Raw genomic sequence first — 136,478 nt, 5'->3', positions numbered from 1 at the left:
GTGCCTGTGCTGCAGCATGCATGCGTGCCCGGGGGCTGGCAGCGCCTCGGCTCCCTCCACAGCTCCCCAGATGGTCTGTGGGTGGTAATCTCGGCAGGTTGGTGGTGGCAACTTGATGAATGGGCTGTAGAATTTGGTGAGATAATTAAAGAACCTGACTCTCACAATGCACCTGATAACAAATGAGGTGTCTCTTTTCCTTTTCTGTTTTGCACGGTGAATTGTATTTCTAAAGATTAATGGATTTACCATTTCTATCTCAACAATGGTCCCATTCCCTGCTCCTCCCCGTAACCGTGAGGTGCATCCCCCTGCCTCCATCCCCAAGGTGTCACAGCCAACAGCACAGCCCTGCTTTGCAGAGACATGCGGAGGCTTTGGGATTTGGTAGCCCTTAGCCTTGGCTCTGACTGGTCCCAGCCCCAGGCTGCAGTGGGGAACAGCCATGGAGACCTCTGATTAGAGGTCCTGATATCCATCCACAGGACATCTGTCCCTCTGGGAGCCAGGGCTGAGGACTGTAAGGTGTTGCATAGGCATGTTCCCAGTCCGGTGGCATCAGGTCACTTGTTGGGATGCCAAGGAGTCTGCATACAGACCTGTCTACTTCACATACATTGCCTGGATGTAGCAAAGTCAAGGAGTGGGAAGGATGGATGATTTGGGGGAGAACAGAGATGCTCTGAGCCACATGGACCAGGAGGGAAGAGCCCGTCTGGCTCTGCTGTGCACACAGGTTACCGACAACCAAAATCTGTGTCCAGATGAGGTGTGAGCACTGGTCTTTCAAGTTGTAAAAGCCCCTGCCCTGCATCCTGGGGGCCGAGAGGCCAGTCTGACACCAGCTCCAGCCTGTGCTAGGCAGCCCTCCAGCCTGTCTCAGGCACAGGGCACTTTGCCCAGGAGACGGCACCCTCCTCTGTCCTGGCGGCTCCTTTCCATCTGGGTCAGACCTTCCCCAGCGAGAAATACTGGCAAACGACACACTTGGCGAGCACAGCTCTGACCACGAAGCAAGCATGGTGGGATCCCCGGGGCAAACAGCCCCTCTGTGCTCCTAGAGACAGCAGGAGGCATGAGATGCTCCAGAACAATGGTGGCGCTGACTCACCAAAGAGTGATCTTCCCAACACTGTCCCCACACATGTCCCAGCAGCTAGGGACTGGACTGAGCCATCGAAGCATTGCCAAAATGTGCTTATATATTATATAGACATTTAAATTAGGTACCTGTGCAAATCAGCAGGTCATTAATCACCCACTCGTTTAATTGGTTTTCTTGCCAAATTGGTTACAGATAAATAATTAAAGCTAAAAAGTGGGTTTGGACGCATTCCTCTGGAAAGTCGGGTCAGCAGCTGGAAAGAAAATCTTTTAACTCCTCGGCTGACACAGTCCATTCCCAGTGGGCAGGGATGGGGAGGGCAATGGGGCCGGGGGCACCAGCTGAGGGGCACGGTGGTGGTGCCAGGGGTCCCTGCCTGTGCTGGCACCAAGCTCATTTTTGCATGCTGTCCTCTGGAGAGGCTTTTCCAGGGAGAAGGTGTGTGCTCAGGGGTGCATCTCCGGAGTGAGGAGCTGCAGGCAGGCCAGGCAAGCGTCCCACTCCCGCACGCTGCGAGTGTGGGTTTTTCAGTGCACTTGGCTGTTAATCATGCATAATAATCACATTTGCAGAACACAAATGTCACTTGGCTGAGTGCTTTAATTTACTGCCCCGTAAACACGCCCTGGGGATGCCTGGGCCCATAAAACATTGACAAGGGCCCTCTTTTCCCGGACATTGTCCCCCACAGAGCCTTTTGTCAGATAGCACATCCACGGGCCACGTGCTCCCAGCTGGCCGAAGACAGGCACTGCCATGACACACACATCCCAAAGTGATGGGCAAAGAGGCAGTTCAGCCTTCACCCCTGAGCTGCCCACCCTGTGCAGCCCCAGGGCGTTTGCACCAGCAGAGCACCTTGTCAAGGCAGGGGCATGAGGTGCTGAGTGGGGCTGTGCTGAGCCCCCGGGTCTCAGGAACATGGGTCCTGCTCCACACCTCTGCTCAGCCCTGCTGAGGCACATACCCCATCCCATTCAGTTCTGCAGGACCCAGCCTAGGCTTCCCAGGTGGACACTAGACACTTTTCCCCATGTATGGGACATGCACCACACAAATGGGGACACGCCCCCACACATGGGACACTGTTTCCAACCGTCACTCAGGCTGCATCAGCTCCTGCTGCCCCATCACCGGGTGCTGCCCAGGACACTGAGCCGCACTAGCTCCTGCAGAGCCCAGGGAATGCATGAGCAGGGGTCGATGTTGCCTTGGTTTGATCCCGGGGGTCCAACCAGCCCTTTCCAGCCAGCAGCAGCTGATGGATCTTTGGGGATTTCTCAGGCTTCCCAGAGGGACAGCAAATCTGCTTTCCAGAGCTTTTCCTCTCAGTGGAGGAGAGCTGGGCACAAAAGCAACCTTGGGCTTAGTCACTAGTTGATTCAGTGCAAATGAAATGGGAGGATAAACAGAGGCAGGTCAGTGGCAGAGGCTCTTATTTTACAAGGGCAAACTTTGATGAGCTATGAGGACTAAGGCCCAGCTAGCTGGACCTCTTCCCCCTCATTTTGAAATACAGGCTCCGTATTTACTATTCCCCGGCAGTCCCCAAGCCTCTCGACAGCTGCAGGATCCCCGCAGCATGGGCTGCACTCCCAAGCCTGGGCACCACCTGGGGCTCTCGGGAGTCTTCCATCCAGCTTTGCTGAGGTCCCATCCTGCAAGAAGCCACAGTCCCTCACAGACCCTTTATTTGCTCTGGGCCTTTAGCAGACCATCGTTCTGCTCCAGACGCTGCAACTCATCACAGAGCTCATTCCCTCGGCTCCTGCCAAGGAAGAGACGGACAGGGTGGGCTCCACTAGCACTGCTGGCTCCTGGGCACTTGCCATCTGGGGCTCATAGCCCAGCGGTCCCCTTCCCCTTGCTCCATCTAGGACAATTTCAACACCCTTCATTGCTTTCTGATTGTCTCAGCCACTTTCCCTTGTTGTTCTTATTAAAGGCAGATCTCAATAAGTAGTTCACTAACTCAGCCATTTGAGAATCATCATTAATTTAATATCCTTCCTCATTTATTAATGGGCCTACTTTGTCTTGACTCTCCAGTATTTCCTTTTCCCCTTGATATATTTGTAAAAGCCCTTCCTATTCCCCTTAGCCACATGGCTACCACTAATGTTTGCTTTTCCTGCTGTCTTTAACATTTCTCTTCAACCTTAAATGACTTGGGCTCCTCCAGATTCTCTCAGCTTCCATACAGGGCTTTTCTCCTCCAACCAGAGCTGTCCTGCTGTGGGGCAGCCCCCCTGGAGGCAGCAGTCCCCTACCTTCAGCACACTGCTCTGGCAGCTCCTTCCTGGATCCTGAGGAAGCTCCAGGACTTGTTCTTGCCCCGGCAGAGAGTCCTGATGGAGTCGACAGAATAGGATATCTGCTCATTGCACTGTGAGAGCTTCTCAGAGAGACCATCCAAACTAGAATAAGGCAGGCATCCCTGAACCCCTCCCCAGACACCCACAGCCTCTCCCTGCCCTGGCCCACACCACACCGCATGCAGCTCAGCCAGATCCTGGGATGGGTGGCTGCCCTCCCCTCTTTGATCCACAGTGCAGTGTGAGCCCAGCTTTGCCTTTTGCAGCATTGCAGTGGGTGTGGCTGGGCCTTGCCATGATGCCTGTAGCCAGCGCTCATCCTCATCAGCTGCGATCACCAGGTCCTGGCCAACGCACCACTAGGGAGGGCCGCAGCCAAGTCCAGTCCCCATCACGTTGCTGCTTCCCTGCTCCTTCCCTGGAGATGGGGAGGTCCAGGATCCAACACTGGGCAAGAAGAGCCCAAAGACTTGATCATTCAAGCCCTGTGGGAGGAAAAGGTGTGGGAGCAAAAGGAGCAGCCAAAAAGTTACAGGCAGGGCTGTGGAGCAGGTGGGAGCCCAGAGCACATCATAAGAGGAGGGTCAGCTCTCAGTGCTGTTGCCAGGGTGATGGGAAGAAGAGGGTTGGGGATGTGTCTGTTTACATAAGAATTGTTGATTAATGAACATACAGGCGAGATAATGAACCAGGGGCCTGGAGGCGCCTGAGTTATCTCTCCATCGAAAGGCAGGCAGTTTAGTGGTTTGGCTGCAGAGCCTTCCTGGTGCACCTCACTCAGCACCTCAGCCTGCATGTCCTGACAAAACCAGGTCCAAGACAGCATGCAGCAGTGCAGGGACCCAAATCCGTGGGAGAAGAGAGCCCCCACGTGATGGACTCCACCGACCTGTGCCCCTGTGGAGCCACACCGAGGTATCCAGGCAGCGACAGCACTGGGATGCTCCTGCCGGCAGCTGCTGAGAGAACAAATGAATCCCAAGCTCCCTCCCAGCAAACTCAGGAGAGCATAGGCCTTGCTACCAGCGCTGATGGAGTTGCCTGGTTTTTGGGTGTGTAGTGGAGCCCGGGCATCTCCCAGGTGTCCTGCATGGGTGTTCAGTAGCGAGGTGGGAAGCCCAAACACACCTTGCTACCCACCACCCTTCCAGGTCACTCTCTCCCTCTAGGTCTTCCCAGGTACGGTTTGAGGCCGTAGCCTGCCATGAGAAAGATGTGTCACCCTCTGCTCGCTTGGACTGCTCAATCAGTTGGCCACAGCACTGGTGTGTCCCAGGTTACAGCCACCAGAAACAACCCCTGCAGAAGGGCTTCCCACAGAGGTCTGGTGTTTGTTAGCACCCAGGAAGTGATTCTTGCAGTCCCTCCTCGATGGCCACGTGTGGGGACACTCTGCTTTGGGTTGCAGATGGCAAGGATGTAGGAGTGCCCAAGTACCCTCCATGGGCTGGAGGGAAGGCAAATGAGCTGACTACAAAGATCCTCATTCCCACAACAACCTCCTCCAAAGTTGCCAGTCTCCATGTGGGGAAGACTACAGATCCAGCAGCTTCCAAGGCCATGTAGAAGCTGAGAAATGTCCCCAAAAGCTGAACACTAGTAAGGATAGTGCCACCGCTTTTCATGGAGCCCTGGCCCAGTGAAGCAGCATGTGCTGGTTTGCTCCCTCTCCCCAGGATCCCTTCACTGACCAAGTGGGGAGAGAGAAGGTTGTCCCTGGGGCTTCCTGCCTGCGCTGCCATCCCTGCCAGCATCCTCACCCCTGCCTGCAGCTCCAGGCAGGCACCTGGCTTCTGTGTCTGCCCTCTCAGCCCCATGTGGCATGGGGGAGAGTTGGGGCACCTACCCTGGGTACATCCTATTTCACAACACAGAGGTGAGTCTGCAGGAGTCAGCGATGACCCAGCACCCAGGTTGGCATCATGAGAGCCTAGTGCCCCCCCGGGCTCCTCCATGGGTGCAGGTCCCGAGGCCATGTGGAAGCTCACAGGCAGAGCCTGCCACCGGGAAAACCTGCCAGCACAAAGCTCATGGCCAAGGGGCAGTTGCTCACATCTGGATGGAGGGTGAGGACTTGGGATAGACAGGTTTGGAACACATCAAATGGCACAGTGAGGGCACACATGGCAGGAGCACGAGGAGGGCAGCACATTGGGGCATCAGGGGTGACACATATGCATTGCCAGTCCTCAAATTTCTATGCTAAGTCTCGTTCCCAGCTGATGTATCAAAGCCCCAGTGACCTGTATTTCAGTGGAAAAGTCCTGTCCTCTCAGAGCTGAAATATCTCTTGAAACCTGAAAAAATACTGTGTGTTCCCAAGCAGGAACCAGGGGCTGGAGCAGAGAGAGGCAGGAAAAGAGAAGGGACACTGGAAAGTGGAGAGGGACTGGGAGCAGGGATGCTGCACTGGGAAAGCAGGACGGTGGGGTGGGAAGGGCTGCAGTAGGTGGCAGGGTGAGCTGCAGAGGAGAAGGGGAAGGGCTGGTGGCAGAGCCTGAGCAGTGACCCAGGGGCAGAAACACACATGGGAGGTGCAGCCCCAAACAGGTACTGGGAGCCTGTCTCCTGGCCTCGGGTGCAGCGCTGGGGTGGTTTCCATGGCACTTTCCGGCTGCTGCTCTGCCTGCTCTGAAGGCTGTGATTAAGTGCAGGCAGACCCACAATTACCATGGGGCCGCTGCTGGCAGGCACGCCAGCTCTGCAGGAGTGCTCAGGGCCCTGTCTTTCTGCATCTGCCTGAGTGCAGCGTGACAAGGGGGATGTGAGCTGCTGCTGTGCTGCCTGCACTGTCCCCAGGCAGGGCACAGATCAGAGACCCCATGTCCCCAGGCAGGGAAGGGATCATGTCCCACATGCCCCAGGCAGGACAGGGATCGCTGTCCCCATGGCCCCAGGAAGGACAGGGATCAGTGTCCCCATGCCCCCAGGGAGGACAAGGATCACTGTCCCCATGGCCCCAGGAAGGACAGGGATCAGTGTCCCCATGGCCCCAGGGAGGACAAGGATCACTGTCCCCATGGCCCAGGAAGGACAGGGATCACTGTCCCCATGTCCCCAGGCAGGGTAGCGATCAGTGTCCCCATGGCCCCAGGCAGGGTAGGGATCAGTGCTCCCAGGGACCCCCAGGCCATGCAGACACCTGCAGCAGGGCAGGGAGAAGACAGAGGTGTCCGTCCCTTCAGGGACCCCTCCTTGCTCAATCCCCACAGTCCCCCATGTCCCCCATCTTACTCTCCACGTGCCCTGTCCCTGTGGGATGACTCCTCTCCATGACACCCAGGCAGGGTGCAGGTCCCCGAGGGGGGACACACTGGGGCAGCCGCTTGTGCAACTGGAGCAGAGTAAATGCTGTAACTTTGAACATGTTCAGAAATAATGACTTTAAAAATGTATCATTCTACAAACTAATTAAGGCACGCGCCTGCATCCCCGGCAGCAGGGGAAGTGAATTGTGAGTAACTCTCGCAGACCTGGAAGCCCGCTTGATCTTTACAAAATGTGCACAGTGAGTGCTCCTGAATATTTAACCCTGATGGCTTCCCGGGTGCTGGGGAAGCTGTGGGGGGGCCACAGAGGGGATCCTGGAAAAGGAAATGTGAGGACTTTGGCAGAGGGGGAGGCCCCTTCTCCTCATCTTCCTCTGCAGGTGGGCACCTGAACATCGGCAGCCATGCTGGGCTGGCAGGATTGGTGCTGAGCTCCCTGATCCAGCGCCATGCCTGTATGGGGTAGACTGCCTCCCAGGCCTGCGTGACACTTTGGTTTGGGATGGGATCTCCCTCCCAAGGCTGTTTTGGCAGCGCTGGGATATGGGAGCGGGCACAGGAATGCCACTCCATCCTTGGTTGTACCTGTACCAGGAGCCAGGGCTCTGCCAGGTCCATCCCTGGGAACAGGGGGGGAGTCACCGGGTCCCTGGGGGAAACAGGGGCACCAGTGGCACTGCCACCCATCTAGGCAATGCTGTATTGCATCAGCTTTAGTTCCCAGCTGTGGGCAAGCCAGGAGTGCAGGGCTGGGGTTTGGTCCTGCCTGTGGCTGGCCTTGTCCCATGGCAACCCATGATGCCACATCCTGCGGTACCCCATGGTGCTCCAACCCATGGTAACCCCCAGTGCCCCACGGTCCCACATGATGCCCCACAAGGTGTCCCACACCCCGGAGTGCCCTGCAGTGCTGCACCCCAGGGCCATGCCGTTCCGTGCCTCGTGCCCGCCGTGTGCCGGTGCCCAGTTCGCTTGCAGCACTGTGCCCAGCCACAACGTCTGCCTGCAGCGAGGCTCAGCCACCCACATCCATCCTGGAGGGCTCGTCCCCAGAAACGCACCAGCCCATCATGAGATTAATTCTCAAGAAGGGGCTGTAATTACCTTCCATCTCCCCCTTCATAAATATGTAGAAATAAAAGCAGCGCACTCTGCTGAGCCCACCAACACTCGGCAGTGACCTTTCTGAAACAATATGTGCTGCGAGGCACATTCGCGCGCCAGGCAAGCGTTGCCATGGCAAAGCAGGAGCGCAGCAAACACACCGCAATTACAGGGGGAAAAGCTCCCCGGCAGCACCGCGATGTTCGCCGCGGAGCCGCGCACCCGCCTTTATTGGTATGGCTTTTTGCGCAGTGTAAATGTCGCCGGGGTCTCACCTGCCTCACGCAGCCCGACGGGTACCATCACCTGCGGGGCCGGAGGAGGTGGGAGGTGGATGCTGAGCTGGGTGGTGGCCCTGGATGGAGGAGGACAGAATCCTCATCCTTTCCAGACAGGTCACCCACAGCCCCTCTCCTGCATTGCTCAGCTCCATCCCAGTCCTGTCCAGCCCACGGCTCCCAGCCGGCTCCAGCAGCTGATCCCTGTCCCCAGACTCAGCTCAGGGTAGTTGTCATTCCTGGTCCCTTCTCCTTCCTCTGCTGGGGACAGCTCTTTGAGCTGCACATATGGGAAGCATCCACACCCCCATTCCTGCATATAAACCCTCAACTCCTTCTTCCCATCCCCTCTCCCCACTCCTCCACCCATCCCCAGGAGGACCCCACTTTGCAGGGCATGCCAGCCCACTCGGGTGCCAGCGCAGAGGTCCCACAAGCCGCTGTCCCCTGCCTGCCACCTCCCCAGATGCCAGAGGGTTTTGCAGGCATGACGGCAGGCACGGGGTCCCTGCTCATGAAGCACGAGCAGGTGGCTGTCGGCACAGCGCAGCACAAAATCAATCGACCACGCTCACTCCCGGAGACGGATTTATACAGAGAACAAAAGGTCTAAAACTGTGCCAGCACTCCCAGCCTGATGGGAAAGCTCTTCATGCACAGCCAGCGGAGATGCTTGTCGGGCCTCCGGAGCCGGCTCAGAGGTGCACGCCACAGTGTGCCGCCCTCCTCCTGCCCCCTCCAGCACCCCGCTGATGTGCAGCTGCACCAGCCTGGCCTTCTGCCCCGCATGCCCTCCTGCTCTCGCTGACATCTCCCCAGGGCACCTTTGCTTCCTCTGGAGCTGCTCCCATGGGTACTTCAGGTCCTGCTGACAAAGAGGCACATGCTGGTGTCCCCCTGCCAGGGCTGGGGGCTGGACAGAGCTGACCAAGCTGATCCAGAGAGGGGCACTTCAAGGCTTCCCCCCCCCGCCCCCGGCAATGCTGCTGCAGGGCTGGGATGCTCTGTAACCCCCCCCCCCCCACCACCGTGCAGGCAATTTCCTTTTCTCACAAAACCCTGCTGCTGCAGCCCTAGGTGCGGAGCAGGCAGTGACGGTGCTGCATAACACCAGGCAGGGTTGAGCAGCCAATGATTTGCAGAGGCACACCAAGCCCGGCTGCATCCTTTCCTGCTCCTACCCGCTCCATCCCCATACGGATGGGACAGCAGCGGGGCCATCCCCACCTCATCCCCGGGAGACGTGTCCGGAGCTGGGGCCAACCAGAGCCAGAGACAGGAGCCGTCGCTGCCACGCACCGTGCCCGTGCCGCTGCTCGGCTCCACGCCCCCGGGACACCAGCCAGTGTCTTGCCTCGGGCAGAACAGCTCCAGCGTGGCACCGTGTCCCCGACATTATGCTCAACATGTGGCTGGCAGGATCTTTTCAGATGCTTTTCAGTCATCCTGTAATATCTCCATCCTCTGCTGATCCAGGCGCTTACCAGGCTCTCACCAAAGCATCACTGCTGATCTTTTAAGAGAAGCCAAAGGCAAGCACGCTGCCCATGCACGGGCACGGTGGGTTTGGGGGACCCCTGTCACCTGCACAGGGTGCCCGTGTGACCGTGGGTGTCACAGCATGTGTGGGCATCACCATGGGTCTGGGCGCATCCCTATTATATGTCCCTGTGCATGCACATCACTGGGGGCGGGGGGAAGTGACACTGGGTGCCACCGTGTCACCGTGAGTGTGGCACAAGGCAAATGCCACCCCGAGTGTGTGCTTGTGCTGCAGGATTACTGAGCACTCCTATTAGCTATTTATTTAACCTTGTTTTGGAGGCGGGTGAATTCCCTTTTCAGTGATGCGAAGCTTTATTGCCGCCAACCCATAAATCAGGGAGTTTCGCTCCTCTCAGATGCCGGAGGACTACAATTAGCAGCTCTCCCACTCCGCGCCTGACCCTGCGCAGGATGCCCTTCCAGCCCCGGGGCGGGAATCAAGGCTGGCAGGAGCATCCTGCACCCCAGGGGAGGCTGGAAGGAGGTACTGGGAGAGCCTCCCTGAAATCTAGAGGCTTGGGCTGGAGGGGTGAGGCTGGGCAGAGGCCCTCATTGTGGCATGATGGAGGTCTGGTAAAGCCACCCATGGAGCATGGGGTGAGCATGGGGCAGCCCCAAGTGTTCCCTCTGCCCTGCACCAGCACTGCCCCCCAGTACAGCCAATGCGCCCCGAATGAAGGGGGGGTGTCTCCATTTGTGTTTTCTGACTTGTAGTGAGAGTAGGGGAGTTTTCCACCCACTGTGAAGAGCATCACTGAGGACCCCAGGGCAGAGGAAGCTGGTTCTCATATTTATAGGCAGCATTGATTCCCCAGAGAAGGAGAGAGTCTTTGTGCCGGCAGAGACCCTGGCAGGCAGGCAGAGAGGCAGGCCCCCCATTTAGCATCTGCGTCTGCCAAATCCAGCTTCCTGGTGAGACATTTCCCTTCTTGCTGAAGAGGGAGATGGTGTTTCAGCAGAAACACCCTGTCAGAGTGTTGCAGCTAAAGGGGACCTTGGGCACATGGCTGGCCAGCCCTGAAGGTGCCTGCACCAAAGCCACAACGAGCTGAAGCACCCTGTCCCCACTGGTTTGGTGTGTGCTTGGTGGCTTTGCAGACAGAGAGGAGAGGCTCTCACAGAGAGCACCCAGGCTCAGTAAAATCCCCCCTGCGCCTCTAGGAGAGGGAAAGAGAAGGATTTTTCACTGTGAGGACGTGGCTTCCAGTCAGCCCTTGCAGCAGGGAGGCTGCCCAACACATGGTGGGGTGTGTAAGGCACATCCAGGGTCTGCTGCACGGTCACTGCACTGCACCATGGACGGTGCACCCAGCCCGTGGCAGATCCCATCCCTGTGCTCAGGGGTGGGTGGCAGTGCCAGCGGCACTCCTGGTAGCAAACCTCCTCTTCATGGCACCGCAGGGACAAGGATGGCTGCTACCGCACGGCACAGCCGGCGGCAAATGGGCCATGGCCGGGGCAGGGAGCGGCACCTCGCTCGCCCGCCCAGGGCTGCCCCCACGCTGCCTTCGGAGGGAGTGGGAGCGGGCTCCATTTCCAGCTCAGCAACCCGCAGCAAGCTCCCATTTTCCACTTTGTTAGCCTTGCTGCTGGAGCAGCAGCCGGGCTGACAGCGCAGGCCACGGCTTCCCCAGCCAGCCAGCACACAGCTGCCTGTTTCCCTCCTCACTGGAGCCCGGGGCAGATCACCACCACCACAGGACGAGGGCAGGAGAGGACCATAGCACAGTGAGCCCTGAGACACAGCAGGGATGCTTGTCTGTGGATACGGACACATCCAGCCAGGCATCACTTCAAGGATGGAAGAAACCTCTGGGTTGCACCGTGGCACCCTTTTCACCCTGTGTCAGGAGGGTGAGCAGTGTGAGAGGCAAGGAGCAAGGCCAGTGGGCTCGGAAGGAGGTAGCATGGCTTGTCCTTGTCACAAGCCCTTCCCCACTGCAGGGATGGGTGCAACAGGGCTGAGCTTAGTGCCCACAAAGCACTGAGCAGAGAGGGGAGCAAGCTGCAGTGAGCCAGGACTGGCGATCACGTCAGACTTCAAAGGGGAGCACGGTGTAAATATTTCACCAGGCCCTGCGCAGAGCAAAGAGGCAGCGGCAATTAGATCCAGGCACATCCGCTCGGAGCAAGCAGGGGAGGGAGATCAAAGCTGCCTGGCAGGAGCCCGGCCAGGAGCTCACCTGGGCAGCGTACCCAGCTGCCCTCCCGGGGGAAGGCTGTGCTGACCTGGGCACAGCCTGTGCCCCCCTTCAGCCCATCTGTCCAGGGGCTGGCACTGTCTGCCCACAGCTGGGGACACTGAGGAGCTGCAGCCCGTGTCCCCAGCCCCGCAGGGAGCTGCTGCCCAGCCGAGCACCTGCGGGTGGGCATGGGGCTGTCTGCTCAAAGCTGTCCCCTTGCAGCACCCTGCTCCTCCCCAGGATGGCTGGGCAAAAGGCTCACCTCCATCTCCCGTCCTGCCCTGCTTTGCACCCACGCAGCCATCGTCACAGCCCGGAGGGGTGACAGGCCCCATGGGCACAGACTTTGCAGCATCCACTGACCCCGAGCCCTGCAGATGGGGTGCTGTGGGGCACAGAGGGGCACAGGGCACAACAGAGACAGGAGCTGTTGCACTGGGAAAGGCAGCGCTGCCGCCTGCACTGCTGTTCATCCCCCCAAATTAAATGGAATAATTCATTTGCTTTGGCTTCAAAAGACGTTTGCTGGAAGTCCTGTGAAGCGTGCCCAGGCCCTGCTGCTGCACTGTTTCCTGGCACAGCTGGCACTGACAGGAGAGATATCACCAGGAGATGGTCTCTTGGCCATGGGACCCTGAGGAATTGTCCCCAGGAGGGCAGTGGGGCTCAGTGGGGATGTGGGGCTGCCCCACAATGCCCCATCCCCAGGCCAGCCCCGGGTGGAGTGCCAGGGGGAGGCACTCTTTGTGCCAGCAGGCCCACCCCCATGACCACACAGGGCTGGGAGATGGCACCAACCACCCAGTGCTTACATTTTGGTATTCCCACTAACAACACAAAGCTCTTGGCCAGGAGGAGAGGGGCCAGGGAGGTCCCAGCAGCGCTCCAAGCCATGCTGAGCCACACTGGCACTTGGCACTGCTGCACAGTCCCTCTAACATGGACACAAAAAGGCTGTGGCCAGGATGTGTGGTCACATCCCTGGTGGCACACTCACCCAGTGGCCCTGGCATGCATGAGCTCTCCCTTGCACCAGGGACCTAGTGCCAGTGGGGCTGCTGAGTCCCCTCGGCCCGCAGTGCCACTACGCTCACCCCATCCTGCTGCTCCCGTGGTTCTCCTGCGGCCTGGGGGTGTCTCACATGATGAAGCCACAAGGTGGGTGGTACGAGGGGGACGGGTAGGCAGAGTGTGCTGGGGGCAGTGGCAGAGTGACAGGGGCTGTGCATGCATGCGTCTTTGTGTTGGTAGGTGTTTCCAGGGACAATCTGTGTGTGTTGTGTGTGTGTGTGTGCATTGGGCTGTAGTGTGCCCAGCAGGATGGTGTGTGTGCCATGGGGCTGTACATGCCATGGGGCTGTGTGTGCAGTGGGGCTGTGGGTGCCATGGGGCTGTACGTGCCATGGGGCTGTGGGCACGATGGGGCTGTGGGTGTCATGGGGCTATGGGCGCCATGGGGCTGTACGTGCTGTGGGGCTGTGTGTGCAGTGGGGCTGTGTATGCCATGGGGTTGTGCATGCCATGGGGCTGTACGTGCCATGGGGCTGTGTGTGCCGTGGGGCTGTGTGAGCAGTGGGGCTGTGGGTGCAGCAGGGCAGCACACGTCGCAGGGTGTGTGTCAGCACTGGGCCAGGTAGCAGTGCAAGGGGAAGCAGGGCCCTGTGGGCAGGGAGGGCTGTGCTGGGGACGCTGCTTGCTGGGGCCTCCCTCGCTCCCAGGGGTGGGTTACAGCAGCCCCTGGTAGCTGACTGCAACCCCTGAGCTACAGCCCCCTTGGGTTTTGGCTCACTTGAAAGCTCTCCTTTAAAATATGCTCCAGCTCTAGCGATGCTGCTGAGACGGTCGGAGCAGAGCTGGGCTCCCCACTGAGGCACCCAGCCCCTCCTGGAGCACCCACGCTCCCCAGCACCCCTGCCACGGGGGGGTCCTGCACAACAGGGACCACAGGCAAGCTGAGGGGTGGTAGCACCCTGCCATGTGCCACAGTCCCAGGGCAAAGGCTCCCCCACACCCCGGGGAATTGGGATGAGTGCCCTCCCAGGGCGGTGGGGCCTCCCAGCACCCTGCCCTACAGCACAGGGAGGGGATGCTGCCTCCGGAGAATTAGCCCACAAGCAGAGACCTGAAGCTGGAGGCAGGTTTCTCATCCCCAGCCCGTCAGCACACGTCATGCCGAGCGATGGGGTCCCACACCCTTCCCCCTCACCCCAAACAGGTTTCGCTCGCCGGCACAGCTGCCACGTCCAGATGTTGCCAGTATTGAGGGAGGCAGGCTGCTCAGCCCACAGCTGCTCCCTGCTTCGCTTGCAATTGCTTTGGAAATATTGTGTGTGCTCAGCTCTTTAGAGCTAATCTCCATCCTGCAGCCGGGGTTGGGGGACCTGCCCACATCAGCCCAGACGGCAGGGAGGCTGGGGAAGGGGAGGGGGCCTCACCAGCAGCCCCTGTATGGGGCAGGACCAGAGCAGCCGCGATGCTGCAGCGGGAGGTGGGCTGGGTACCACCCCAGCGATTCCTTCCCACTTGATTGGGGCCATTAATCCTGCTCTCTCCGCCAACCTGACAGAGTCTGTAAGTGTCAGCGTGTGAGCGATCCGCTCGCTCGGCACCATCCATCAGGCCCCTGGCAAACGCCATGCGACACCCCCTCCCTGATTTATCTGAGGCCAATGGAGTCATGAAAAACAGCTGGTAAATCCTTCCCCATCAGCCGGCTGATTATTAATGCAGCCAAGTGTGGAGGCAGCAAGCAATTCGGAGAGACGGGTCCGGCCAGTGCTGGTGAAAGGCAGCATATGGCCCAGTCCAGCTGCCCCCATGGCAAGGTCCCTTCCTGCGGGATGCTGCCTGCTCCCTGCCTTGGTAGGAGCAGAGCCCTGCCTGCCCCTCGTGCATGCAGACAGCGATGCAGTGGCTGCAGAAGTGCCCTGTGCTGCTGCCTGCACCCACAGCTCCCAGCTCGGGTGTGCAGGACACCCTCTGCCTTGGGATGCCTGGGCCTGGGGGCTCAGAACCCCCTGGAAGAGCAAGTCGTGCTGCTCCTGCTGGGTAAAATCGCCCATGGGTGGGAGCAGCCAGCACAGAGGGGCACTGGGTCTTTTCCGGGGTGAGGGCAGGTGCATGGTGTGACTGATCCAGGGGAAGGGAGTTGCCCAAAGGAAGGGGGCACAAGCCAGCATCAGCACTATGGGCAGTTGTGGAGTGGAGCCAGGTGTCGAGCGAAGGCGCGGAGCCCGACTTGGCCCAGTGACACTGGTGGCAGAGCCTGGGCTGCAGCATGGGGACACGCACAGCCCCAAAACACGGATGCAGGATGCTCCAGTCCCTGTCAGCCCATGAAGCCCATTGCACACACCCGTACAGCCCCACAGAGGCAGCATCATCTGGGGGCACCCGAACCTGTCAGGCATCAGCACCGTGGCCACCCTGACATGCAGCACCCTTATGCACCGCTGCCTGCACCCCTCATGGGGTCATATCCCCATGCACACCCCACCCTGCTCTCCCAGCCCTGCAAAAAAGACATCACCCAGGGCCAGACAAGCCACTTGCCAGCTTTTACAGCTCCAGTCCCCCATCGCACCCCACACGCAGGGGCCCAGCGTGCTTCTCATGCCCTGCAAGGCTGCCATGCCCTCTGCATTGACGTAACGGCTCGGGGGAAAAAAATATAAATTGTGTGAGTGGGCTGAAAGGAAGCTAGAAGCAGCATTTTTGTGGTTGTGTGCTGAGCAGGTGCAGCTGACAATTAGCTATCTCTTCCCAGCCTCTTCATTTAGTTCCTCAAGGTTATTTTGAAAATTGAATATTCAATTAATGAAAGAGTGGCTTTGCAGGGCTCTCGGTGCTCCCTTCCCCGGGGCGGAGGCACCCTTGGGGACAGCTCAGGAGGGGAGCAAAGGAGGAAGAAGCACATCCTCATCATCACAGCTTCCTCCCCTTAGCCCCCCTCCACAGCCACATTTCAAGCACTCTGAGCCCCAGATTTACACTGAGAAGATGAAGCAGCAGAAGTTGTCGTGGTGGAAAGTAGGTGACGTTGAGTCACGTTCCAGCCTGTCGCAGAAGATGTTGTGCTCCCTTCGCCAGCAAGCCTCCCTTTCAAAAGCCCCCTGTCCTGGCTCCCTGCCAGCATCACCCCAGCCCACCCGGTCCCCCGAAGCCATGAGGCTGCACAGGAGAGAAGAGGGGCAGCTTCTTCCCTCTGTCCAGTACATCCACTCTCTCACCCTTCCTTGTCTGGTTTTTTTTTTTTTCCTGCCACTTAAAATATCATGCAATGATGAGCCCAGATTGCTTGGAAACGCTGGTGTTGCTCCACTGGGTCTTGTTCACCAGCTCCTTGCCCATGTCCGGAGCAATACTCTTCTCTACCAGAAAACACCCTCCTGGCCAAAATGCTCAGTTGGGGTCACCTGGCAGCACCCTCACAACTCACTGATGGAGCAGAAGGTCCCTTTTCTGCAGCTCCCCTCCCTGGCACTGCTCCTCCTGCACCTGCTACAGGGTTAGGGCAGACTCTACTCCCCCAAATAAAGTCTTGAATGAGACCTTGTGCCCCTCTGGGGTCTGCAACCCAGAGCCAAGCACCGATGGAACCTTTATCCTTGCTCTGTGCCATGGAAAAAAGACCCTTGGCTTTCACTTCAAGTGTGGCCGGCCACCAGGCTGAGGACAAACGACCCTGGCTGGGAGCAGCTCAGAGGATATCCTCCCACCATGGGAGCTGGGAGTGTTGGCCTGATCCCACACCATTCTCAGCTTCCTTTATTTTAAATGAAGGGCTACTATCAAGTCATCAGCATCATGCTCAGATGGGTGATCCCCACTTTTGGTTCTCTTCATTGCTGGACTCAGAAAATCAGCCTCAAAACCCAACCAGAGTAGGGAGACACAAGCTCTCCCCCATCCCAAAGTGGGCCAGAGGGGAAGTCAAGTCATGGAGAGGAGCTGCAGCCTAGAGGCAGCAAACAGGCAGCATTTCCCCCAGGGAAGTGGCCGCAGCAGATTGCCAAGGTGGCCCGAGCAGGTGGCGGCAGTGTGGGGACACCTCTCCGTGGTGATGGACGAGCACTGGCTCAGACCTCTGCTTCCTCAGCTCTTTGTGGAGCAGGGATGATGGGAGAGGGCTGAGAGATTTATAATGAAATATCACTTGGTGTGTGCCAGTTGGGTCCCAGAACTGCTGCGTGGACCCTTTGCAAGGAGCAAAGGTGCTCAGCAAGGGTGGGAGCCCCAGTTCCCTCTTTGCTGACCTTCAGGTGCTCTCCTGCAAGGTGCCCTCCAGCAAAGTCCCTGTAGCTGTGTGACACCTGGCCCTGGGGACAGTGCATGGGCCCATACCAAGAGCTGTATCCCTTCTGCGAGCCAAGCAGAGCTCGCTACAGCAGTGTGGCAGCGCACAGCTCCTCCAGCACTGCTTTCTCTGAGCCTCTCTGCTCATCCCAGCCAGGAGTGCTCACTGGGAAAGGAAGATTTTGTTTGGGAGACACTGCTACCAGTCCTGTCCTCTGCCTACCCCTTTTTCCACCCAGAACTGTACAGGACCACAGATCCAGGAGGGGACATTTTAGGTTACCAAGGGGTGGATTGCCTGGATTAGGGATAACAGGCACCACAGGGATGCTTTGGGCTGTGCCCCGCCCCCCCCCAGGGTTCATCCTCTCTTTCACCCACATTTCCTGTTCCCAAAGCCTCCCTTACATCTTCCTTATTATTCTCCTCCCTGAACTATCTGGGTCACCCTCCCCTGCCATTACCCCAGATAATTGCAAGCAGAGTGGAGGCCATGGGCAGCAATCTGGCAGGCAGCACCTGCACCTGGAAAGAGCTGCCTCCGCGGACATCTCCCTGCCTTCCTGGTTCCTCAGCTCTTGGGGAAGGCAGGGCTGCAGGCAGGGGAAGCCTGAATCGCTGGGCAAAATCACCCCCAAGGGGGTTGGGGTCGCCACGCTCATGCTGCCCCATGCAGCGAGGGAAAGGGAAAGCCTTGGAAGGTGCTTTGGAGAATGGTCCTTGCTGCAAAGCTCCTGTTTCTAAATGAAAAATAACTGTGCCCGAAGGCAGGAGGGCTCTCAGCCTGGCGCTGCCTGCGTGGGTCTCCTGGGGTCCTGCTCATGGGCACAAACAGATTCAAGCCTCACCCAGAAAAAAAATTAAATGGCACCATCTGGCACTCAGCAAGCTCTTCCTCCTCCCGTCAGTGCGGAGAGGGTAATCTGGGACGGGAACCAGGCCATGCTGCAGGAGCGGGCCACCAGCCTTGTGTACAGTGGTGGCCAGGCGTCCCCCTGCCCACAGCCTGGCTGGGCAGAGGGGAAAGTCCCCAAAGGCTGGCACGGTCCCATCAGGTCCTGGCATGTCCCAAGCAGCAGAGCTGGACATGGCTCCTCCCTGCAGGGACAAGGCCAAGCTTTTTTTATACATAATTATATCTCCAAATCTGGACCAGCCTCCTCCCAGAGCTGGTTTTAGCTCAGTTAAACCCACATGGAAATTCAATCTGTCTGGGATGCCCAGGGACCCCATCTTGCTCCCCTCTCCTGCCCAGCTGGGATGCTTCAAATCCTGGGCAAGGCAGGAAATGGAACAACCTGTGTCCCAGCCTCCCTGAGCAGGCGATGGAGCAGTACACTGGGATTTTGGTCCCTCCTCTAGAGGTTTAGTAGAAATGAAGTTAAATAGAGGATGAGAGGAAAAACATTGAGCCCCAGCTGGACCCCAAGGCTTTCCCCCATCAAGGGGTGGTGGGTTCTGTGGGACAGGGCTGCTGCTGCCCCTCTGCCTGGCTGTGCTGTGCCCCAGCTGTCCTCTCTGCCCTGGAGCTGCCTTCATTTCCCCTGCCTACATTTTCCCTGCCTGCATTTCCCCAGCGAAGCCGTGGGGAGGAGGTGCCTGCTCCCTACGATGGCATCAGGGTGGCTGCGGTTCCAGCCTCCGCAGGAATGCAAAACCATCAATTAGGAAATAACTGCCTCGCCTGTCCTTGTTAATCCCCTCCTCTCCGGGCTGTTATTTATTATTTATGGCGAAGGCGCCCCAGGATGCGCTGTCGGAGGGATGCCTGACAGGCTCAATCTGTACCGTACAATTACATCCTCCTCGCCAGCTGGGGAAGCCCTTTCTCAGCTCCCACCACCCTGCTCTTTTCCACATCCCCCGTGGGACCAGAGCTGTGGGTACCAGACCCCCCCCCACCCTACTGCTGATGACCAACCCCACCATCCCCATAGGGTACAGGGAAGCCCCGGGGATACACCCTTGGCTCCGTACAGAGGGTGTCCCCCCATGTACAGCAGACCTGGGGACACACCAGCCCCTTAGGCATAGGCAGCTCACCCACCCTTCCCTCTCTGCCCCCCATCCCAGGCATGGTGCTTTGTCATGGGCACAGTAGCATCCCAGAGTGAGCCATGGGATGAAGCTGCCCCACTCATCCCCCTCGCCTGCCTGACAGCGAACACGGACAGCAGCCAGCCTGGAGGGGGGCCCAGGCAAGCCACTGCAGAGGCATTAGCTGAGCCGGGATTAACATTCACCAGCAAAAAAATAACTCCATCCAAGCTGCGTCTGTTCTGGGGGCCTCGCGTGCAGCACGAATCGAAGCACAGGCTCCCCTGGGAGCCCCGAGGATGTGTGTGCTGCAGCCACGTCAGCTCTTTGCAAGGGCTGCTAATATCATGGCTAACAAGCTCCCAGCTGAATGTGTCCTACGCACACCTGAGGATGAAGCCGGCTGCCTTTGCCTCCTCCCTGCCCTTCTCCCAGCTGATGTCCTCTGCCTGTCTCCTGGCAGTGCCATCACCTCCTGCAGCCACCCCATGTGGGGGACCAGTGCTGGGCTGTGGGGTCTGTACGAGCATCACCTGGGACATGTGAGCATGATGAGGACATGTGTTGGGACTCAGAGGCTGGGCAAGCATCCCGGGGCATTGCACTGCCACTCAGGGATGTGTGGTGACCTGTTTTGTGGTTAGGAGATTTGCAGGTTGGTATCTTATAGGGCCATGTGGGATTTGGGGGCTGCAGCGTCCACACAGGTGCTCAGAGTCTCCTGGGGAGCTGCGGTGGGGCTTGGGGGCTCATTGCTGAGCTGTGTGATGAAACCCCACTGACAATCCCTCCACACCAGGATGCCAGGACAGTTCTAGTGCAGGTGGCACACACAGCAGACATTCAGGGGTACCCACCCTTCCTCTGCAGTGGGCAGGTGTCCCTGGTGCATGCAGGGTCCAGCCCATCCCTGTGCCATGCGCTGGTGTTGCATCACGAGGTGGTGTGTAGGATCAGCTGGATGCTCTGCACATACATGTGTGCAGGTGTGTCTTCCCAACCCGTGTGCACAGTTGCTGCCTCCCTCTTGGGAGACACCCTGGGGAGCGGCTGACATCCCACGGCTGGGCAAATCCTCGGGGTACCAGCCATCTGCAGTAGCCCTGGTCCCCAGAGGGGTTGTGGGGTGTCTGTTGGGGATGTGTAGGGGTGTCTGGCACATTATTTGCCTCCTGGAGCTGCTAAGCTCCTGCTCACCAGCCTTTTGGCACTCCCAGTGTTGGACATCAGTGGGTTGTGCCTCCAGAAAAATACAGTGCCCTGGAGCACAGGCCATCTGTGTGGGCAAAGGCTGCAGCTCCAGCTGCAGTGGGCAATGCAGACCAGCACTTTAATAACAGGCTGAGGACAAGAGGGATAAAAATAGCCCCCAGTACTGCCTCCCACTCCAGTCTGTGGGGAAGTGATGCCTCGCCACCCCAGCACAGGTGGTTATTTTTAGGCTGTCACCTTCTTGTTTCTCTCATGGGTGGCTTTTATAAATAGCCAGTGCCTCTGAGCTGTTCCAGTGCCAGGCAGGAGCTTGATGTGCCCGTGCCTGGCAGAGCTGGGAAAGACCCTGCTTCAGCCACCCAGTGGCTGCCCGGCCCTGCCTGCTCACAGCCATCAGCCTGCCGGACTCGGACAGCAGAGAGAGATCAATCCTGCCACCCACCCCTCCCTGACAGCCCCTGGTACTCAGGCACAGCTTCCCCCACTGCTTCTGCCCACCTGGGTGCTTCAGATGCTGTCCCCTGACATGGGGCACCCCATCCTCTGGCTGTTGCCCCCACATCCTCCTCGTTCATGCCCCAACACCCTCCCCAGACCTGATGCTCATCCTCTGCTCCTGGGCTCCCTGAACCCCATCCCTGTGCTCCAGCTTCTCACAGGGTCTAGCCCTTGCTCTCCTCCAGCACTGCCCCTTCCTCAGGGCCTGAAGCATCCTCAGGACCCCCTGATCTTCCTCCTCTTATTCTCTATTTTAGTAGCCATACCTTCCCAAGCACGCCTTGCCCGGCAGCATCTCCCTGGCACGATTTTGCCCAGTGCCCGCTCTCTGTGGCCATAAGCACTGCAGAGCAGTGGCCGCAGTGTCATAATTAGCCAGGTACAGCAGGAACGCACTTGCAGCCTGACAGCTCTTCTGGAGTCGAATGGGAGCCAATTAATCTAATTAAAGCAGCCACTGGCTCGTTATCCCTGCACAGTTCACAAGGCTATGAAGGCACCCCGTGCTCATCATGCCCCTGCCCATGAGCTGCTTGGTGGGTGCATATGGGTGGGCACACAGAGCCACAGCTCACTCTCTCCACGGATCCGAGGTGACCTGGGGTGAATAAGGGGACACAAAAGCTGGGTGCCCTGTGCATCAGGCACCTGCAGGTGTTGGCATGTGGCTGGGGTACCGGTGGTACCCATGAGAGTGGAATGCAGAGAGATGTTCCCCAAGGATGCCATGGCCACAGGGTTTGCATGCCGGGGGGCTGCAGAGTGCCAGCCATGCTGTCAGTGGGGCCTGGCGCTGCGCCACGTCCCGGCGAGGAAGAGCTTTGTTTCCCGGTGCCAGAGCAGGTCCTGCCGGGCGGCACGGCAGCATCCTGCAAGCTAATTACGAGGCAGGCCGAGGAGGAGGTCTGTCTGCACAGGTGTCTGTCAGCAGGGCGCTGGCACTCACGCCACCTAATTAGACACCCTGCCAGCCTTTAATGAGAACAAATGAGAGGCCAGACAGTGCGGGGCTGGGCCACGGCATCCGGACCCTGTCCCGCGTGCTGGCTCTGGCCCAGTGCCCTCAGAGATCCAGTGGCCGCTCTCATCGGGGCATGGGGGGGGCTGCAGCAGCTTAGCCCCCATGTCAGGAAGCTCTGGCATCGGGGCAGAATTTGTCCAGCCCCATCATGCCCCCCTGCAGCAGCCTGCATGCAGCAGGTCAGTGGGTACCACCCCGCATGCACCCTCCTGGCAGCCCCTGACACACCCCCATCCCCTTGCCCCTTCACCAAGTCCTTTTCAGAGTTGGGTGTTGGTGTTCCATCCCTGAAGGTTGCCTCTAAAGCAAGGTCCTGCCCTACTCTGCCATGTCCCCCATAGCCCGTCTCATCGCAAAGAGGGGAGCTTGACGCCAGGTGGATCTGCCCGCATAGGCTGAGCCTCCAGTTACCCTCCCATCTGCTCGGTAGCAGCCGGTGCCCCATGGAGCATCCCACAGCATGCAGATTTCCATCTCCATGCCCTCACACTGGCAGCACTGATCTAGCTGCATCACGGGACTCAAAAACACTCGCTTGGGTGCTTTAAAGTCTGTGCACGAGCAGGGAATGTGTTTGCAACAGACACTCCTTGGGATCCCCATGGGGCTCTTCCATGTCTCCTTGTAATCTAAAGGCAAACAGAACAGTGTCCTGGGTCAAGCACTCAGTGCTCTGCAGCAGCACGTCCCTGTGCCCTGAGCCCCTCTGCACAGGCAGGCTCCCTTGTCAGAGCAGGGATCCAGAAGGGCAGGGTGGCCAGGACAAGTTGGGAGCACCAGGTGTTCTCCAAAAATACCAGTGAGGCTTGAGGAGGGACTGCAGGAGAAGACCTCAGGACACACATGCCCCCAGAGAGGGAAATTTAACCCAACAGCAGGACCTTGGGCAAACCTGGAGGCTGCAACCAGGCCAAGCAAGCTGGAAACAAGGTGCAGAAGAGTAGGCTGATGGATGAGGATGGTGCTGCTGGGAGAGAGCCTGGAGCCAGCCCGGCCCTGGTTATAAACTCCCTCTACAAGTAGATTAGCACGCCAGCGGGCACCAGGGAATCACGGCAGGCGTGTGCCCAGCCTGGGAAGTGGGGAAGGGAGCCCAGCCAGGCTGGGGGGGTGGTGGGCCTCCACACAGCACGCCGGCTCTACAGCAGCCCTATAAATAAACACACCCACACACCGTGGCACACACGCCAGGATGCTGGGGGGAGGTAATTGCGTGCGGCTCCTGGTGGGCAGCGGGGAGTAATGAGACAAGATCGAACACAGGGCAATGCCGTGCGGGTATTAGGAAACATCGCCTGCCAAAGGAGCGATCGGGAGGAAGGCAGCTCCCTGGAGAGCCAGGCATGCTGCCCGCTCGGTAGGGCATGGGCAGGGCTGGGGCTGCCCTGGAGCCCCCAGGCAGGAGGATGTCTGAAGTAACACAACGCCTGCGCAGTCTGGAGGGGAAAAATGTGCCATTAGGGGACATGCACACCTCCGCAGCCCCGCTGTACACACACAGACATGCACGCATACATCCCCCCTGTGCGAGTGCACACACACCCCTTCATCCCGGCACGTCCCTCCCGTGCACACACACCCTCAGTTCTCGTGTGTCCCACACATGCTTCCGTCCCTCCTTCTGCACACATCTTAGCCCTTGTGCACCTCTGCGTGCACGTGTCTCCCTCCTCCCCCTGTGCATCCCCACCGAAAATCACTCTCACAGTGTCCAGGGCTGTCAGCCTGCATCCTCAGGGCCCTGCCTCCCCAGGGCTGGAGAAGGTCGATGGGATCCGTGCCACCACAGCTCTGCCAGCCTGGCTTCTCGCGGCAGGCTGCCATCACAGCGCGGCTTAAAGAGGTTTAAGGGAAAGGCAGGGACGTGCCAGGTCGGAGGCCGAGGCCATCCCCGCAGCGCCAGGTGGGGGGGGGGTGGGATTTGCTGGAGTGCTGGGCAATTTCCCTGCCGCTTTGTTCCGTCCTCTCATTTTCACGGCGGGGTCTTGAGTGGTTGATGGGCAGGTTCATATCACCAGTGCAGACCCCCTCCACTCCACCAGCAATGCTCGCCTGCCTCCCGGCCTGCCCAGCATGCGCCTGCTTGTTTGCAGGAGGAGGTGGATGTGGAGCAAGGGGCTTTGCTGTGAATTTGCAAGCCTTTGGGGAGGGCAGGGGCCACATAACATCCCCTGCGGTCCCAGCTCCATCCAGACACAGTCCCACTTCTCCTGCAGCCCTGGCAGGCTGTGCCGTGGCCGTGGCATGGCCGTGCCACTCATCCTGTGGCACTGTCTGCAGTGGGAAGGGGCAGAGGCAGTTGCTGGCAGAGAATGGAGGCGGCTGGGGATGGGGATGCTGCAGCCAGGCAGGTCCCCTCCAGCCGGCCACGGACCAGATGCCGGGGAGCTGCACGAGCTGGCACTGCCACAGGCATGGGACAGACAGGGGTCCCGCAGCCTCAGCACCCCAATAGCCCCTTTCAGGGGAGGCCGGGCCCTGGCCTGCAGGGATGATGGAGCAGATGATGCTCTTGGTCTGAGGCAAAAGGCAGAGAAGTGTTGCCATGGAGACCAGCTATGTCATTTTAAGGAGGCACGGCATCATTCGCACCCATCCCTCTCGGATGAACCCCAGCAACAGGAGGCGAGGGGAGTGGGGTGGGGTGGGGGTGACTGGCATCCCCTTAAATCCCAGGTAGGACAGCTGGTCCCCGGCAGTGCCACCCCACACAAGAGCTGGCAGTGAGGCTGCAGGCAGGGCTGCATGCCCAGGGCATGCCTGGGGGCCAGCCTCCCTCGGGGAGAGCTGCGAGCAACTGGTGGCACTGGGACGGAGCTACTCTGTTGCCACCCCAGCCTGAGCAGGCAATAGGGAACAGCCTGCAAGGAGCAGAGGTCAATACATGGCGACCCCCCAGATTTTCCAGAGATGGCCCCGTGTGCTGGGGAGGGGCTGCAAGTGCCAACCAAGGGGCTGGGGTGAGGTTCAGGGTGAAGGCACTAATATCCTGGCTTTCTGGATAATTTAAGCTTTCATTAAAATGAGGCTTTACGTGTTAACAGCCCCCCCTTCCCCACAACCAGCAGGAGCGGGAGTGCTGCTGCTTGGCCTCCCGGCGCCTGCGGGCAGCTCTGGTGCCTCTGCTGGAGTCCCCCCCGCATTGCCACAGCCCTGCCACTGCTCACCCGGAGGGACAAATTATCCAGGAGGGGGTTAGATGTAGCAGCACCTCCAAGGGGAAAAAACAGCCTCAAATATGGAAGCAAATAAAGGGATGCAAAGATGCTCCCCCCCCCTCCCCCCCTCGGGGCTCTCCCTGCCCAGGAGGGCATTCAGGGGTGAAGCCCGAGGGCCAGGGCTCGCTGCTTGCTGGGTGTTTGCTGTAGTTCCCCTTGGCCAGCTGTCCCCTGGCCCTTGGTGGGGTCCCACGCAGCGCCAGCACCCTGAGCTTGAGCAGCTCCGTGATACTGCCAGCTCTCCCCGGGGCTGTCACGCTGCTCAGCGCTGTCGCTGTTCACATGGGACTGAAGAAAAACCGGCATAGCTGCACCGGTAAGTCAATGCCCGGGAAGATGCCAGGTGCTGAGGTGGCTGCAAGCAGTGTGGGCAAGGGTGCCCAGGGCAGGGGTCTGCAGCAGTGGGGGGATGTGGCAGTGCATGTTGCCTGCATGGGAGACAGCCAAGCCTGCAAGCTGCAAACAAAAATGATGCCTTGATGGGGTGCGGGGAAGAAGAAGGGTGGCCAGCCTCGGCATGGCTCAGAGGGACGTGCTGGCACTGTCATGGGTGTGAGGGTTATGCAGGCAGCGCTCAGGGACATGTGACCCTGGCAGATGCTTGCCCAGGGCAAGGGGACGTGGACCTGTGGCAAGGGGCTGTGCAGTGTATGCAGTGCAAGGTGTGTACACACGGTGTGTGCAGTGCGAGCTGTCTGTCCATGCAGTGCAGGTGTGCAGTGAGGGTGTGTGGAAGTGCAGAGTGTGCGGGAGATGTGGGCGCACCAAGCGGGAGATGTGCAGGCGCTCAGGTACAGGGCGAGCGGCACACGGCCGTGCTGCGTGTGCAGTGTGAGATGCGGGTGCAGTTCACGGGTGTGACGTGACACGTGTGCACGCCTGCAGTGTGGTACACGCGCAGTGAGCTGTGGATCGGTGCACTGCAGCGTGCAGTGCAAGGCGTGTGCGCGCGGCGCACGCTCCCTGGCAAGCGTGAGCTGTGCAGTGCGGGGAGGTGTGCGCACGCGGTGCACGCCGGCTGCGGGACGTGTGAGCCGTGGGGTGTGGTGTGCCACGTGAGGCACGTGGATGCATGAACTGGGTGAGAGGAGCGCAGCGTGCGGCTGCATGCCCAAGGCAGAGGGGCAGACTGCAGTGGCCAGGGATGGCACGGAGCAGGATTCAAGCGTTGGCACCCCAGGGATCCCTGGCTGGATCCAAATGAGTTCCAGCTGCTATATGCACCTCCCCAAACCTTAGGGAGCTCTTCCCCCTGATGCCACTGCCAGAGCCTGGCACATGCCCGCAGTCTCCCGGCCGGGCGGGAGCATCTCCTCCTGCCATGCCTGCCAAGACTCCCACTCCCGAGACTCTACGACAGGAGAAAAGGGAACAAAAATTCACGTTTTCACATTTAGCTTCCTTTGTACTCAGCTAATTAGCGCCTGAGTCTGGTGATGTCATTAAAGCAGCACTAAGTCTTTATTGGGGTAATTTAATTTTCCCTTTCATATCAGGATGATTTCCTTTGTTGGGGTAGGTGCTGGGGAGGGGGAAGGGCCCATGCAGACAATTGCTATTGTCAGGATAAATAATTCCCCAGTGGATTGACAAGGGGGGAGGTGGGCTGGGGGGCTGGGAGCTGTCACTCACCCGGGTGGCAGCAGGAGCCGGCCAGCCTCCAGGGAGCTGGGTGACTTGGGGTGCCTCTCCCCGTGCCAGGTGGGCTCCCCAGCCAGCAAGGAACCTGCCTTTGGCCCCTCTCCAACTGCAGAAACTGCAGCAGCCTCAACATTCAGGAGGTGGGTGGGTGAAGTTGGGGGTCTCCCACATAGCTCCCCCACTTCTCACACCCCCTCACCATCCCTGGTGCCAGTGAGAGGAGGGAATCAGATTGCACCGGGGTAAAAGGAGCATTTTGGGGCCACTGCAGACCCCATGTGCAGTAACTCACTGAAGAAACACGGGGCTCTGCATGCAGCTGGGACATGCAGGGGAGCAGGGAGCTGCCAGGGCTGGCACAGACCAGGAGGAGCCCTCACAGGGGTCTTCCACCTTGGGGGGGGGTCCCAAGCAACATCCCAGCTCTAGGAGTGGTTGGAACTGGGCTCAGCAAATATCCCCCTTCTCCAGCCCCTCTCTGGGTTCTGCATGCAATGCAGTGATGCTTGAGCACTCACTGCCACAGCAAACTGGGCACAAGGAGTGGGTGGCTGGCATGGGGCAGCGTGCGAGAGCCAGTGCTTGGGGTAACAGAGGGGGAGGAGGCTGTTCAGCATTGCACCTCCCTGGGACACCCTCAGAAATAAGTCTCCAGATCCTTTCCCAACCCTGTTTTCCCCTGCCCGACCCCTCCCCTCAGCCCCTTGGCTCATGCTGCCCCAGGAGGGATCCCAAACACAGGGTGAGAGGCAAAGGAGGTGTCCCATGGGGTTGGAGATGCTGAGGACTGGTTCCCTCAGTCCATGCAGAGCGTCATTGGCAGCAGGTCCCCATCCCACCCCTGCCCTGCCGTACTCACCATCCATTTTGCATGGAAAAAAAAGGTGGTGCATCCCCGGGAAGCAGCTGGGAGATGAGAGCTCTTGACACATGCCCCCTCTCAAGTCCTGGTATCCCTGGGAGCTTGGGCACGACCCATGGTAAGGCTCTGAAAGGGGCAATGCATGGGTCAGGCTGACCATGGTGCACGTCCTGCCTGGGCAGAGCTGGTGGCAGTGGTGCCCTGGTCCAGCAGAGCATCACCAGGGTGGGAGGGGGTGGCTAGTGTCATCCCAAAGCCCTGACTCATCAGGTTTAACTCTCCAGACACTCTCAGAGGAACTGTCCTTCCCTGAAAATGGGAAGAGGTGTGTGTGGGAGGAGAGAGCAACTGGAAGGAGCCATTTTCCACTCCCCCTTGGGTCCATCTCCAGAAGGTACCAGGTCCTTACAGCCCTTCTGGAGTCCACCCTGCAAGTCCCACCTTCCCTGAAGCCCCCCTAAGCACTGCTGCTGGCTTGGGTGTAGACCAGGAGGAGGGGGAGTCAGGCTGCAGAGGGGAACATCACACCTGAAACACAAACACTGGCTTGTTGGTAATTAGCAAATGTTTCATGAGGAATGATGAGAAGCCAGTGACAGGCGGGCGGGTTTCTATTAAAAGCTGCCACGTGTGATCCTTCTCCAAGCCTGCTGGCCCCTCCTTACCTGGCGCAGGGGAAATCAGATGCAAACCTGACATTAATGCAACGTTCAGGGTGAGCTTTAATTGCAGCCGTGGCAGGAGCGGTGGAGCCAGGGGATGGCGGCGGGGCCTGGGCGGCAGGGTGACGGGCGCCCTCGTCTCCCGCCGCCTCCGCTGCCAGGAGGGGAGGGAGTTGCCCAGTGCCTTTGGGTGCTCTCCTCCCCGCCATCCTCCTCCCTGACCTTCTTGCAGAGGGTGTGAGTCACGAGGTGTGCTGAAGTGAGCACTCGGCACCCCGCGTGTCTCCACAAGCAGAGGCACTTGCTTAAATGTTAAGGGCTTGTTTGCATCCAGTGGAAGGGAAGTAGGAGCTGAGCCCCAGCTTGACAATTGCTTCTCTGTGCCTTCCGGAACCAAGGGAAGCACCCTCGAGTGATTCCTCCATGCGCTCAGCCCCCAAAATGCCTCTTTTCAGCCTCATGTGGCTTTTTTTTTCCGGCTTAAAGGCTTTCCAGAGCATCCCACGCATCCCAGTCATTAAAGAAGGTGCATGCATGGTCAGCGTTTGCAAGGTGGCCCCAAGGCTGATGCACTGTGGCAGGGTGGGTCCCTGTCTCAGACCTGCAAACCAAGCTCAGGAAGAGCCAGGGCACATAGTGCTGGAGCAGGAGGAGCCCAGGCCAGGAGCATCCAGGCAGAGATGTGGTGGCTTTAGGCCAGTAAGGTGGAGATTGCCATGGAGCAGGGGCTGAGGGTGGATCTGCTCAGCAATACATCTTGTGAGTGACAGGAGCCGGGAGAGTAACCTAGTTCTGGCATTATGAGATTGGCTCCCCCGATCCCCACTCCGTGAGATGAAAGTGAGTAATTACTGTCTGACTCGGCAGAACGGCAAAGGAGAAGATCAGCCGGAGGGGCCAAGCCTGCCAGCGGTTGGGACCACTTTGCAGGCTGCCGAGCATCTCTTGTCCCTGCTCAAGGTGTGAGCAGCAGTGCCCATGTCCCTTGCCATCATCTCAAGGTGAGGACTCCCCTTCCTTCATGATTTCTGCTGGCCTCACCACTGTCACACCTCGCTCCCAAACTTTCTGCTGTCCAACAGGTCTACTCAAAATGTAACCAGCCTGGAGCTGAGTGTAACCCCACAAGCAGGAGTGGGGATGAACAGTGTGTTTATCTGCTTCTCAGCAGGGTCCTCCTGCAAGTGATTTGCTGAGCGACAGCAAGGTTTTGCTTTTAACAAGGACTGGTTATGCTGAGCGGGGTTTTGCTTGGTCTCCTGCTGCCCTGGGCTTGCTGAAGGAGGTGGGTCTCTCTCAGCTGAGCTCAAGACATTCTGGGAGTGATGTGGGCCCTTCCTTAGAGCATTCTTGGGGAGTTTCTAGCTGTGGTTCTACCTGGATCTACCACTGGAATAAAGCTGCTCTAAAAAAGAGGTTGGATGAGAGGCCCCTTCCATCCAGTCCCCTCTGTCCTGGTTATGTAGCCAGAGTCCTCGGTTAGCTGAGACCTTCTGCAGTGCAGGGTGTGAGGGCTCTTCCTGCTCCAGGTTGATTCAGAGCAGCAAGATCCTTGCAGGGGAGATGTCGCAGAGAGGTAAGGACATAGGTGACACCTATCCACTGTCACCGCTGCAGAAGGGGCCAACCCTCAGAGGCACATGTAGCTGTAGCAATCCTACCACCACCAAGAAAGCCCCAGATCAAGGGTGCTTCAGGACAGCTGGGAACATCGCAAGCGATTATTACCCAAAACAGTCAGCCGGGGTCCTTGTGGGGAGAAGGTCTGCAGGGGCCCCCCCAGATTCTAGCATGGAGCTGGGGACAGGCAGGTCTGGGGCAAAGAACTGTCATAAGGCAATATCAGCTGTCCTTGCTGTCAGCCTCTGCTAGGTGGATCTGCCCCAGACTTTCTTGGTGGTCTTCCAGGGCAGACAGGGTGCCCCAGTGTCCCCCATGGTTGGTGACATCCTCTTTCCTTGTGTCAACTCCTGGCAGCCGCACAGCTCTTTGGATGCCCTCGCACCTTGCATCTGCTGCTGTTAAGCAGCTGTCCACGTTGCCTTCACTACCATCCTGAGCTTCAAGAGCTCATTTGTTTCATTGCTGGTATATGGGGAGGGGGTCCTGTGCCACAGGTTTGGCCAGGCTGCCTTGTCCCCGCTTCAGGGTGACGCTTGGGGCTGAGTCCCTGCTTGTCCCCACTGTTGCCGCCACCTGCCTGGGCTGCTCACACACTTGGCAGCACCGCGTGGGTCTGTGCCCTCCACATCGTGCCTGGTTAGGGTGATTTGTGTCTTACAAACACTCTAGTCATTGTTTAAGGGCTCTTCTTCAGACTACAAAAGTACCGGCAGCTGCCACACTTCTCCACTCCTTAATGTATTGTCTGGCTTGTCTGTCTTCCCCGGAGGCTGAAAAAACCCTCTGCCCAGGCAGCATTTCTGAGCTCTCCTCCTGTCCGGGGTTACGGCTCCTATCAAACAGGTTTGTGAGCTGCACTGGAGTTATCATTTTATTTCTGCTGGAAGAAAGCCTCACGCTTGTTTTCCCATCTATGCCCTCCACGCTCAGCCCTGTTTTGCCACCAGTTTTTAGTCCTGGGCATGCACAGGGGTCCCTCTGCTTCTGGACCATGGCCACCCCATTGCTGTGAACCCAGCAAGCACTGTTGCTGGTGCAGGAGAGCCATCCTAGCTTTGCTGCAACATGGGACTGTGCCCTGTGAGCTGGACCAGCAATGCAGGAGGGTTGCCCCAGCCCAGGAGATGCTGGGGTGGGTGACACCAGTGGCATGGAGGTGACTGGGGAGAGGCTGAGTTGGCAGTGATGCTGCTGGAAGAGGCAGAGGGAATCGAGGGGGGGATACAGAGGCGTCCTACCATGGATAAAGGGATGAGGAAGATAGTGGGGGTCCCCAGCCCGGTGCTGTGTGGGAGCGATGGAGCACGCAGTGACTCCTGCCTGGGCTGGTGGGTCTCCCCCCCCCCCCCCCCCCCCACTGTAGCTCACTGCAGAGGGGCCCTCGAGTGCATGGAAGCGAGGAAAGGCGGGGAAAGGAGGGGGGAGAGATCTTTTCATCTAAAAGGTTACATTTGTCCTACTTCCTCCCATCTCCAGCAATTAACTTGAAGGGAGACATCACTGCTAATTGAGCAGTGAAGATCAGGAGCAACAATTACGCCTTTTGACAAGAGACAGCACAAGAGGGACTGCTCCGAGGCTGAGAATGGTAGGGAACGGTTTCTATGGCAATATAACTTTCCTCTCTTCCTCTCCAGCCATAGAAATGATAAAAATGTAGATTTCTCCCTGATTAATGATTTAATGAAAATAAAGAAAATTCTTTAAAAAAAAAGAAAAAGGAAAAGGGGGGGGGAGAAAAAATCGATAGAATGCAATGTTTAGCATGAGTCTGTGGCTGCGGGGAGAATCGATGTCCTTCTCAGGCTAGACGTGGTGAAATCTATTACAGCAATGTGCCGAGGACTCAAAGCGGCCCTGCCGTTTGGTAATTAGGCAGCGGGCTCACACGGGGGAAACGTGAGGGCTATATTCAGATCTCTGATCAAAGGAGCTGCCCATCAAAGAGCTCCTCGTGCTGGCTTCTCCGGCAAACCTTTGCGCTCACTCCACGTCTCTCCTGCCTTCCTTTCTCCTGCCTGCCTTCCCCCAGCCTTCCACACCCCTCCCCGAAATCATTATTTTTAATTTTAATTATTCAGTCCATTCCCTTTGTGAGGCAGCTGGGAAGGGCTGCCGGGGCACTGCTAGCCCGGCAGATGGTGATGCCACATTAGCTGCTGGTGAGGTGAAGGAGCGACCTGCCATGGAGGGGGCCCTGAGCTGGTGGCAGGGGGTGCCATGGCTGTCCTGCACCTGGGAGCAGGCAGCCCTGTCTGGCAGAGACACCGGCAGCCACCCTGGGTGATGTGATGTGATGTGATACACCTCCTGTCCTGCCTTTCAGAAGCCCTCTCTTCCCCCTGCCTTGCCAAGGCGGCACAAGCATCCTCTATTTTGCAACATGCTCTAAAGCCCATCTACCTCCCCTCCAAACAAGTGAATTTGGGGGTTGATTTTTTTTCCTTTTAGAGGATGCTGCTTTAGGATGCAGGGAGTTGGCTGGGGTGGGACTGGCTGCAGCTCCTCTGCCAACACGAGGGCAACGATGCAGCAGGTTCAGGTCAGTCTCGTGCCCATTCAGCAAAACAAAATGCAACCCACTTCAGCAAGCAGAACCAGGCTTTGTGAGAGACACTAGGCAGCGGGGAATGAGCCGGGGGCTGCAGCTCCTGAGCTCCTGCAGCCACCCCCTGAGCCCAGCCCAGTTGCCTCCTCCATGGGGACCATCCCAGGTACCTCCATCCCCCCCTGGCTGCCCCCATAGGGACGCACCCTTCCCGCAGCCACCCATTCCCTGGCAGCCCCCAAGACAGTAGCCCTGCAGCTGCCCATCCTGCCCATTCCTGCCCCATGAGAGGAGCTGGCAGGGCCCCAGGATGCGCGTCTCCAGCCCAGGCACTCTATAGGGGCAGAGTACGGGCACATGGAGGGACTTTCCCACCTCCTCAGTTCCTATTTTATTGCCAAACTGAAGCATAAAACACACATAAACAAATCTAACGGCAAGAAATGGGTTGCTATCAAATCAACAAATTAATCTAATTATAGGGCTGATTAAATCGTATCAGATAAACCAGCAGCTCCTTCCCAGTGCTCAGCATCCGCACAGGGAGACAGGCAGCCCTGCTCTGCTTTGCTTTTGGGTCCGGCTGAGCTGTGGGATGGGCTAGGGCTGGTGGCTACCTGGCTGGCAGCACGCTGGCACAGTGGGGAGCACCGAGCCCCCTCTCCCCGATGCAGTGCAAATCTGAATGGCAAATGTGGATGCAAAGTACATGATTTCTCAGGATTAAAGATGCAGCTCTAGCCTGTGAAATGTATGCGGGAGCCGTCTTTGGAGCGAGATTGCTTAAACCTAAGCCTGCTTTAGGTATTTGAGGAACAATTTTATTGGTGCTGTTTGCAGAGCTTTGCCAGGGCCATTTCCACCTCTGCGTGTGCCTGCACATGCCAGCACCCATGTGCACGCGAGAATGCACTTGTGCACCAGTGCCCACATGTAACACCCTCCGTCCAGCCAGCTGCTGGAGAGAAATGCATCCTGTGTGAAAGGCAAAAGCTCTTTATCGACTGACAACACTCGCGGCCAAAGGCTGTGGATGCAGGACCACTGGCAGGTTTCACCCAGGAAGGTGCTGGGCCGCTGCAGACCTTTGTTGGAGGGTCTGGTGGCTCTGAGGCTTCACACAATGGACTTGTCCCCTGGTTCCTGCAGGTGTTGAACTTCAGATCTTGCCTCTTGCAAGACTCCAGATGGGAAGGGGGAGAAAGCACCGGTGTGGCTGCCTGACCAGGGATTTGCGGGCTCCCCACAGGCTCCCACGATGTTGCTGCACCTCAGTGCAGAAGGAAAATCCTTGTAAAAGTGTGTGTTGGGTCTGGTTTCACCTGTCTCCAGAAGGTGGCAGAGGTTTCACTGCCACTTACAAGTTGTTTTCTTCTTTTCAGGGCATCCTTTGCTCCCAGCCATGAGTTATATCAGCTCTTGATTCTCCTCCTCTTGTTCTTCTCTTAGCCAAGTTGTTCTGTTCCAGGAACAAAGGTGTCAAGCGAGGATCTTTTGTCTCCTAGTGGAAGATTATACCATAGTGCTGTCAAGCTCAGCAGAAGACAAGGGGAGCTCAAGAGTCCCAGCGTGATGCAGAGCTCTTAGCCCTCTCGGGGTTCCCAGCAGGTCCCACTTTGACCCCCAGCTTTGCAGGGGATGCTCCACTGGTGCTCTTCTTCTTCACAACCTGTTTCAGGCCATACTGGTTTTCATTTGGGGGCCAAGTAAATACGCAGCAGCGAGTAAAGCAAAGTATCATCTGCTTGTCAGAGCCAAGGGAATGGTGGTATGGCCAAGACAGGGAACATCTTGCCATCACCCTGGCAAGAAATGTGCGGTGCCGCATCTGCAGAGCTGGCGGAGAACATGCCCGCCAGGAGCCAGCCTGATGGACAGGGTTACACAATGGGCTCTTAGGAAGAATAAAGATGTGGCTATGACAGGCCAGGCTGGGTGGATCAGCCCAACAGAGATGAGAGCAAACCTTCCTTTCGTGTCCAAAGGCACCTCTCCATCACCTGTCCCCAGCATGCAGTGGCTTGGCAGCACCACCACTGGGGTACCTACCACTGGGGAGCAGCCAGGGTGGGCGAGGAGGGTTCAAAGAGATGCTTTCCTAGGCAATGAGCTCAGCTTTGGCGAGTATTTCACTAATATTTTGTTATGAATCAATCCTTAATTTGTCCTCCCCCCTTGTAAAAACATGTCGATAATGCAAGTACCGGCTCAGAGGGTACTCAACTGCAAGACCACCCCCCAGAGCCTTGGCAGGGTGGGGAGGTACAGACTGCCCCAGGACCCTGGGTGACGCAGCTGTGGGGGTGTGAGGGACAACCCAGAGTGGTCCTGAAGTGGGATCGAGGCTGCGGGTGCCAGGGTGGGCAGTGATGGGGACGCTGCAGGCGGGGCTGGGCTGGGTGCCCCCCCCCCAGCCTTGCCAGGGGAGCACAGCTTAGATGGGGGGTACAAATCAGCCACCTAAACATGCTCCCAGTGTCCCCCACATGTCCCAGTGCCCACATCCACCCGCACCAGGGGCGTGTTTGTGTGCATCTTCCTGTGTGTATGCATGCATATGCACGTCTATGCAGAGGCGCATGCATGCATACGCACATGCATGTGTGGATACACGTGTGTACGTGCATGTGTGAGCATGCGTGCCCGTGCGTGCCCACGTGAGGGTTGGTGCGTGCATGGTTGTGCACATGGGTGGGGGCAGCTCTGTTGAGAGGAACTGTTTCCCAGCCTGTGTTGATGTAGTTTAGCAATCAGAATAACTTCACTGATGAATATTTAAGCCGAGCGCTGAATATTTAAAGCATTCAATTATTTTAATGGCTTCTAAGTGTGACAGCGGGAGGGGACAGGGGGATGGCTGCCCCCGGGTCCGGCACGAGCCTGCGGCAGGGCAGGCAGGCAGGGGTGCCACGGGCAGCCCCCTGCTCCGAGTAGGGTGGGGGGAAGCGTGTCATCTGCAGCAGGGTGGTGGCATCTTGGGGACGTGCCGGTGCCGAGCGCTGCTGGCTGCCAGTGCAAGCCTGCCGGAGCCTGCCGGAGCCCCAGCGGGCAGGAGGAGAGCTGTGCCCTGCCATCCTGGCAGGCTAAGCTCTGTCCTAGTGCCCTAATTCCTGCATGAGCAGCCTTGGCATGTGCCAGCACCGTATGGTGCCAACCTCCTCCTCTCTGCCACCAGCAATGCTCCTGAGCTATGCCTGTCCCTGTCCCCATGCCATCATGCCATTACAGCAGTGGAAGAACCTGTGTGCCCTGACACCAGTGTCACCACCAACACCAAGACACGCCAGCCCTGCAGACACCCCCTGGGATGTGAGGGGCACATGGGCATGCAGCTGGGACACCATAACCTCCATCACCCCCAAAGACCCCCGGAGGCAGGTCGGTGGTGACAGGAACACGGTGTGCCCACTGTGGCTGGCCCAGCCCCGAAGCCTGGCCCCACAGCTGGGTGCTGCCCCCAGGACCTGCCCCAGGCCCACGCGGGGAAGGTGGCAGGGACCAGAGAGGAGCACTTTCCCAGTGCGTGCTCCTTCAGCCATAAATATTCATATTCTTATACTAATTTTCCATGTACTTTTCTGTCACATCCAATTTTATTTTAATTTCCCTTTATAAACCTCCACAGCTAATGCACTCTGTGCTCCCATGATTACCCCAATCAGCCAGTGCTTTAAACACCATCCCTGCAGGCAGCTCCTGTTGGAAGCTATAGGAACTGAGCATCCACACATGAGTTGTGCACACTTGGCAGACCCACTTGCAGAGCTCCTTTGCCACCCTGCAGTGGGCACAGCTCCCATCATGGTGGGCACAGTCTCCACGTTGTGCTGGGCTTGCCGTGGCAGCCAGACCAGAGGACATCTCCAGTCTTGTGCCTTTCCAGTAGCCTTGGTTGTGTCTGTGTCCTGCAGTGTGCATGTTGTATATGATTACGTCTTGTATGGGGACGCAGCTGTCCCCGGTCACTGGTCTTTCCCTGGGCAGGAGGTTTGGCAGAGCCCACCTCCGGGCACCCTCCTGCACTGCATCCAGCTGGCAGCAATGACCTGTCTGCAGGCAACCCCTGGCTCCTGGAGCTGCTTGAGAAGAAACGCAGAGAGCCCATAGAATCATGGTGCTGGGGCTGCACTGTGCCAGGGGGCATGATAAGGCTGTGCCAGGGCTGTGCCATGCCAGCTGCCTGGGCTCAACAGTGCCTTCCCTGCAGGAGTGTGCTGTGCCATGCTGTGCCGTGCTGTGCCATGCCAAGTAGGCTGCCCAGGGTCAGTGATGCCATCCCTGCAGTGTCATGCCACACCATGTTGTGCCATGCCATGCCATGCCATGCCATGCCATGCCATGCAATGGCCTGTCATGCTGGGTCTCCAGTCTTAGAGGTGCTGTGCTCACCGGGGAGGTGCCACATGTGTGTGTCCATGCCAGGATCCATACTGGCAGGTGATGAAGCCGGTGCCTGTGCCACGGCCCATCTGTTTGCCACACAACTCAGGCAGCCGTGGCCAGATCCTGTTTGCTGCATCCCACAGGCTCCCACCTGCCTGCCACTGACATCCTGGCATGGCTCAGTGCCACTGCGCCATTGCTCCCATGGCACTGTGGGGTGCCAGCACCCGTGGAGGCACCAGCACTGTCCAGGCAGTGCCGGCAGTTGTGCCAAGGCTGAGTCAGCTGGCACTGCGTGTGCACGTGTGTCCACGCGTGTACTCACATCTGTGTGTGTGCGCAGGGGTGTCTGTGTGCCTGCACCGCTCGGTCCCTCACTGGGGACCCTGAGCTGGCCTGTCACCTGGGCACACAGCAGGCATTGGCCTGGGAGACAGGACATGTCCCCAGCAGGACAGGACATCTCCCCAGGCTGGACAGGACATGTCCCCAGCAGGGCAGGACGTGTCCCTGGTGGGGTAGGACATGTCCCCAGTGGAGCAGGCCATCTGCCCTTGCCCCAGCGCAGGGTCACACAGCAGCAGGCGATGGGAAGGGCCAGGGCTGCCGAGACACAGAGCGCCACTGGCAGAAGGAGGCAGCACACAGATGGTATTTTGTTCCTCGCCATCCACGGGGACATGAATTGAAGAGGCTGTGGGAGCCTGCGCCGATCTCCTGCAGTCCCACGAAAATCCCCCTGCGAGCAGGGGCAGGGTGGCTGCCGTGCTCCTGCCAGCTGTGGGAAGTCACTCAGTCTCCGCTCGCTCACTTCTGAAGACCTCTTGATAAACATTTATAAACATTTGTAGTATTTTAAATTTCCCCTCAATAATTTATGAATAGTTATTTTATATACTTTAAAGAGGGTAATAATGTAAAATTTATAAGGCGGGAGCGCTCAGAGTGGCAGCGCGGCGTCGCGGGGCTGGGAGCGGGAGGCGCAGCCTTCCCCGCCTCTCTGAGCTGAGCGCTGATTGAAACTTTAAAGGCTGCGGCAGTGGGGTAAAACGGGGCACGGCAGGGACACCGAGGGGCCGAGGGGGCACGTGAGCCAGGGGGACTTGGGGGACGCGCGGCCAGGTGGGGTGGTTGTCCCAAGGCTGGGCGGCGAGGTTCCGTGGCAAGGTGGTGGAAGGTGGAAGGGATGGAAAGGAAAGAAATCTGGAGCTGAGCGATGGATATGAAAAGGAAAAAGGGGAGCACGTGAGAGGGGCGAAAGGATGAGCAGAAGAAGGAAGGGAGGGAGGAGGAATGTGTGCAAGGGAGCGATAACCATGCCGGGAGGCTGCAGGAGCGAGGGATGGGGAGAAGGAGGGATGGAAGAAGCAGCGGGGAGGGGCGAGAAGCAGCTGGGAGCCAGAGATAAAGAGGGAGGAGAAGGGTGCCCAGCACCGAGCGTGGGAAGGTGTCAGGCAGACGGATGGATGGATGAAGGGGTGGACAGACAGATGGATAGGGTTGAGCAGAGTGAGAAGGAGGGAACGGGGAGATGATCTGCAGGAATGCAGGGGGGAGTGAGCCGGCGTGCCCAGGTCTGTAGCATGCCCCTGTGGGGGGCATGAGCAAGGTCTGGGGTCTGGGAGTGCAGGAAAGGTTGAGAAGTGCCTGGAGCTGTGGGTAAGGGAAAAGGCACATTTCGGGGCTGTTGAAGTGTGGTCATGCCAGGGAGGGACCCCTGAGAGTGCACCGGGATGCATGTGTGCAAGGCACGAGCAGAGGCACGAGGGAGAGTGCACGGGCAAGGTGTGATCGGACGTGCAGTGGCTGAGCACACGTGCAAGGTGTGCGAGTGCAAGGTGGGTGTGAGCGGACACACAGGCCATGAGTGCATGCGTGAGAGGTGAGTGGGTGTGCAAGGCGTGAACAAGCGTACAAAGCGTGCAGGGCCGGAGGGGGTGTACGCAGTGTGTGTGAACAGGGTGGGAATGCTTGTGCTGGGGGTGAGTGTGAGCAGGGTGGGCACGCTTGTGCCGGGGGTGGGAGGGAGCAGAGCAGGAGTGCTCGTAGAGGGGGTGAAGATGAGCAGAGTGGGAGTGCTTGTGGAGGCATGAGTGTGAGCAGAGTGGGAGTGCTCGTGGAGGGGGTGAGTGTGCATGTGCTGCAAGCGTGCATAGGGCAGGAGTGCACCTGCAGAGCATTACTGCATGGGCATCTGAAGGCAAGGAGGTGACTGTGTACTACACAAAGGTGCTCCCCCCTTCCCCCAAGCTCCCAGGGGTCCTTGTGGCAGGGCCCCCAACACCCAGGCACCCCCAGTGCCAGCCATGCCCACCGGGACAGCCCTTCCCTGGCTCCCCGAGGGGGTGCAGGGGCAGCACCCCACACCAGGCTCGCGGGGGCTGTCCTGAACTCCACGAGCACACGCAGCTCGTGGCCCTTCCCACGCAGGGCACACCAGCAGGGCCAAGCTCAAAGGGAGACCCCCCTCAAATCCTGCCCGAATTACCAAGACACCTTAAATGCCCAAGCAAAATCTGTCAGGAGCTGGCAGCCGCAGAGAGGGACCTGCCACAAAATGATAACATCTTCCATGCTATATATAGCGCTGCCTTTATATACATATACAGATATATATTTATTTATGCTGCTTCAAGGAGGATGTCAGGGAGAAGGGGAACACACAGGTAGGGCATGTGTAGGACTGCAGGGGTGAATTGTGCAAGGCGTGCACGGTGTGAGCGCATGCATGGGGCACAAGTGCGTGTGCAAGTGTGTATGGGGGGCGGTGTGCGAGGCATGAGTGCCTGTGCGAGGTGTGAGCATACACATGAAGCAGGAGGTGTGTGTAAGGTGTGAGCGCTTGTACAAGGCGTGCGGGCTGCCCACATGCAGGGCGCGAGGGTGTGCGTGCAAGGCAGAAGTGTGCAAGCAAAGCCTGTGTTCGCAGGTGACAAGTGGGTGTGCAAAGCACGAGTGGGTGCAGAGGGGCTCAGGGACACTGTGTCCCCAGCTGGGATGACAATGCCACTGCAGGGGACACATTAGGGCACAGGGGTGGGGGCATATGAAGCACCTGGGGCAACGTGGGGTGCAAGGGGAGGAGGGGAAGGAACACCCCGGGCTCCCTGCAGCCAGGAGCAGGGAAGGTGCCGGAGCACTGTCAGCAGAGGGAGGATTTCTTTATTTTGATGATAATTTCCCAGCGTTTGGGGCTGTCAGGTTCCTGGTTAGCAGCTCCCCCTCCGCGGAGCTGCTCCATGTAGTTGACACCGCAATTGTTTTCTGAAGAGAACACGCGACTCTCTTCTTATGTATTCCCTTTCCCGGTGTTTGTATTTGCTTCAAAGTCTCCTCATCACCCTGTTTGGTGACAAAAACTCATGTCTGGAGATCAGGGTAATGTGTTGCTTTTCAAAGCCTGTGGAGGAGGGGGTTGGTAGACACGGGTTTGCTGCATTATTTACTTCCCTGCAGCGCCCTGCCCCCCCGGCAGCCCTGCCTGTTCCACCCTGGGTACTGGGGCACCCACCCTGCCAGCTAGGAGCCCCCAGGTGCTTGGCATCCCACCCCATGCTCTGTGATGGTTGGGGGCACCCAGGCACAGCAGCCCCCAGGAGGAGCGGGAGGTTGGAGGGCACCTACACTGTGCCCAGCAGCCAGGGTGTCCTGCTCAGCCAGGCAGGATCCCCCCGGTAGGATTCAGAGCATTCATACCCTGCCAGGGAGCAGAGCAGGCACCCCCTAGCTTCGCAGTGTCACATGGCTCTGGGGCACATGGCACAGTGACAAGGTGGCCCATCCTTTGTCCACGTCCAGGCTAGGACAGGGTGTCTCAGCATGTCTGCAGCCCGGGCCTCCCCGTTCCACGGCAGCACTTGCTAACTGACGGTGTCCCTGCGCCAGGGCCGGCAGGTTGGCCATGGCCCCACAAGCTGTCAGTGCCCCATGGGTACCTTGGCTGGTGGCGTGTCCCCTCCAGTGTGACCCCTGCAGATGTGTCCCTGCAGCTGGTGAGCAAATCGGGTCAGGAAGCGGGCTGCAGGAGATGGGAAGGGATGTGGGAGCGGTGTGTGCCACCTTGAGTGCAGCACATGTGCTCAGCACCCTCCAAACTGCAGTGTGGGGGCAGGTAGTGTGTGAGGGGGAGTGCACGGCTGGGTGTGCATGCTTGGGTGTGCACACTGACTGCAGTCGGGTGTGCGCATCTGTGCGGGTGCACACTGAATGCAATGCGGTCAGGTGTGCACGGCTGTGCACGCTGAATGCAGCTGGGTGTGCACATGCCGAGCACGACTAGGTGTGATTTGGCAGCACCCGCTTGCACAGGCACCGGCCGTGTGCTGGGGAATCGCGCTGGCAGGTGTGCTGGCACAGCCTCCCCCTCCCCGTGTGTGCGGTGCCACGAGCACAGGCAGTTCTCTATCTAATTGATCAATTAATTATCTCCGGCATTCAGCTGCATATTGGTTTTAGATGAAGGGATAGGCTAACAAGCGGATTAGGCATGTGTGTCTTCAAGGGAGTGAGCGAGCGGAGACGTGGGAGGAAGGAAGAGAGATAGGAGATAGGCAAATGTGGAATAAGGGCCCCTTGCTATTGCAAAGGCTGGAACCAGGAGCTGAAGTTGGCACCGGGGACACAGCTGCAGCGATGCAGAGGCACTGTGCAGAGGATGTTCCAGAAATGGTGATGCCAAGGCAGAGGATGATCCAAAAATGATCGGCCAAGGCAGGAGGATGCTCCAGAAATGCTGGTGCCGAGGCAGAAGTATGCTCTAGAAATGGTAGGACTGAGACGGGCGGATGCTCCAGAAATAGTGATGCTGAGGCAGAGGATGCTCCAGAAATACCAGTGCTGTGGCAGGAGGATGATGCTGTGGCATGACAAGGCTGTTCCAGAATCAGTGCTGAGTGCCCAGTGCCCACCATGGTCTGCAGCCCCGCCCAGGCTCATCCTTTCTCCACCTCCTTCTGCCCTGCCCAGGATGGCTGGGGCCAGTCAGGGGAGGCTCTTGGGTGCCACTGGTCCTCCTGGGCTGTGGGTCTGGGCAGGCAGCAGGCAGCGTGACCCTTTATGCTGGGGAGAACGGGCAGCGTGGCTGCATCTCCCAGAGCCTTCATGTTTTCTAGGACAATCAATGCCCCAAAACTCCTGGGGTCAGGCAAACCCAGGCAGCTTTCTGCTGCCGTTCAGGAGAAAGGATGGCATCAGTGTCAGCCCCTGCTCACCCCAGACCTCCCCCAGCAGCGCCTGACAGCGGTGAGCCCCCAGGGGTGGCCTGAGGAGGTGGCCGCGGGTGTCAGCCATCCCACCTGGCATCGGGGCTCATTAACACAACGGGCTGTCACTCAGGCTGCAGCCAGCCCTGGGGGCACACCTGGGGCAGGAGGGACCCCCGCCAGTGTACGGGCGGTGGCAGAGCCCTTGCATCCCTCCAGCACACTTTGCAGCCTGTGGGGACAGCGGGGAAGGTTGCACGCCATCACCGAGCCTGCCCGGGCACCCGGGTGCAGTGTCACCTGCAGGTTGTGGGGGGCCAGAGGGGGGGCTGCAGCCAGGCAGAGCATGTGGGCAGGGGGAGGCAGCACTGCCTGCCATGGTCCCTGCCTGTCGCCCCAAGACCACAGCCTCAGAGCGCCTCATTCCCTGCCAATCTGTGTGAGGCGCTGATCCCCACCTGTCAGTGCGGGATATGACAGTCCATTAATGACCGTCGCAGAGCAGGATTGCTCTGCACTCAGGGGAGGAATAATTGTTTGACTTTCTTTACTTCCCATCCTGCTGTCACTTGCTCTTTGGAGCCTTGTCAACCGTGCGGCATCCTCCAGCCCCCTCCCACAGCACAAACAAGCACCGCACAGCTCAGCGCACACACGCATGCTGGATCCTGCAAGTGTTAAACAGGCACCCATGGGACCTCACGGACACGTACGCACACGCAGAGTGCACACACATCCCTTAGCCTGTGTGCAGGCAGCTGTGAGGTACATGCACATACACATGCAAACAGCCTGTATCCTGCACGCATGTCACTGCACACACATATACACCATACCCACCCACATCCTTTATTCTGGGGGCATTCAGCACTAAGAAACACCCCCACATGCTCGAACACACTGCCCGTTCGGTGTGCACACTCATATTCAGCCCTGGCAGATGTATGCACATGCACACACAGCCCATATTCAGCACCAAGGCACGCAAACACACCCATACAGTGCTCCCACGCCCATCACCTCCATTCTCCACGCATCTGCAGGCTGGGAGCACATGCATGCCCTTGCCTGGACCTGTGAGGTACCAGCACGTCCCAGTGTTTTTGCCAGTTGGGGACTTTGGCTTGTCCAAGCTGAGCCCCAGCCACCCCGTTCAGCCTGGCACAGGCACAGCTGTGGCCGCAAAACCCGCCCAGGGAGGGGGAGGGTGCCCCCAAACACGCACCCTGCATGCACTGTCTGTGCTAAGTCTACACAGGTGTGTGCCCAGCCACCTCCATGCACCTGTCATGTCCCACAGCACAGGAGAGGGAAGGAGGAGGGTAGGGTTGGGCTGGGAATGGGGGACACTGCTGAGGAGGAGAAGGAGAAGGAGGAAGGGGGCAATGCCAGCCAAGGTTGCGGTCACTGGGCAGCCAGGAGATGGGTTGGCTGGCCGTTGACAAGGCTGCCCAGAGAAGGCTCCTTGTGTCTGCTGGGGCCCCCGAGGGCAGAAAGCATTTTCCTCGTTAGCCGGGATGCACTTGCCGCTCTCAGGATGCCTGCCCAATGCCCGCAGCCGTTCCTCCTCCCCGCTGCGCCTGCCGCTTGCCTCAGCATAATTAAAGATCCAACGACCTTTGCCGGCTGCCTGAGATGCTGGAACAAATGAACAGTAAGCACCAGATTACAGCCCGGCTCGGCAGCCCCGCAAATCCCTTTAATGAGACATTTAGGCAGGGCCAGCGGGATGCCCGGCTGCCAGGGTGGGCTGGCATGGGCGGTGACAGCACCTTGGCCAGCCTGGCCATCGCTTGGGGACAATGACACGGATGGATCCCAGTCCTGACCCCATCCCTGTCCTACTGGGCAAGGGACCCTGGTGCACTAGCCCCACAGGCATCCCACTACAGTCCTCGTTGCAGGGGTCACCATGTCTCCAGCTCCCCCCATGTCCCCCTGTGCACCCACGTATGTCCTGTGGGAGCAACGCTGCAAGTGGCAGTGGGGAGAGGGCTGCTAGCACTGGGACCAGCTCCTGCGGGGACACAGGGTCCCCAGCCACAGGGCCTGGAGACAGGTATGGTGAGCGCAGTCCAGGGCTACTGAGAGGTTTATCCCTTCCGATTGTAATATCAAAAAATGAAAAAGCCCAAATGACTGATGGGGCCATAAGGATGCAAATCAATAGTTGACACCGCGAACGATGTCTCCGCTCATATTAGTGCCAAATTAAGCTGTTTACTCAAACTTTCCCCGCACAAGGAGAAGCTGGGGCCAGCACAGGGAGCTGAAGATGGATGGCATGCTCAGGGGCCTGGAGGCATGATTTTTCTTGCCATGACAGACAGTTTGCAATAACAAAGGCCTTCCCTTCCTTGCCTTCAACTTTGGGAGGTGGAGATGTGGCAAGGGGACTCGGAGAGTACCTGGGCAGCGGGACTCCCTTCAGGCATGGTGACCACCAAGGTTTGGGCCTCACCCGAGCATCCTCCTGGCCAGAGAGAGCCCGATGTCCCTGTTCCCTTCCTGGGGACACCTGAGATGGTGGCAGGGGCCAAGGTGGCCCCAGGCTTATCCATGACATGTTGCAGGGATCAGGTGAATCAGGAAACAGGGAGACATCCCAGCTGGACTCTCTCCACGACCACACTGAGCTGACTGGCGTCCCTAGCTTATCTGCACTGCTCCAGCATGTTCCCGCTCGCAGGGTTATCTCCAGTGTCCCTGGGTGCCTCTGAAGGGGACATTTATCCCTGTCCCTGGGTGCCTCACCCAGGGGTGTTGATCTCCGGTGTCCCTGGATGCCCCTGCTCTGGGACATTTATCCCTGGGGTCCCTGCCCCAGGTGTTACTCTCAAGCATCCCTGTTCCAGGTGTTTATCTCCAGCATCTGTGGCGTGGCGTGGCGTTAAGTGATTCACTGCCCCCATCTTGCTCTGTTCATGACTCCTGCTCCCCATGCCCGAGAGCCTGCCCGTGACCACAGCAAGCTCCACGTCCTCTGGCCATTCGGGTCCTTCCTCATGACCATGATATCTTCCCCGTTCCCCACCAGTTGATGAGTTGTTGGCCAGATAAACATTTCCAGCAAAATTTGAGGGAAGACCAAAACAATCAGTGAATTCAGGTCAAACTCAGCCGGTACAGAAATGAAAGCAGGGATGCAACACAGGAGAGCAGCAGTATTTTCCAACCTAGTGATTCCTATGTGGGTTTTTCCAAATGGACCTTAATCTCTAGCTATCAGAGCAAAACCCACCAGCCAGGGCACACAGTGCCCTGCTCCCTCTCAGTGCTCAGCATCACCCAGGATGCTGGCGTTTGGGACACAGTGTGATGGCCAGGCAGCACAGAGACCCAAAGATGGTGGAGCTGAGGATGCTCCCTCCTCCCAGAGCGCCGCAGGCAGAGAGAGGGCAGTGGGCAGAGGCGGGGGCCAGCAGCATCTACCTCATGCCTTTTAATAAAACATGAATTAGGTGCCAACGTGTATTAGATTCACTTCCCCGGTGACAGAAAATCAAAGGCTTCTCCCATCTTTTCTAGAGGCGCGTTCCTGATTGATCTGGAAGAAGCAGCTCAGTGCGAGGGAAGGAGTCTATACACACCGAAACAGCTCTTTAATTTCTTAATTTAATATCTGACACGTAAAGATTCTCATTAAGCCAGTCAATGAAGCCTGGAAATACAATTTTCGTGCAAACTGTCGCTATCATAACTTACACGAAACTTCAGATGGTGCCCTGTAAGCGGTGTGATTAAAACCATTCATCTTCCCTGTCAGTCGCCCGCTCCCGCACCCCCCCAGCCGGCCCCCCACCCCGCACCACCCGTGCCCGCTGCAGTCGGCCAGACTCGGCGCCGTGTGGGGCTGGTGGGTGCCACCATGGAGATGGGCACCCAGCTGATGCTCTACACTGCGTCCTAGATCAGATCCTGCAGGGGCACTGGGGCAGCGCTGTCCAGAGCAGGCAGGCAGCGGGGTACGGGCAGCATGCTGGGCAGCACCCCACCAGGCACAGCCTTCACAGTGGGTCCCCAAGCCCTAAAATCTCCCCAACGGGGCATGTGCAGGAGGGAGAGCTTCCCAAAGACGCTAATTAGGCAAATTAATTCCTATTGAGTTGCAGCTCTTCTCTGCTTTAGAATAAAAAAAAAAAAAAAAAAAAGGCTACTTACCTCAGTGCTGATTAAAACCCAAATATCAAGACAAGGATTAGACCTGAGACTATTCCTTGGGAGGTGCCTCCCACCAGGCAGAGCGGCGCCAGGGCTGCTCCCAGTGAGTGCCTGCCTGGCTCTATACAAGCATGCCGAGGAAGGGGCTGGTAGGGTCTGAGGTTTGCACGGGGACACGAGCCATTGCCCTCGTCGACAGACTGTTGTTCCTCACATCCCCTGGAACTGCCAGAGAGGGGCAGAGCACACGTTAGCTGGGCTCGTTCCTCTTGTGTGAGCCGAAGAAGACGATGGTAAAGATGCATGGGTGCAGGCCATCAACAGGGCACAGGGTGTTAGGATGTTCTGCCATGGCAAAGCCTTGCTGAGCCTCAGGGTGACCTCTGAAACCACCCATGAGAGGCAACTGGGCAGGTGTCCCATCCTCGCCAGGGCCTGAGGGTGGATGAAATTATTTCTCAGGCTTTTTTGTCTTCTCCACCCTTCATCCCCCTCTCCCTGATCCAGCCCCGCTGAGACTTTCAGCTCCAAGAAAACAGGGATTCCCCACCAGCTGGAAATTCAGTGCTGGACACTAGTCTGGGGAAGAAAAGCCACCCTGGGGACTCAGCAAACACTGGCAGATCTGTCTCACTGCGGTGAGATGGGTGTTGCACCGCACCTGGTGGGGGTGGGGAAATATTTCCCTGGCAGCGTTTGCCATCTAAATTTCTGTCCCAGCAGCTGGTGTCCAACAGAAGAGAAGAGCCAGTGACAGGGTAGCAGAGAAAGGGACTCGTGGGCATTGCCAGCTGCCCAGCCCTTGGGTTTCTGTAGCCAGCCCTGGTGCAGCCCCAGGCGGGGCATGGTGCCTTGGCACTGCACAGCCCCATCGCTGGTGGTGTCTGTGGATAGTGGGGATCAGAAACTGTCCCCCCAACCCAAAGCATGCAGCTGCCCCCTGCCTGCCCTCCTGCTGGGGAGGGGGCACATCCCTGCACTGAGGATGCGTCCTGCTGGTACCCTGGCCAAGGTCCAGCTGCCGTGGCTGGTCACTGAAGGATGCTCCAGCGAGGTGAAGGCTGGGAAGAGCCTCCAGCATATTCTGTTGTTGCAATTGCCCCAGAGGTGTGTGCAGCTCCAGGGGGAGGAAAGCTGCCAAGTGGGCACCAGCAGAGTCACCCAGCTTTGCCCCTGCCCCCTGGGCTGCCAGTTTGGATGACTTTGACTCCAATCTCTCACTAGAGTCAAATTCTGCCCTGAACAGCACGGACACCCACCTCAGCCCAGCAACAGAGGCACCCCATGGGTCCTGCACCCAGGGCACCCCGATGGAGAGACCTGCAGCCCCGAGGGGGCACCTTGTGGGTGGCCCCTGGGGAAAGGCTCTGGAGGACGCAGCACCTGGTGCCTGCTCATCATGCTGGCAGAGCAGCTTTCCTTGTCTTTCTTCTGCGTGTTATCTCAAGACGTCGGAGCTGCCAGCTCCTGCCAGCGCTCGCGCAGCCTGACGTCGGTGCAGCTTGAAAGTGCGCGTGGCGTGTTTGATGTCAGGATTACCGGCTGGGTGTATTGTAAATGCTAAAATGAAATAAGAAGATTAGAGAAGAAAAGCGCCGCTCCGCAGCGTGCGCCTGCCGATTGCCTCCCGCTGGATCTTCTGTGGATGACGGGGGGCCCGGGGACCCAGCCCGGTGGCAATCATGCGGCAGAGACAGCGGTGCCATGGAAAGGGTTAAAATGGGCCAAGCGTTTTCCACCATCACTGGTGCTGCTTGCCACCCAGGCATGAGCCCAGCCAGGGTGAGAGGCAGGATGGACTCCTTCCCAGCTCCCTGGGGTGCTGGGCAACCCTATGCTCTGGCTCACGTAAGTATTCACTTGACTGCTCCCACCATCTCCCAGCTCAGGTCCTGGGGGTCAGTGAGAAGCCCCACATCAGCCCTGTGTTGCCCAGCCCTGGGACAGAGCATGGTGGGGCAGTGGGATGATGTGGGGCTGCGTGGGTTCTGGCAGCCTCACAGGGAAGCTAAGTGAGCTCTGCGTCCCTTCCCACCGTGCTGCATCCCTTCCCAGGGAATGGAGGCACAGCTGCCTCCCAGCCTTGGGAGCTGGCTTTTAGGGGGGAAAATACTTGTACCTCCTCGGAGGTGGGTGATGACCCTCTGCAGGTCTTTCCAGGGGAATCTGGGGGTCTCCAAAGGGTAGGTGGGTACTCCCTTCTCCCCCACTAGCATGGCAGGACATCCTTGCCCATCCAAGCCCAGACCCAGCAGTGGCAGCTTCACAGCCCTCTTGCAGTCTCCCTCTCCTCACACTAGCCTCTGCCAAGCAGGGAGGGGGGTCAGCAGGCCACGGCCCCATGGGCAAGCATGAGAGCCAGAGAGGATGGTGGGAGAGTCGGGGCAGGGGCCAGGCCCTGCTGACCCACTCTTCATCTCCCACTGACAGCAGCACACCCCTGAGCATCTCTGCCAGCACCCCATGACCCAGCCCCATGCACACCAGCCTCTGTGCAGGCAGGAGGGCAGGGGGCACTGAATTTCAGCAGCAGCATGATTAGTCTTTATTTTCAGCTGTGCCCTTGGTCTCAGCCTGGCAGAGCTGTGGCATGTCTTGCTGGGCCTTGCTTGCCAGCACCAGAGGAGGAGGAAGAAGAGGAAGAAGAGGGGGAGGCCACACCATGCTCCCCACAACACTTCCTGTGCTGATCCTGCAGGATGCCAAGCCAGGCGCAGGCAACAGTGTGTGGGGCACGGGGCTCAGCCTCACACATGCAGTCCCACATGCTCCCTGGCACGGTAAGCCCCAGGTTTGCAGCTCCTCCCAGTACAGCAACGCACCCTCCCCATGAGAGCCCGCTGCCAGTGACCCCCACCCAGCCAGGGGACAGCTCATCCTCCCAGGACTGTGCAGGATCCCCTGCCCACACCCCACCACAGCAGCACCCAGTCCCCCCTGGGCTGCACCCAGCATCCCAGTGCATCCCATGAGCCGGTGCATCATCCACCTGCTCCCCTGCCCAGCGCTGGCACCGCTGCCTGCCCGGGCAGGCCCACACGCATCCCAGCAGCTCTGGAGCAGGCAGGGCAGTGGGAAGCTGAGCACCAGCTGCCTCCGGGGACTCTTCCCTTCCCTGCAGCAAGGCACCACCAGCAGGCTGGCGGCTGGCCCCATGCCGTAACTGTGCGGGTACCTGTCTCCCCCCCCTTACCTCTTGCATCTGTTCCCAATCAAAGCATCATTTCAATCCGTTCAGGAGAAGGTTTTTCTCCCCCTGCTACCAAATGCTATTGTTTTTCCAAGGCGCAGCAGCTCGGGAGCAGCAGCTCGGCACCTGCCCGCGCCAGCTCTGCTCAGACACATGCGGGCAAGAGCCTCAAGCCCCAAGAGCGGAGCTGATTTCATCCCCATGGCAAAGCACTGGGCTGTATGGGGGAAGGTGGGGCTGGTACCCCCCAAGGGAGGAGGCGGCTGGGGACTTGACCCCCTTTCCGATGCTCAGAGTTTGGTGTTGGCAGCGCTCGGTGCCCGGGTTAATGTCCATGTGAGGCTGCTGAGTGGGTGAGACCCATCAAAATGCCCACACGTGTCCCCCATCCCCCAATCTTTGCTGCCAGCTCTGGGATCCCTCCGGGCCAAGCTCAGCCCTGCGTCACCCCAGGTGTGTGCAGACCCCCGCTTGGCCTCAACACCCCCCTAGATGTGCCAGGGTCTGGCTCTCTCCCCTGCAGGACTCACCCCCACACATTGCCACGGGGCCTCTGTTGCTTCTGCGCAATTAATGAGCTTTAATTGCCTGTAAACACATCCCCGGCAGCACCAGAGCTGCCATGGGAAGCCGCTGGAGTCGGGAAAAAGGAATGGGAAAAAGGAATCATAGCAACTGTTGCTACGGCTGAATCGGCCATCCCTGAAATGGTGGTGGCCGAGTGGGGCTGGTTGCATTGCCTGGCACCAGCCACAGCAGCACAGGGGGCACGGGGATCCCAGCACGGTCCCTGTCCCCATACTCTCTGTGCCACCAACACCGCTGTGCCACGGTGCTGAGTCGCATGGAGAGAGCCCCCACGCTGGGACGTGGCCACGTTTGGGGTCCCATGGAGGGGCTGCGCAGGCAGCAGGCTGCCAGGGGAGGGGAGGGGAGGTGGGGAGGGGTCCCTGCCCTCCCCCTCTGCCTGCCCCCTGGGCTGGATGTGCGTCTACATGGCACTAATGAAGTTTGCACAGGTCAGGGCTCTGGGTGTCAGGAGGTGGTTTCTGTAAATGCTATTTTTCTAGCTCAGTGCCCTGTAACTCTCCCTGATGGTTGTGCTTAAATAAAACAAACAGCGCATTTTAATCACCCCCACATGACGCTCCCTGGCGCTGCTCCCTGTGCCCTGCACGGCTCACTGCCCCCCTGCCCACCGCGGGCCCCGTCCTGCGCCCATCCCCGTGGCACAGGACAGGACGACTGGGGGACCACCCAGGGGTGTCCCCGGGCTGGCACTGCAGCATGGGGACTACTGTCACACCAGTGCAGGAGTGGGATGCACCTCTGTCCTGGGTGGACACAGCATCAGTGGTGCAACGTGGGCTCAGTGCAGCATCTGTCCCCCACTCACCACTCAGTCAGCGGTAGGAGAGGTCCCGAGGCACCCGTATGTGGCTACATGTGCGTGTGTGCATGTACACGTGTGTGTCACATGTGTAGGAATGTGCATGTGTGTGCTGGTCCACGCTCCTAAGTGCAGGTGTGGGAGGGCACCTGCAAGTGTGTAATCAAGTGTCTGCATATACAGGGATGCATGTGCACATATGCATATATATATATGCACTTTTGCACACGTGTGCACGCACACTCATGTGCATGTGTGTGTCCATATGTATAACCATGCACTCACATACAGAAACGTCTGTGCCAAGCGTGCACAGATGGGCGTGTGTGTGTGTAAGCCTGCGTGTGTTTGCTTGTGCATGCAGGTGTGCTTGCATACACTGCACCTACGTGCTGAAGCGCACACACACGTGTGTGTGTGTGTGTGTGTGTGTGTGCACATCCCCTCCTCATACCACGCATTTGTAGCAGGTTTCATCACTGCAATCACAGGGAAGTTTCGCTTAAGCCCGGGTGAGGGACGGGGCTGGGCGCGGGAGCAGCAACACAGCAGCAACCGGAGCGGCACGCACCCGTGCCAGAGATAAGTTCCTGCCACAAAGTTTTCTTTCCCTGCTAATTTTCTGATTAGCCCCTGTCTGATGCGTCGGCAGCAGCGCTCTACAGAGCTTATTCAAAGGCGGCATAATCTTTCTAAGCAGCAAACAGGGGGCAGGGACGCCATTCAGCTCCCAGCAGACAGAGCTGTGCGTCGGGAGGTAATAACTCTTCAGGGACTCACAACCGAGCGCTGACAAGCTGCCGGGAGGGCTGTGGAAATCCTTTCTGCGGATGAGCCGAGAGGATTCTCCTGCTATCCCCTAAAGCCTGTGTGTCACCTAGTCCAATAAAAGGCATTATCGGGAAGGTGGCATTTTGTTCTGGCGTATCTCAGGCCTCCAGCCCAGCCCTGGTTCTGCTGGCTTTGCACGAGAACAGAAGGCTTAGGGCACGGCAGGTGCTGGGTGCTGCCTGCCAGGGATGCTGCTGGAGGGGGGGGCTGTGGCCCACCTTCTGTGCCCCCCAGCAGCGGAGGGGTTGGGGAGCATGGCTGTGCCCACCCTCTGTCCTGTGCCTTCACTGGTCTGCAGCCACCCACCCTCAGCACCCAGCACTGCGCCCAAGAGCTGGGTGTCTCCTGCCCCAGGGATGGCAGCAGCACCTGGCACTGACCGTGCTGGGTCTCAGCGCACCCACCCGCTCTCCCATCTGCCTTCGAGGAGGTGTAAGGTGGGGGACTGGGGAGTTTGGGTGCACCCAGCAGCTTTGGTGTGCTGCTGCCTCAGCCCCATCCTGGTCCATCCCTCAGCCAGGGGTGATACTGGGTCACCCCGGGGGGATCCTGCCAGTTGTGTGGGTGCTGGACACCTAGTAACCGCAACCCCAGCTCCACGGAGAGTGTCCCCAGGGCTGGGGAGAACATCTAGAGGGGGGTGCATCAAGGCTGTGCTGGGGGGTATCATACCACAGAGACACGGATGGACCTCAAGGTGCAAGAGGTCACCCTGGGGTGACCCTGGCCATCCCATATCCCCTGAATCCTGCCTGGTCTTGGAGCCCAACAGGAGCTGCCAGCCTGTGGCATTATCTGCTGCAGCCAGCCCCCAGGGATGGGGCACATACTGGGGCATGACAACAAGGCTGTGCCCACACCTGGGGGACACACCAGCTCTAACCCCTGAGCTAGCAGGGGGCTACCCTGCTGCCACCCACCCTGGTACAGCCCCAGGGTAGGGGGGACCTGCCATATGCAATGTGGGCAGCATGGGGGGGCACCCATGCCTGCTCCGACCAGCTAATTTACTGTGACGCTGTGCACTGCTCTAGCCAATAACTTTGAAATGATGTGGAGATTTGCAGCCAAACCCTCTCATAAAGAGATTTAGGAGGGTGACGAAGATAATTAAACATCCTTCCCCGAGTATTGACTTGCAGCTGAAAGGGGGAAAAATAACTACATTTTTCACAGTCCTTTTAAATCATCCTGATGCCCGGCTGGGGCACTGTGCAAACAAGCCCTGGCCTGGCAGCCGTGGGGCTGCGGGCACCACAGCCCTGTCTGTCAGGCTGGGAAAAGTGTGGTGAAGCAGAGCTGGAGTTTGGGCAGCCGGGGCCTGGCGCAGGGTCCCGGACTGGCAGTGGGCAGCGTGGGGAGGGAAGGATACTCCAGGGCAAACAAGGCAGGGATGACGGGAGGCTGGCTGCCACCTAAGCAGCCCTGAGCAGAAGGGTTAAGTTAAAACGAGCAGTGTGGGGAGGTGGGAGAGCCGGGGAAGGGGGGACACAGGGCCACAGTACAGGGATGGTGGCAGGAGGCCAGTGGGGAGCAGGATGCAATAAGAAGGCCTAAGGAGGTGGGAGTGGGGGTGTTACAGAGAGGTCTTTGAAGCACATCAAGATGCATGCTGGAGCAGGTGCAGTGTGCATGCACGTGTCTGCACAAGTACAGAGCATGTTTGCAACATTCTGTGTGCTCATGCACACATATGTGCATGGGAGTGTGGGTGCCCAGCACCTGTGGGCTGCCCCAGGCCCCCGGCTGATGCACTGCCCAGCTGTGGGGTGTGTTTCACCAGCTGCATGTGCTGCCACGTGGGTGCTGCCTGGCTGAGCACCTGCGGGTGGCTCACACATGTGTCCAGCCATGTCACTGCTGTGTGGTGTCTGTGTCAGTGATGGCTTCTGTGGCACCAGCTGGGTGGAGGAGTCTCAGGTGCCTACTGGATGTCCATGGGTGTAGCAGGATCTCATGAGCAGGTCTCTGCTCCATGGCTGCGTCCATGCATGCAATGTGCTGCCATTTCTGTGCTGCGTGTCACACAGATACGTGTCACAGCACAGTGTCCTGTGTAGACATATTACATGATGCACATAGCTGGAGGAGCATCCTGGGACAGGAGCAGCCCTGGTACAACCCCAGCTGTAGGAGGACACCAAGGAGTGGCAGAGAGGTACACAGGGAGTCACATCAACCAAGGGACCTTCTGACCCATCTCCAGTGCAGCAGACCCGATGTGGGACCTGCCTCCCCAGAGGCACAGCCCTCCCTATGCCACCACAAGGTGAACAAGCCAGGTAACACCCAGTAGCACTGTGAGCCCCAAGAGCACATTCTGCCAACCAGGATGCCACAGCAGAGGAGGGCTGACCTGCAGTTGCTGGTGGCTCAGAGCCAAGACTGTGTGGGAACCCATTCCTGGGCACAGCCCAACTCACAACCCACAGCCAGCTCCTGCAGCTCACAGGGCTGCAACAGGGCCCCGAACGCAGGCACTGTCACCAAATGGGGCCACCCTGGAGTATTTCCTGGGTGCCGAGGAGGGTCTGGGTGCTAGGGATGCACATGCACCCCTCTGCAGGTCTGTGCACCCCGGGGAGCACACCCCACACACTGCCCTCCACCTGGTTTCTTGAGAGCAGAGATGAGGCTAAAAGTCATGGGGTGGGCAAGCAGGGAACCCCCACCCTCCATGCCCCTGTTTGCTGTGCCAGCCCCTGGGAATGTGCCTGACAGCCTCCCCCCACCCGCCCACTCGTGCTTTGTAATCAGTGCCACCTGATTTTGCCAGTGTGGATGCTCTGAACCCCCTGCCCTGCCCTTGCCTGAGGGAGATGGTGCTGCCCTCTGCACATCTCCTTGTGAAATGGTGCCAGAGATGACACGGTGTCCCTGTACTGGGGACAGGGAAGGGACACAGCAGGGCTGGATACCCCAGTTGTGCTGGGTCCCAGCTTCCAAGGGGGGCTGGGGGAGCAAGGCCCCACACACACTTTTTTCTGACACCAGAAACTCCCAAAGTGGCAGAAAAAGGTCTGTGCTAAAGCATGCAGGAGCTGGTGGTCCCCAGGTGCAGGGTGCCAGTGTTGTCCTTGCCCTGTCCCACTCTCTGGGAGGGCTCAGAGTGGCTGAGGAAGCCACTGTTGATGGGCTCAGCTGTTTGGACCCTGCCAGGAGCAGGAAGGATGCAATGGCAGCACAGGGTAGGAACAAGGAGGAAGAAGAAATTTTCTGGGGCTTCATCGCATCCTCTGCTTAACAGCAAAATTTATGGGTGGTCCCCTCTCTGGGGTCTTTGGCACTGAGAGAAGCATCCCACCACCATGCCCACTGTCCTGGGGACTTCAGCTGGGTCCAGTAATACCAAGTGTCCTGAGAGCTTGAAACTCAGATGCAAATTACCCCAAACCCTCAGCTTTGAGCTGGCAAGACTGGGCTGTTCCTGGGGTGCCACAAAACAGCTCAGAGCAGCAGGGGACAACGAGCATGGGGCGGGTGAAGCCCCCCACCGATGCCATCCTGGGAGGGCACATGGAGGAGCAGCCAGCACCCACCTGTCACCGGTGGGGGGGAGCCAGGTTAGAAACAGCCCCAGCCATCGCTTCCACCTCCGTGGACGAGCTGGTGGCATCAGCGTGGAGCAGGGGGACTCCTCTGCGGCTGGTGGCTACAGGGAGCTGCGGTTGACCCCTCCGCGGGCATGGTCCTAGTCCTCTCTCTGTCCCTCAGCTTGTCCCTTTCCCTGGCCTCTCCCTGATGCTGGCCGTGTCCTTGTCGCTGTGGTCTGTGGAGCACGCGTGACACCCAGTGGGCGAGCACCAGACTGCACACGTCGGGCGAGCGGCACAGCCCCGAGCAGGGTCCCTAGGCACAGTGGCTCTTGCTTGGGGATGTCACCGTTGTGGGGGACATTGTCCTCCTGAGAGGAATGGCAGTGCCCGAAGGAGTTGCAGCTGGGTTTGGCTGGGTTGGATGGACACATGGCTGGGGGCTCCCTGCAGCCCCGAGGCTCCGGGGTCTCTCCAGGCACCCAGGGGTTCCCTGCAGCTCTGGGAGTCTGGGTCTCACTGGGGTCTGGGGTCTCACCAGGCCCCCACACTGTGTGAGTCTGTCACATGAGGCCCATTATGCTCCAACTGCAGAAGAGATATTGGCAGCATACGAAGGGGTTCAAGCTGCTTCGGAAGTGGTTGGCACCGAGGCACAGCTCCCTTCTGGCTCCCCGACTGCGGGTGCAGGGCTGGATGGTCAAAGGGGAGGTCCCCTCTACACACCGTGCAACTGAGGCCACATGGAGTAAGTGGGTCGCACTGATCACACAACGGGCTCAAATGGGAAACCCCAGTTGCCCAGCAATTTTAGAAGTGATCACGGAGTGGCCAGAAAGCAAAGATTTTGGAATGTCACCAGAGGATGAGGTGACACGTGCTGAAGAGGCCCCGCTGTATAATAAAATGCCAGAAAATGAGAGGCAATATGCCCTGCTCACTGATGGGTCCTGTCACATTGGGGGAAACATCGGAGGTGAAAGCGGCTGTGTGAAGTCCCACATGAGAGAAGTGGCAGAAACTGCTGAAGGAGAAGGTGAATCGAGTCAGTTTGCAGAGGTGAAAGTCATCCAGCTGGCTTTAGAAATTTCTTAATGAGAAAAGTGGCCAGAGCTCGATTTCTATACCGACTGATGGAAGGTGGAAAATGCCCTGTGGGAGTGGTTGCAGCAATGGAAACAGAGCAACTGGCGGCACAGAGACAAACCCATGTGCATCCCGGGTAAATAACCTGGTTGTAAAAGTATGTCACGTAGATGCTCATGTATCCAAGAGTCAGGTCACTGAAGAACATCAAAACAACCATCAGATGGATCAAGCTGCTAAGATCGCAGTGGCTCAGGTGGATCTGGACCGGCAACATAAGGGTGAATTATTTATTAGCCCGATGGGCCCATGACACCTCAGACCATCAAGGAAGAGATGCAACATATAGATGGGCTCGTGATCAAGGGGTGGACTTGACCATGGGCACTATCACCCAGGTTATCCATGAATGTGAAACGTGCTCCAATTAAGCAAGCCAAGCAGTTAAAGCCTCTGTGGTATGTAGGACGATGGCTGAAATATAAATATGGGGAGGCCTGGCAGACTGAATATATCACACTCCCACAGACGTGCCAGGGCAAGCACCATGTGCTTACAATGGTGGAAGTAATCACTGTATGGCTAGAAACATATCCCGTGCCCCATGCCACTGCCCAGAATACTATCCTGGGCCTTGAAAAGCAAGTCTTACGGTGACATGGCACCCCAGAAAGAATTGAGTCAGACAACAGGACTCATTTCCAAAACAGCTTCATAGACACCTGGGCCAAGGAGCATGGCATTGAGAGGGTGTATCACATCCCGTCATGCACCGGCCTCCGGGAAAATCCAGCGATTAGATGAACTGTTGAAGACTACACTGAGAGCAATGGGGGGTGGGACCTTCAAACATTGGGATACACATTTAGCAAAGGCCCCCCAGTTAGTCAACAGTAGGAGATCTACCAGTCAAACTGCCCCTGCCCAAAACAACTTTTACGTACTGTAGAAGAGGATGGAGTCCCACAGCACACAGTAAGAATCACCCAGATTAATGAAGAATGAACTGTGATGAAACTGAGTGAAGCGCAGTAGTGATGGAACCAGGCCTGACTTCAGCATGCAACAATCCAACATTACACACCATCCTCCTGCCACACCGAAGCCTGATCCTGCGGAGCCCACTGAGTGGACTTTGCACCATCCCTCCTGCCCAGACAGGCTGTTATGACAGATGGAGCCCAAAGTCATGGACTAAATGAACTCAACGGACATTTTAAAGGGACATTTTAATGAACATAGAAGGACATTTAAACAGACTAAGGGAATGATATCTGTGTGTATATGTATGAAAAGAGAGGAAAAGTGGTGGTGATTAATTGAAAATGGATCAGAAGGTATGGGACCTGAACATGATGCAGATGGCACAGAATAAGGGGTGGATGTTGTCCTGGTTTCAGCTGGAATTAAGTTTCTTTTCTTCCTAGTAGCTGGTATAGTGTTGTGTTTTGGATTTAGGATTACAATAATGTTGGTAACACACTGGTGTTTTAGTTGTTGCCAAGCAGCGTTTATACTAACTCAAGGACCTTTCAGCTTCTCATACTGCCCTGCAGCTGGGAGTGCATGGGAAGCTGGGAGGGGACACGGCCAGGACAGCTGACCCAAATGAGCCAAAGGGGTATTCCACAGCATATGATGTCATGCCCAGTATATAAACTGGGGACAGTTGGCCAGGGGTCACCATAGTTTGGGGATTGGCTGGGCATAGGTCAGCAATTGTATTGTGCATCACTTGTTTTGTATATTCTATTATTATTATTATTATTATTATGATTATTATTTCCCCTTTATTTTCTGTCCTATTAAACTGTCTTTATCTCAACCCTCAAGTTTTACTTTTTTTCCACTCAATTCTATCCTCCATCCCACTGGGAGCGGGGAGAGTGAGTGAGCAGCTGTGTGGTGCTTAATTGCTGGATGGGGTTAAACCACGACAGAGTCACTGCAGCCCCGGGGTTCTGGGGTCTCAGTTTGGCCCCTGTGGGTCCCTACAGCCCTGGGACTTGAGGGTAGTCCCTGAAGTCCTGGGACTCTTGGACCACACTTGTCATCTGGGGGTCCCTGCCGTCCCAGGGTGCTTCACGCCTTGCACCACTCCTGGGTCAAGACCTCACTTTTCCCTGGCTTTCCTGCTTGTCGCTGTCTCTCAAAGGGCAGGCAGAGCTAGCATGACTTGACATCTCTCAGGTGCTTAATACCTTCCTGCTCCCACTTTGGGATGATCTTCACCTCCCAGCCACCACCTCGTAATGTCGTGTGGCAGCTGTAACCCCTCCTGGGTTTCTCCAGGCCAGGAAACTCTGAGCCCATTTTTAGCTTTTCCTTCTAACTCTTGTTCATTCCCTGGGAGATAAACCCTGGTGGAACAAAGATCTGAGGGGAGCCAGAGCTGCAGTTCACATAAAGCCAAAGCAGAAACATTTTCTGTAGCAAAAACATTTTTCATTTCAATTTGCAAAGCCTTTCAAAGTCGATTCTCTGAGGAGCAGGAGCAGTCACTGCAGAGGGGCTTGGATGCTCTTCTCCAGCTCTGGAGAGGCTGGAAGCTTGTCCTGCTGAGGTATTCAAGCCTGTTAATGGAACTGTGTACATCCACGTGCAAAGCCCTGCAACCCCATTCCCAGTGCGTAAATCCCACATCCTGGCTCTAGAGTCTGTAAAGACACTTGGAGAGCTTAGAAATTTGACCTGGAGAATGAAAGGAGGAGAAAGGGACAAGAAAGTCCTTGTTCAGACATAGCCGGTGGCAGGAGCTGTGTCCCCCTTGCTGTACCCTAACCAGGATCCCGTGCATGCCCTGACCCCACCTGGCTCTGGAGAGGTCCCTGCTCATGAAGCTGGTGACTGTGGGACGTGGAGGGATCCTGGGGGCTGCTGGCATGACAGTTTCCCGTGTCATGCCCCGTGTCATCCCCCACCGCCCATGCACAATGTCAAAGCATGGCCAAGAGCAGGACCCTGTGTGCTCGCAGCAGACAGACCCATTTCAGCAGTGCCCTGGGAGAGCATCCCAGAGATGGGACAACCTTGTGAAAGGCAAGCCTGTCTCCTGATGCTGCATTTCTCACTTGGGAAGGCACAGACATGGAGCACAGCTATACTGTCAGCCCAGGGAATGTTATTCTGTGCCAGCCATGGGACCACCATGAGCTGTTGACATCCCATAGCCAGGGAAAGCCAGTGTCCAACTAAACCAGGTGTAATGAGCCACTACCAGCTGCTGGATGCTGCAGGACATGGGGGTCACATCACTAATCCCAGGGTGCACGATCAGCCAGCCCCAACAGCAGGGCCTGGAAGGCACCGTGTGTGTAATGGGGACGCACCCAGAGCCCAGCCAGCTCTCTGCTAACAGATACTTGTCCAAAATGAGCCTGTAAAATCCATCTTCCTCAGACTCAGGTCTTGCTAGTGTGGCAGCTCTGATGCCTCCAGAGAAGCATCTCTTATTTGCTCCCTCCCTGCTGCTGAGCTCCTGACACTTCCTCCACAGAGGATGGGAAGGATAGGGGCTCTCATACCTCGGGGACACACCACAAAATTGCTCCTGGGATAACCACTACCTGGCCGGACACTCAAGGTGACTTCAGCCACAGGACATTTGAAGATAAATTAAAAAAGATATGACAGAGGCAAGGTCACATTAACATGTGGCTTTACATTTGCTACAGTCTCCTTCACCTCTCTCACTTGGGGTGCACAGGCTCCCAGCAGCATCACCCAGATCCAGATCTTAGGTGCAAAAGAGCCAAGGGCAGTGGTAAATGGGGTTGTTTTGAGCCCTGAGTGCCTGCGAGGGCAAGTGGGTCATGGGAACCCATCTAAGCTCAGCTGGTGGCTTGCAGGTGACATGTGATGGTGACCATCAAGCTCTTGGGTGGCTGCATTGTTGTCCAGCTTGAACACTGACCCCAGGGACTGCTGCAGAAGAGAAGAAAGCACTTTCTCTTCAAGTCTCCAGCCTGTTCAGCCAGGGACAGAAATGCTCCTGTCTCTCAGATGCAAAGAGAAATGTGGCCAGGCAGGGCTGGTTCCTGCTTCAGCGATGCTGGGCAAGCAGTCTGCTCCTTCCCATGCAGCCTGTCAGAGCTCCTTCATCCCCAGGACTGCAATGTCCTCCCTTCTTTCACCCCATGGACATGCTCTGGAGTTACAAAGCCCACAGACTTGGGTCCTACCTTCCTCCACACATCTACATATGGACTATCAAGGCTGCGACTGGATCTTGCAGGGGCTGGGGTGACTGCCCATGCTTGCATGTGGACACACAGATGTGCACATGCTCACACAGATGCTCCTGTGCACCCCATGGGACACTATAGCAATGGCATTAGACAACTCTAGACCATAAATCCTTCCGGCCTCCCTTGCTCCCTGCTCCGCAGCCCTAAGGCCACTCCAAGATCTTTCCTCTGCACTGTCCCCAACTTGGGATCTGCCACTCCCTGCCCACTGCGGCACATCTTTAACCAAGCATGGCGCTTGGCAGCTCTGCCTCACTGGCAGACGACCACAGCACCCAGAGCAACCTAAGCTGTGAAACCTGCAGCCCCATGACGAGCTGGTGTACATGGAAGAGTGGCTGCTCAGTCCACCATGCTACAGCATGGGCAGTTGCAGGCAGCTGCAGGCAGTCTTCCTCCCCAGGCAAGACTCTGTGAGCAGCTGCAGCTCTCCAGCTTTCTCCCTGTTCTCCCTTTCATGAGTTTTTGCCCATGCCTTGATACCCAGCTGGCAGCTGGTCTCAAGCACGGTACCCCAGGGTCAGTACTGGGGCCACGTTCCCCATCCTCATCAGAGAGTCAGATGAGAAGGCAAGTGATCCCTTGCCTTGCAGGTGAGGCTAAACTAGAGGGAATGGGCATGCAGCAAATGGCAGAGCCTCAGTCCAGGTGAACCCCAAGACACTCAAAATTTGGGTCAACAGAAAACTTGTGGACATCAACAAGATGGGCTAGATAACCCTAGGTTTCACCCAGGCTGGGGACCAAGGGGCTAAGCAGTGAAAAGAACCTGAGACAAGGTCCCAGACAAGGTCCTGGACAAAAGGCTGCACAAATGAGGCAAGCTGCATCCTGGGCAACACGAGGAGGAGTGTGGCCAGCAGCCTGAGAGAAGGGGTTGTCCCCTCTGTGCAGCACCAGGGAACCCCCACCTGAGTGCTGTGCCCAGACTGGCTCCCCAGTTCAGGGAGAGGTGAAGGAGCTGGAGAGGGACCAGCAGATGCTGCTGGCAGGGCCAGGGCCTGGGGCTATGAGAGGATTGGGCTGGGATCTACTAACATCATGCAGTTACCTGCAGGGCAGATGCAAAGGCAATGGAGCCAATCTCTCTCTCTGTAGGGCATGAGATGTAACGAAGGACAATGGACATTAATTGCAGCTTCAGGTTGGAGAGTAGGAATGATTTTTTTTCCTGGGGAGGTGATGCAACTGTGGGACATGTCACCAGGGAGGTGGGGCAAATCCATCCTTCAAGACACAGCTGTGTAAAGCCATGAGTTACCTTACCCTGTGTTGGTGGTGTTTCTGCTCCAAACAGGAGGGTGGGCTAGAGACCCCCGGGGGTCCCTTCCCACCAGCATCACCAGGATCCTGTGAGCCCAGGGAGGGGCAACCTCCCCAAATGCAAATTCTTTCCCTTCCCCACACCAGGAGCCAACCCCACAGACCCAGGACACCTTGACAGCCAGGGTCCTGTGCACTGGACTGCAGCCCCGTTCCAGGCATGCCAGGACCAGTGCTGGCCCACATTCTGCTGATGCTGAAGCCCATCGCTTCCGCCTCACTGCTGGGAGGCCTGGCCGCAGCTCCTGGCAGGTGATCAGCTGATCCCGACAGCGAGCTGGTGCTGCAAAGTCAGGCACAGAGATTGCCAGCGTTCCGGCAAGGGGAGAGCAGGGCCACCAGGGCTGGGGGGCTCGGGGGGCCAGGGGCAGCTCTGCCCTGAAAGCCGACCCACCTGCACATTGCTACCTGCTGAATAATAGAGGAGCTGACAGCCAGCCGGAGAGAAATGTGATCCTGGCTAGCCAGCCGGGGAAGACATCTGAGCTCCCAGCAGCTGCGATAGCAACTGCAGGGAAGGAGCCTTCCTCCTCGCTGCTCTGTGCAGCGCAGCGTGGTCGGGGTGGCTGGAGGTCTCTTCCCATCCTGGTGTGCCTGGGTGGCCAGTGCCCACTCCAGGGGCACGGGCTCGGAGCTCGGAGGATGATGTGAGCTGCAGCAGGCACCCAGCAAAGCAGAGCTCAAGGGCAGAGCTGGGTTTCCCAGGAGGTGAGGCAGAAGGAGCCTGCCTGCAGCCAGTGCCTGTGCCCTGGGTCCAGCAGCTCAGCCCCATGTCCAGAGGAGGAGAGATGGTTTATATCCCGGATGACTCCGACTTCAGCTCCTTCCGGGATCAGTGTGAGAGCCTGGAGGGCTGGCACTGCCGGTATAACAAGGCTGGCGTGACCGTGTGGAATCAGGGCCAGGAAGAAAACTGCACTGTGCAGAAAATCAAGGTAAGCAGATGCCTGCAGCTGCGGGACCACCAGCCCTTCCCTGCCCCAGATGTGTGCCCAGCTGCTCCCTAGGGTGCTGGCCCATCCTGGGGGTGCACAGCACCCTGGCCCAGCCTGTCTGGGGGTGTTTCTGCCCCAAATGCTGGTTCCCCCAGAGGTGCTTCCCCAGTTGGCAAGCTGCTCTGCAGACTCTCACTGCCTGCCCTGTGGCTTTAGCCTCTCGACCTGTCGGGATGCCCGCTGCAGCGTCCTGCCATGCATGCACGCATGTGGGCTCACATTGCGGCTGCCCTTGATCCAGACACAGGCGGGAAGGCCCTGGGATCAATTACGTTATGGAGATGGCCTTGCTGGGAGCCCCCGGGCATGAGACAGGCTGGCGAGATGCCTCTGTGGTGCCTCTCCCCCAGCCACACCATCCTGGGGCACATCGCCTCACATCCTGCGCTGAATGAGCATCCCGGAGAGTTTAAGAGCCCCCATAGGCTGTCTCGGGAGGTTTGTTGCTTGACAGGGGCCAAATCTGGGATGCTGCAGAGGAACTAGAGAAGTTCAGCTATCCCTCAGGTTGTTACACCTTGTTGCTCATCTACATGGCACCAGTGACACTGCCAGGTGACCCTGAGTACATCAAGAGTGGTTACAAGGTGCTGGGGGCACGGGGGCATGGGAGCCCCATTGCGGGGTAAGCCCTGTGTGGGAGCATCCTGAGGGTCAATGCTTGGCTCCATGGCTGGTGTCACAGGCAGGGCTTTGGCTTTTCAGGCCACTGAGGATCAGGACTGCTGGGTAAGGATGGGATCTGCCCAGGCAAGTAGGGTCAGAGCATCTTACCTACAGGACACCCAACCTGATAAAGAGAGCTTTCAACTAGGAGTGTCAAGGAAAGTTTACTATGATCTGAAGAGCAGGGAAAGCATGGGAAGATGGTGAGGAGGTGCCTGGGGTACAGTACGCTGGAGGAGGATCTTGCACCACTCTCCTGAACACGAAGTAACCGGCAGCACACCTCAGGTGTCTGCAACCAGGACACACAGCTGGGGAGACTGAAGGAGCTGGGCACACAATGATTGCAGTGCTGCCACGGATGGAGGCCCTTCAGGGCCAAGATGAAGAGGAGAAGAGGTGCTCTCTGCAGAGGTGCAGCTGCAATACACACTGCCTTGCTGTCGGGAAGAGTTAGGATTAGGGAGCACTTAAGCCAAGTGCACAGGATCAGTCAGGATGCACTCAGGGGTGCTGAGGGGTCTGGCCAACACCTCTTTGAAAAGTCCTGGTGATTGCAGGAGGTCCCTGATAACTGGGAAGAGGCAAAGATCACATCCATCTTCCAGAAGGGCAAGAGGGATGCTCTAGGGCGCTATGGGCTGCTCTGCCACCTCCATCCCTGGGAAGGTCATGGAGAACATCGTCCTGGAAGCCATGTCCTGAAGGACGAGGACAGTGGTGACAGCGGCAGGAACCTACCAAGGGTTTGACCAGCCTGATTGCCTCCTTCAATGAGAGGACTAGCTGTGTGGGTATGGGGAGAACAGTGAAAGCCCTGTACCATGATTTTAGTAAAGCCTTTGACAGGGATTCCCATAGTCTGCTCGTCACCACATTAGTGAGATCTGGACTGGAGAAGTAGATGATGAGGTGGGTGGAAAACCAGCTCACCACCAGGCTCATGACATGGTAGTCAGCACTGCAGAGTCCAGATGGTGGTGAGTTGCTGGGTCCCACCCTGTTACTGGGATGATGGGATCAAGTGCTCTCTCACATCAAGTGAGTCTGCAGGCAGCACTGAAGTATGGAGAGCATTAGAAGTGCTGGAGACAAGGCCACTGCTGGGTGTGAACTGGACAGGCTGGAGGGACAGGCTGGCAGGAGCCTCGTGAGGTCCAGCCAAGTTCAAACAAGCACAGCCCAGCAGAGGGGATGCAGTTATATCCCCCTTTGCCACCACCGAGCCCTATAGAGAGAGGATCCTGTTCAGGAGGGTCTGTGCACCATCACCCTGCCTGGTTCATTGTAGTAATACCTCATTGATGTGTTTTTTCCCTGCTCTGGAGAGGCTCTGAGCACGGTGAGGGGGTCAGCACTGCCCAGGGACCCTTCCTGAAATGTGGGATGGAGGATGCCACTGCCTGTGCAGGAGAGCGGAGCTGCACAGGCTGGGGCTGGGGGGTCAGAAAAGCCCCAGTCTTTCCATTGGTGCAGGCATTACCTGGAGAGTCCCTGAGCAGCTGGAGCTTTGGATTTTTTCCACATAAATTTACTGTGGATGGTCTGATTTTGGGCTTTGTGCTTTCCCTGTCCCAGCTGACTGCCTGTTGTGCCCAGTGTGGCCATTGCACAGACTATTCAGTTGGCTGCATGGTGGTGGACGTGCTTTTGGGATTTTGGGGGTGCAAGGCTGCGATGGTCCTGCTGTGATAACCAGAGCTTCCAGGAGCCCAAGAGGACCATGAGCTCCACCTGTGGCTGGAGGTCTCCTTCAGCCTGCAGCAGCAGCAGCACCTCCAGACCCTGCTGGGAGGGGGTGGCGGAGGACAGGGAGCAGGAGGAGGCAACTAGGTGCTTCCACACTCTCCTCCACGGTGCCCTAGGGAGTGCAGCACATCTCCAAGCCTGTCCTGGGCACAAGTCCAGCACGCCGGGCAGAAACCATCACCCAGGCCATTGGGGAAAGCTTGCCTGAGATTGATGGGACCTGCCACGTTCACAGGGCCATCTCCAATTACACAGCACTGCTGAACGCCTCATCAAAGATGCAAGGCCTCTAACGAGGAGCAGATGACATCTCCTTCCTCCCAGCATTGAGAGGAGTGGGGTGGCCAGCTTCATCAATAATGCACTCATCAGCGTGGTCAGGCAGCTCCACGGCTCTGGTTACAGCTGGGGCCCTGCCAACCTCCCCAGACTAGACCCTGTGCCTGAGAGCATCATGCCAGGGCAGTAGCATCCCTTTACTTGCCCTGTAGGAACATGGGGTGAGGGGACAAGTCTGGGCTTGGGGTACACAGGCACCAGAACCTGGACCACCAGGCAGCTCTGTTTGAGGGCAGAGGGTCCTTCTACCCCCGCTGTCCTCCTGCCTTCGCACTGTGATGCATGCTGGCAGCGGGGATGGTGGCTCTGCCTGGGCTGTCCCAAATCAGGGACATGCCCTGCACCATGTTTGCAGAGCATCTTCCGTGGCACCCGTGCAGGTGACTTTATAGCAGCATAGGGGCACGCCACCACACACGGGAACAGTCTAGAGTTCTCGTCCCTAGATGGGCACAGCTCTGTGCTCTGGGGGTGGGTGCTGCCCCCGTCCGACTGCCCATCTCCCCACAGACTCGCATCTCCTGCAAGGATGTCCCTGCTGAGACACTCTATGATGTGCTGCACGACACCCACTACCGCAAGAAATGGGACTCGAACATGATCGAGACCTACGACATCGGGCGTCTGACCGTTAATGCTGACGTAGGATACTACTCCTGTGAGCATCCCCCATCCCCTGGGAACCCCCAGGGCCCCCTTTCCCAAGCCCACAACCCTGTGCATGTGTGTGGCACCATGGGAGCAATGGGTTGGGGTGTAACAGGATCTGTCCGCAGGGAAATGCCCGAGCCCCCTGAAGAACCGGGATTTTGTCACCCTGCGCTCCTGGCTGCCCTTGGGCAATGACTACATGATCATCAACTACAGCGTCAAACACCCGGTGAGCCCCTGGCCAGCCCCAACCTGCCATGGACCAACAGGCACAGGCAGCGCTGGGCAGCAGCTCGGGCAGGCTCTGAGGTGCATGGCATCTCTCTGCAGAAATATCCACCCCGGAAGGATTTTGTGAGGGCCGTGTCCCTGCAGACAGGTTACCTGATCAAGGCGAATGGTGCCGGTGCCTGCGTCCTCTATTATCTCACCCAGGTGGACCCTCGCGGTGAGTGCCAGCAGGAGGGGACGGTGCAGCATGTCTCCTTGGGGATGGGTCCCATTGTATCCCCAGAGCTCGCTCACTGTAGCTCTCCATCTCCTGGAGGTCCAAAGGGCACTGAGAAGTGGGGACAACCCAGGGAAGAAGGGGGCCCCTCCCAAATCACAGCACGGAGCAGGTGCCATCAGCCCAGAGGGGGCTCAGGCTGGCATGGGGTGCTGCGGGTTCATGGTGCCTCCTCTGGGGCTGTCCCAGATTGGATGAGTGATGGGGCTTTGGGTTCTTGCAGGGTCGCTGCCAAAGTGGGTGGTGAACCGCGTCTCCCAGTTTGTGGCACCAAAGGTAAGCAGGGTGCACGGCCAGTGGTGGGATGCACAGGCATCAGGGATGAGCTGCCTCAAAGTAGCCCCCTAGGTAGGGGCAGGACGGGTACTGGGTGACCCAGGGCTCACAAGCTGGGTGCTGGGTGACCCAGGGCTTGCAGGGTGTGCACTGGGCATGCTTCTGGGGCTGTGTGGTCTGAGCCAGGCCCCCATCCCCTCCCAGCACCCCCAAAAAGCAAGCAACAGGGGAGATGAGAGCTGCCCACAGACCTGAATGGCTCCATCCCCACTGGGGACTTGGGGCACTGTGATGGGCTGGACCCACTCTGCCCACAGGCGATGAAGAAGATCTACAAGGCTGGGCTGAAGTACCCTGAGTGGAAACGCAAACATGACCCTGGATACAAGCCCTGGGTGTACCCGGAGCAGAACACACTGCCCAGTGTCAGCCTGACCGAGCTTTCGGTGCAGCACGCCGACTCGCTGGAGAACATCGATGAGACAGGGCTGTCTGAGGACCACCTGAGCACCAGTGACCATGAGGCCTGAGCCCCCACCACAGCCTTCTGCGGTGGAACCCCCTCGTGACTGGGGCTTGGCAGCCAGGGGGCATGGGTGGGAATTTGGCCGTCTGTGCCCCAATAGTCACGTCTGCTCTCCAACTCCTTCATCATAGACCCCCCTACCTGGGCAGCAGTGTACTGCCCCATGGGAACCTGCAGCATGGGTGCTGGAAAGAGGGAGGATGGGCACCCTGGTCCCCCCTGCACCCATGGTGGCCCATGGAGATGTCCCCACACAGGAGGTAGAGCTGGCAGTGGGAGCAGGTGCCCCAAGGAGATGCTGAGCAGGGCAAGAGAGGGGGAACCCTTCATGGGATGGGTGGGAGCTTTCCTGGCACCAGGATATCCCTTTGCCACTGTAAGACCTCCTAGGGGTGTCCCACAAAGGTCCAGAAGTGGGGGGTTTATGGGGGTCCTGCCCAGGCTTTGCAGCAGCACAGGGCTTGGACTGACTCTCCCAATCAAGCTGGACCCACTCCAGCCCACCAAACGCCCCCCAGGCTTTGTGTGACCCCCCACCATCTCAGGGAGCCCTCCCAGGTCCCCTCCTGGGCATCAGGCTCACCTCTGCAGGCTGGCTCTAGCCCAGCTGGCTCTGGGGACCCCTTCCCCAGGTGGTGTTTGGGGGGACTTGTCCTGGCAGTGGGGTCTTGGGCAGCCCCTGTCCCTACTCCCTTGGTGTTTGCCGCTGCTGTGGTTTCTGGCACAACAATAAAGGGTTGGTGTGTGTGCGAGAGAGCTTCGGGCTGGCATGGGACGGTGGGGAAGCTGGCACTGAGCCCACCCTGAGGCTGTCCAGGCACTAGGTCTGGGGTTGGACAGGAGAGCCAGTCCAGCTGTACAGTGTCAGCACCCAGGGGTGACCCTCAGCAGGGAGCGAGGTGACCAGTGGTGGGGCAGAAGAGGCAGACGCTGGGCTCCGTACATCCACGCACGTGTGGGTGAGCTTGCATGGGCACAGGGCAGCTTCCACCGGACAACGGGAAGTTAGTCTAGACAGACACCGCTGGGGGAATATGCTGACAAATGCTGGGATTTCCATCCACCCATTCGCCTCCACATTCTGAGGCTGCCTGTGTCTGCTGGGGTCCTGCCCCAGATGGGTTTAAGCCTGATCTGTGCAAGGCCAATGCAAAAGGGTCCGTCACTGCTGATGGTGCTGGGGTGCTCAGCTCCAGACCTGTCCCAGCAAAGTAAATACTAGGGGACATGCCCAGGACGTAGGAACTGCTCTGACAACCAGAGCTCTGCCCAGGCAGTGGTGGGGGACAATTCCCTGGCAGGACCCAGGACTTGCAGCCTGCCCAGAACCACCTGCCACTATGGTTTTTGGGGCCCCTCTGACCCGCCCAGCCTCACAGTCCTTGGTCACTCTGACCCCCTGTGGTCCCACCCCCAGCTGTGAGTGCTGCTGCCCTGTGCTTACTACGCCCACACCTTGAGCTTCTCCTCCCCAGTTCGTCCAGACCTTCACTCCAGCATCCCAGATGCAGATGCTCACTGTCCCCCCTTAGCCACCCCATTAGGTCACATATGTCCCCTGTGCTGCTCCGGGGGGACGTGACACGCACATGTCTCACTGCAGAGAGCGCTGGGGAAGGGAGAGGAGGTCCTGGCATTCGGGGCAGCCAGCTCCCACGCTTTGCAGCTGGGCTGGCTGTACAAGCAGAGCAGGGGCAAGAAGCCACCTCTGCAGGGAAAATGCGGAAATCCTAAGAGCAGGAGATGTGCAGACTACCCCTTCACAGCGAGGGGAGCAGTCCCTCCCTGCCCCATGCTGCTCCCACCATGTCAGCAGACGGAGGTCACCTGCAGCAGGGAGGATTTTACCTGTGAAAAGACACATCCCAGACCCAGATTACCCCAATAACAATTTGCAATAATCGTGGTAAAGCTGGGGAGGGAACCATGGCCAGAGCAAGAGGGAGAAACACCCCTAGGTGCTGCCCTGATGGGGCATAGCCCACTGGCACTCCAAGCCCGCTGGGTGCTGGGGTGAAGACCACCCTGCATGGCCTTGGTGCTGCGGGAAGCCGCCTCATCTCTTCTCATTCCCCGGATGTTTCTCTGCAGCAGCTGGGCTGCAGCTCTGCTGCAAGGCTATTTTTAGCCAGCCCTAAGTAGGTGTGAGGAGCTGCTGCCTGAGTACTGAGAGGCCAGTGGGGAGTCCCTGGTCCCTAGCCAGCCCTGGGGAAGGCTGTGCCAGGGTGGGTGACATCTCAGCCCAGGATGTTGCTCAAAATGGCCAGGATGGCAGCAGCATTGGGTTCAGGAGGACAAGGGCTGCTGGGGTGGCAGGGACACTGGTCCACATCCAGCCCTGGGCTGCAGGAGAGCTTCTAGCCACCAGCATCATCCTGGCCAGGGAGCAGGGGGTAACCTGTGGGGCTGGGGAGGGGGACTGCCCCAGACCCTGTGGGGTGCCGAGAGTCCCAGCTTGGTGATTTCTTACTGAATGATGTGCCACTGCTGGGTTTCCTGTGACACAAACAGGAAGGGAGCCCTGCGCCAGCATCCCTGAGCACCTGAGCAAGGGAGGGGGCAGACAGGGTGGGAGGGGACCAGAGCTGGGATGCTGGGGGGATTGGGTGGCCCACAGACACACGAGGGCTGCAGCCCCGCACAAGACCCCAGCTGGACAGCTTTTCCTGGCTGGCCCCAAGCAGAGAGGAGCCGCCCTCCTGTGCACAGATTGGAAAGGAAACGGGAAGCTGCTGCTGGAGGAGAGATTAGCCCGGAGGCGGTGATGTCAGCCGGCACCCTGATGGATGGGGGGCAGGGGGAGGGGGGCATGGGCCCCCATCCTGCCCACACAAAACTATACAACCCACTCCAGTGCCCCAGTGTCAAACATGTCCTGGCTGGGGGAGGATGTGACCCCATCCTCAGGATCTCATGCTTTGCATGTCCTGAGCTCATGGATAAGTCTTGGGCAGCTCTTGCCCCCACCACCCACAACGGAACCCTGAGCCCAACAGAGAGCCCCCCCAGCAGCCCAACTTATGTCATGGGCCAGCCTTCAGCAGGGTTTTTGCTGGAGTGGTCCAGCAGGTTTCCAAGTCCAACAGTCTCCAAGTTCCCCCTCCCCACTCTTCCACCAAGCCCTCCCAGGGTCTCAGGTCTCTGTCATGCCCCAGCAAACGCCCTGGGCTCAGTCCCCATCTCACAACTCCATCTATCCAATGTGGCATTTGCCCTTTAAGTACAAGCCCTGAGTGTCCCTCACCCTGTCCTGCTCCCAAGAGATGTTCCCACCATCACCACACACGTCCCCCAGCATGATCCAGCATGGGTACAGCTGGAGGTAGAACAAGGGCTGTCCCAGGGTACAGCAAAGGCTGATGGCTAGGGAGGGAGGGATGGGTGGATGGATGGATGGATGGATGGACGGACGGACGGGCAGCTGGCAGGTGGACCTTGAGGGACAGTGTCAGCATGGTGCTGCCTGAAAAGGGGAAGGACGACACAGGCCAATGTGCTGGAAGAATCCAACCTTCACTTTGATCTTCACTTCCTCCAGCCCTTGCCAGCATCTTCATGAAGCCCAATCCCCCAGCCTGAGGGGTGTTGTCCGATCCTGCCCATCTGCCTCCAGGGAGCAGGCAAGACCTTCCTGCTGTGCGAATCCATAGACATGACAGGGCTCTCTGTCTTGGCCCAAGGAGGCTAGCATCTGAATATAGATTGCATCAGTATGTTGGCAGACACCAGAGATCAAGTAGAGACTTTGAAACCTGTGCTGTAGAAAGTGGGCCAGTAGGAAGCCCTCAGGAAACAACCCAGCCACATGACACACATCACGGCTGCCAGTGCCCTACCAGTGCCCTGGTGCTCTGCTGTGCCCTGCTCTCCTCCGACACAGCCCCCTGCCAGCTCTCTGCCTCCAGGGTAGTCCCATGGCTGGGGGATACCTGGCTCAGGCTGTCATCCCAGCTGGGCTCTGTGAGAAGGGGCAGTCCCCATTGGGAACCAGGTGCTGGGGCTCAGTGGAGGTGGTTGAGCAGGGCTTTCCCCCCTGCCAGGGCAACAGAGCCCCAGTCCTAGCACTTAGGTGACTGTGGAGGGAGAAGGGAGTAGGAGAGAAGGTTTTCTGCACCAAACTGACCTGTCAGCAGCCATCAGGATGTGAGTTGTGGGAGCTGGGCCCTGCTCTTGGTCATGCTGTGCCACCAGATGGGACTGTGATTTGCCACTCTGGGGATGTCCCCTCTACCCTCAGACAATGTTTCCCTCCCCAGCAGCCTATCTCTGCCCTCCCAGCATGCAGGGAGGAGCACCGTTCCCAGAAGTGGGTTATCAGGGGTCTATAGAGATGCTGCAGGATGCCAAACAGCAGTGAGCCAGGATCTGACCCCACACATGAGTGTGCTTCACTGGTGCTAATCCCACCAGCATAGTGGGATGGAAACGATGGCACACCAGCTGCCACCAGCATTACCAGCACCCTTTGCTCTGCCCCCTCCAGCTGCTCACACCACAGACCTCAGCAACCTTCCTGTCAGCAGTGGTGCTTATATTCAGCCAAACAGCTTCCTCTAAGAGGCAGAGACAGGAGCCCAGCAGGACGTCACAGTTTGCAGTGCAGGGCCAGGGGCTCCCTGCACACCCTGAGGGTCCCTGCGCACCCTGTCTCCGCACCTCCCCCCCAGGGTGGTCCATGGGGCCACCTGTGTTGTCCCCAGCCCTGGGGACATGTCACCCCTTGCTCGAGCAGCTTGCGGGGAAGGGGGAGGAAGGCAAAAGCCATGCTGGGCCCGTGCTGAGTTCTGCTTCTGCTTTGTAGGAGCAAGCCTGTGATAAGGAGAAGCCGCCTTTCCATGCCTAGATACATGCACAGAGACTTGTATGGGGTGCTCTTCCAGCACTGGGGGCTCCCACCACTCCCAGTCCCCCACAATGGCTTTTGGGGGCATCATTGGGGCAGGGAAGGACCAGCCTGACTTGGAGCAAGGTGTTCCCCAGGGAGCCAGACCCTCCCAGGGCAGGGAGCGATTACCAGCCTTACCATCAGGAGAGGAGAAGGGCTGAAGGGTGTTGTGTGGTATCGGCCTCGGACATCCTCCACATGCAAGGTTGGGTAACAGCAGAGCCGGACTAACTGCCAGCCCCGCTCAGGTTCTTGCGAAAAGTGCTGTGATAAAGGCAGCCGGGTTGGTTGGTGGTGAAAGCACAGGCTCCTTACAGGACAGAAATCCTCCCGATGTCCCCTGTCACCCCTGCCCCTCAGCTCACTCCACATCCCCCTTATCATGGGGCACCAGCAGTGGGATGGGGTGCTGCATCCCCGGCATCCCTGCAGCACAGGGGAGGTTTTTGTGTTCCCAACATTTCACCCAACCATCCCAGTGCCAGCCTTCCCAAGTCCCCTCATCACCGTAAACATTTTGGCCTGTTTTCTCCAATTCGGCAGCACCTCCCCAGCACCTGCACCCTGTCCAGTCCCAGGCCATGGTGGATATAGTGAATATCTCCTCTTGACTGTGGCCACAGGCAGAGACAGGAAATAGATCTGAACGCACACGAGAACTTCAAAGAGCTTCTTCAGCAGCGCAGCCTCGGGGTGTGGGTCTCAGGGGAGCCTGGTCCCCCCATGGCAATGCATGTCCAAGCTCTCGTAGTGGGGAGCAAGATCCGTGCGGGGAAGGTGAGAGAAGGTGTGTGAGTGGGGAGGGTGGGGGGCAGCCCCCGCAGGAGGGCAGAGCCTGTCCGAGGGGCAGGACACGGGGCAGCCAGGCCAGGAGCCAAGTACGGGGCAGGGTCATGCCTGGGAAGGGGCAGGACAGGAGGGTGGGACAGGGATGGGAACCGGAGGGTTGGCCTGGAGGAGGGACCGGCAGTGGGAGGCGCAGGCTGGGTGCTGCGAAACCTGCCTGTGCCCGCAGCAGTTCCTGCAGGGCTGCCTGCCCGTGCCCGCAGGCTGAGCCCTGTGCCCGGCGGCGACGAAGACTTGGCATCACCCTGGAGCCCAGAGCAGGGCAGCCGTGGAGCCCGCAGCAGCACTGCCACCGCGCTGCTCTGCCAGAGCCAGCCCTGGAGGGCTGCGGACCGCGCTGCGGGGCAAGAGGTGAGGGAGAATCCCGTGGGTGGCAGGGGACGGATGGGACAGACTTGGGGACAGGGGGAGAAGGGTCAGGACCAGGGCAGTCCGTGCCCACTTCCAGCCCACTGCACCGGCTGGTCCACGTGGGTTTTCAGGGACAGGGACGGTGTCCACCTGCCTGTGAAGCGCCACTGCCAGCGGGCACAGCCAAACTGCCCCAAAGTGCCACACCACAGCCCAGTGCCCGGCACGGCCCCAGTGCCCGCTGCCCGGGCATGGGAACATCTCGGGAGCCAGCTCCCAGCAGGAGGCTGCCTGCTGAAGCCCCAGGCAGGGCAGGCAGCAGGCAAAGCTGGCCGCAGATCCCTCGGGGTGATACAGGCACAAGAAAGGGGGAAATTGCCCCATTTCAGGCTGCTGGGCAGAAGTGGGTACAGCCCTTTAACCCTCTGGCGGAGACACCCAGCCCACACTGGTATGGGACATCACCCTCCACACCGCCCTGCTCAGCCCTTTGTGTAGCTCCCACATCAATGGGCAGCCTTCCAGCTGCAACGTCCCCATGCCCTGCTCCCCACACCCTGCTCCCCCAGCTTCTTGGCCAACTCCTGCCATGACTGTCCCCCCTCAATGCATGCCGGTGCCCGGCCACTTGCCCCATGGGCAAATGCACACACAGTATGGGGTTGGGCACATGCACCACGCACACCCCACACCCGCCCATGTGAGCAGAGCCCTGCTGTTCACGCGTGCTGGCTGACAGCATCCCCCCGCCACGTGCTCCCAGGGACACCACCGCCTCCGCCAGCACACCAGCCTGCCTGCACTTCCCCATGCCACTCATGCAACCCTTGCCTGTGCAGGCAGCAGTGGGGAGCAGGCAGATGCCTGCACAGGAGTGCGGGGGCTCATGCAGCAGGGAGCCTGGCCTGGCTGTCCCTCGACAGGCTGGGACGCAACTCCTGCGGGAGGGGGCAGGGGATGCGTGGGAGCATGCAGGCAGCAGGAAGGAAGCCTGCACTGAACAATAGAGGGAAATGGAGGAACTGGAAAAAGACCCAGTGGCAGCACAGTCAGCACAGATGGTTTAGTGCGGAGCAGCATGATTCATGGGAAAAAGGCGCTCAGCGTTCCACAGAGAGCCCACAGCTCTGTCCCAGGGCTGTGCCAGCAAATAATTTGGGGATGGGGGTCCCTGGCGGAGCGGGACCTGGTGGGTGGGCACTGTGCTGAGTGTGAGCTCTGGGACATGTCCCCCGGCTGGGGGTGGGTGGGAGACTGTCCCCCCTCTGCCTGCCCGTGAGTCATGCTGACCTCTCCCATGCCCTCGCCAGAAGCAAGAGAGAGAGATTATGGTCTGGCCCTTCCGGCTGCAGAGCCCTCCCCGAGCTGGCCGACATAGGAGATCGTCCCCTGGGAGGGGCCCAGCTGCTCCCCCCGTTATCTGCCTCGGACAGCCCCCTCTGCCGGGACACCCCCCCGCCCGCCCCGGCTGCGCCGGCTCTCATCCTCCTCCCACCCAGCCCTGTGTGCAACAGAGCCCAGGATGCCCCAGCGTCCAGCATCTGCTCGACCACCCACTCCCCCATGAGCCCCCAGCTGCTCCGTTCCTGTCTGGACTCGGGTCACGGCCTCACCGACAAAGTGGGGCCAGGATCTGGCAACTCCGGGGAGGGGCGGAGAGGCTTGGGGCTGAGAAACAACAGGATGCTGGCTTCTTGAGCTGGGAGGTGAGTGACTCCAGGGACAGCAGTGAGGTGGGAGGACTTTTGGGAGCATCTTGTGCTCCCACTCACAGGATCTGTGCCCTTCATGGCAGCTGAACCCCTCCTTCTCTTCCTGCTACCTCCTCACCCCCTTTTTCTCCTCCTTCCACAGATGATGGGCTGAGCATCGATCGCAGAGGCACCCCAGGGCCATGAGCTCCCCGTGCGGTCCTGACTCCGATATTGCAGACTGGCTGGCCACCATCCACCTGGAGAGATACCGGGATGTCTTCAAGCAGCATGGGTACCACATGGCCAGAGATGCTGCCTCACTGGACGGTGACCACCTGCAGCAGATCGGCATCACCGCCACCGGGCACCGCAAAAGGATCTTGAACTTGGCTCAGCAGACACGGATGTTCAGTCAATCCCAGGGGGGACCCGCAGCAGGAGACACCCATTTCAGAGCCAGCGAGGTCCTGAATACCCCCCAGGCAGGCAAGGATGCCATTCAAGCAGAACCAGGAGGGGCTACTGATGCCTTTGGGACACAGCAGTGTGTCACTGTGCCCGCCCAGGCATCGCCTCTAGAGAAGGACCCTGCTCCTCCCCTTGTGAAGCCGGTTCCCAAGCCAAGGACAGTTTTCCCTCGCTCAAAGCCAGAGCACGTCTTAGCACCTGTGCTGCCGACACACACCACGGAGCCAACACACGGCCTGGGCACCAACGGGACGTCTACAGCCTTCGTGATACTGGAGGGGTTTGTGCCGGGGGAAAGCTCCACGGATTTGGAGAGCCCAGAGGCCAGGCCAGCGCTGCCGGCTGGCCCAGGGACAGCTGTGGCCATGGGCATGAGAGCATCCCGGCTGCGATCCCCAGCTCCTGATCATGGACGAACTCTGGAGGCATCGGAGAAATCCCCTCCATCTGTCCCATCTGTCCCACCACGGCACAGCCACAGGGTCCCAGCACCTGAGCCCAGCCCTGGGAGCGTGCTGGAGGGTCACCCCACATCCAACCCTCCCCTGCCCACTGCAGCTGCCCCAGCCAGGAGAGATCCCTTGCCGTGCCCCAGGGCAACCTCGCAGCCAGGCACAGGACAGGGCAGGCTGGAGATGGTGTCCAACGTCATCTATGAAGGACTCGAGCCCCCATCAGCACCTGCTGAGGACTCAGGAGAGGAGGATGGTCCCCAGGGTCGGGGTCTCTCACAGCCCCCAGCTCTGTCCCCACAGGAGCAGACCCAGCCAGACGACAAACCTGAGTAAGCAGATGCTTTCCCTCATCCTAGGGTACGGAGGAGGGGTGCAGAGCAGCCAGAGCCGAGGACCCAGAGTCCCCTATCCCTGGGACCCCATCCCCATCCTGGCCCTGCCTGCCTCCGGGTGCTGACAAAGCTCCTTTAACCACCCTCCCTGTGCCTTCCCCAGGCTCTGCACAGAGCAGTCCCGCAGGGCAGCTGGGATCCCTCCAAGCTGACAGGGTGACCTTGGGCACCTGGCTGGCTTGTTCTGGTTGGTGGGGAGAAGCAGCTGCCCCACATGCAGTAGGGCTGGGGCTCTCCGGTATGGTGAGGGGATGGCTGAGTGAGGGCTCTGGGGCTGGCTCCTGCTGGGGGCGAGCTGGGGTGGGAGATGCCTGGCAGCCACAGGAGACACAGCCTGGCAGGTCACAGGGTGGGGAGGAGAAGGGAGCAAGGAGGGCGCTGGGAGGAGGGAGGGGATGCTGCACATCCAAGGGGACAAAGCTGGGCTCAGCCCTGGTCAGGCGAAGCCTCCAGCCCATGTAAGCCAGATGGAAAAACAAAGTGGAAAAACCCTGCAGGCTCCCACCCTGTCCTGGCTGCAGCCACAGTAACCCCTCTCCTGTTTTCCAGCAGTCCCGGCTGGCCCAGTGGGGGCCTGCCCCCTGTCCCGCAGAGACCCACCAGCAAGCCAGGTGAGAGCCCCCAGGGCACTAGTTCACTGCAAGGGGGCACCTCCCAGTGTCCCCAGGGAAGGGCGGTGAGAGGGAGACCCGCACACCCTGCCTTTCCGTCACGTCCTGCCCCATGCTCCTGCCTCGCTCAGGGACCAGGGTGGCCCTAGGCCAAGGCAGGGCCCAGCCCCACAGGTATTTGAACTGACATCTCTGTTATACCAGATGCCCTGGATGTTGGGGCACACTGTGGTGGGCTTGGCAGGGGGGTCCCCCTCCAGGGTTGGCAGTCCTGGCTGGTCGCTGCCCCACAGCAGGCACTGCTGACTGCCTTTCCCTCCCATGCGTCTGCCCACAGAGGTCAACGAGCAGCTTGTCAGCCCCTACAGTGAGACCATCTTCAGGCACGAAGCCCAGTCCCAGGAGCAGAAGGTGAGAGGAGACTGTGGGGATGGTGGCTGTCCCCTGCCGTCACTCTGCATCCCACCAGCTGCTGCAAAGTAGGGACCTGCAGGTGGTGGGACTGTGGTGCCCCGCTGTGCCTGGCAGAGCATCGCTGCTGGAGTGGGGGTCACAGGCTGAAACCCCCCAGCAGTGGGCCAGGAAGGTTGAGGAAGTCTGGGATGAGAGAGGGCAGAGGGAGATGTGACCAATCTATCCTCCCAGGGTGTTGGCATCTCCTCTGATCAGAGCTACGAGGCTGTGTCCGAGCTGGACCTGGAGCAAGAAGCGTGCAGGTAGGTATCACCTCATCTGGGCTGCAGGGGCTGGGCTGAGCTTGGGGTCCAGGGTTTGCATGCCAGGGAGACAGGGGATACCCCTGGGCACAGCCTGAGAGGCAAGAGGGGGCTCTTCTCCCCCCATAGAGCTCATCAGGAGCATCTGGGATCAGGTCAGCAGTCTCAAGAAGAGCTGATGGGCTCAGAGATGAGAAGGAGCAGTGCTGGTGGGTGGCCCTTGGGGGGACAATGCTTGTCAACAGATGCTCTGGGTGCACAGCTGGGGCAGTGCCAGTGGCACTGGGTACCTGCACACTGGGCTGAGCCTGGATTTGGCTGCTGGAAGCAGGGAAACACCACGGGGGACAGAGGTTGCTCAGAAATGGGATTGCTCTGAGCTCCAGATGAAGGGATGTGAAAATTCCAAAGGCTCCAGCATCATCAGATCAGCATTTGTTGATCTTGTCACACTGTGGTGGACAGTGAGATTGTGAGGGGCACCGTTAAAATGCTTTTGAAATGTACTTTCCATAACTCCTGATAGCATCTCACAAAGAGGAAGGAAAGCTGCTCTTCCCATTTCAGACGGGGAGGGTTCCTTTTCCTGTGTTGCTTAGAGAGGAGGTGAGCTGCAGCTCTGTGTCCTTCAGCTCTGCCCATGGCCTTGCCGGCCAGTGTGTCTCCATGTCCCTGCTTTTCTGGCCCCAGTGTTGGTCAGCCCAGCCCATCTCCTGCTCTGGGTGCGAGTCATGGCAGTGTGGCCTGATCCAATGTCACAGACAGACAGACATTGCAGCTAGATGAGAGCCAACACGGGCCATGAGTGGGGAAATGCAAATACCTGGGAACAGGAGTTTTGGAAAGAGAAAGACTGAAATCTGCTGTGGAGCCTCTGAACAGCAGTTCAGAGTGGGGCTGGGTGCTGGCCTGTGGGTCATGGTCTCCATCCAGAGGCTTCCAGGGCTCTGGGATCTAGAGCATTCCAAGGGCATCAGCCACTTGCAGCCCTGGACCCACCAGGGACTTTGCAGCCTGGTCTTGCTGAGAAGAGACGGGATGAGACCATCAGCAGAGTGTCAGAGGCAGAGGTTCACAGGTTTTTTTCTCCCAACCTGAGCACTAATATGGTTGGGGTTGTTGAACAAGCGATAGATTGTCTGGCCCATGACCCCCACTTGAAGTCACCAGATCCATCAGCAGCTCCTTGGTCCTCTCACCACCAGCAGATCCCTTTCTTCTATCATCCCTCCTCCATCTTCCACCAGCTCTCCCATGTGAGTACTGACAGGCTGAGACTGCCCCAACTCAGTCCACCTCAGACATCACCCTCCAGGCTCAGCTGACCTGGAAATACCCTCTCCTTGCTCTGGGGACTCATTTGGCCCTGAGGTTTGTTGTCTTCACTGCCTGGCACTGGCTGGAAATGGAGATGATTTGGCCTTTGCAGACTTGTTGTTTGGAGGCTTCCTCCACCAGCCCTGTTCTCAAGGGCAGAGCTGGGAGTTGGCCTGGGACTTGGCGTGCTCATGGGATGCTGAGAGACCCCACTCCAGCCAGGTCATGGGCTTTGCTTGTCCCTGCCAGATGCTGCTTTTCCTCCAGCTCTTTGTGGTTTCAGTGGCTGTAAATCATGGCTCAGGAAGGGGCTGTCATGGATTGTTCCCCTTTTTCTCTTGCCCTGACCCATTGAGTGGGTCTGTCTCCAACTCAGCTCTGGCACTCAAGGATGGTGTCTGCCTATGACGTACAGTCCTCCAGCCACCCCACTTCCTGGCCAGTTCCTCCTGAAGAAGCTGGGACTCTAACCAGATGAATCACCCTACCAAGGCTCTGTTATGCTGATTAAACACCAATTTTCATTGTTCTCAGAGCCTCCAAGCCATTTTTTGTCTTTCTTGCAGACACTGGAGCCAAACAGGCCATTTTCCCTCTCTACCCACCTCCTCAGCCCCAAACACCATTCTGCTTCACCAAAGCTGACCCCTAGCCTGGGTATCTCCAGCCCAACATCCTCCCAGACAGACTTCAGGTCTTGTTTCTGTCCCACATGGTTAAGGGACATCTGATGTCTGATGGCCTCATAAGCTGCCTGTTCAGGGTCAAAGCACAGGTCCATGCACTGCCTCGGCTCCTACGATGAGGCAGTGCTCAAAACCAGGTGTTTGGAGAATTTATGATGACTGAGGCATTTGGGGTCATTCTTCTGGTCCAAAAATATTTCTAGCACATGGACTTGTGCTGGAGGTGGTTTCTCATATTGAATACCCCCCAGTGGGTTTCTCCTCCATAAATTTCTCCTTCTACAACATCCCATGGTGAGGAGTCCCACAGGTCAGCTGCTTCTTTCCCATGTGGTTCTGCATCTTGCTCCTGCTGGCTTTATCTGATGTCATCCAGCTCCTGTGACTGAAGCAGTGGTGCCCAGGGGCCTTTCTGCCCTCCTCACGCTGCTCACGACTTCAGAAACCTGCCCCCATAACTCATCATTTCCCCACTAGAGCTGCCCAGCTTGCTCAGTGCTCCTCAGACAGAAGCTGTGACAGGGCTTGGACCATCCTCGTTGCCCTTCTTGGAGCCTTTTCTTCATCTTGGCACTGGATGCCACAAGCAACCGAGTGGCGTGGGTGCTCTCCTGCTGGTGCTGGTGTGTCCCAGCTGCCATGACTCTCTTCCAGCCCATGTATCATTGCACCTGGGCAGTTCCCCTGTGAGCTCCTGGGACCATCAGACATTTTCCAGCACGCTTTTTTCCCAGGGAAAGAAAAACATCTGGCTGAGAGGGCTGAGGGGGAGGGGCAGGCCTAGCAGTTTATTTTTATAATTTCCTTTTATTGTTATGGCTGGATAGTCTCACCAGGCCTGGCTGGGGATTTTAGCATGGCTTCCCAAGAAAAGGACACGGAGGTAGGACCTCCACTGGCTTATCTGTCCATCCTAATCCCTTTGCAAAACATTTCGGCTGGACACAAGAGCAGGCAGGAGGGTGTCGTGGCAGAAGGATCTTCCCAGTTCTGTGCAGGGTACAGGGAGAGAGCAGGCTGAGACCCCTGGTGAGGACTCAGCTGGGGTGAGCATAGAGCAGGGAGCAGGATGTGGGACTGGGGAGCTTCCTGGCTTCTGTTTGTTGCCCTGGAGTGACAAGGGTTTTGGAGATATGTGGTGGCCTGTGCGGTATTACCCAAGGTGGGGAAGCCCGTTATGCCAGCTAACCCCAGCCTTGCCATCATGTAGAACTGGCTGAGCCTCAGGCTGCTGGTGGCAATGGGGGTCATGAGTGCTGAGGCCTTGTCCCACTCTGCTCATGGAGATGCAAACACCCATGTCACTGGGTGCCCCGAGGAGCTCAGGATGGGGCCAGGAGCAGTACAGGACATCCTCAGATGGGATGGCATTGACCAGGATGCCGCATGGTGAGCAGTCGTGTTGCCGCAGCTGGGCTTCTTCAAAACCCCATTTCTCACAGGACAAGCAGCGAGTGCAGCAGTGAGGGAAGGAGCGAGGATGAGGAGACTCGGTCCCGGCTCATCAACCGCATCATCCAGAATGACACGGAGGGGTACTCCACTGTGGAGGCACCACGGGCTGAGGGCACCCCATTCAGCCTGCCAGCCCATCTCTACCCAGACGAGGTCCTGGATGACCTCACCATCTCCCCCTACGCCAGCTTCACATCACTTTGCGAGCCCCGACCCACCATGCTCAGTGGCTGGCTGGACAAGCTCTCTCCACAGGGGTACGTACCCACCCGTGGGACAGTCCCCATAGGTAAAGCCCCCTTGGTCAAGGCTAGTGAGGCAGGCACACTGGTCACCATGTACCAGGGTAGCCAGACCTCCCCACAGGAGAAGACCCTCTCAGGTGCCCTGGCTGTGCTGCAAAGGTCTCTGTGCAGTTATCCTTGGGGGAAGGTGGGATCTGTGAGCAGATGTGGGGTCCTTGGGGAGATTATCCCCTTCCCAGCAGCCATATTTTTCCGCCATCCCACCAGGAACTACGTCTTCCAGAGGCGTTATGTCCGTTTTGATGGGAAGAACCTCATGTACTTCAGCAGTGAGAAGGTATGAAGGGGCAGGATGTGGCCAGGGTGGGGAGGCTGCACCATGTCGCTTAAGTAGGGTGCCTTGACACCACGTGAGCTGCCATATCCCTTTTGCCTTGCATCGTCCTTCTGTAAGGAGCCAGCACTGCTTTACCATTGCCAGGGTTGAGCAGCTGTGCCTCCTGTGCTTGGGGGGCTCTGAATGCCATAGGAAGCCCAGGGTAGCAAGGGGTCCCTCTGTCAACAGGGAGCAGGCGACGGGGGTCCTGCTGGCTCAGAAGCCCTGGGGCAGACTGCAAATGAGGAATCTCTGGGTCCCAGCCATCCCTACCTGAACCCTCAGCTCCTGCCTGGCTGCTGGTGTCCCCCTGGCTGTGCTATGAGGCAGCACCCAGCTGAGCACCTGGGGGATGTGGAGGATGTGCTGCATGGAGGAGCTTTTCTTCCTGTGGGCGCTGGCACTGTGGGTTAGGTGCGTGGGATGAGTCAACAAACATTTCCTGTCCCACGTCCTCTTGTCCTTCCATGGGGGCTCTACCTCATCACCCTCTACAACTACCTGAAAGGAGGTTGCAGAGAGCTGGGGATGAGTCTCTTTAACCAAGTAATAAGTGATAGGACAAGAGGTAATGGCCTCAAGTTGCACCAGGGAAGGTTTAGACTGGATATTAGGAAGCATTTCTTTACAGAACTGGTTGTTGGGTGTTAGAATGGGCTGCCCAGGGAGGTGGTGGAGTCCCCATCCCTGGAGGTGTTTAAGAGTAAGGTCGACATAGCGCTGAGGGATATGGTGTAGTTGGGAACTGCCAATGCTAGGTTAAAGGTTGGACTAGATGATCTTCAAGGTCCTTTCCAACCTAGACGATTCTGTGATTCTGTGATATGGCCCTGTTAGGCCTGCTGCGGGGTGCTGGGGGCTGCCACACCACCTGGGGTGACAGGCACTGCTGCCCCAGTCCTGCGGCACAGCCAGCCAGCCTGGACCCACATCAGTGGCATCCATGCAGAAGCAGGTCCCATGCATGGCCCCACAGCAGCCACTATTGCAGGAACTTGCAGGCATCCCTGCCACATCCCCTTACCCCTATAATTATGGTGCCAGCATGTCTGGTAAGGCAGGTGCTAGGGTGGCTGGGTTATGAAGGTGCTCGCAGGAAGGACAAAGAGGGGTAACCCTGCCTGTGGTTCATCCCAGGAGCCCTACCCCAAGGGGGTGATTCCACTGTCTGTGATCGAGATGGCTCGCTCCACCAAGGACAACAAGTTTCAGGTCTTCACCAGCCACCGGATCTTCGTCTTCCGTGCCGAGAACGAGGGTAAGTAAAGTCACGGGCCAAGGCCCCCCAGTCTCCAGGGAACTGTCCCTGACTCCCTCCTCCAGTCAGAGCATCCTGGAAGCAGCTCTCACCCCATCCCCAAAACATCCAGCCACAATGAGCAAGGGGACCTCTCCTCTGCCATGCCTGTTGGGTGCTCTGCTCCATGCCAGAGCTGTTGGGAAGGGCTCAGACCCTCTCCATCATGCCTGGTCCCCAGCCCAGAGGAATGAGTGGTGCTCCACACTGCAGAAGAAGGTGATGGACCAGCGCCTGGTTGGGTCCCGGCCCCGGCCTGCCAACACTGCTCACTGCCAGAAGTCAGGCACCCTGGAGCTGAAAGGCCAGAAGTCCAAGGTGTTCGCAGCCCTGAGCCTGCCTGAGATGTGGCTGTACAAGAGTGAACAGGTTTGTGGCCGGAGCAGACACCCCACTGGCATAGAAGGCTGTGCCAATGGAGTACGGGATGAGAGCAATGGAGGGTGCTTAACCAGGGCCTGGGCCAAAAGGAGAGCAGAGAGGAAAAGGACAGGCAGGAGAACGGGAATGCAGAGCAGAAAGCTGGAGATCCTGCACAGGGCAGCAGTAGTGGGAGCCTGGGCTTGGAGATGCAGCAGGTACCAGAAGTGGATCCACTGCCCAGTCTCCTCGCTATCACCAAATTATCTTCACCTCTGCCAGGAACTTAGACCTTAGTCTCACCAAAGTGTTCCAGTCCATCACAGGACAGGTGGATCAATGACCACGAAATCACCAGCAAACATACTACCTGCTGCAACATGGGCTTGTCCCATGAGAGGCAGCAGGTCTCTGCTGGCCCATCGCACCCTGCCTGCTGCCTACAGAACTCCCCAACTCCTGCCTGCTGAATTTTCTCATCACCCCTCTTTTTTTTCCAGTCACCTCATTTCCAGTTTGCCTGGTGTGCACTAAGCAGCATCAGGCCTCTGTGGTTTAATGCCCAAGTTGACACTTGCTTTGTGAGTGTGCCTGACATAGTGTGGATTCAAATCCCCAAAATAGAGGGACTTGAACGACTGGGTTTCAGCTGTGAGCAGAAATTGCCTTTCATTTTAAGACATAATGTATTTGCAGGATGCTTTATGTAGGCCTGCATGAGATGACTGAGAGATGTGCCAGGGTACCAGGTCTGGCTTGTCCAGGCAAAGCAGGGATGAGATGCTGGGGGTGCGGATGCAGCTCCCTGGCTCCAGCCCAGCATCACTGGCACATCTAGGGTGGTGTGTCTGCTGTGGCTGTGGCACTGCAGAGCCAACACCGGTGTCACTCTGAATTGCAGTTCTTTAAAATGGGCATTGGCATCTGCTTGATTGAGATGCGTGGCTCCACCATCCGTGAAGCCAAGAACCGCAGCTTCGAGCTCATCACCCCCTTCAAAATATTCAGGTATCCCAGGCATGTGGGTGGGATGAGATGGGGAGCAGCTGGGTGCTGGACCCAGGTGCTGGTTGCTCCAGGCCCCTGAGTTTTGGTTGTGCTGGTGCTCATAGCTTCGTGGCGGAGTCAGAGCGGGATAAGCGGGAGTGGATGGAGGCCCTGCAGGAGGCCATAGCTGAGATGCTCTATGACTACGAGGTGGCAGAGAAGATCTGGTCCAACAAAGCCAACAAATACTGTGCAGACTGCTGGGCTCAGAACCCTGACTGGGCATCCATCAACCTGTGCGTTGTGATCTGCAAGCAGTGTGCAGGTCAGTACATCTCCCTGGGGGGCACATGGGGTCCTGGCGTGCACATGGTGGGCTGGGCCTGCCTGGGCAGGCAGGGTGTTGGCTGGACTATGGGTGTGACTTGGGTACCAGCTGCCCTGGCAGGATCAAGGGGTGCTCACTCTCCTGCTCCCCGCAGGGCAGCACCGCAGCCTGGGCTCCAACATTTCCAAGGTGCAAAGTCTGAAGCTTGACACTAGCGTCTGGTCCAACGAAATTGTACAGGTAGAGGCACTCAGGGCAGGGTGCTGGGGCTGGCACGGCATGCTCAGGGGCCAGGCTGCTTCTCAAGCCAGGGCAGCAGCCCCACAGTCTTCCCCGGGATGCAGGGTCACCGGGCATCCTGCTTCTCCCGACTAGCCCTGGTGCTTGCCATGACCATGGGACTCTCCTGCAGCTCTTCATCATGCTGGGAAATGACCGAGCCAACCGGTTTTGGGCTGCTCGCCTCCCCACTGCTGAGACTATCTACCCAGATGCCAGTGCCGAGCAGAGACGGGACTTCATCTCCCGCAAGTACCGAGAGGGACGGTACCGCCTGCCCCATCCCCACTACGCCACTCAGGAGGACGTGCTGCAAGTAAGGGCCACCTCGGGCTGCAGGCAGGATGCTGGGGTGCTGGGAACAATCCCAAAGCTCTCAGACTGAGATGCCAACACCTCCTGCTTGGCTGTATGTACCTTCACCCTTGTGAGAGGCAGTACTGGGGCCTCAGGTGGGAGGTTGTGCACTGCTTTGACTGCCTTCAGGTACCCCTGGCAACAGGCTGGGGTCTCTGTGAGCCAGGATATGGTCAATACAGGTGCCTGTCTCATCCCAGGCGCTGTGCACTGCGATGGCAGGACCAGCCCTGCTCAAGACCGTCCTGCAGTTCTTCTCATCCTCAGAGGCTGGGCTGGCGGCTGACCCTGTCACCCATGAGGTGGCCCCAGGGGTTGACCTTTCATGGGTACTGGAGAGCAAAAGGCTCAGGAACCATTCAGGTAACAAGGACCCTTGAGCTCCATCTGGCTGTGATGGGGGGGCTTCCTCCTTGCCACTGCCCACAGCACGCCCCAAAGCTGCGGACAGCCAAGGCATCAGGTGCTGTGGCTCCCTGGGGGGTCCTGCCCCACTGCACCCCTCTTTTGGGTTGGGGAAAGGCAGCAGGTTCCTCTGGAGCCCCTTTTCAGGGGACCCCATGCCTGGCACATCCCCTTACCTACACCTGCATGAGTGGGATGTCCCTGCCCCTCCAGTACCCACTCTTTGGTGGGTGCCTGTTCCTGCTCCGCTCTCAGTGCCGTTCCCCACAGGGAGCCCCTGTGCACGGGAACCAGGTCCGGAGGGTGTCTACAATGAGATCACGCAGCCAGTCACACACAGTGGGTACCTGTACCGGGCCACAGCCCACCCCAAGCTCCCAGGCGTCAAGAAGAGCAAAGAGGGTAAGCATGGGAAGCTCAGGAGGGCAGCCAGTGGGGTGCATACCCCAGTGCCGCTGAGCCTCCCCATTCTGCAGACTTCCAGCGCACATGGTGCTCCCTGGAGAGAGCCCTGCTCTTCTTCGAGATGGAGAAATGCACTGAGCCCCTGGGCCACATTGAGAGCGGGGACCTCATTTCCCTGGGTGTGAGCAGAGCTCAGGCACTCACCAGCCCTGGCCCCACCGAAAGGTACCCCCAACCATACCCCCACTGCATGCCCAGAGAGCCCATGGGCACATGGAGAGTAGGGACGGGCATTGCTCCCTGCTTGATGCAATGGTCTGGTCTGGTCTGGGTGCAGGTTCGGGGTAGGGAGCTGCCCTGATGGGCTGGTTCATCCTCTGTAGGTTTCATTTCACTCTCGAGCTCTTCCTCACGGGGGAAAAAGTGCAGCAGCTGGGAACCGACAGGCCTGAGACACTGCAAGCCTGGGCCAGTGCCATCGGCAAGGTAAGCCAGCCCCATCTCCAGCACCCTGTGCTGCTGGTGGGTCCCTGTGCTCTGTCCCCACTTCCCCGTTGTGATTCCTCTCAGCCCCCCGTGCTCTTCATCCTCTGTGGCAAGCACCGTCCTTCCTTTTCTGGGGGGTCCCATCCTCCCCAGTGACCTGCCCCCATCCTCATGGGGGTCTGCACTCAGAGGCTCAGCCCTGTCTTTACCCATCTCCTCTCTTGCTCTGTCCCACAGTGGTTCACACCCGTGAGCTGTCACTGTCTGCTGGGCTATGAGTTCCAGCGCGTGGGCCAGCTGCGCTACAAGTGCATGCTCAACCCCGAGCGGTGGCAGCAGGCCTTCTTCATCCTGCAGAAAGCTCACCTCTTCATCTGCCCCACCGAGGATGATGGGGCTGAGGATAGCATCAACCTCCGGCGGCTGCAGGAGCTCAGTGAGTGCCATGCTGCAGCCTGGGACAGGGACCATGTGTTGGGTGGCCATGCATGGCTCTGACCCCTCTACTACTCACCCCAATCCAGGTCTGGTTCCCCCTACGGAGACCCCTGAGAAGAAGGAGCTGCTGATCCTGGTGGAGATGGGGAGGTGAGTTCTAGCTGTGGGAATGATGGGGAATGATCCAAGCAACTTCAGCAGGCTGCCCAGGGCAAAGGCACTGATGTGTGGGTCTATGCTGATCCCAAACCCGTGGTGGGGGTGCTACTGGGACAGTAGGGCTGTGGCCAAGGGGTTTACAGATGTCACCCCAGCCCAGGGTCTCTCACCAGGGTAGGGTGTCCCTCAGCTCAGCCTGGCTGTGCCTTGCTCCCTGTCCCAGAGCTAGGCTGTGTGCATGGGCAGGAGGGGATAACCTGCCCCGCCCCCGGCAACCTTCATTCCCTCTTTTCTGCCCTTGTTGTTCTCAGGACATTTTACCTGCAGGGCTTGTCACGGGTGGACTCGGCAGCGTGGTACGCTGACATCCAGGCGTCAGCAGGGGGCCGGGGTAATGCGCTGCGGGACCAGCAGCTGAGTCGGGGGGACATCCCCATCATCGTGGACAGCTGCATCGCCTTCATCACACAGTACGGTGAGCCCAGCGCGGCAGCAGCACAGCCAGACCTCTGACCAGACACGTCCTCTGACCAACTGGGTGGCCAATGGGTCCAGGCAGGAGGCACCACTCTTGGGACACCAGTCCCGTTGGGGATTCTGTAGGCAGGATTGGGCCTCCATGACCCATGTGTCTGCCCAGGGCTGCGGCATGAGGGGATTTACCGCAAGAATGGAGCCAAGTCCCGGATCAAGGTACTGATGGAGGAATTTCGGCGGGATGCCCGCAATGTCAAGTTGCGCATCAGTGACAACTTCATCGAGGACGTCACCGATGTGCTGAAGAGGTTCTTCCGTGAGCTGGAAGACCCTGTCTTCACCCTGGAGCTGCACCCACAGTGGAAGGAGGCTGCAGGTACCTCCTTCACCTGACCCTTGTTCCCACACTGGTCTGCCTGCCAGGGACCCCTGGCGCCAATGTCTCTCTGGGACGGGTCCTGGTGCCAGTCCTGGTGCCATGTCAGCTCTGGAATTGCTGCATTCAGCAATGGGCCATGTCTTATCTTCCTCCAGAAATCTCCTCGAAGCCCCAGCGCCTGGAGCGGTACAAGGAGCTCATTCATCGCCTGCCTCGCCTCAACCACAAGACTCTGGCTGCGCTCATCGGACACCTCTACCGGTCAGTGGGCCACCTCCCTGCAGGGTCCCCTGGTCCAGCCAGGGTTCCCGAGGCCAGCCAGCAGCATGGGGTCTCCCCACTGCCCAGGGAATGTTGGCTCTCATCCCTGCAACCCAGGAAGAGCCCAGTGCCTGTGCCCTGCCCCCCCAGCCCCCCAGCTGATGCTAGTACTCTGGGACGCCTCAAATGTTCCCAAAGTCATCCTGCAGCAAGGGAGAGTGAAAGGAGGTTTGGGAGTAGGGGACAACCCCCTGTAGAACGTAAACTTCACCCAGTACACAAAAAAGAGGGAAAAAAAACAAATTCCCATCCCCGACTCAGAGTTTGAGGTGGGGCTGTTGTCTGGTTTGGTGGCAGCTGGAAGTCCTCGAAACAGGAACTGCCTGGCTTGAAGTTCCCACTACTGGGGAGCTGGGTTAAAATGGGCTCATTTCAGAAGAGTTTGTATAAGGCAGAGGAGGGTACCTAGGGCTGAAACCCCATCCAGCATGGGACCAGCCCCTCACCTCTCTCCTCCTTGTCCCAGGGTGCAGAAATGTGCAGACCTCAACCAGATGAGCACCAAGAACCTGTCACTGCTCTTTGCACCCAGCCTCTTCCAGACTGATGGCAAAGGGGAGCACGAGGTCAAGGTGATGGAAGACCTCATTGACAACTATGTCAGCATCTTCAATGTAAGCTCCCCGCAGGGGACTTGCCAGCTCCCTCCATGCTGGCTGTGTTTGTCTCCCCTTGTATCCTCCCATACTGCCCACCTCTGCCTGCCCCTGCATCTCTACATCCTGGCCATGTGTCCTCAAGCCATATCCCACCCCACACTGACTCCATGTGTCCTCCTTCTCACCCTGTGCACCCTTCCCCTGGCAGATCGATGAGGACCAGGTATCCCAGATGGATCTGGAGAACAGTCTGATCACCACCTGGAAGGACACCCAGGTACTAGGGATGTACTGCCAGCCCCCATCATGTCAGGGACCCCCAGGCTGGTGGGACTGCCTGGAGGATGGGGGCACTCCCAGCTGCCCACCCTGGGTCCCCACTGTCCCACACCTGATATCCAGCAAAGGACCTTCCCCAACTTGTCTCCCCTTCGCCCACCACCTAGAGGCTCCTGCCCAGGGGAGAAGCAGCCCCAGCTCCCTGGGACACCATTGCTAGCCCCTGGGGAGAGGGGACGTGCACAGCACCCATGTTGGCACGGTACCAATGCCGCTTGCTCTTCCCTCAGCTCTCCCAGGCAGGGGACCTCATCATCGAGGTTTACCTGGAGCAGAAGCTGGCTGACTGCTGCGTCACCCTAAAGGTGAGTCCCAATGGAGGGCTGTGCCGGAGGAAGTGAGGAGGGATGCAGGCTCCTGGTGCAGCCTGTCCCTGGGACCCAACCTGCCACCATCCATCACAGCTCCCTGTGTGTCTGGCCCCAGGTGTCCCCCACGATGACGGCGGAGGAGCTCACCAACCAGGTGCTGGAGATGCGCAATGTGGCAGCCAGCCTGGACATCTGGCTGACCTTTGAGGCCCTGGAGAACGGGGAGCTGGGTGAGCATGGTGGAGATGACATGGGGGGATGTTCTCAGCATGACCAGACTGGTGAGGAGGTGGTGTGGAGTATGGGGGAGCAACTTGCTGCTGGTGACAGGGGGGACAGGGACTGGCACAGGGAAGGGGACACAGAAGTGAGAGCATCCCTGCCTCCCCAGAGCGGCCCCTGCATCCCAAGGAGAAGGTACTGGAGCAAGCTTTGCAGTGGTGCAAGCTTCCGGAGCCCAGTGCTGCATACCTGCTGGTGAGGAAGGTCCCCATCGGCGAGGGCAGCTGTCTCTTCACAGGTAAGGCAATGACAAAGGGTCCCAGCCCCTAGGGGTGTCCCCAGAGTGTGACAGCTCTGCCTGAGCTTCCCCTTGCCCTGGCCACCACCCTGCAGCCATCTGGGGCACATCCCTGAGACCCACAGTGGGACGTCCCTGCAATAGCCCAGCCACCCTCACATGCTCCCAGCCCCTATGACCCCCATCTCCCCTGCACTGAGCAGGTGTCAAGCGTGAGACTCCCAAGTGTGGGCTGCTGAAATGCCGTGAGGAGCCCCCCAAGCTGCTGGGAAACAAGTTTCAGGAGCGCTATTTCGTCATCCGGGACCGGAGGCTGCTGCTGCTCAAGGAGAAGAAGGTACCCAGGGGATGCTGTGGGGATGGACCTGTGCCCTGAGGGCAGGAGGAGAGCCTGGGAGGGGCAGCCTGGAGACAGCAGTGGCGGTGGTGGCTGTCCTCCCGTCAGGGAGGCTGGCAGCAAGCTGGGCTAACCCAATGGATCTCTCTCCCCAGAGTGCCAAGCCAGAACGCGACTGGCCCCTAGATGCAGCCAAGATTTACATGGGCATTAGGAAGAAGCTGAAGCCACCAGCCCAGTAAGTGGAACCTTCCCTGGCCGTGGCCCTGGGGCATGCACCCCTCAGTCCCTGCACCCGACACACAAACCCAGCAGCTGGGAGCATGCCAAGACCCACAGGGACCCAAAGCCATGACAGGCCTGCGCCTGTGGAGCAAGTTCAGCCCGTCCCTCCGCTGCCCACAGACCCTGGGCTGTGTCTGAGCTTGGTGGTGCTGCCCCACAGCCTGTCTCTTCCTTTCCCCAGGTGGGGTTTCACGCTGACCCTGGACAAGCAGCAACTGTGAGTATCTGCCCCTGCCATCCTGGGACTGGGGGGATGTTGAGATCTGTTCCCAGTTTTAGTGGGAGTGGGACAGCCAGGGGCAGTGGTACAGGGCCCTGGGGGTCAGGGCAGAGCTGGTGCCTGCCTGGTGCACTCGAGGCACACAGTGGTGGGACCATGTGCTCCCTGGCACAAGGTGGGGCCAGGCTCCAGGGGCAATCCATCTCCATACCACACACCCTTCCTACCTCCCCATCCACACAAGCACCCAGCACCGGGCTCCAGAGGGACCTGCCCACCCTGCCCAGGCGTGCATGTCACCTGCATGGCTGTGCTGCCTGCCAGCCTTCACCCAACACTGCTCTATGTCCCCACACACCCAGGTGGGGTGCTCCTGCACACCGCACCGAGCTGGGCTCCCTGCACCAGCCTCCCCAGCACCGCTGGGTGCCTGGGCACACCTGTGCCTCTTGCTGATTCTGTCCCCATTTTCCTGACACTGCTGATGCTGTGGCAGCAGCTGAGCACATCACCTGCCCCCGACATGGGGCTGAGATGTTCTTCTAAGGGCAGCAAGGACAGCTGAGCTGAGGTGCCTCATGGGTGCCCAACAAGCTCTCACCTTGCCCTGAAGCAGCAGTTTGGGCATGCAGAGAGTTTCAGAGGTGCAGTCTCACTGGGTGTAGTTGCACCTGGCAGCCCCGGTATCATAGTGTAATGGTTTAGCCCCTGCCGGGGTCTGAGACCAGGCGGCCGCTGCCCCTCCCCCACAAAGGGAGTGAAATACAAAGCCCCGATCTGAGATAAGGACAGGTTTAATACAGCAGTGCAATAGCAACACAACAAACAACAACAATAACAATAAGAATAATAGTAATAACAATGAACAGGGCAAAATATCTACCAATATAGCAGTGAGAGAAAACCCAGCAGCACGAACCCCACGCGATCACCGATTCTTCCCGATTCTTCCCGAGCTTCCTCCCCCACTGCTGGGGAAACTTAACCCTATCCTGGTTAAACCAGGACACATAGACAAGGTGGCAAGGGGACGGAAGCCCCACTGGCACTGCTCCCTGGCAGTGTCTCAGCTGACTCCTCTGCAGGTACCTAGTGTGCTCGGGGCAGGCTGAGCTGTGGGACTGGACCACCAGCATCCTCAAAGCTCAGGTGGGTGCAGGCTGGCTATGCCACCCAGCTGGACTGGGCTGGGATGGGCTGGGATGGGCTGGGATGGGATGGGGCTGGCAGGGCAGCCTGGTATGACCCCCTCCCTGCCCTGTCCTTGTGCACAGCACGATGATCTGCGTCCCGTGATCATGCGCCGGCGCTCCTCCTCCGACCTCGCCAAGCAGAAGTTCGGCACCATGCCACTGGTGCCTCTGCACGGGGACAGCACTGATGCCACCATGCTCTCTGCCAACCAGACCCTGGTAAAGCCCCCTCAGCTACCCCTGCCCATGGGTGCTCCTGCACCCACCCAGGTCCCTGCACCTGCCCTGAGACCATGCGGCATGGTCTCCCTGAGGCGGGCGCATGCCACCTGGCACAGATGGATGCTTTGGGTGTGTGTCCCTGTGCTTGGCGGTGTGTGTGTGCTGCGTGCTGTGCTCATGTCCATGGCAGCTCTCCGTGCATGCAGGGCCCTGTGAGGGCACATGGGGTGCTGTACCCCACTGCCCATCCTCTGCCTGTCGAGGCATCCACGACCCTGCTCCGTGCTATCACGTGCTTACCTCTGCCCGTCTCCTCTGTTTCTAGCGCCGCCTGCACACACGAAGGACTTTGTCCATGTTCTTTGTAAGTACCCGCACACATGGAGCATGTCCATTGCTGGCTTTGCACCGTGCCTCCCAGCTAGGGCAGCAAGGGCTCGCCTGCAGCACCCCAGCTGCACTTGGAGGCATGCCCAGGCCATCCTTCCCACGCTATGTGGCAGAGGAGGGGGTGTCCATTGCTCTGTGTGTCCCATACCTGGGGATGGGGGTCCCTGCATGCTCCTGGTGTATGTAAGCAAGACCACAACAGTCCAGCCCAGTTCCCAGTGTTGGGCATGCATTGCCCAGAGGGGTTCAACGTAAGAAATACAAGGAAATAGGTTTGGGTCCTCCTCACTATCAGGTTATTTCTGCAGGGGCCACCTGGCTGGATCTCACTTCGCCTGGCTTTGTGCTCTGCATGGGTTCCCATTTCCCTCCCCACCCCAGACCACCTCTGCCAAGGGATGCTGGGCTGCTGCCACAGCCTGGTGGCATGGACCCTGCCTCAGCGATGGGGGAAAAGAGCAACAGTGCCTGAGCCATGAGCCCTGATGGAGGGTGGGTCCCCTGCAGGCATCAGACCCACAGCGAAGGGGCAAGGTCCCCAGGCAGCACCCAAGTGCAGGGAGAGCAAGGTGAAGGGGGACGGAGGGGTATAGCTGAGCAGTGCAGACAGTGCCCCTCACTCTGACCCCCTGCCCTCCCCCAGCCCATGAAGATGCACCAGGACTCCCTGGAGGAACAGCAGGAGAAGGAGGCTGATGCTGATCCTGTCTATGAGGAGGTGGGCAACTTTCCCGAGCTGGCCGCACTGGAGCTGGGGCAGGGGCTGCTGGCAGACCTGTCGGCCATGCCCCCCGTGGACAGGTCCAGGAAGCCAGCCCCCTTCCCTGAGCAGCCCCCAGTCACAGCCCTGCGCTCCTCACTGCCTGCCAGCCCAGCCCAGAGGGTGGAGGGTCCCTCCGTCACCAAAGCCCTGTCCCTTGAAAGGGGCTTGAACTTAGACAGTGACAAAGCTCCAGCCCAGGGGCTCAGACCCACCAAAACAGCCTCTCTGGAGAGAAACTTGGAGCCTTCTCTGGCACTGGCCAGGGACTGGGAGCCAGCAGCCACACCAGGGAGCAGTCCCAGTGCAGAGCCCTCCGTGGAGATCCCCAGGAAGAGGAGCATGCAGCCTCCCTCGCCAATCAACAACAAACTCATCCAGGAGCTCAGCAGTGTCATCCTCAGGAAGAACGAGGGCCAGTCACCAGGGCCGGGCCAGCCGGTGACGTGACCCACCGTGCTGAAGGGGCAGCCACCGACCTGGGGGTCAAGTCGCACCCTGTGGCAGCGATGATGGGTACCCCACACTCCCACATCATGGAGCCCACACCATCCTCCTCCTCCTCCTGATCCCAGAGCTGGGCTAGGAGTCAGGACTGGTGGGGACCAGGGGACTAGTGGGGATCAGGATGCTGAGCCACAGTACCCCATCTTGGAAGGGCTGGAGATGCTGCCACATGTGCTCTCGCTCATGGGTGGCATGTCTGTCATCGGGCCCAGTGCCTAGGGAAACAAGTAAAAGGGAAAATAAAAGCAGAAATGTGGTGCCTGCGTGTTTCGGCACGGTGTCAGGCATAGGGGCATGCAGTGCTTGCCAGCATGGGGGAACACAGCATGATGTCCCCTCTCCAAGTGCTGGGCCTGTGGGGCAGAGTCAGGACACCCAAGCCATCCTCCACTTCTTGCATCTACCATGGCGTATTTTGGGGGGGTCAATGGGAGCAGGGCTGGCCACGTGTGCTCGGTGCATAGTCCTGGCGATGGAGGATGGCTCCTGCCCAGCTGCGGTATTTATGCCTGTTGCTTCCACCAGCAGGGAGAAATAAAGGTTTATTTGTACTCTGGAGGGTCTGATCTCTGCTGGAGGTGCGGTGAGGGCTGCCAGGTTCTGGCAGGCAGGGACATGGGGGTGCCAGGGCCAAGCACCCAGCCGGGGGACCCATGAGACAGAGGCAGTGCTGGCAGCATCAGAGGAACTGCAAAACTAGTGCAAAGTCCTAGTGAACCTCAAATTCAGGGTGGGATTTTCTCTCCAAGTCTGTTGCCAGCCTGGGGTGGCGCAGACCTTCGTGCTGGGCACAAAGTTGCAGGATCCCCCATTCCCAGGGCAGGGGGACACAGCCTAGCACCCACTAGCCCTGGCTACAGCTGGCTCTGCTCACTGGACCTCAGAGGCAAGGCTCCCTTCCCTGATGCCCTCTCCACCAAGGTCTCAAGCCTCCCCAGGCAGCAGATGCCTGTACCCCGGACCCAGTCCCGAAAATCCTGGGAGACGTAGAAGTAGATGAAGGGATCGAAGCAGTTGTTGAAGGCACCAAACACCAGGGCCAGGGTGTACAAAATGTAGGTGATGTTGTTGCACCCTGTGGCCTCCAGCATGTAGTGGATGAAGAGCAGCACGTTGCTGGGAGTGAAGCAGAGGATGAAGACCAGGAGGACCAGGGCCAGGATCCGCACCACCTGCCTATAGCGTCTCCCCTTGGCCAGCAGCCGTGCCAGGATGCAGCTGTAGGAGATGGTCATGAGCACAAAGGGCAAGCCAAAGCCCAGTCCCACCAGGGAGAGGAAATAGTAGACAAGGAACATGTGCTCATTCTTCCCTAGGACATCATGGCATGTTGTGATGTTCAGGCTCGAGATATGACTTGTCTGGGGGTGAAAAAGCAGAGGGCTCATGCCCAGCCCCACCACCAGCCAGATGCCCACACAGATGCCTGCCTTGCACCGCGTCCAAGAGGAGCCCTTCCACAGGAACGGGTGCACCACAGATATGTAGCGCTCCAGGCCAATGCAGGTGAAGAAGAGGATGGAGCTGTACATGTTCCCATAGAAGAAGGCCACCATGGTGCGGCACAGGTACTCCCCAAAGAGCCAGTGATTGCCCAAGAAGTGATAGGAGATCTTGAAGGGCAGCAGGAGGACAAAGAGCAGGTCAGCACTGGCCAGGTTGAGCAGGAAGAGGGTGCTGGAACATCTTCTGAAGTTGGTCACCAGGACCCAGCAGGCCAGAGCGTTGGCTGGCAGCCCCACGAGCAGGATGACAGAGTAGAGGGCAGGGAGGAGACGGGTGGTGAGGGTGCTGTTGAGAAAAGCCTCCACGGAGGCCCTGGGGCACGTGGCTTCTTCTTGGGGAGTGAGAGGGATCAAGACTCGCCCTTTGCCACGCACTGCAGAGGACACAAGAGATCAGACTCAGCGAGACCCCCCTCCCACTGCCCCTTTCCACTCAGGACCACTCAGGAGCTGTCACCACTCCCTGCAGAGCTGCCAGCAAATGCAGGAGCTGGCATCTCCCTGCCCCATGGCAGGGGCAGCTCAGGACATGGGAGCCCTTAACATCCTGCCGCCCTCCCCATGTGGAGCCGTGCCACATCCCATGCCGTCCATGCCACTAGCCTGGCAGTGCCACCGCAGCACTGCCAGCCCATCCGGGCACCCTGCCCGCAGCCCGGATGGGCTCTGCTCCCATATGCCACTGCAGGGACATGCAGCTCTGCCGATGTCCTTTTGCCTACCGAGCCCAGCACAACAGGTCCCCTGCAAGCCAAGAGGATCAAAAGGGCAGATGGGAAACCCACGCCAGGCCAGGGTCAGGATATGGCCACCCATGCCAGGATGAGAACTGTTCTCCCACCAGGGCTCCTGCCTCCTCCTCCTCCCAGCCACCACATGGCTCAGCTTCCCATCACGGCCAGAGCTGTGCACGCCTCCCCATCTTCCTGTGGTCAGAGGCTTTTCACTGCACACTCAGAACAAAAGTGAAGAACAGGAAGGTGCCGGGACACCGGACAAACAACTCCTGATCCCTTTTCTGACTTGCTCAAAAAACACAGATGGGCTTTGCTCCCCTAAAAATCACTCCCTCCCGACTCAAAAGCTCCATCCAGGTGGTCCCCATGATGTCTGGCCCCAAGGGGCCCCAGTTACATCCAACAGATTTCCCGCAACCTCTGCCACCTCTCCGCATCCAGGGGACAGGGGAAATTCAGATTATGAGAGCAGTAACTTGATTTTTGCTGCCCAAAGGGAAAGGGGTGGCAGGGTTTCAGGTCTTCACTTAGGTTTTCAGTGTGGACACCCAGGGAAGGCAGGCCAAACAGCGCCCCGAGCTTCCACCATGACACCCAGCTATCCCCTCCAAGTATCACAGAACATGATGTCAGAGTGTCCCAGTGAGGCCTCTCTGCCCTGCCCCATCACCCCCCAGACCCATCAAGGCACTTACTCGGAGAGAATTGGGTGGCCGAGCCGAGCCAGGCACAGCCGAGCAGAAGGGTGATGCAGGCAGCAGCAGGGATGGGCGAAGGCTGGGACATCTCCGCAGAGTGGCCTCTGTGCAAGCTGGGTCTTCACAAATGTCACAGGCAGAGCTGGCCCCACTGTGCGTCACCAGAGCAGGACAGCCACCGGCCCCCTCCCTGCTGGTAGCCTTCCTCTTTCTCCTCCACGTCACGCCTGCATCCTGCCCGCATCCCTGTGGTGAAAGCAGTCAGACAGGAGGCGGGGAGCACGAGATGACCACCAGCTGCCTCCACCGCGGAGCACTCAGGGGACGTCATCGAGGCTGGGGTGATTTCCAGCCACCAGCATGCAATGGTGAGAGGGAGGAAGCAGACATAAGGCAGCCATCAGGAGACAGTTGTGAACCGCAGCAGGCGGGAGGAGTTGTACATCCCCCAAGCATGGGACAGGAAGGAGACAGCTTGCTCCCAGCCAGGTGACATGTGCCCCTGTCCCCCTGTAGCACCCTGGGGGCACAGGGCACCCTGCCTGTCCAGCCCTGCCAGGACCAGACATCCCCAGAGATCCATCACCTTGGCCAGGCTGACAAGCCAATGTCACCCTGTAGATGGAGCTGCTCTCTCTGTCCCACTCTGCTGTCCCCTTCCTGCCACCCAAGTGGGGTGCTGGGTGGCCCCCAGTCTATTTTCCTGGCTCCCTCCTGCAGCAGGGAGGCAATGGAGGGGAATAACAAACCTGGTGACACAGCCCCAGCGCAGCCTTGAGCATCGACAGGCATCAGGGAAACGAGGACACCCAAAAATGTCAGGGAAAGAGCAAGAAGGGGACAAAAGGGACAGCGGGGAGAACCATGAGCTCTGCAGGAACCACAGACAGAGAAAAAGCAGGACAGAAAGAAAAGTGAGAGCTGAAGGGGGGGATGGGAAGGGGATGGGAGGGGAATGGGAGTGGGACAGAGGGACCACGTCACAGATGGGGCAAGGTCTGGCTGGGGAGCCCTCATGGTTCCAGGTCCCCCCACGAAATGCCACTGCTCAGCACTGCGCCTGTGCCCCCATGGCAGGGTCCTGCCAACCCAGGGGGTCTGCATCCTCCACGTGATGTGGGACCCCACGTGTCCCTGTGCCTGGGGGTTGAGGCTCCACTGCCCCACGTGCCCCCACACCCCAGGACCAGTTCTCCGGCACTCCATGTGTCACCACATCCTGGGACTGGTGCCCTGTGTGTCCTCACGCACGAGGACTTGGTCCCCAGCATTCCCAGTGTCCCTGTGCCCCAGCACTTCCCATGTCCCCATGTCCTGCCCAAGGATATGGGTGCCAGTGCTCGCCATCACCCCATCTCCCTGTGACTCTGTCTCCCCATGTCCCCATCTCCCCATGTCCCCATCTCCCCATGTCCCTGTCCTCCTGTCTCCCCATGTCTCCATCTCCCCTTGTCCCCACCTCCCCATGGCCCTGTCCCCCTGTCTCCCCATGTCCCCATCCCCCCATGTCCCCATCAACCCATGCCCCTGTCTTCCTGTCTCCTTGTGTCCCCCCATCTCCCCATGTCCCCATCTCCCTGTGGCCCCGTCCTCCTGTCTCCCCATGTCCCCATGTGTCCCCATCCCCCCATGTCCCCATCTCCTCATGTCCCTGTCCTCCTGTCTCCCCATGTCCCCATCTCCTCATGTCCCTGTCCTCCTGTCTCCCCATGTCCCCATCCCCCCATGTCCCCATCAATCTATGCCCCTGTCTTCCTGTCTCCTTGTGTCCCCCCATCTCCCCATGTCCCCATCTCCCCATGGCCCCATCCTCCTGTCTCCCCATATCCCCATGTGTCCCCATCCCCCCATGTCCCCATCTCCCCATGTCCCTGTCCTCCTGTCTCCCCATGTCCCCATCCCCCCATGTCCCCATCAACCCATGCCCCTGTCTTCCTGTCTCCTTGTGTCCCCCCATCTCCCCATGTCCCCATCCCCCCATGTCCCCACCTCCCCAAGGCCCTGTCCTCCTGTCTCCCCATGTCCCCATCTTTCTATCTCCCCATGTCCCTGACCCCCCGTCCCTCCTGTCCCCGTCCGCCCGTCCCAGCGCTCCGGCGGGAGGTGCAGCAGCGGCCACCAGGCGGCGCTGCGCTCCCCGCGTTGCCGTGGCGTTGCCGTGCGGATGGGCGGGGCTCCCCCCGTGAGGAGCCGGGACCGGGAGAAGGGGCGGAGCGGGGGGGCGGGTCACCGGGAGGGGGCGGGGACACGCGGAGGGTGGGGCGGGGCCGGTCCCGGCAGTTCCGGGCTCCGCACACGCGGGGAGGCGACCGGTGATCGCGATCGGGACCGGGACCGGGGGGAGCGCAGTGGGGAGCGCAGCGATGCAGCCGCCGCCGCCGCGCAAGGTGAGCGTGGGACGGGGGGGTCCCGGCAGCGGGACGAGCGATCGGGACCGGGGAAGTGGGACCGGGTTCTCCATCGGTGCCGGCGGACCGGGGCCGGGTCCTGCAGCGGAGATCGGGAGTCGCCTCTGGCGGACCCTCACCGGGGCTGGGGGAGCGGGACCGCGGCTGGGCTGTGGCCACCGGCTCCTGCAGTGGCACCCGGGGAGGGGGGGGGGGGGGGGGGGGGCGGTGGGGTCCGGTACCGGGGGCAGCGCACGCCCCCCGCATCCCAGCCCGGCCGGGGCCGCAGCGGTCCCCGGCGCTGAGCGGTGCCGTCCTGCAGGTGAAGCTCACCCAGGAGGTGCGGGTCCACCTCCTCGAGCAGCTCTCGGGCCTGCAGGGCAAGCAGCAGCGGGACGCCGAGCTGCTAGAGGACATCAGGTAGGGCCCCACTCGTGTCTGTGTGTCCCCGAGCTGAGACCGGCCAGCTCATCCCACGCGTGGGGCAAGGAGCCAGCTTGCCAGGCACGGCTCACCTTGAGCCTGCCACGTCGAGGTCGTGGGCTCCATCATCCACCGGGGTGGCCCGATGGGGACATCCCAGTGTGGGGTGGTGGCAGGGGGGTGATGGCAGGGGTGGCCGGTCACTGCCCCCCCGCGTGGGTCCTCGCCTGCCCTGCATGCCCTCTCCCCACAGGTCCTACAGCAAGCAGAGAGCCGCCATCGACAGGGAGTACGGGCAGGTATGGAGCTGCCACCGGTTTCAGGAGTGGTGGCCCGGGGAGGCACAAGCACCGAGCCCTGTCCTGCCTGCACGGGGTGTTCTGGAGCAGGGCACGGCCCCACGCAGGCCGTGGGCAATGTCAGAAATGATCTGAGCAAAGCAGGGCTTGGCTGCTCCGTGGTGGTCACGGAGGGCAGTGGCAGCTGGGCTCAGCATTTTCCCTGCCGGGGGGAGACAGACCATGTTAAGGCACCCGCTGGGGTGCTTTGCTGAGCACAGCGTGGCCCAAACCTCAGGTGTTTTGGGAGCCTGGAGGGAAAACCTCGCGGGGGGAGGAAACCACTCGGCTCTGCTGTCTGCTGGGTCATCGCAGGGCTCTGCTCTTAAATGGCAGAACCTGGGTTTGCTCTGTGAGACGTCCCCGCAGCATCCCTTGGGGACACCCTGCAGCAGAGATGCCCTCCCCGCAGCCAGGTGCCATGCTACCTCACTTCCCCCTTTCCCCCCCTCTCCAGGCTGCGGGGGGACCATCCCCCCAGGGTTGGGGTCTTGCTGTGCTTGGCTTTGCTGGGGGCTCCTCTACTCTGCCTCTGCAGCCAGTGTCCCTTGCTGGCATCCCCTTGCCAGCCCTCTGTCCCAAAAGCTGCAGCGAGGGGTGTCCTCTCATGGTGGTGGCTGCTCCCCAAAAAGGTTTTCCCATGGGGAGCATGATGGGGTCCCTGCTGACACCAAGCCACAGTGGGATGTGTGTGTCCCCTGCTCTGAGGACACACATGAGGTGGGCAGTCAGTGTGGGGGAGCCCAGTTTCAGCCCCAGAGCAGGACAGTGGGGTGCTGGGGTAGGGTTGGGGTGTGCCGGTGATGACAGGTCTGTCTGCAGGCGCTGCAGAGGCTGGCGAGCCAGTTCATGAAGCGAGACTGGCAGCGGGGCCGCAGCGAGGCCGGCGACTCGAGGTGGGCTGGGGACAGGGACAGGGATGGGGACAAGGGGCTGGGGCTAGCTGCGCCTATCTGTGGCCCTTCCAACTGGGAGACGCCTAATGGCAACCAGGATTTGACTGCAGACCCGGGTGGGATGTCCCCAAGGATGTGGTACCTGACTCTAAGGGGACAGCAGGGGCTGGGGGTGCTGGCTGTCCTGCTGGGCATCCCCAAAAGCTGGCAGGGAGGCAGGAGAGTACCCTGCCCTGTCTTAACGCCCCTGCCTGCAGGAGCGTGGTCGCTGTCTGGAAGGGTGTCATCGAGGGGACCGCGCACGCCGGGCAGGTCCGTGTCACCGCCTCGGAGAGCTACCGTGCCCTCGCCGCGGAGGCCGCCCGCAGCGCCCGCCTCTCCAAGGAGCGGATGCTCAAGAAGGTACTGGGGCGAGGACGAGCCCCCTGCCCGGGCGATGGGGTGCCTGTCCCCCCCATGGCTGACGCTCCCCACAGGGCATCGAGCGGCTGCAGAAGGCACAAGCGGAGCTGCTGGAGACAGTGAAGGAGCTGGACAAGGCAAAGAAGCAGTTCACCCACCTCCAGAGGAGCAGCGAGGTGGCCAAGGACAAGGCGGCTGACGTGGAGGCTCGGTGAGCAGAGGGGACCATGGTGGGGGGCTGCTGTGGCCACGGGGTGGTCACATCCCCCCCAATCCATCCTCCCAGGCTCCAGAAGAGCGATCGGAGGATATTTCACACCAAGGCCAGCCTGCAAAAACTCAGCGCCAAGGTCAGCAGTGCCAGGGGCCGGCAGGGTACCCAAACAGAGGGGTGTGGGGGCACATGGGGTGGTGACCCCCACCCCATCGCCAAGCCCCGCTCTCCCCATCCCCACAGTTCTTGGCACGGGTGGCTGAGCACTCGAGGCAGCTCGTGGGGGTACAGAACGAGTATGGCTTCGCCCTGGTGTCTGCCACCGCCCACCTGGAGCATTACCGGCGGGTGGAGCTGCCCGCTGCCATGCAGGTAGGAGCTGCCCGGACCCCCCACGTCCCCTCCCCAGGGTCCTGTGAGAAGCATCTCCCCGGTGCCACTGCAAGGGGGTGCAGCAGGGAGGGTCCCGCTGGTGTGGGGTCAGAGCTGGCTGCCCTGGGGGGTCAGGGATGCTCCCCAGGGGAGTGTGGGCAGTGCCAGGCGGGGTTTCCCACTCGTGTTCCCCCAGGCGCTGGATGGTGACCTCTACGAGCGGCTGAGGGAGCACTTGTCAGCGGCCAGCCGGACGGAGGTGGAGACCTGCCGGGCCACGCGGGACTGGTTCCAGGGCATCGCGGAGGCGTCCACGCGGGTAACGGCACCCGTCCTGGGAGCTGGCTGGGGCTGGAAGGGACGGGTGAGACCCCAGCCCCACGCCGCTCCCCTGCTGCAGGTGTGCCGGGAGCAGGACCTCCTCCTCTTCCTGCACGACCACCCCGCCTTCGCCCTGGCCTCCGAACAGCGCTTCCAGCTTGCTGGGGTGAAGGAGGTGGGTGGCAGGGGGGACATTATGGCGGGGAGGGGTCTGCACAGCCAGGCTTTTCTCAGCCACCCTGTCCTCCCCCAGGTGTGCCTGCTGCCACCAGGGGACGATGGGGCCAGCCTGGAGAAGGAGGCACGGCGCTGGGCCACGCGGGTGGCTCGGGACTGCAAAAACAAGGCGCACAGCGAGGAGGTAGGTGCTGTCCTTCCCCGCAGAGCGCAGGGGGGCTCTCAGGAATGGGCTTTCCCTGCCCCTCCCAGCTCCCAGCACCCTGCTGACCTGTGGGTGCCCACCCAGGTGCTGCAGCGGCTGGAGTCCAGGCGGCAGCAGGTCCCAGAGGTGGAGGCAGCCACGGTGGAGCGACGGATGGAAGAAGCGAGGGAAAACATCCGGAAAGCAGAGGTGGGTCCCCCAGGCAGGAAGCTTGGGGCAGCTTCAAGGTTTGTTACCCTGGGGTGGGGGATGCAGGGATGGGGAGGTGTGTGGCTGGGGATGCGGCACTGAGGATGCTCTGCCACCACAGCAGCCATGCTGGGGACGGGGAGTGATGGGGCTTGCTGGGCTGTCCCCCCACCCCATAGCTGTCCCCTTAGACCTTGACAATGTGTGTGGCCCCAGGTCAGCCGGGTGAAGGCAGAAGCACGGCTGGCACTGCTGCGGGCAGCAGGGCTGGACGTGGACACTTGGCTGGCGGGGGCCATGGTGGGAGCAGGCGAGGAGGCACCCACAGGGCTGGATCTGTCCGAGTTTGACGACTACGAGGACAGTGACGAGCTGGATGAGGACAATGAGCCCAGCCCTGCTGCCCGCACCTACCCCTACACCTGCCGGGTGATCTTCGGGTACCAGGTACAGCCATAGCTGCCTCTCCCTCACCCTGCCTGCCCGGGACCAGCACCCTCTACCCCTCTGCCACTTTGTCCCCTGCAGGGCTGCCAGGCCGATGAGCTGTCCATCACTCAGGGCGAGGAGCTGGAGGTCATCGAGGATGGTGATGCAGAGGAGTGGGTGAAGGTGGGAGCAGCCTGAGCCCCACCGGCCCATACTCAGGGGGACACATTTCAGAGGTCCCCGGGACTATCCCTGCCCTGGGGGCTGCGATGATCAAGTGTTTTCTGCCCCTTCAGGCTCGAAACAAGGAGGGCCAGGTTGGCTATGTCCCCGAAAAGTACCTGCTGTCCCTGGGTGGCGAGCTGGGGGACGAGGCTGGTCCCCCGGGACCCTCTGCCCTGCATCGCCAGCTCTCCAGCATCATGGCTGCAGAGCTGGTGCTGGAGCCCGGAGGTGGGTGCTGGGGTGTCACCTGCCCTGGGAAAGGGGGACAGATGGGCGGGGCTGGTGTTCAGGGGACCCCCTGCAGCAGCGGCACTGGCGGGTGCTGAGCCCCCATCCCATCCTCCTCGCAGCCTGGCTGGTGCGAGCCCTGTACGACTACGAGGGGCAGAGCCCCGAGGAGCTGAGCTTCCCTGAGGGGGCCATCATCCGGGTGCTGCCCCGTGCCCCTGGCGAGGTGGATGATGGCTTCTGGATGGGCGACTTCGATGGCCGCATCGGCGTCTTCCCCTCCTTGGTGGTGGAGGAGCTCACCGGGGGCCAGGGGGCAGCTGGGCAGGTCAGTACAGGGAGGGTCACCATGTCCCCTGGTGTGAGGCAGCCCCCCATCTTCTGCCAGGACTGCTGGTGACTGGATGCCCCCACCCATCTTGGCTCTGTCTTCTCAGGAGCTGCCATCGCCGTCCCCACCACCCTTCTCCCCTCCTGGCCTTGTGCCCGGGACCAGCCTGGCCCCCAGCCCCTCTCCTGAAATGCCGCTGGGAGGTGAGTGCCAGGGGCGGCTGCAAAAGGGGCTGGGGGGGGGGCATGTGGCGAGGTGGGCTGAGCTGCCAAGCCCTTCCAGGTTGCAGGCAGGATGGCACAGGCAGTGGGCAGAGCTCTCCGGACCTGGCAGCCACCCGCCTCCGGCCGGTAAGCCCCATCACAGCAATGCTGTGCCCCCCAAACCTGCTCCCAGCCTTCCCATAATAGGGGATGGTGCCACCCGTGTGCTTTGGCAGAGTCTGAAGCAGGGTGAGCAGCCTTGGTGTGTTGGCACCGCTCCTCCTCTCCTCTCCTCTCTCCACAGCTCCGCGCACCCCCCCCACCGCCTGGCAGAGCCCCTGAGCCTGACCCTGAGCTGCACTTCAGCTGATGCTGCGGGTCCCCCATCCCTCCCCGCTCCCCAGAAAGCTTCGCCCAAGCAAGCTGCCATGGGCTGCTGTCCCAGCAGCAGAGGCTGACGCTGCCCTGTGCCCAGAGCTGGTCTCTCCAGGGGCCACATCCTGCCCAGTGCTGCTTGCAAAGTGGTTCTCCACCCCTACACAGCGTGGGGCATCCTGGCAGCCCCTTTATTGGGGTGCTCAGTGCCACGGCTGGGCCCCATGTCACCCAGCTCTTGCCTCTGCACCTTCTGCCTGGCATCACCCATGCAACCCCAGTGCAGCCCTGGTTCCCTGGGGGGGCTCAGCCCCGGGGCCCTACCTGCCCCTCAGGCATCTCCCCCCAGGCACGAGTGGGCAGGCGGGGGGCGGCTGTGCCCCAATAAAGCCAGTTGACTGCCATGGGGTTCAGCAGCTTTAATGGTTTTAGCTTGTCTATGTACAGTGCAGTTACACACCAAAGCTTGCCATGGGCACCAGGGCTGGCCGCTGGCCTGGCCGGGGTGTGATCCTGCCCCCAGGGCCGGGCTCTGGCCCGTCCTGTGCCAGGACGGGTCTGGAAGCTCCTCTCTCTGCCAGCATCTCCCAGGGACCTGCAGGGTCCCTCGCCGGTGCAGGATTTGTGCCTGTGACCACTCTGTGTGGCAGGGGTGCCCGGGGGGGCTGTGCTCTGCAGTGGATGTGCTGCGTGGGTGGGGGGGTGCTGCCCCCCACCCCAGGGTGGGGGGCAAAGCCGCTGCCTCCATCCCTGCACCTCACCGCAGCCCCCTCCGATGCATCCTTCCCCAGCGCTGGGAGGCTGCGGGGGCCAGGTGGGCAGCGGGGACTGGGTGCTGTCCTGCCCCTGCCAGGCCCGAGGGTCCCCCAGGAGGGTCTCTGAGGTGGGTGCGGCGGGTGGGAGTTGGGTACCTATTGCCAATGGGATGCGGTCTGGCGCCGAGTGCAGTTGTCTGTAACGTCGGCGCATCGCTCCGGCCATGCCAAGCGCGTAGCTGCCCACCCGGGGCCAGGGCCGACTGCCCCACGGTCCCCCCGCGGCAGAGCCCCTAGCCCGGCATGGGAGCCAGGGGCCGCGCACCTCCTGTCCACACTCCAGCCGGGAGCGGAGAGGAGCTGTGGGGAGAGGGGCAGGATGGGGCTTGTCCCCACAGCCGTGGCATCCCCTGCCAGCACAGGCCAGGCTGCCCTGGCCTCGTGTCTGCCCAAAGCTGGCACAGCTGGCAGCCAGCAGGCAAGAGGACCTGCCCATGAAGGACCCAGTGCATTGGGAACCGACCCTCTTGGAGAAGGGGTTCACCCTCTCTCCACCACCGGGCTGTCAGTGCCTTCCCCCCCGACCCTGGTCATCACCCCAGGGACTGGGGACAAGCACTCACGTCACACGGTTGCTCCTCGGTCCTGCACCATGGCGCTGGGCTCCTGTGGGAGGGAGGAGGGATGTGGATGTCAGGGTGTGGGAGTGCTGCGAGGGAGAGGGGACAAGACAGGGGCTCTGTTGTCCACAGCAGTCATGCCCAGGCACAACCCCACTGAGGCCCCTTCACCTGCAGTACATGTTGAGCAGCGGCTAACTACCTCGTGGTGGCCCTGGCTGGGACCTAAGGGACAAGAGATAGTCCAAGCAACACCAGGGCTCAGTGGCAAACATCCCAGTGAGGTCCCATCATCGCTCTCCTGGGCCCCTGTGTTCTGGAGCATGAGCCTGGCACAGGGTCTGAGACAAGAGCCTGGCATTACAGAGGGGACAGACAAAGAGGAGAAAATCACAGTGTCCCTGGCCTTGTCTTCCATGTGAATCTCCCTGGAGATCAGAGGGGCCATGGCCATCTCCTGAGGTGTGGTGGGCCATGGGAGAAGAGAGGACCTGTTGCCACCTCTCCAGGTCTCCAGAGAAGAGCTGCAGCCCATCCACTCTGTCTGGCGTGACGGCCTTGGGCTGCCCTTCTCCATAAAACAGCTCAAACCTCCAGCCTGGAGGAGCCCAGACCCTTCCAGCCCAGCCAACAGAAAGCAGAGAGACACAATAAACACAGCGTGTTCCTCCTTTTTCCCTTAGCCTACATGTAACTAGGCACTTTTCCCCAGGCTCACCTTGGTAAGGGTGACACCACACCAGGTGCTTTCCCCCAGTCCCCTTCCATGAAAACCATCTTTCCCCAACTGCAGAACCACGTGAGTTAGTGAATGTGTTGGGTGTCTGCCACCACCAATGACAGCATCATTTGCTCAGTGGTAACAGCCCAGAGGCAGTGGCAGAGAGCAAATCCCCCAAATCAGAGGCCAAGCAGATGCTGTCCTTGCCAGTGCTGCCCTGGAGCACTCTAGCACCTCCAGCAAGGTGGTTGGGTAGGAAGGCTGGGAGACACCAGGGTGCTGGGAGCCCCCCAGTCTGGCCAGGGTGGGCTGTTCTCCTCTCTGAGCATAGCCACCACCAGCCTCTCCAGGGCAAGGAAGAACAAACAAGAAACGACCAGTTGGCTTCACCATTTCTAAGACTTCAAGGCAAGAAAGGCTCCTGGAGACATCTGTCCCTGCCTGTACACTGCTGGCCATGTTAAGCCCCAGCACTGCAGTGAAGCTACAGTTTTGGGGAGACCAAGCTATCTGCAGCAGCAGAGTTCCCCCAGGTCAAGAGAAACTGATCCAAATGGATCCCTTGCCTGAGGGGCAGCTGGCAGCAGCTCTGCAGCATCTGTAATGCAAGTCAACCAGTGACCTGCCTTTTCCCTGTAGTGCAGGTACCAGCAGGGTGGGAACTGTCATGATGACTCTGCATGCCCCAGACATTAGAAAATGGGAAAATGCAATCAAAAAAGGTAAGCAGAAAGAGGGTGGGCAGGACAGGGCGGGTTCCATGCTGCAGTCAGCCCAGTGCAAGTCTCAGCTCGCCTGTCCTCACTGCACAGCTCACACCACCACGTTTTGCTGGTTGATCTTGTCGGCAGCAGGATTTGGGGTGCTGTGCCACAACCCTTCAAACCCTCCAGCCCAGGGGACCACAGGGGGACAAGGAAGAGAAGGAACCTACCTGCTGTCCCATGTCCTCCACTCCGGACTGTTTTCTGCTGCTGTCATCTTGTCCCAACTCCTCAACCTGTTCATGCAGACTCAGGCTCCCATGAATATCCGACACTTCATCTGCTGACCCCAGTCCAGTCTCTTCCAGGCAGATGCTGGCTCCTTCCTGCACCAGCTCTCCTGGGATGCTGGGACTCGACCCTCCCAGCAACCGATGGCTCAGGAGCTTCCGCTGGCGGCTCATGCTCCCAGGAGCAGTGCCAGCATCCTGCAGCGAGCCTGCCATGCCGGAACCCTTGCCCACCCATCTGCTGTCACGAGTGCTGGAGCTGACTGGTGTGTTCGGGGCTGGAGTGGTGGAGCGGCTCTGCTCCCCACCCTTGCTGCTCTGCGCACCCTTCTGGACGGCTCCGTTCTGCAGGCCACCCGCGGGGACAGTCCCATTGCGAGCCCGCTCGCGCTGGAGCCGGTCGCTGCTGTGCTCCAGCTCTTCCGTGCTTGGCTCCCGGCTGCCGTCAGGCAGGGGACCATCCTGCTGCTCGTGGAAAGTGGGTTTCTTCCCGATGTGTGTGACACGAAACCTGGAATGGGTGCAGGATGGATCAAAATCCCTTCCCTCCTCTCTCCCAGCTGTATTTCCAGCTTGCCCGCACCTCCAGCCTTGGATCTCCTCTCTTTGTGATGTAGTGGTGCTGATCTCCAACCTTTCAGACCCATTCAATACCACTGACCCCCACCCTAGCCATGCCCCCACTGACTTAACCCCATTTTCCCCTTCATTTTTGGCAAATGAAAGAGGATGAAAATGTCAATCCAGATGTTGGCTGCTGCAGAGCCCGCTAGCAAGATGGGTCACGGCTCTTGGAAATGCTCCAAGATGCAACTTGGATGAAAGGGGCTTGTACAGAAACTCAGGTGTTGATTCAGAAGGTGAAATGCAAACCAGCTAAGCCTGGTGAGGAAGGGATGGCCATGCAGAGCTGCATGGACGTTGCACCCAGTGGCTGATTTCCATCAGAGGAACAAGAGCCAGAGTTTTTGGCAAGCAGTACACGCTGAGTGTCAGGGACAGGGTTCAGCAGAGTGAGCTATATTTGGGTACAGGGATCAAAAGCCAGGAGGAGTTGTTTGGCTCAAATCTGCCAGAGCATGTTGTGCGCCATCCCGTGGAGTGATGGATGGTACCTAGGTGGTTCACCAAGGTTCCACCATGTACCAGGTAACAGCTTAAATCTCCAGGATAGGCAGGAGAACAGCTGCAGAAAGTAGTCTGACATCCACAAAGGGTGTGTTTATAATCAGAGGTGATGCAATATTGCATGTGGGAAGAGGAGAAAAGTTAGGGATCTACCATAACTTTGGGATTTCTGAGGGGTAACACATAGGCAAAGCCTAAAAGTCTGAATTGCAAGTGAGTTGGTTGTGACTAACACTGTGACTCCTCTTCATAAGCAATGCAAGCCACTGCTGGATCAGCAGATGGGAAATCTCTTCCACAGTGAGCTGGAATCCACCAGTCAAAGAACACTGATCCCACCACAGAGACCTCATGCAGCCATGACTCACTCAGCAACCGCTCTCTCTGCGCTTGAGTCACATGCAGAGAAGCTGCAGATGGCCCTGGCTCTGCTGGGGTTCAGCTGTGAGCCAGCATCAGGGCAAAATACAATTTCAGCAGCAAAGTTCAAGCACTGCTGGGGTTGAAAGAAGAACAAGACCCAAAGGTCAAGCACATGGCAGTACAGCTATTCTGAAGGAAGAAGCTGAGAAAAAAAGTCTGAGAGATAAGAACAGATGCCAGAGATGAAGGAGAACACCACCAGAGAGAGAACCAGGCGACAGTCTGTGGACAGTACAGACCCCTCAGCACTGCAGTCAGAAATGCTGCTCATGATTGAAAGGGACAAGAAGGGAAATGTTTCAGTGCCAGGCGAGGTACCCACAGGACTGCTCAAGTCAGGCCAAGCAGCAGCAAATGTGACCTTTCAGGTCTATCCAGATATTTGAGACAAGGCACCAGCACTGAGATTCAGGAAGACCAAACAACATCCCAGTCCCGAAGAGGGATGGGGAGGAGGCACGAGTAGCAGGATCATTTCTTGGTAACGGCATTGAGCAATGTCATCCTGGAAGAGCTGGGAAGAGATTCAAAGAGCAGGCAGGGTTCGGACTGGAGGGGGCACAAGAGGTAATGTAACCAACCTCCAGAAGGTGAGGGGAAAGGCAGGAGAGTGTTGGCTGTCTGCCTAGTCAGCATCGCTGAGGCATTTGATTCAGTAGGACGTGACACGCTGTGGCTGATGGGGCTAAGGACAGGGGGTCAGACACAGACGCTTTGGTGGACAAGCTCTACCACTGACAACAATGGGTTTAGGAAAAGCCCTAAGATAAATCGTAAATCATTCAATAATATAACAGTATAGATCATATAACTCTGATTACTTCAGAAGTATAGAATAATTTAGGTGCAAAAAAGCCCTTGGGAGCTTTCCAGTCCAACCTTCTGCTTGAAAATGGGCCACCTCCCACCCTCAGTCAGGTTGCCCAGGGCCTTGTCCAGTCAGGTTTTGGAAACGTCCAAGGATGGAGATCCCTCCACTCCTCTGGGCCCTGTCCCAGGGCTGCACCACTCTCAGGGGAAAATAGTTTTTCCTTACGTCTTTCCTGTATTTCTCTTGTTGCAGCTTGCAGCCATTGCCTCTTGCCCTTCCCTGTGCATCTCTGAGAGGAATCTAGCTTCATCTTCATTTAAACTCCTCCCACCCCTTTGAGTAGTTTTAGAGAGCAATTAGATTCCCCTTTATATTTCTCCAGGCTAAACAAACCCCTTTCCCTCAACAACTCCTCACATGTCACATGCTCCAGCCCCTGATGACCTTGGTGGACCTTCACTAACCTCACTCCTTTCCACTCCTTTAGCGATGACCAGACTCAGCCAATGAGCTGTAGGTAATAGGAAAGGGGGCTGGACTCTCAACCACTCTGTCCAAGAAAAAAGTAATAGCAAAATAAAAAGAAAGGAACAGACCTGAGGATTGTAACAGAGGAGGTGAGTTAAAGGAGCTTTTGTATGTAGGATCAGCCATGAGTCAAAGTACTTCGTGCAATCAAGATATTCATAGTAAATAAGACACAGCAAGGGCAGTCCCAGAAAAGTCAGCCAGGATCTGAAAAAGCAAAGAGGCCAGCTTGGAAATGAGAACCAGAATTTGGAGGTAGTTTTGTACCTCGTGGACACATAGGCCCCTTATCAGTTGGACCTCACACCAAGGAGATTCAGGAAGTGGAAACTTTTAAAATAAAACCTTGGAGAAATGTAATGACTGTCCCATGGAGAAGGCTGATGTGACACAGGATATTAACAAGGATAAAGAGAGAAAACCAAGATCTGAGGGAAGTTGCCTTTAGGAAAGGAGACCATCTTCTCCAGCACTCAGAGGTAAGTGAAAGGAGGCTGAGAAGAGCATGGACAAAGGACACAGAGGAGTGGATGGAGCTGGGCACCAGCCAGAGAATGAGATAGCCATGAATATGCAACTGTGCAGAGACCTGGCTTACCAAACACCACCACCTAGCACAGCTGACAGCAACAGGCAAAGAGGAAGCCAGAAGCTGTCAGTCTCCAGAAGGTGTGATCTTAGCTGGAGTTCAGCACGAGGAGGTCTGGTGTGTCTCTTCCCTTCACCAGCTCCCCATAAATCTCCCTGTTCATCTTCCTGCTGAGACTCCTCGCTGTGAAAAACCCACACCGCCCTGGTGCCCACTCTGGCTCAACATCACCATGAAAGGACTGTCTCTCTGGACCACAACATGCAGCTTCATCAAGGCTTAGGCCCTGAATGAAGACCTGCTGCAGGGTCTGAGTACAGCAGAGCTTCGTGTCTCACCAGGGTGCTCATCCAGGGACCAGCAGTTGCTCGTCACTCTGCCCCAGTCACCACTGCAGGAGGGAGCTGAGCACTGGAAGACTCTGCTAAAGGTCTTGTACATGTCAAACCTTTCTGATGGGGAATGCAGATTGTACTAAAGATTACTGACTACACAGAGACCACAGGCAGCTCAGGAAGTCCCTTGAGGTGAGACCACGTGGGGAGTGGAAAAGTATTTGTGGGAAGTATCAGGTACACTCCTCTATTCTTATATTCCTGCCATGTCATCTAATTACAGTTATCATTGGAGGCAACGACCTAGAGGAGCACAGCCACTCTTTCATTCTGATGGTGGTGGCTGATAACTTGCACCTGGGACATGCTGTCAACTCCTGCCCCTCCTAATGAGATCCCTAAAACCTGGGGTCACTGCCCCTGCTGGGCAGCAAGAGCCCTGGTTGCACATAGCTGGGACAGCTGGCTTTGAAAGGACGTGGATTTGGGGCTCTGCCCAGCACTGAGTCAGCAGGACAACCCAGGCTTGAGTCACCTTCCCGGAGAAGGAGGGAAGCCACCGGTGCATCATGGCCTGCCGCATGCCACAGGCATTTCCAGGTGCAAGAGGTACCTGGGTCCTCAGAACTCCCAACTGCAGAGCTACTACTGGGGCATCTACATGGGCAAGAGCAAGAAGGTGCCTGGCGTGGGGCAAGTGGGGAAGGGGAAAGGAACAGGAGAACTGAGAAGACTCTCCGTGATGCTTGCTCCATCAGAGCAGATGGGCCATGTCTGGCTAGGTTCATTTAAGTACCTGCCCACTGAGAAGACGGTGGTCTCTCCAGGATGCATCCTGCCTTTGCCATCCTTGGACCGTCCCTGTCGATGCAGCGGGTGCCTCTTCCTCTTGCTGCAGTGGATGCAGGGGGCCTGCGTGGAGCCCAGATGCACCGTGTGGTGATGTGGTGGGCCCCCATCCTGGCTGTTGCGGTGGGGACAAAGGCTGCAATAGAAGGACATGACAGGTCATGTTATCTGGAGGAGACTTCCTAACCCTGGTGCAAGCCCTGAGAAGCAGCAGCTCTGGAGGGGACCTCCTGTGAGGACAGGAATGAGGAAGAGATATTTCCCCTGACAGTGGTGCGAAGCACTCATCACAGCCCTCAGAGGAGCAGGAGTTCTTGTTGGGAAGAGGCTTTATAACAAGCTGGAAAGGGGCTAGCTGCAAAGTCTCCAGACCAAGGTGATACCCAAAGGCTGCTTCTCCCTTACTCTGCAGGAGTCACAAACTGGTATAGCCTTCCCTCACCTGGCCACTGGCACTGGGATGTCCCCTTCATTGTCCCCCAGCATCTCCTTGAGGGCCTCCGCGTTTGCTGAAGAGAGAGGAAAAAGGGAATGCATCAGCCAAAGTGGTCAGCCCATCTTCAGGCCAGCCCTAGGAAATGCTCACCTTCATTTTGGATGATGCATCTCACAATCTTCTCCACAGTGTCCTCGTTCAGCTCCTCCTCTTCATCTGAAAAGACATAATGTGGCACGGAGGGCTGGGAATTGGACAGTCAGCTCACCAGTCCCTCCCCAGGAGCAGCCACGTCAACGGAGAGGTTGGAGAAGCCTCGTGTTCCCCATCATGCTGGGAAGCTCTTGGGGAACACCAGATGCCTCACCCTGGAAAAGAAATGGCTAAAATGTCAGCCCTGTGTGCAGGGAGACGGGGGTTGTGTTGCTCCTTCAGAACTGTGGAGCACCACGAGAAATAAGCGGGGAGCAGATTTGAAACACGTTGAAAGAGGAGGTTTCTTGGGGGAACAGTCCAACCCTAGAGCCCCTGGCTGCAGAATGCTGCGGGTGCTAAAATTCTCCAAGGGTAAATGGGACAAGTTCATAGAAAATAAACCCACTGGGGCCTGTTAAATACAGAAAAACCATCTCTGGCGGAGAAAGCCCCAGAGCTACAGTCTGTTAGAAGTTTAAAAGGGTATGCTGGGGAAACTTGGCTCAGTGTCTGCTCCGTTATGGTATTCATCCCCGGCATTCATCACCACCTGCTTCTGGTGACTGTTGGAGGCAGGAGACTCAGCTGGCTGGACCTTCAGCCCAGTCTGCAGGGTTATATGGTCCTGTGAGCAGGTCTGGTAGGCAGCTCCCTCAAAGAGCACGGTCAGGGGCTGCTGCTGCGCTCCTAGAAGCCACAGAGATGTTTCCCTGGGCTGTGGCAAGTCCAGCAAGCAAAGCCAACCCTGTAAGGTTCAGACGCTGTCTCCATGTCATGTGCAGCCAGGTCACTGAAGCCAGAGGAACATATCCAAGGCCTCCTGGAAGCTCCCGCTGCATCTGCAGGGGAGCTGGGGGAGCAGCGTTTCCCTCCCGTGCACAAGAAGTGACAGCAGGACATGCTAATCCTCCCGGTTGCTGATGGAAGCACAGAGGAGCCAGAGGTGTTATGTAGCACCATTTGGCCATTTTCAGGTAAGGAAGCAGCTGGAGAAACGTTTCTTCTCCATTTCAGCAGAGCCTCATTTAACCACCAAACAACAGAGCTTCCTTGGACTGAGCTCCGGCTTGCACCCACACTAGACGCTGCACTAACTTCCCAATCCTACTACCTGAGAGCCAGTTATGGTGGCCTGAAGTGATGGAAAAAATCCCTAAATGTCCCCTTCCAGTGTGGGGCAGAGATCCCAAGGAAACACCCCTGTTCCTCTGGGCACAACAGGGACTAGAAGAGGACATGACCTTTAGCAGACAGCATGCTGGCCCCATGCCAGACCTCCTAATACCAAAGGGGCAGAGAGACAGCTCATGCCCTGGCTGGAGGATGCTTTCCTTGTAGGGGACGTGGGTTATAATTCAGGCACTGGGTGTTCGGCAGGTCCTATCTGTTCATCAGAATTATCTTTTGGTGATAACGCCACTTTGGGAAGAGATAGATGCTGGTGCCCACCTTCCTGACACCACCAGCCTTTGCAGCCTGCGGAGCCAGCAGATCAGAAGGCTCTCTGGGCTGTACTCCCTGATCCCTGGGGAACACTGTGCTGCTCTCACCTCCCATTCCTTTTTCCCAACACAGCAGCATGTGACAGGTAACCCTCCCACTCCCAGCCTGCATCCCAGAAGCGTGTTTAAGGAGCATCGGTCCGCGCCGGGTGAAAGGCAGTGCCCAAGCCCCCACTGAGCCCCCATCACCCCAGCACTCACTGGCCTGGAGCTCCGCCAGCACGTCTTTGTTATCTGGGTCGAGCTCGTCCCGGAAAGTCCGGCACCGGTAACCCTTCTTCTTCAGGACATGGCAGATCAGGAAACCCACCAGTCCCATGATGAAGAAGACGAGGACAAGGAGGAAGACCATAGACAGGCTGTGCTGGGGGTCTGACTCCCCATCGTCGGTGCTGTTCTGGTCTGACATGCGGATCTAGGAGAACGGGGAAGGCACCTCAGAGACCCCAGTGCTCACCCCCCCGCAAGGCTTCCCATGCCCACCCTCCTTTTTCTCCTCTTCCTCCTGCCCACCTTGGGCAAGAGTCAGCTCCCGGGGTGGGGTGGGCTGCCAAGGGCTCATCTCTCACCCCACAAGGTCCGGCATGGTGGGGGGGCCCCACGGAGGAGAGGGCAGGCTGGAGGTAGCTCGGCACGGTCTCCCAAGGACACCGCCGCTCCGCACGCTCCCGGCAAGAGGCATCCCAAGGGCAGCGCGGCGGCAGCATCCCCGCAGGCCCGCCCGGCCCCGGACTGTGGTGCTCCCCTGTCCCTTGCAGGCTGCTTCCCAAGGGCACCAGTGCTCCGGCCTCCCCCAGGCACTGTGGCGGGCGGCATCACCCCGCGCACCCTTGGGGGAGAACGAGCATCCCCCCCGCGCCGCCGCGCTCCCCCCGCATCCCTCGCTACTCACGGCCGAAGGCCTCCGCCGGCAGCGGCAGGGCGGGCAGGGAGCCGCGGCAGCCGGGGCTGGCGGGGGGCCGAGCCAGCCAGCAGCTCCCGCATCGTCCGCCCGCAAGAACCGAGCTCAGTCCCTCCGCCCCGGCTCCCCTGAGCTTTCCCGGTTCCCTTCCCGGGGGCTCAGAGCTCGGCCGCCCGCTCGCCGGCTCCGCTTCCCGGCGCGGGCAGGGTGTCCCCCGGCTGTCCCCACTGCGGCGACGGTACCTGGGCCTGCGGTCCTCCGCAGCGCTCTCCTCTTCACCTTCACCTGCCTCCTAGCAACCCCGCATCCCCACGGCTGGGGACCGTGGCGAGCATCCTCCGGGCCCCCGGCTCCCGGCTGCCTGCCTTCCTCGGGAAGGAGCCAAGCTGCTTCTGGCTGCCGCGGCAGCCCGCCGCTGTCTGCCAGCGACAGCACCCGCCTGTCCCGACCCCGGAAAAAATCTCTCCGAAGCGGTTTCAGCGGATGAAGGTGCAGGGAGAAGCTCAGGGAAACGCCGGCAGCCGCAGCAAGGAGCAGACAGGAGTGCCGCTCGGGGAAGCCGGCGCTGGCAAGCTGCTGCCCGCCCCGGGGCAAATAACCTCGCCCGCATGTAAGCCAACCCCGATTTCCCCTGGCACCCTCCTTTCCGAAGCTCTCGGCAATTTTTAGAGCAATGAGCCGTGGCGATGGGAGGGCAGAGGGGTGGAAGCAGGTCTCAGCAAGACCAGGACCCGTCCCGCACTGGCATGTGTGGGGGGAAAAGGGTGCAGACACCCACACCGTGATCACAGCATCCAGGAGATGGTGGAAAAGGGGTCCCAAGAGACCTTGAAGCCTGATGCCCTTCCCCAGACCCACTGTCTCTCCCTCCTGCATGAAAAAGGGATGGATAAGCAGTTCAAAATCTCCAGCCATGGCAGTCCCACGACCTCCTTCTCCAACTCCACCACATTATCCTCACTCTGGAAGGCTTCACCCAAATCTCCTTTGCTACTGCAAATTAGGCTTGCCCCTTGCCGTCCTCCACCCACCTGCCAGTTTTCTACCCAGACCTTGAGAAACACAGGCGACCCTTGAAATCCCTCCTACGCCATCTCTACTGCATTGTCTATGTATATAAATATTAATTTGTAGGAGTTATCCCACCACACTCTGTATTGCCATGAGACAACCTGCATCTCCTCCAGGCTTTCAACTACGCAATGATGAGAGCTCCTGTCCCTCTCCGCAAGTGACCAAGAGTCAACTCTCAGGAGCCCAGGAGCTTCCTCCATCACCGCGACTTCAGAAGGCCACTGCATCATAAGTGCCACCCATCTGTCTGCTGTTCTGGCAGGGAGACAGGCCCGAAGATGGACTGACTATGGCAAGAAAAGACCATGGGCAGCAAGACTTCCCGCTCCTGCCATGCATTGCTAGGGCTGCAGGAGAGGAGAAGTCTTCTGATGCTGGACCAACAAGCTGCAACATCATGCAAGCCCCTGCTGATCAAGCCCTTAAAGGCAGTTTATTCCTTGCCCTAGTTTCTTCAAAGCGGGGGACCTCAAGGCCTGAGTTTCTGCAGAGCCCTGAGGGCATGCAGTCATGGTGAGCTTATTCCCATTTTCCTTGTGCCCACGCGCCCACGCACGCTGTCCTGCACAATAAATTGCTCTTTCTCCTCCCAGGCATTCCTGCCCACCCAACGCATTGCTGCACCCTACCTCCCGCTTCCAGCCTTCAACCATGCCTAGCAAAATGAGCCCAGTTGCTCAGCCCTCCCCACTTCAAGGGAAGATTCCCATTTTCCCACAGCATCTGGTGTCAAAGCATTTCCACAACCTGGGGGCACAGGATGGTGCAGCACCCCACCAGGGGACAAACCCTGGCCTCCATGGAGTGAACTAGAATGAGGAGAGGGCTCTGCTACCATGAAGCTGCTCCCACCTGGCTCTGCATCTGGATTATCCCAGTCAACAGTGTTTCCCTTCTTGATGCTCTCCCAAGGGCCCTCAGTCTCCATCCTGCCTCCACCACCCCAGACTCAACATCCCTCCAGGCTGTTCAGTCCTTGTCCCACTTTGAGACCCCATTAGCACTTTAATGGCCAGACCATGAGCCTTGTCCCATGCAACACCTCACAGGTGACCAAGAAAAGACACCACAGCTCCTCTCTGCCCTGAGACCATCCAGCATGGCAGGCATGAATACACACAGCTGAGCTCTCCCTTCCAAACAGGCTGGTCATGTCCATCCTGGCCAGTGGGGACAGTCCCCGCATGGGGCTAAGCCCCACACCATGCCAGAGAGGTGCAAACATGGCTGTGGGCTGGATACTCATGGCATGTCCAGAGGCTGAGCTCTCTATCCTCTGTTCTCTCCTGACCCCATCCCAGCTCCTGTCCCCATCCTGTGTGACCCCACCAGCCAAGACAGCACAAGCTGAGACACAGCAGCAATCCAGTCACAGCCATGGGACAGGCAGCTGCCTGCTTGCTGCCTGCCCACTGCACTCACCACTGCCATCCTTCTGCCCTTCCTCCCCAAATCACCTGCTCAGGGCTCCCCAGAGGGCGCAGGCATGAATCCCGGGGGTGTTTGGAGGCTTTGGTGCCTCTTGTGACATTGCCTGGGAGCCCTTAAATTTTAAGCCACTGGGTCAAGAGGTGGGAGGGAGAGGACAGGGCAGCTGAGGAGAGGGTGGAGGGACAGCACTGTCCCCCAATTGCCCCGTCCCACGGCCAGCTCTGGTCCCAGCGTATTGCCACGTTACCTCTCGTCCGCTCTCTTCCCGCGCCTCCTCCACAGCCATTATGACAGACGTCACCCTGTGAACAATGTGAACGCACCCGCTCGGGGGATCGTCCGCCCCAGCCCCGCTGGTTGTCCACGTGGCAGCTAAACAGGCCAGATTGCCCGGCTCTGGCAATCCTGTGGGCAGGCTCCTCCTGGGGTCTCCACTACGATGCTCAGCCTGAAAATTGCCATCATCATCTCTGCAAAAATGCTACATCCCATTGTGTCAAACATCTCCTTGAATCTTAAGCCCTTATTTAAGTTTTTCAAACATCCCCAGCAAGCTAATGGCCTTTAAACCACAGCATGGTTTTGGTCTCTGAGAACAAAGAGCATCTAAAAATATCCCTCTCCGATGCTTTCTTTGCACTGGTCCAAGACCTGTGAAGATGCCTGGAGCAGTGACTAGCTTCCAGAGAGCAAGCTCAGCTGGCAAAACAATCCTCACTGGAGGCAAGGACGTGTTTCTCCCCTCCTCGCCCCCTTCCCCCAGCCAGACAGCTCGGCTGTGCCACTCAGGTGGCTCGGTGGCCCCAGCCGGACGCTATCTGGTGGCAGCACCTTGTGGAGCGGCGACTGGGCTATCGTCATGCTGAGTGAGCAGCCCCACTGAGACGTCAGCATGTTCCACGCATTTGCTGCTACACCCTTGTTGTTCAGCATATTTAAAGCCTACTTATTTAAGATGGTGGGTGCTGGGCTTAGTGCTCACTGAGCCAAGGATTGCAGCTCTGAGCATCCCCCACCACAGTTGTGCCCTGTGGGGTCACAGCCAGAGGGTCCCAGAGTCCCCCAGAGCATCTTTGTTCCATGCTCAGGAGCCAGCACCCTAAAGGGAAACACACACAAGGAGCGGCACAGAGGGAGCAGCATCCCCACAGTAAGTGGCAGAGCCAGCCAGAAGCACCATTTAATAATTTAACAATCCCATAGTTTAATCGACCCTTGACACTAGTTTTCTCACCTGCTTGCAGCCAGCACAAAATCCCACGCCATCCTGCCGTCGCCTTGCCGCTCCGCCAGCCCCATCCTGCGCACCCCGGGCCATGCACGCGTGAAGCTCCCCTTGCTGCATGCCGAGGGGTTTCCCTCCCGCACGTTTATTACCCAGCACCAAAATCCTGTCGCTGAGAAGCTGGGGAACATCCCAGTGCCAGTCTGCTGTGGTGTCCATCCTTAGCCAGCTCTTGGTGTGCCCCCTGGGGGTCCTGGCCTTTTGTCTGCTCCTCTCCGAGGCCCCATTTTATCGCAGGTGGTTCAGGCAGTCTGTCTGCCTCCAGCAAAGCATCTTTCGCCCCCAACCTCCTGCCCGCAGGAAGCGATTGGGCAGAGACCGGCCAGACCAAGTCCTTGCCAAGCGTCGATTTCGGCTAATTTGTTTTCTGAGCCTTTGGGCAAGGCTACCTGCTCCTTTCATCCTTTCTTCGTTTCAGCCCACAGGGAACAGTTTTTTACCACCAGCGTCACTCGTGGCCCAGCCCCATCCCTCGCCAGCTCCAGGTGAGGTTCAGAGTTTTTCCCCCGTTCTGCATGGCTGCTTTTTTGTACACGGAGTTTTTCCGCCCAGCTTTTGTCCTCCACCTGCCTGGTGGTGCCTCCCTGTCCCCATTCCCTGCCAACCCCTGTGGCTTATATTTGAAGGCTGCCAGTGGTCAGGAGGACCTGCACCCTGGCACGGTGGGACCTGGGAGGGCTGCTCGGCTGGGTGACAGCCAGCTGTCCCTCACAGCGCAGGGGACTGCTCCCAGGAAGGGGACGAGTCCCAGCAAGGTGTGGGTGCCCTTGGTGGGTGGGCTGTGGCAGCTGGGGGTGACTGAGGGAGGCTGGGGCTGACTGGGGGGCAAGCGGAGGTGAGCTGGTGAGCAGCTGGGGGTGACTAGGGAGCATCTGTAGAGTTACAGGAGAGGATCCAGTGAGCAGCTGGGAGTAACTAGGCAGCTGCGGGTAGGTGAGGGACAGCTGGGCGTGCCTGGGGTGTAGATGTAAGGTTATTGGAGAGAATTCAGTGGGCAACTGGGAGCAGCTGGGAATAACTGGGATCAGCTGGGGGTGACTGTGGGTAGCTGGGGGTGATTGGGAGGCAAGTGGGGGTAACTGGTGAGCAGCTGGGTGTGCCTGGGGGCAGGTGTAGGGCTACAGATCAAGTCCAGTGGGCGACTGGGATCAGCCGGGAGTAACTGAGGGCATCTGGGGGTGACTGGGGGCAGCTGTAGGGCTACAGATCGAATCCAGTGGGCGACTGGGATCAGCAGGGAGTAACTGGGAGCAGCTGGGGGTGACTGGGGTGGGCGCTAGGACCGCGGGGGCGCCGCAGCGGTGATCGCCCCGCCCCCGGCCCGCCCCCGCCCCGCCCCCGTCGCTCGCAGGCGGCGGCGCTCCGGCAGGCGGCGGCTCACGGCGCGGTCGCGGTGTGATGACGTGAGCGGGAGCGCGCGGCGGCGGGTCCCGGCCTCTCCGCCATGGCGAAGACCGTGGCCTATTTCTACGATCCGGACGTGGGCAACTTCCACTATGGTGTGGGCTGGGGCCGGGTGGCGGGGCCAGGGGAGAGCCGGGGCGGTGGTGGAGGGGCCGCGCTGGGCCCGGTCCCGGCTCGGGGCGGGGGTATGGCCCAGCGCGGCCCTGGCTTGCCGGGGTGGCCTAGGGACGGTCCCCTCACCCGGCCCCGGGGCCGAGCGGGCGCGGTGGGGGGTGGCTGGGCGGGTGTCATCACGGCCCCGCGCTGGGCCCGGCCCCGGGGGTGCGGGGGCGGTTGGTATTCCCCCCGCGGTGACTCGGTGCTGTGTCCCTTCCAGGAGCGGGGCACCCCATGAAGCCGCATCGCCTGGCGCTGACCCACAGCCTGGTCCTGCACTACGGGCTCTACAAGAAGATGATCGTAAGCGGCGCTTCTCCTGGGGCCTAGCAGGGGCCCCCCCTACCCAGGCAGCGGGGGAAAAGGGGGCTGCATCAGCCAGCTTGGGCGTTTTAGGCTTTGGCATGTGTGAAAGGTGCCAGAGACCTGTGCACTGGCCTGCTGGCTATAGTCGTGGCCTCCATGTTAAGGCTTGGCCCGTGTTAGTAGGTTCTTCAGAGCTTTCTTGTGTTGCTGCCTCTCCTTCAGCTCCATTTTTGGCACAGCAGGTAACAGAGTTGTTGCAGACAAGCCTTTAAGCAATCTCAGGCATTCTTATCGGCCTGAGCCCCCACCATACCACCTAGAGCTGGCTGGAAAGGCACCATTGTTGTTGTGCAGACAGTGCCGTGCCTGGAGCTGCAGCAGTGCTGCTGGGGACTGTGCATGAAATGTCTGTGTCTGTAGCCACTTTTAGGAAGGACCCAGTGACCACTATGGACCGTGTGATCGTAGAATACTAACACGGGGGAAAAAAACCCTCAAGAGGCTTGCTAATTCACCTCGATGCCTTAATGGGTTCACTAATCCTATCTCATACCTGATCAGTGATTGTCCAACCTGCTCTTCAAAGCCTTTGTTGCCCAACCAGCTCAAACAACCCAGTCCAGTGCTCTGTGGTTCTTACTATTAGAAAGATTTTCTCTTCTGGAAATCTAGCCTGTGTAAACCTGATAAAACATGACCAGCATGTAGCGATAATCAAAAAGAAAACTTAAATCTTCATCTTTCAAGAAACAATCCAGTTTGGAGATAACGGAATATTACTATGAGTGTGTGGTACCCCTCTTTTGAAGTATTTTATTTCACTTGGTACAAGCGGGATTGAACTGTGTTCCTTTCCCTAGAATCCTTGTTCACTTTTCTGCCCATTCTTGCGGCACAGAGCAAATGAAAAGCTCTCAGGAGTACAGGGCATGTAACTTAATGACTTATGATACAAGATCAAGATGGAAATGGTAAAAGTCTTCTTACCATTCTGCCCCTTTTAAGATGCCTTTTGCCCATTTTGATGTGCCACCTGCAGCTGCTGATCATTTTGGGGCAACTTGTTTTGTCTCCTGTTGGCTTATTCTTGCTTTTGGTGTGGCAGGATTGCTTCTGAGCTGTTTTGGACCACTGAGCTATTTAATTCCTGGGCTGACTGGCGTGGTTCCAGGTCGTGCTATCTGATCCAGAGGCTGGGTGTAGCTGCTGCCTATTGTCTCCACAGCCTGTGATCTGTTCGATGTGCCCTGGGGAAGGGCCTGTACCCAGAATGCTACTCTAAATGTTGTAAGCTACAGCTCCAGGCACTTCTGGTTTTATGTACATGTATGTATTTATGTACATATATGGGCATACACACATGCATTTGCAGTGGTTTTTCATGGGAATTACCTCATTAAGAGGTCAGTCATCATCGTGCATAGCTAGCAAACAGGGAGGGGAGGTGGAAAAAGGCACAAAACTGACGTTGCTCTGATCTATGAGGGATGTTAGGACTTTTCTTTGTCCCCCTTCTTTGTGCTTGTGCATCCCACATCTGTTCCTTGCCCTTCTGCCATCGGGCTCTGCTCCTCGTGATGCTCTGCAAACCAGCTGCTTCCCCTGTTACTCATGAGCCTGAACTGGATGACCCCGGAGGTTGCACTGAGGTGTGTGCTCTCAAAACGATTGTAGAAATCGACTGTGGGTTGTTGCTTGCAGTTGTAGATGATTGCAAGGATGCCAGGAACTGGTAATAGCTGGGTTTGTTTTGAGGCTGTGGAGAAGAAAGTGTGATCAACTTGTGTTAGTGATGTGTTTTCACATCTGCAGCATGCTTCAAGGATAAATCATGAGCTGCTGTGAAAACATGGTGATCATGCAGAGCTGTTGGACAGAAATGTGTAAATTGCAGCCCCTCTCCAGCTAGACCAGGCACTTCTCCAGACTGTGATCAGCTTCCCAGGTTCCCTCATCCCCACCATTAGGCATTAAGCAAAACTATAAACAACTCCCACTGCGCCCTCAAAGACCTGACTAAATATTTAGTTGTTGTGATACCAAAAAAAGCCTGTTCTTAAAGGTTGTTTCTCAAGCACTTGAAAGTCAGGCAATGTTAAAGTTGTATCACTGTGCGCACAAGAGAGCAGGGTTAAACCAGTGGTTTTAATCCTGGCATGTTTACAGTGGTTTTTTTGCTGTATGGGCAGGACAAGGTGCAAAATTCAGTTTTCCTGCTTTTTATTTTTAGGGCAAAGTCTGAACAGCCAAACCAATACAAGTGGGGCAGAGGGAAAAGCTACATCTTTGCTGCTTTGTACCTGCCCGTCTGTGCTGCACAACTTTGTCATTATCTCTAGCACTGTACAGGTGCCTGGCACTTGGCATGGGCTCAAGTTCAAGCTCTTCCGCTGTCAGCATATCTGCTTCTGTGGTAAGAGACTTGCAGATTGAGCAAAAGGAAATAGAAAATAAGCTGTCCCAAAACTAAAGCACAATATCAATTTTTAAAGGAAGGTGCTGAAATAGACCAGTGGAACAGTTCCTTGATGTAACATATAAAATTAATTTGGTATGTTTAAACAGTTCCTTGATGTAATATATAAAATTAGTTTGGTATGTTTAAACATTAGGAAAAGCTTTCCTGTGTAATTAATGTAATTCCCTAGCAAAATCGGATCCAGCCGCAGTGACCTGCTGTTGCGCTCGCAGGGGGATGCAGCTGTAGTGCGTTCAGGGCACGCAGACTCTTTGCAGAGTTTATCTTTCAGATTTTTACCGTAAATATATGAACTTCTATGAATAACTTCCCTAGAATTGGGGTTTTTCTTGCGGAAACAGCAAAAAGCATATTCTGACATAACTCTTCTAAATGTCAAATCCGTGTCTGAATCGGGCAGTAGGCAGAGCTGTACGCTTCGCCACATTTTTAGTCTTGGAACCCTTTTTGGGGGGTTTATATTTTCCACAAGATGCCTTCATGAAGCTGAAAACCTTAGCGGAAACTTCATCCTGAATAGTCAGTGACTGGCAAAGTTACGAGCAAATAAAAGCGGGAATTATGGTCAGTTGTGACTATAAAAGGTCCTGTTAACTTTGTGTTGTGGTAACATCATTATCCACCCTCTCTGCCTCCTCCAAATAAAAGGCCGCTATCCTGTCAAGCTGGGTTCGCCTCTTCGCACCTTTCCCAGCTCACCTGTGGCTGTGGTGTGCAAGAACGTGGTCAGCCGAGGCTCGGCGTTGCCAAAAGAAGGAGAGTTGTCCTGCTGCTCCCCTTCCCTGCTCCTCCGCTGCATCTCCCCCTGCCTTTGTTGTGCTGCGTCTGGAAGCTGTTGGATCCCTGCGTGAACCGCTGCGACCCAACAACCCAGCAAAGCCAGGAGAGTTTTCTGTGGACTTAGCAAAACGAGGCAGCGGGCAGAGGGGGCTGAGTGCCAGAGCTTGCTTGGGAAGGTGGGTGGGATTGCTGGGAGCAGGGCAAAGGGTGAAGGAGGCAGGTTTCTTCTGCCAGCAGCTGAGTCTGTCTTAAAACTTTTTGTCTTTTTTTTTTTTTCTCCCCCTTTCTGTTTTGAATCACACATCCCTACTTTTTATTGTCCAATAGAGCTTCTGGATATCTGCTGAGAGCTATTTATTCTCCGTGACAACTTTTTAGCATTAGTTTTGGTCTTGTTTGATTTAATCAGCCATCTGAATTCCTGGGAGGTACCTGTGCAGAGCCCTCATGGGGAATAAGTCTTGCCTTCACCCTTAGCAGCTGCACTAATGGTTCATGCTTGTGACTCGCCTCATCCTCCTTGTTTGAGTTGTCAGAGGCAGCAGCCTCTGAGAAGCACCGAACCCCACGCATCCATGTGAAAAACACCGTACCATATGCAGATCAATTCAGGAAAGGAGATGGTGGGTTTGTTAGGGTGTATTGTGTCTCTGAAAATTAACATGTTTCCTGCTTAGCCCAGGAAACAGGCACGTTGGTGCAGTTGCCCTGATAAATTTTCCCTTTGGAGACAAGCTTGTGCATCTTACTATTTTTTTCATGTTCTACTTTATAGAAAAAGTGCATGCTTTAATTAAGAGAAATTGGGAAACACAAAAAAGATCTCTTATTGATTTCAGTGCAACTAATCTCCTCTTGTCAGGTGTGTGGTATTAATTTTTAACTTCCTGTGTATTTAGGTATGTGTGTTAAGTGCTAAACTGGCAAGCCTGTATTGTCACAAGATCTTTAATTTGAATCCGTCCAGTTCCCTGACTATTTTTCACTCTCTTTCCAAAGGAAACGATGTTTATGCAACTTTTACATCTGCCTGTGAGCTTTCTCCAAATAACTTTTCAACCTATCAGCCCATTACAGGCAAATCTGAGAGAGGAACTGAAACCACCCCTATATCAAGGTCTTAAAATTGTCTGAAAGCTGGTGACTGATAAGGGAATAGTGCCCCCCAGTGAAGAAAAAGCTGTAGTTTGAACTCAACTTTTATTCTGCTGGCTTGCCCAAGGAGGGGTGTGTGTGCAGTGGGGGGAAGGAAGGCATTAGAGAGTATGTGGCAAGAGCTGCAGTTATAATGAGAGGCAGGAGACAGGTTTATGGCTGAAAGAGAAAAATCGGTAGGAAAGCAGGCTTCGTGGAGCAAGTTGTTGAATTTAAATGAACACGAATGTCAGGAGGCCAATATATTGGAACACTTTTTGATGTACCTCGTGCAGGTTGTTTGTCAATTAGCTTGAGATTTCTTACAGCCAAAGCAGATGCGTGTTTGGATGGGAAATAAATCTTGCCTTTCTCTCTTGCAGGTTTTCAAACCGTACCAGGCATCCCAGCATGACATGTGCCGATTCCACTCCGAGGACTACATAGACTTCCTGCAGAGAGTGAGTCCCAACAACATGCAGGGATTCACCAAGAGCCTCAACGCCTTCAACGTGGGTGATGACTGGTGAGTGCTCTGTGCCTTCTCCAAACCCACCGTCAGAAAGGGTGCTCCTGCATTGCTCATGTCATATCCAGAGAGCTCTTTCAGAATGTCCCATTCTTTATTTGGTTTTAACCAGAATGAGGTGCGTGTCCCTCCTGTGTATATCAGATTACTGGAACCTTCTTGATTCCTTTCCCTTCTCCTTAGATCTTGCAGTCCTCCTTTTTAGATCTATATTTAGGCTGTAAGCCTGTTGGGTTAGAGACTGTATCTCTGCTTGTTCTTGCAGAGCCTCCAGTTCTTCTTGAACATGGTAACTGTTTTTTTAAATAATTGCCTGTCATTTTAGCTACTTTAATATGTGCATGTTGAATTCAAGACAGCTTTGAGAGCCTGATTTTCAGGTAGAACTAAGGAGATACTCATGCTTCTGTACAAAACTACATGAGATCTTGTTGAGAATGTTCAATTCCAATCTAATGTTCATGAGATGAAACTTGAAAAAAATGTGTGGAAGAGCTCTGTGGGTGACTGAGGAAATGGCAATATGCCATGTCTGTTTGAGGACTGTAAGGGCTGCCGGAGAGTAAGATTGTTCTTATATTCTGTGGAGGGGGAAAGCTGTAAGTACTAACATGGGAGGAGTTATGTTAGCTAGAGAACAGTATTATCCCAAGAAGGTATTAGTGTAGCCTGGTTTTTAGTATTTAGGCTGAGAATCAGAATACTGTTCTGTAACCTTGCTACTCTGATGATCAGAAACCATCTTCTTAGCAGAAATGAAAGGGAAAATAAAACCCCACAGTCTTTAAGCCATTGGTTGTCCGTGAATGAAATGCATGACATGATGCCAGCAAGCTGGTGACACAGCGGCTCCATGTCCTGTGTTTCTGTACTCTCCTGGTGCCTGGGCTGGCTCTGCATCGTGGGATGGATCAGACCTTGGTGCTGTCTTAGAGCAGCGTTCATCTCTGGTTGCAGCATGCCGCACGCTGGGCTGTGTGCTCGGAAGCAGAGGAGGGGCAGGATCTTCCAGGTAACAGGGGAGGGAGATATAGCGCAGGGCAGAACCATCTTCCCCTCTCCCGATGTCCTGGCTCTGGCCACGTGTCAGCAGGACTGACACTGGCTTGCGTTACGAGCAGGGGAGCCTTTTCAGGACTAGCTTGGAAGCTTTGGTAATCATTATCAAATTCCCTGAGTTTCCCATTGTGTTTGCAGCCGGATTGCTCACCTGCTGGTACTCAGTGTGTTATAAGCAGGGTCAGAGTGATCCCAAATTAACTCTTTCCACAGAGAATGAGTTGTGATCTTGCTCAGGTAACGTCTCTGGACGGTTTTATTCCTGGCTTCGCTCTGGAGAAATCGGGAGAAGTGAGGAGGTGTTCTGTGTTTGAATCATGGTTTCTTTTTCAGCCCAGTCTTTCCAGGCCTCTTTGAATTTTGCTCTCGCTATACTGGGGCCTCCCTGCAGGGAGCAACACAGCTGAACAACAAGGTAACTGAGCTGATGGGCTTATCTTTTGAAACGCGGGTGTAAGCCAGCTGGTTTTCAGTTTAAGGAGAACCTCATGGATTTGTTTTGTAAAACAACATAGCAAGTGCTGCTGTGTTGCAGTGGAAATACCTAGCGCTGTAGGATTGTTGGGCTTGGGACCATTCCTGTACTGTCAGAGGCGACCATTTAGTAGATGTTTAATCCAGAGGGAGTCCAAGAACACTAATGCTGCATGTGATGAAGTCACAAAGTACTCTGAGCTGTAGAACAAACCTGGGGTCTTCAGTAAAACTGACTGCTGGGAGACTTTGAAGGTGCTGCTAGGTCTCTGCTATGGAAATGCACTAAATGAGACCACGCAGAAGGTCTGAAGAAGAGGGTCCCTTGAGAGGGTATTAAAAAAACCCACAGAGATTTGAGTCTCTTAGAGACCTGAGAAAGGTCTAATGAGTGTAAAGGACAAGTGCAGAAACAAACTGTATGTGCCAGGTGCTCTGCCTGCTGCTGGCTGGCAGAGAAGCAGTGGTGGTGGGAGATGATCTTTTCTGGTCTAATGAGGAATATAGAGCACAGGACTAATCCAGTATAGACATGATGTAGCCAAAACTGTTGGCTGGGCTGAGCTTTAGAAAGGCCTGTAGGAGAAAGAGAGGCCAGAACTGGGTGTTTATGGGCCGCAGGGCTGGGCAGGTTGAGGTGGGTGCACTGAGGCAGTGGGTGAAAGGTTGTTACCACATTGTCACCTTAAACTTTATCTTTCCTTTCTTAGATCTGTGATATTGCAATAAACTGGGCAGGGGGCCTGCATCATGCCAAAAAGTTTGAGGTAATAAGGCAAATCTGCATATTCGTCTGTCTTTTTGAGGCCCAGGCTCTGTGTTGATCCAGTTCTAATGCTCTTTGGTTTTCTCTGTCTTGCAGGCTTCTGGGTTTTGTTACGTTAATGACATAGTTATTGGCATCCTGGAGCTGCTCAAGTAAGGACATGGGGCCAGTGCAGGGCTGTCCTGGCTGGCCTGTGGTTTCCCTCTGCTGCTTCACTGTTCACTCTGTTTCCCCACCTCGTTTGCCTTTCTAGAGTCCAGGAAGTCCAACAACGTGACTTTTGTCCAGGCATCCTCTTTAGGCACAAGAAGCAGGGTTTGAGAATTGGGATACCTGACCAGTTTTGTTGCATGCAGCTTAAGGGATACAGAAGCGTTCTTCAATTCCATTTCTCATCCATCTGTGAAATACTCATTTCAGGGTCTCCTGAGTCTCAGTGTTTTTGCCACAGTGAACCTTTTGTAGGTAAATGCAAATTACGGCTCACTGGAGACAGTTAAATGACTCAAATCTTTCTTGATTTGCTTGAGTGGCTTAAGGACAGGACTTAAGCAATGCGTGGATGATCAAAGGAGACTTGCTTTGAGTAGGAAAGAGGGATTTTTTTTTTCTTTTTAGAAAATGAAAAATAAATTCAGAATGGGAGGAGGAGTTACAGAAGTACTTTCTGTTTCTTAGATTTTTGTACTCTCAAGTGCCCTCCTTGTCACTGAATCTGAGATAAGATGTTATGCAATTAAAACAGATTTGGGGTTGACCAGTCCGTAGTTACATGACTGGTGGCAAGCTTACTCGCTCTCAAAGTCAGATTTATGGGGTGTACTTGTACCTCCTTTCTCTCTGCCAGTCTTCCCTGTTCTGTGTTTGGAACCTCAGGTCTTCACACACACTTTCTAGTCTCACATGAGTCCCCTATGCCAGAGGCTTCAAATTACAGCCCAGTTACCCCTCATGGGAGAGTGTAATATGTCCCTGTTCTTTTGTTGCCTGTTTTCAGGAACCATTTCTGCAGCAGGTGGCTGCGTACTTGAGTTTGCTTCCCACCATGGGAGTACTGTGGTTCCTCTGCTCTTAGAAGGTCCTTTTCTCCCTTTACCAGTGTGCAAGGGCTGTGTGTATGCATCCCCTTTTTCTCCTTGCTGTCATTTGTATATGGGATGAATAATCTGGGCTGTTTTAGGTAGTGTATGTCTGTCTTGGGAGACTGAGGCAAGGTACTGGTCTGCTAATCGGCATGGGTCACCATCAACCAGTTTGGTCAGATCACTGCAAACATGCTTAAAGGCATGGTTCCAAGGCACTAACCACAGGCTCTGCCTCTCTGTTTCGATGTTGTCTTGTTTTTTCAGGTCCCTCCCCAGTCCCTTAGAGTTTTGTCATGGATGCCAGATCCCCTGTTCTTTGGGGATTGACCAGATTCAGTATTGCCCTGTGAAAAGTTGGAGAAGTTCTCTTCAGCTGAGCAGACAGCTCTGGAGCTGACAGGCAGGGATGACTTAGGGCCATGTCTCCAGTGCTTGACAGCACATCAGCTTTGGCCATTACCCCAGTGCATTTACTTGTGATGATCTCTCTTTCTTCACCCTCTGTGACCCAGCAGGCTGCTTCTCCAGTAAATGCAGTCCAGCCTGCTGTTCTTGGGACACAGTGCTGCCAGTACTCTGGCACATGCAGGAAGTAAGTGTTCCTACCTCCCCCTTGGCTAGCTTACCTTTCATTTCCTGATATGATTAAAAATCGTTGGAGCTCTTAAAGATTAACTAATGGCATGTTGTTTGTAGAGGAAACAAAAATCTGCAACTTTCTAACACCCAGGTGATTACAATAGGTTCTCTTCATCGTGTGCTTTCCAAGATGTTTCTGGCCCCATCTGAAAACCATTTATTCTAATGCCTATTCCCAAGCACATCAGAAAAAAATGTTTTAGTGGTGAGGCATGTTTGACTGTATACAAATGTTTCATATCTAAACCATTTGATACGCCTCAGGTGGAACAGATGAGTTCTTTTGGCAAGTGGGCTTGTGGGAAAGATTGGTGGTGGTGGTTTTCAGAGTGCCAGGTGATACTGAGGCATGTGGGGAATAGTGAGGTTGGGAATGATGCCGAGAGTAATGATGTTTTCCTCCTGTATTCAATAGGTATCATCCCCGTGTTCTCTATATTGATATCGACATCCATCATGGAGATGGTGTGCAGGAGGCTTTCTACTTGACGGACCGTGTCATGACAGTGTCATTTCATAAATATGGGAACTATTTCTTTCCTGGTACAGGTATGTATTCTCCCTTACAATGTGAACCTGGCCTTGCTTCAGAATCCCTTGAAAGCTCCACTGGAGTGTGAAAGTGTAAAATCACAAAATTGGAGCTGTGGGGAGAAATGACGGAAGAAAGGGCATGGAAAAGCAATTAGAGAGGAACAGAAGTATAGTTATTTGTAAGAAAGAGGGATCCTAGCTAGGTTAAGAGATACCAACCCAGACCAGATCTGGCCTTTCTACACCTCTGAAGTCTTAAAGCTGTTGTGTCTCTCCTGCCTTTCCCTGGCCAGGTGACATGTATGAAGTTGGTGCAGAGAGCGGTCGTTACTACTGTCTCAACGTGCCTCTACGAGATGGCATTGATGACCAAAGTAGGTGTTTCCTGCCCTTTCCCCTTGCCCAGGCGTTTGCTGCTCCTTCTGCTCCAGAGCCATGACAAATCTACTTTTCTCTCCAAAGGTTATAAACACCTCTTCCAGCCAGTCATTAACCAGGTGGTAGATTACTATCAGCCCACCTGCATAGTACTGCAGGTAAGGAAGCAAGGCTCTGTGCACATGTCCATCCCTTTCAGAGGCTGTAGGTTGGAGGGGGCTACTATCGATGTGTTGCCTTCTCTTCCCGGGGAATCAGGGTTGGTGTGTCCCAGCTGAGCTGCTGACTGTAACCTCTGGTGCGTGAGGGTGGCCAAGGGGTGGGGATGGTGACGTATGCCTGCAAAGCAATGCCTCTAGCAAAAATCTGATTGTTCTTTTTTCCCAGTGCGGTGCTGATTCTCTGGGTTGCGACCGTTTGGGTTGTTTTAACCTCAGTATAAGAGGACATGGGTAAGTACAGCGCGGCTGGGGCAGAGCAGTTTAGTTGAAAGACTGTCCTTTAGTCTGCAGGCCTCTAATGAGTCCTCTGCTGCAAGGCTTAAGCTTTGACTTCAGCCTTCCAGCCACACCTGCAGTTTTGGGGTTTTTTTAACTCTTGTGTGACAGAAGAGGATCTCAGAATGAGGCTTTGTACAAGGTGCTGCAGACTGGTGGTTCGCAGAGTAGCACGTGGTTGAGGCTCGTGCATCACACCGGCTGTGGTGGTGGTGGAGTGCACAGTGGCATTTCTGACCCATGAGTGTGCTGCAGTTAACAGCTCTGTCATTTTTTTGTTTGGGGTTTCTAGGGAGTGCGTGGAGTATGTAAAGAGCTTCAACATCCCCTTGTTGGTACTGGGAGGAGGTGGTTACACAGTCCGCAATGTGGCACGATGCTGGTGAGTCTCTTCTCTGCTTGTTGAAGGTCACTGGTTAAACAATTGCTGTGGGCTTTGTCCGTGCATGTACCGTGTAGCTTTCTCTGGACTGAGCTCATCTTATTCCATGTTTTCAGGACTTATGAAACATCATTGCTTGTAGATGAAGCAATTAGCGAAGAGCTCCCATACAGTGGTAAGTTGGAGTTCTGTTTTTTCCTCATTAGCTGAGCTAAAGTGTTTGTTATATCAACTGAAGAATTAACGCTTCTATTCTGCATTTGACAGAGATAAGACCAGGGCCAAAGTGACAGCGCTTTCTGATCTTAGATGACCTTAGTCATCTCCTACCACTCACCTGTAGACTTTGCTGGGCAGACACACCCTTACTGTGTCATGTATCATCTAATTTGGATCGTTTCCTGTTCAGTGAGCTGTTACTTTTGCTTGCTCTGTTAACAGTTTCATGCCGTTGCAGAGCTGTACATCGCTGCTTTTTAGGGTCTGATCACTCCTGGCATGGTGGGAGAGCGAGCTCTGCAGAGCAGTGCAGGCTGCCTCCCTTTCCTCTGTGTTGTAACTCTTGCTTGTTCCATCACAGAGTACTTTGAATACTTCGCTCCAGACTTCACCCTTCATCCTGATGTCAGTACAAGGATTGAAAATCAGAACTCCAGGCAGGTTAGTGCTTGCAGCCTTATTGCAGTATCAGCTATGTACTTCCAAAACCCTGTGGTTGGAGCTCAGTCCAGGTAAAGCCCAGGCAAGGAATTCTTGTGGGGCAGAAAACTGACAGAGAAAAAGCAGAACCCTTTTTCTGGGATGTCAGAAAGTCTCAGAGCATTTGAGAACCTTGCTGCGTTGTCTTACTGTTTTCTATGTGCTTGAGTATCAGTGATTGAGTTAACTCTCCCACCTCCTCTGCTCTGATAAATAGCTTTTTGCACAATTTTTTTTCTCATGGCCACCACATAGATGATGCAGGCAAGTAGCAGTGCTAACAATTGTGGCTCTGTGCAGCCTGCCAGATCTCACTGTGGTAATCCCTCTCTGTTTTCTCTGTGTAGTACTTGGATCAGATCAGGCAGACGATATTTGAGAATCTGAAAATGCTGAACCATGCTCCCAGTGTGCAGATCCATGATGTCCCTTCCGACTTGCTCAGCTACGATCGCACAGATGAGCCTGATCCAGAGGAAAGAGGCTCTGAGGAAAACTACAGCAGGTACCAGATCTTGTTCTGGAGAAATAGGCTTCCCTTTCTGTCCCTTCTAGGATGGGCAGATCATATATTGGAGACCGTCTGTTTCCCAGAACAGATACTAAGTCACTTCTGAGTCTCTGGTTTTATCCAGGGAACCCCTCTGTAGAAACGTGTGGTCTCCTCACATAACATTTCATGGGATGGTTGGGTGCAGGGCATCTTCTGACCTTCGGCAGTGTGACCTGGGCATTCTTCTCTGGCCCCAAGGGTGCCAGGGCTCTCCTTCCTGATGGTGATTTGTCTTTCCCCCAGGCCTGAAGCTGCCAACGAGTTTTATGACGGTGACCACGATAATGACAAAGAGAGTGACGTTGAGATCTGAGGGCTCTGGACTGTGGGGGGTCCCGCATTGGACATGGGTGCTTGGAGCAGATAACTGGGCCACGTAGGAGCCAGTTAGCCCTCCCTTCGTATTTGATTGCATGTGGTGTCGGCAGAAACAACACCGCTGCAGTCTTCTGTTACCTGGAGAGGCAGAGAGCAGTGAAATGTGTTCCTTACTTTCCACCATGTGTCATGGTTCCAGCTGTCACCGCTCTGGGAAATTCAAGTAGTGCTCAAATCTGTGCTGTGTACTGGCTGGCAGCCGTGCGACTGCCTTCAGAGCCTGACCCGTGCTGGTTCAGTCACCTCCCGTAACTTCCATGCGGGCTTCTGCCAGCAAGGTGGGAGCTGGAGCGATTGTGCCTACGATCTCTGCCTCTCTTCAGCAGCAACAGCTGATACATCCTGCTCTCCCTGGCCCTGCACTCAGGTACCCAGTCGACTGTCCTCTGAAGCCTGCACTGAGAGTTGCTTCCTCACGTCCCTCCTAACCATCTGATGCTCCACAGCTCAAGGAAAACTATTCAAGGAGACAAGGCCAGTGGTGGGATAGGGGTCAGGAGTGTCTCTGGAGCAGGGAGCAGCTTGATGGAGCAGGATAGAAGAATGTATGCAGAGCACAGTCGTCTTCATTTCCACATCCCCCCCCCCCCCCCCCCCCCCCCCCCAGTTTCACGTTCACAAATGAGTACTGCAACACTTTGCCAAGTTGGACCTAACTTCCCTGTTTTCTTTATTCTCCGAGAGGCTAAAATCACTGTGGAACAGAGGTTTGGCTGCCAAGGTCAGTACATAGTGTGTCTTGCACCTCTAATGTAGCTTCCAGCTGTGTTTTTTCCAAGTTCACACATGGCCCTTCTGTGTGTTAGCAAGAGATTTAGAGCTGCTTGCTCGGAGTGGAAACCATTCCCTCTTGACTGTACCCAGGAGATACCGCTCTGCTTGTGGGTGAGGGAAGCTGCTTCCGCCAAGTCCCGTTGTCTTGCCCTCGCACAGCAGAGATTTCTCTTGGCCATCCCTCAAATCCCAGACTTTGCTGCTCCTTCTCCCGAGTCATCACCTGGTACCTGTTGTGGTTTGGAGTGTGCTGTTTGGGGAGGCGGGAGGGGTTTAGCCTCTGACTGTCTGTACTGTTCTATTTGTTTACTGATGTCCTTAAACATTAAATGAAGAGGCAGTATTTTTCTTACCTGACCTGTTGTTCGCCTGTTTAATGCCCACACCTTTCTGGCTCCTGGCTTCCCCAAGGTTTGAGACTGTGTGTGTTGCCCCGGGCAGGGCAGTGTCCTCTGCTGTCTGACCTGTCTGGTGAAGGAGGGCATTCGGCTCCTCCAGGTGTATGCTGGTGAGTTTTGAGCCGCAGTGCACAATGAGGAGAGCACCCTGAATTCCCTCACAAGAGGACGAGTGGGCTGGTGGACACTCCAGCTTATGCCTCCAATTCCAGTAAAAGCTTTGCAGGAAGCTGCAGAGCTGACTGAAGAAACCTTCCATGCAGTGGTTTTAAATATCACAGTTTTTGAGTTGCAATTGCTGTAAGAGTCTGCTTTTTGCAGTCTCACTTTCCTAAAGCCCTTGTTGGTGACTGTATTTGTCTCTAGACCTGTTGCTATCTCCCTCTTTGCTCCCCCTCCTCAGGTCCACAACACTTGTCCTTTACCAAATAAGCTCATGCCAGCCTGCGTGGATTGACGTTCCTCTTGCGTCTCATCTGTGCCAATAAACCTGTAGAAAAACAAGAGAGGTAGAAAATAAAAAGGTATTTAACTTGGGGAAGTGAGGGCTGGAGACACCAACTTGACCAGATCTGTTAATGTGTTCACAGGCGCTGCCTATTCCCGTTAGGATGTTTACACAACCACCAGCCCAAGGCTTCAGCTTTGTGGGAAGGAAGTAAAGCTTGGCCAGAAGTGAATTACTGTTCATGTAACCACGGTGTGAAACAGGCAGTAAGTCAGTGTTACTCTGTTGCTACAGTTAGGTGCTCAGAGAAAAAAAAAACTATGGTAGAATTAGACTAGGGACAGAGAGGGATGATAGCATAGCTCCTGTACGAGGAATGACTTGATGGATGAGGATTCTTAGCTGGGGAGAGAGAGCTGAGCTGTGAAAGAGTTTGCAAGGTCTGTGAAACCACAAATGCTCAACAGCATTTCTCCAAATATCTAAATGTTAGAGGAGCAACAACTGAAACTTCCAAGATGCCATCTTGAAAGAAAGAGGCTGCTTTGCACACACCTAGTTGACCCCTATTTCATCAGCTGCGTTTGCTTTTAGTCTTCTGTAGCTGAGAAAATCTTCTTTGCACATCAGAAGACACAAAATGCTGCACTGTTGACTAGCCAGACATGTGAAAAAGAAACACTTGTGTCTGAATAGGAAATAAACTTGTTTTATTCTGGCTTGCCGTCTCACCTGGTGCCAGGGAGCTGGCTTGTTCCCTCTGCTGCTGTCCTCACCCCCTGTAGCAAAACTGATTTATGGGGGGAAGCCAGGCAGTGTTTTCAGCCCTGGGGTAGCAGGCAGTGTTTTCTTCGGGGGGGCAGGGGGGATTCCTTACCTTGTAATTCTCTCTCACCTGGGCAGATGGGAATGACCTTATCTTGCAAACTCCCCAGCTCATTCTTCCTGTCAGCACTGTCCTGGCTTTTTCTTTTCAGAGCCCTGCTCTGTCCTGTGTTTTGAAATGGGGCTGGAACTTCAAAATATCATCTTACCTGGGTTTCTAAAGGTGGATTTGTTTTCGGT

At 57.6% G+C, this 136,478-nt stretch overlaps 6 protein-coding genes across 20 annotated transcripts; 4 read left to right on the top strand and 2 right to left on the bottom strand.

The window, feature by feature from the left end:
* The first annotated feature begins 62,170 nt into the window (after positions 1-62,170).
* On the top strand, positions 62,171-67,723 carry LOC141949701 (START domain-containing protein 10-like). The gene is made up of 6 exons (XM_074883590.1): positions 62,171-62,696; positions 66,021-66,168; positions 66,287-66,390; positions 66,492-66,609; positions 66,893-66,945; positions 67,263-67,723. Exons 1-6 carry the CDS (start codon positions 62,532-62,534, stop codon positions 67,473-67,475), a joined length of 801 nt encoding a protein of 266 aa, XP_074739691.1. The 5' UTR covers positions 62,171-62,531; the 3' UTR covers positions 67,476-67,723.
* A 5,646-nt stretch (positions 67,724-73,369) lies between these two features.
* ARAP3 (ArfGAP with RhoGAP domain, ankyrin repeat and PH domain 3) lies at positions 73,370-94,885 on the top strand. Of its 5 annotated transcripts, none has more exons than XM_074883652.1 (34): positions 73,370-73,553; positions 75,408-76,499; positions 77,115-77,173; positions 77,511-77,584; positions 77,819-77,889; positions 81,335-81,604; positions 81,860-81,929; positions 83,106-83,226; positions 83,447-83,634; positions 84,527-84,633; positions 84,738-84,937; positions 85,095-85,180; positions 85,353-85,535; positions 85,777-85,939; positions 86,252-86,383; positions 86,458-86,611; positions 86,770-86,872; positions 87,110-87,308; positions 87,397-87,460; positions 87,781-87,944; positions 88,110-88,322; positions 88,481-88,586; positions 89,113-89,260; positions 89,454-89,522; positions 89,815-89,889; positions 90,011-90,125; positions 90,287-90,415; positions 90,619-90,752; positions 90,908-90,990; positions 91,219-91,254; positions 92,343-92,406; positions 92,532-92,669; positions 92,998-93,036; positions 93,706-94,885. In XM_074883652.1, the coding sequence occupies exons 2-34, from the start codon at positions 75,448-75,450 to the stop codon at positions 94,270-94,272; spliced, it is 5,376 nt and encodes a 1,791-aa protein (XP_074739753.1). In that variant the 5' UTR covers positions 73,370-73,553; positions 75,408-75,447; the 3' UTR covers positions 94,273-94,885. The 5 variants fall into 5 exon arrangements, with proteins under 5 accessions (XP_074739753.1, XP_074739751.1, XP_074739754.1 ...); XM_074883650.1 differs by having other exon boundaries at positions 77,112-77,173; XM_074883653.1 differs by having other exon boundaries at positions 77,112-77,173; positions 92,879-93,036; positions 93,706-93,843.
* LOC141949735 (proteinase-activated receptor 3-like) lies at positions 94,856-97,366 on the bottom strand. Its single transcript, XM_074883655.1, has 2 exons — positions 97,267-97,366; positions 94,856-96,208 (listed from the first exon to the last, which is right to left on the bottom strand). The coding sequence occupies exons 1-2, from the start codon at positions 97,355-97,357 to the stop codon at positions 95,184-95,186; spliced, it is 1,116 nt and encodes a 371-aa protein (XP_074739756.1). The 5' UTR covers positions 97,358-97,366; the 3' UTR covers positions 94,856-95,183.
* A 2,191-nt stretch (positions 97,367-99,557) lies between these two features.
* On the top strand, positions 99,558-105,388 carry FCHSD1 (FCH and double SH3 domains 1). 4 transcript variants are annotated; one of them, XM_074883815.1, is made up of 19 exons: positions 99,558-99,656; positions 99,979-100,076; positions 100,333-100,378; positions 101,240-101,313; positions 101,571-101,715; positions 101,790-101,926; positions 102,002-102,065; positions 102,173-102,301; positions 102,498-102,620; positions 102,702-102,797; positions 102,876-102,983; positions 103,089-103,193; positions 103,410-103,640; positions 103,722-103,805; positions 103,919-104,075; positions 104,198-104,403; positions 104,513-104,609; positions 104,689-104,756; positions 104,914-105,388. In XM_074883815.1, exons 1-19 carry the CDS (start codon positions 99,633-99,635, stop codon positions 104,977-104,979), a joined length of 2,058 nt encoding a protein of 685 aa, XP_074739916.1. In that variant the 5' UTR covers positions 99,558-99,632; the 3' UTR covers positions 104,980-105,388. The 4 variants fall into 4 exon arrangements, with proteins under 4 accessions (XP_074739916.1, XP_074739915.1, XP_074739918.1 ...); XM_074883814.1 differs by having other exon boundaries at positions 102,702-102,983; XM_074883817.1 differs by lacking the exon at positions 99,979-100,076 and having other exon boundaries at positions 99,590-99,656; positions 102,702-102,983.
* A 333-nt stretch (positions 105,389-105,721) lies between these two features.
* On the bottom strand, positions 105,722-119,922 carry RELL2 (RELT like 2). Of its 7 annotated transcripts, none has more exons than XM_074883818.1 (8): positions 119,511-119,903; positions 115,072-115,285; positions 113,324-113,389; positions 113,180-113,246; positions 112,685-112,873; positions 108,015-108,585; positions 106,363-106,405; positions 105,722-106,099 (listed from the first exon to the last, which is right to left on the bottom strand). In XM_074883818.1, the coding sequence occupies exons 1-7, from the start codon at positions 119,718-119,720 to the stop codon at positions 106,364-106,366; spliced, it is 1,359 nt and encodes a 452-aa protein (XP_074739919.1). In that variant the 5' UTR covers positions 119,721-119,903; the 3' UTR covers positions 105,722-106,099; position 106,363. The 7 variants fall into 7 exon arrangements, with proteins under 7 accessions (XP_074739919.1, XP_074739921.1, XP_074739922.1 ...); XM_074883820.1 differs by lacking the exon at positions 119,511-119,903 and adding an exon at positions 118,524-119,083; XM_074883821.1 differs by lacking the exon at positions 119,511-119,903 and adding an exon at positions 116,014-117,447.
* An 865-nt stretch (positions 119,923-120,787) lies between these two features.
* Positions 120,788-136,132, top strand: HDAC3 (histone deacetylase 3). Of its 2 annotated transcripts, XR_012630858.1 has the most exons (16): positions 120,788-121,060; positions 121,342-121,424; positions 126,204-126,346; positions 127,742-127,823; positions 128,593-128,649; positions 128,745-128,800; positions 130,788-130,921; positions 131,200-131,280; positions 131,369-131,442; positions 131,672-131,736; positions 132,074-132,163; positions 132,280-132,338; positions 132,744-132,823; positions 133,210-133,367; positions 133,659-134,514; positions 135,556-136,132. XR_012630858.1 is itself a non-coding variant. In XM_074883826.1 (15 exons), exons 1-15 carry the CDS (start codon positions 121,006-121,008, stop codon positions 133,726-133,728), a joined length of 1,287 nt encoding a protein of 428 aa, XP_074739927.1. In that variant the 5' UTR covers positions 120,788-121,005; the 3' UTR covers positions 133,729-134,924. The 2 variants fall into 2 exon arrangements, 1 of the variants encoding a protein (XP_074739927.1); XM_074883826.1 differs by lacking the exon at positions 135,556-136,132 and having other exon boundaries at positions 133,659-134,924.
* Positions 136,133-136,478: the final 346 nt, after the last annotated feature.

Source organism: Strix uralensis, chromosome 14, assembly GCF_047716275.1.
Source record: "Strix uralensis isolate ZFMK-TIS-50842 chromosome 14, bStrUra1, whole genome shotgun sequence".
Taxonomy (NCBI): domain Eukaryota; kingdom Metazoa; phylum Chordata; class Aves; order Strigiformes; family Strigidae; genus Strix; species Strix uralensis.
Note: the sequence above shows the minus strand (reverse complement) of the source record. Positions and strands in the feature narration are given on the sequence as shown.

Excerpts from the sequence above, each read along its gene's own strand:
- RELL2 (XM_074883818.1), bottom strand. The coding sequence starts at position 119,720 with ATGGACACCACAGCAGACTGGCACTGGGATGTTCCCCAGCTTCTCAGC. Across the intron at positions 113,247-113,323 it reads ATGCATCATCCAAAATGAAG|CAAACGCGGAGGCCCTCAAG; the intron begins GTGAGCATTTCC and ends CTCTCTCTTCAG. Across the intron at positions 106,406-108,014 it reads TGGAGGACATGGGACAGCAG|GAGCCCAGCGCCATGGTGCA; the intron begins GTAGGTTCCTTC and ends TCCCTCCCACAG.
- HDAC3 (XM_074883826.1), top strand. The coding sequence starts at position 121,006 with ATGGCGAAGACCGTGGCCTATTTCTACGATCCGGACGTGGGCAACTTC. Across the intron at positions 131,737-132,073 it reads CTCAGTATAAGAGGACATGG|GGAGTGCGTGGAGTATGTAA; the intron begins GTAAGTACAGCG and ends TGGGGTTTCTAG. Across the intron at positions 132,164-132,279 it reads CGCAATGTGGCACGATGCTG|GACTTATGAAACATCATTGC; the intron begins GTGAGTCTCTTC and ends CCATGTTTTCAG.
- FCHSD1 (XM_074883814.1), top strand. The coding sequence starts at position 99,633 with ATGCAGCCGCCGCCGCCGCGCAAG. Across the intron at positions 100,077-100,332 it reads GAGCTGCTAGAGGACATCAG|GTCCTACAGCAAGCAGAGAG; the intron begins GTAGGGCCCCAC and ends CTCTCCCCACAG. Across the intron at positions 102,066-102,172 it reads TGCAAAAACTCAGCGCCAAG|TTCTTGGCACGGGTGGCTGA; the intron begins GTCAGCAGTGCC and ends CCATCCCCACAG.
- LOC141949735 (XM_074883655.1), bottom strand. The coding sequence starts at position 97,357 with ATGTCCCAGCCTTCGCCCATCCCTGCTGCTGCCTGCATCACCCTTCTG. Across the intron at positions 96,209-97,266 it reads GGCCACCCAATTCTCTCCGA|TGCGTGGCAAAGGGCGAGTC; the intron begins GTAAGTGCCTTG and ends TGTCCTCTGCAG.
- ARAP3 (XM_074883650.1), top strand. The coding sequence starts at position 75,448 with ATGAGCTCCCCGTGCGGTCCTGACTCCGATATTGCAGACTGGCTGGCC. Across the intron at positions 85,181-85,352 it reads GGTCCAACGAAATTGTACAG|CTCTTCATCATGCTGGGAAA; the intron begins GTAGAGGCACTC and ends ACTCTCCTGCAG. Across the intron at positions 89,261-89,453 it reads ACTATGTCAGCATCTTCAAT|ATCGATGAGGACCAGGTATC; the intron begins GTAAGCTCCCCG and ends TTCCCCTGGCAG.
- LOC141949701 (XM_074883590.1), top strand. The coding sequence starts at position 62,532 with ATGTCCAGAGGAGGAGAGATGGTTTATATCCCGGATGACTCCGACTTC. Across the intron at positions 62,697-66,020 it reads GCACTGTGCAGAAAATCAAG|ACTCGCATCTCCTGCAAGGA; the intron begins GTAAGCAGATGC and ends ATCTCCCCACAG. Across the intron at positions 66,946-67,262 it reads CCCAGTTTGTGGCACCAAAG|GCGATGAAGAAGATCTACAA; the intron begins GTAAGCAGGGTG and ends CTCTGCCCACAG.